This window comes from Electrophorus electricus, chromosome 16 (assembly GCF_041902795.1).
Source record: "Electrophorus electricus isolate QZ-2024a chromosome 16, ASM4190279v1, whole genome shotgun sequence".
Lineage (NCBI taxonomy): Eukaryota > Metazoa > Chordata > Actinopteri > Gymnotiformes > Gymnotidae > Electrophorus > Electrophorus electricus.
The window spans coordinates 12451035-12595213 of record NC_137512.1 but is presented as its reverse complement, the minus strand read 5'-3'; the positions used below and the strand labels follow the sequence as shown (position 1 = coordinate 12595213).

The window sequence follows — 144179 nt, the reverse complement described above, 5'->3', positions numbered from 1 at the left end:
CATCATCCTGGAGGAAGTGTTTAAGTAAAATATCAGCTCCTGTTTTATTTGTAGGATGATAAGACAGCACCAAGGGAATCTCATCAGAAGATTGTTTATAGGTCAGTGCGTCTACTCTTTGAACAGAAGATGAAGGACCTCTGTCTGAAATATATATTTATAATATAAAAAATGTATAGAATAGTTTAGTTGTAAAGTGCTTTTTTTACAAGTCCAAAAATAGCTTTACATAAAAGAAATATAACAGCACTCAGGGCAGTTTGACAGAAGAATTGTGAAAAATATTGTCTAAGGATTGTCTAGGATATTAGGTATAAGAACAAATGCAAGTGAAAATCTTCATATTAATATAACAACACATGCTTAATTGATAAGAAACTTCGGGTTCACAAAAGAAGTTCAAGAGGGAACTAGTATCCACGTAGGCTATCTATTGCAGCAGGAGAGCAACAACAGCAACAAGCATATCAGGAAATGTATCAGGATCAGGCTCCAGCTTTGTACTGGGCAGAGCCAATGAGTAGGAAGAACATCATAATAATGTGGCAGTCAAAATGGTGTAATACATTATATATATATATATATATATAGTCTAACAAACCATAATATATCATTATTCCCAGTCTTTACCAGGTTTCCGTTTAAATGTCACAGTACGGCCCCTCCTCCCAAACGTTCCCCTGCGAGTGTGTGTGTGTGTGTGCATGTGCGTGTGTGTGATCATCCGTATGGCCACGCCCTCACTGCTCCTCGTTATGTATTGTTAGTGTGCAAGTATATAAGACTTTTGTTTAAGTTTGAATATTGTTGGTGTTTAATCTTACATGTGCTTGAGCGCTACATTAGATGTTTTGTGCGAAAAAAATTTTTTGTCCTGTTTCATGCAACTTGTCCCCACATCCTGCTCTGCCTCCTCATGTTACATTAAATGGAGACAGCTGATTAATAGGTACTCCAAATTTTATATCAACACATAACACCTAACAGGGCACTCCAAGTACTCTTTACACATTTTTTAATGAAGTGGCATTGCATAACCAATGATTCACAAAGGAAAGACCATGCTCAAGACATACTAAAATAGGGCATAAATCACTAAACAGATGCTCAGAAAACCATGACAAATTATTTAAGGAAAAATTACAATAATTGAGTAATGGACATTAAAATGAAAAAAAAAAATTGCAACACTTATTTAGCAACTTATTTCCATCAATTCAGTCAATGTGAACCTAAAATTTAAAGGTTTTATATTTCATTTAATTGAAAATGTGACCACCAAAAGACTTACTATTCATGTTAGCCCAACCCCCTTTTTCCCCATCTGCTGCAGAATATTTTATGTTCTGATCTCATGACAACCCCTGTGACCTTCATGTTCCAAGACAAAAACCAATGAAAAGCATTGGTAACAAATATATATGAGTAAAAGTAATTTATTTAAATATTTAATCAAGAAAGTCAACCGTAACAATTCACAGCAAGGACAATAAACTGTGATATGGCATTCTAAGCAATCAGAAAGTCCAAAGTAATATTTGCTCACCTCTCTTGAAGATTTTGTTGTATAAATGTTTGAGTTTGGTTGTTTGTAATGTCAGTGCTGTTAGGCATTTAATTAACCTCAGTCTGCATCACATTTATGTGACTGAAGTCAGTGAGTGGAGTAAACAAATAGGTTTGGAGACTCATTAGAGTGATTTCCGTAGTTACGGAGCCGGATGAATAAGCCCAGTTAATGATGTGTGGTTCATGGGCTAATTAATCAGATAAGGAGCAGCCTCTACAAGCTCCCTGATAACAAGTGGAGAATATGAGCCAATGGCTTAGGTGCTACTTTTTCTTTCTTTCTTTATTTTGGAGAGAAGGGGGAACTACTAGAGCAAATATACTCAATAATTCATATATACCATTGCCAGATGAACATGTGAACACTATTTTCCAGGCTCTGAGTTCAAAGGTTGATGAAATGGTTAATAATAAGTATTTTGAGAAAGATCCTGAAGATTCTGTTGCAGATAGGCAAGAGGATAAATTAATATTCATATCCTGGCTGTGAGGCATTTTATCAGTTTGGTATACAGCAGCCAAAGGGCCATTGTTGTAATATAAGTATGTTAATCCACGTAACAGATAAACTGAATTGGGGGATTATAACCTGAAACCATTGTAAATCTCTCCTTTGGGCAAATGTCTAGAGAACAATGAAAAATAAAAAGCAGCATGAGAGGACACGCGTCAGTGGGCTTGAGTGATGAATATGATGAGGGCAGTCCCATTCCACTGCATGACTCAAATTAATGAAGAGCAAATTTCTTTTATCCTACCATCAGTCTGCTAATGTCCCTCTTGCTTGTCATGCTGATATGACAAGAGGTCCCCCCTCCCTGAATCATAAATCATGAATCACAGCTCATCAACTCATTGTGGTTTTGATTCCTATCTGAATCTGTGTCATCTTCGAAGATTGTTCTGCTTATCCCAGGTTTTGGCCTGAATGTCTTCATCCTGTATTCCCTATTGTGCACCCTCTGTAGTTGCCAGAGCCCAATCAAGAAGAACGTGGCCATGTTTGTCCTAGGAAGCACAATCTGTAACCTGGTAGGCCTTGCCCTCTGGCCAATGACCATACTCTGGAAGAACCAGAGCATAGGATCAACAAGAAGCTAGTGAAGATCTTCAGTCTGGTCTCTCTATTAACTTTCACTGCACATATTCCAGGTCAGTGTGACTCTTTTGCTTCTTGCTTGTGATGTTATGTGCAGAGGGTCATTCACTATGATCTTGAGTTGTATTGTATATACGTATGGAACATTCTTCTGTGTTGCTTAAAAATAATTTTTATGCCCAGCCTTTCTTTATAAAGAGTAATATACCTCATTCATCCAATCAAGAAATAAATTATAAAAAACAAAAACATTAATTAGCTGAACTCGGCCAGAGGAGGATGGGTCCCCCTCTTTGAGTCTTGGTTCCTCTCAAGGTTTCTTCCTCATACTCTAGAGAGTTTTTCCTTACCACTGTCGCCCTTGGCTTGCTCACTGGAGGGCTTGGGCTTGAGCATTTGTAAAGCTGCTTTGTGACAACATCTGTTGTAAAAAGCACCATATAAATAAATGTTGATTTGAATTAAAGATTTAAAAAATTACCAGGTCAGCTCTTGGTGGACTGGAGACTTTGTTATTGTACATGCTTAAAGGTGGCATAAGGGTTATTTTTTCATCATTTTTCATTTGGAGGTTTTCTTTTATGGCAGCGCACACAGTTTCAAAGAGTTTCTGATGGACTTGCCATACCTTATTAGCCCCAGCATACTATTGTGTGCAAAAAAGGAACAGCAACTATGCTTTGTGACCCTTCTAAGACAGAAATTAGACACCCATTGCTGATCCAGCTGTTAAACATGCAGCAGCTGCAACATGAAAAAATGGGTAGGGAAATGTGGTGTGCATGCTGCAGCCTAGTTGCCAGTCCACAACTTTTGCTCTAGTATTCAGGCCTTCACATCTCCCATCTATCAATGTCATGGTCCACAACAATGAGCAAAACCACCCCACTGCTCATGATTGTCTGAGCAAAATATTGTCAGATAGTTATGTGCCTCAGCCATCAGTTACCATGGAGATGAGACATGTTAATGGTTATCTGCCAACATATCTTCATTTATTTCCCACCAAATTGAGCTCAAAACAAAAAAACACCAAACGTATGACTGGATATTCCTATATAATTAAGAAATCATTTCTATTCATACTGTTTAGACTATTTATGTATATTGGTGTATATGTATATATAAAATATGGATCAGAGTACAGGTTTACATAAAAACACAAAGATTAAATTTAGGGATTTTTTTTGCTGGTTTAGAATTCTGTTTTGACAGAATATTGACAGCATTTGTGGATGAAATCTGATCTTACATAATCCATTTACTATTCTAAAATTCAGTTTCTTCTGAACTGTATTTGTTTTTCAACATAAATAAACCTAGGCTATTAATAGTATAAGGCAACAGTGTTCCAAAATGTAAAAAAAACAAAACAATTACTTTATATATCTTTAATGAGTACACATAGTCATCTTTTAAAGTTGTTTTAAAATACTTTAGATATATGGTAGTATGAATATGGCATTATATATTAGTAACACTGATGTGACAACATTGTTGTGAAACAAATGTAAAAACAAGTTTTAAAAATTTAAATAAAATGGTGAATATCGAATCTCAAATAGCCAATTTTAATTATTTGCATGCAATGATGGTTGGGTAGCGCTTGGCAATAGTAGCTCTAGTTTGAGATTTCTAAGTGTCACCTGGGGGAGGAGGGGGATGGTGTTAAGTGATTCATTGTGATCCAGAACAAGTGATGTATACGATTCTGTAACATAAATAATTATTCACCAAACAAATAAAAAATTAAATAAAAAATAAAGATTTCACAGTGAGTTTTTTTGGTCAGCAGATTATACATGGCCTGAAAAGCAGCTCTTGCCTGACCCCTAATGTCTCTTATATGTGTTACAGACTGACCAGTTTTGAATCATGTACTGCTACTGGGAAAGTTAATTCTCTTTACCTGGACGTATGGGTAGATGGTTTTATATAAAGCTCATGAATAATTAAGTGGTATATTTCTTATATCAACTATGAACAATTTAGTTTTGATCATTTTAAGGTTAATTATGCCCTTTGCCTAGACAATCATTTACATATACACAATACAGGACATGTGTAGGAATATTAATTTACTGGCATATTGGATATGTAACTGTTCTGTCCATTGTAGAAACATGACATGAGGAAGAAACCTTGAGCGGAACCAAGACTCAAAGGGGAGCCTCATCCTCCTCTGGTTGACAACAGTCACCACAATAGAAAAATTAATAAATGATAATAAAATGAAAAAATCTGTTCTAGTCTGGTCCTAGTCCTAATCTTGACCCCATGGTGTGCGCGTGTCCGAAACACATCCCACACGAGAACCTCCATCAAGGGCAACAGAGAAGTAGTTGGCTTGGGTGGAGGTGTGGTGGGCTACAACAGGGGGTGGTGGGTGTAGCCATGGCAGCTGAGATGGGTAACATCTTGACATCAGGGGTCAAGACAATAGATTATTAGGCATGTCCAGGTATGAGGGTGTATAAATTAGGGAATTATAATGTGCAAAGATGGACTCTGGCAGATTTATCTATGGCAGCATAGCTAAAAGGATAGAGCCAGAAGGAACCACAGGCATGAGGGCACCCTGGAACATCAGCACTCTGCCACTCTCACTCAACAAACTTGAGTGACAAAAGAGAGGTGAAGTGACAGCATTATAACATCTCAGTTTACCATAATTGTCAATGCCCATAATGCCCAGATCTACACCTTTACCCAAGATGGGACGTAGTTAATAAAATGCCTGACTGTACAGATAGGTTTTCAGTGTAGCCTTAAATATTGAGACTGTGGCTGAGTCGCATATTTACAGGTTATTCTTTAGTGTGGGAGCTTTATAGATAAAGGTCCTGCCCCCTGCAGTAGATTTTCTTATACTTGGTACTAGTAAAGAGCCTGCACCTTTTGATCTAAGCAGACGTGGTGGATCATAATGCACTAGGAGTTCTCTGAAGGTACTGTGTGGCAAGATCATTCAGTGTTTTGTAGGTCATTAGGAGTATGTTATAATCAAGTACAAAATTTTACTGGGGGCCATTGTAAAGTAGCTAAGATAGGAGTGATGTGATCAAATTTTCTAGTTCTGCTAGGAACTTTGGCTGCTGCATTTTGAACTAGCTGGAGCTTGTTTAGGCATTTAATGTTACACTCAGATAGTAAGGCATTACAGTAGTCCAATCTTGAAGTGATAAATGTGTGGACTAGCTTTTCTGCATCATGTGATGAGAGTATGTTCCTAAAGGCAGTCCTAGAAATATTATTTATATGAGCTTTGTACGAGAGACTGGGATCCATAATAACTCAAAGATCTGTTAGAGAAGATGTGATTGGGAGACCATTTAGGTTCATCGAGTAATTAGAGATTGACGAGCTAGCTGTCTCTGGGCCTAATAGAAACACCACTGTTTTGTCAGGATTAAGTAAGAGAAAGTTCCTCAACATCCAGTGTCTGACATCCTTTATGCATTCGTCAATAATAATAAACTGATATATGTCCTCTGGTTTCGCTGAGATATATAGCTGAGTATCATCAGCATAGCAGTGGAAACTAGCACAGTGTTTACACATAATGTCACTGTCAAGGAACACTCCCCTTGCCACTGGTCATATGGTACGGCCCGCTGCATGCAGTGGGATTCACATTGTCTCATTTGTAACCATGCCCTCCTTGATAGCAGACACCTGCACATGGTTTAATGTTATGTGTGTCTGTGTGTATTTAAACTCCTGCTGATGTGTGCATCAGAGTTAGTCATTGTTCGTTTAGCCTTTGTTAATGTTCATGTTGTTCAAGCCGGTTATATGTGTATTCATGTACACCATTTACACTATATGTGAGTGGTACCAGTGTCTGTGTTGTATGTTAATAAACATCTGTCTCTGTCAAGGGAGTCTCTGCATCCTGCTCCATGCCTTGCAGCACTTGGGCTATTACAGTCACCTAGAGGTAGCATATATAACACAAAAAGCAAAGGCCCTAGAACAGATCCTTGTGGGACACCATAGCTAACCATGTCTCCATTTATGTTAACAAACTGGTAGCAACTGGCTAGATAAGACTTGAACCAGGAAAGGGCTATTCCACTAATCCCAACAACATTTTTGAGTCTATCTAGTAAAATGTTGTGATCTACTGTGTAAAATGCTGCACTCAAATCAAGTAATATGAGCTTAACTGCTGAGCTACAGGTTTTTCTAGACTCTTGTGAATAAATGGAATGTTTGAAATTGGCCTGTAGTTTGACATGGGTCTGTAGTTTGACATTGTAGCTGACATGAGGCGAGGTTAGATTTTTTCATAAGTGGTCTGATTACTGCTAATTTGAATGATTTGGGAATGTAACCAATGTTTAAGGAGGAGTTTATTAAATTTAGTAAAGGTTCAAGTACTTCAGGTATGATTTCCTTAAGAATGTGTGTGGGCAGTGAATCTATTAATTAAGTGGATGATTTTGAGCATGAGATCAAAGATGTAGGTTCTGGCTCTTGGATAGGTGTAAAGGATTCTAGAGTCTTTTTTGGCTTGATTGTTATGATCTCTAAATAGCTGCCTGATGTCACATTAATACTCTCAATGTTATCTCTAATGTGCTTAATTTTCTCATTAAAAAAATCCTGAAATCATTACTACTATATGATGTAATATGAGCACTGATGTTAGTTTTATTCCTAGTTATATGTGCAATTGTACTAAATAGAAATCTGGGATTAGTTTCATTATTTTCTTTTAGGGATAAGAGATACGCTGTTAAGAGTGGTAATAAGTGCCTTTCTATTCTTCAGAAGGTTCTCCTTCCATGCAAGCTGGAAGTCTACAAGTTTAGTGTTGTGCCAATTACATTCTACTTTTCAAGTGTTTTATTTTAAATTGCGAATGTGATCATTATACCAAGGTGCAAATTTTTGGTCCTTAATATTTTTATTCTTAAATGGAGCAATATCATTGAGTGTGCAGCAGAATACTGCATCTAAGTATTTAGTTATTTGATCATGTTTTGTGAGGTTTGAGGGTATCCTAGTCGCAAATGATAAACAAATGATAGTGAGGCGAGGTTACTATATTCTGGCTCATACGTAGTTTAAATGAAATGAGGGAGTTGTATGAGATGGCATTAGACTGGGGTAGTATGTTCTCTATGTCTACACTGTATGTCAGTAGTAAGTCAAGCATATGTCCTCCAGAGTGTGTGGGTGCTCTTATACATTGGGTGAAACCAACTGATTCTAATAGAGAACCGATCTCAGAGGGTCAAAGTGAATATTGAAATCGCCAACAAAAATGGCTCTTTCTACTAGAGTATTATTAGAGAGGATTAGAGAGGAAATCTGCAAATTTGTTAATAAATTCTGAATAGAGTCCTGGTGGCCTGTAGATGCCAATTAGTGTAAGAGGCTGGGTGGGCTTCTTATTGCCGACTACATCATTTATAGTGCATCTGGAAAGTATTCACAGTGCTCCACTTTTTCCACATTGTTATGTTAGAGCCTAATTCCAAAATTAATTAAATTCATTTTTTTCCCTCAAGATTCTACACACAATACCCCATAATGACAAAGTGAAAAAAAGTTTGTTTGGAATTGTTGCAAATTTATTAAAAATACAAAACGAAAAAAAAAAAAATCACATGTACATAAGTATTCACAGCCTTTGCCATGACACTTAAAATTGAGCTCAGGTGCATCCTGTTTCCACTGATCATTCTTCAGTTGTTTCTATATTGGAGTCCACCTGTGGTAAATCCAGTTGATTGGACATGATTTGGAAAGGCACACACCTGTCTATATAAAGTCCCATAGTTGACAGTACATATCAGAGCACAAACCAAGCACAGATCGAGGCACAGATTGGGGGGAAGTGTACAGAAAAACTTCTACAGCATTCAATGTCCCAATGAGCACAGTGGCCTCCATCATCTGTAGCCATAAAGGGTATTGTTTATGTTGGTTAACAAACTCTAGCACTTATTGTTAATTGCACTTATCATTGTTTAAGATAGACCTTATGTATTTTGTACTTCTAGGTATCAGCATTGATCCCTGTATTCTACAGTATTGTAGTTCATTTGTATGTTGGACTCTAACCTACTGTACTGCACTAGGATATTCTATGAGTAAATGACAAAAAGCACTTTTGTAAGTCGCTCTGGATAAGAGCATCTGCTAAATGCCGTAAATGTAAATTTTATTACAACTATTATTATTGTATTACAACTATTTTATTACAACTTGACACGTTTGCCTCCAGTGCTCTGAAAGAAAAGAATCCTAATTTTTTTTTAGCTTTCTTAGTCTCTGTTCTTTTCATTTCTGTAATCCTGATTTTGGTTTGTGTGCTCTGGACAATCAAATAATTGTTGCTTTTTAGGCTGGCATGGGGTGGGAGGAAGATGGGGGGCAGGGCTTATAATGGAAACAACAGGCAGATAGGCAGAACTCATCATGAAAGATGTAGTCTCCTTATTTATTTCTCTAATAACAGTAGCAAAATTTGAATTTCACACCAAAGTCAATTTATTTCCAAGGCTTCCAAATTATTTTGTAGGGGCATGAGTGCCCTTGTTTGTCAGGTCTATCATTACCAGCAGTCAACAATGTCAGGATTAGCAACAATGTTTAGGCAGGTAGTATGTGTCAAATTGATGTCCACATAATTACCTGGGCCCAGGACTTCACAGGAGAACATTACCCAGAGCATCATTCTCCCTCCTCCCTTGTCTTTTTTCTAACAGTGCATCCTATATGATCCACTCACAGTAACATGCTAACCATACCTGCTACCCTAATAAAGAGTGGTGAGGTGGTTGTTTTCTTATTATGGCCCTAAGCGTTGAAATTTCCTGCAGTGAACTGAGGGTTCTATATAATCTAACTCTTTTAAAAGGGTTCTGTTTAGATTAGCTTTTAGTTAATATGTAACCTCTGCACATCTGAAGAAGATTCCAGGGAGCATTTGCCTTGTACTATAGTAAAAGATGTATTGAATATGCTGTTGAATATGCATGAACCAAAGCATGTCCTTTGCTGAACATATACCTGGAAGGTTCGACCCCTTAATCAGCCTGAGTGTGAAGTGTGAAGGAGCAGAGGACATGCAGGAAAAGAGGGGTCTGTAAGTGACAGTAATTCACCAAGCCCACTCATTCACCAAGCCTATCACCAAGTGGTTAGAATAGACTCAAATTCCAAGTTACCCTATTTTATTCTTTATATTTTCTGTTTGTTGATTCTGCTTAATTTCTTACATTTTAGTTCGCTCATCATAGCTTATCTTAAGCAAACTCACCTTCCTGTGTTGATTGTGACTCACATCATATGGCTGGTGATAAATCATTCCTGAATCATCATCAAAAGCAAGGATGAGACACATGACCACTGATACCCAAAACTCCTACTTCTGAAGGGTCTAAAAAATAAGGCCTAGGACTCTCTAACTGAGCCAGCTCCAAAATGTTATTGAACTAGAAATTTTCATGAGTTGAGATTGAATTAATAATCATTAATAAATTAGATAAAATGATTAATTGCTGCCCCAACTGATCTGATCAAGTATGACTGACAATGTATTAAGGTGTTCAATTATTATTATTATTATTATTATTATTATTATTATTATTATATAGGCTTCATACAATTTGCCTAGTGAGACTACCGTCCTTTTTGCCATGTCAACTGTCTTTCCTTTGCTAATGCCGATGTGTTACTTTTTGCAGGAATGACTTGACTTGGCCTATAAGAAGCATTTAGTGTGCTGACTGTCCAGTTGGTTAGTTGTGCATGTGCCTGGTCTCATCAATACATTATACTTCTGTGACAAATGCTAACTAACCAAACGTTAATCTAGTCAATTAACGGGGATACCAGAAACATTAGTTGAAGCATGTATCTGGTGTTTGTGTTCAGAAGCCAATCTTTGTAAAAGGTGCAGACATGAGAGTCATCATAGCTAATGCTGTGTAATTTGTGGATGTGCATCTTTGCTTGAAATGTTATTGGAATAATGCAAAGGTGCAGTCCATATTATTGAGAAGAAAGTAGAATTCAACTTCCAAGCCCCTCCCCCTCCATCACCATTGCACTCCATGCATGAAATGTAATCTACAGCAATATCTATTTGGTAGAAGAACTAGCATACACTTCTTTCAGTGCTTAGATATTTGTTTGATGAATTCTGCTAAATAATGAATAATTTTCATGAAATGTGCTAAATAACCTTTCTCAATTAAACAACCATTACTAGGATGTAGCAAACATCCTTAGCAGTGTCCTTAGTAGCAGCAATCAGCAGAGGACCCTTGCTCTGTCGTTACATGACACCAAATAATACAGTCTATCAAGGACTCATCCTACTGTAGCATCAAATGCAATTCCCGTGTCTGTTAGATTGAGGGGCTAAAGTTTGTCATGAAGAGAATGTGCGACAGCTGGGGGAGTTACTGACAGAGTTTTTTTTATTTAAAAATGTAATTAAAAGGTGGATTTAAACCTTTCTGTGCTCCCTACACAAGAGCAATATGAACTATTTCTGACTAATGAGACAGCTACGCTATACTAACACTCATAACATTGATAATGACAGTTCACTCGATCATAATATCCTTTTACAACAAATGCTACAAAGAATACATTTATAAATTAATTGTTTCTGCCCTGCTTGCCTGGCTCTGCTCCATTTTTTGTGATATCAGCTTCGGGTGCAACGCAAAGGCTTGTCAGAAATCATAGGCTGAGAAGTATACGTTGGTACATCCTTAGAAGGACACATTTCTTGGCCGCATTTCAAGGATTCTCCAAATTTTTTAAATGGGATATTTATGATGTATATGGGCAAGAGATTAAACCTTGGAAGATGGCATTTTCATAATTGAGATGCATCCTAAATCTCAAAAACTGTGGGACGAATTTGCGGTCAAAAATCCGGCGAAAGAAAAAGAAGGCGAATATGCCGTCGGATAACAATAGTGATTGCACACTGTATTGTGCAATCACTAATAAAATACTGATGGATAAAAATTGTGCATTGCATACATAACCACTAATTATACAGTTCATGAGTGGCTGAGTGTAATAATTTAAAGGCTAAGCACCACCTAATGGACATCCCTGTAGATTTCACATTATCTTGGCTACTGAAAAAAAAATGTATATGTGAATTAAAATGAAAATAACATGTTTATTTATTTCAAAATAACAAATTTAAATAAATTGATGCAAAAAGCGATGTCTGTGTGGAAATTCCACTGTCACAGTGAAAAATGCCGCGACAAACACCATTATGACTGACTTGGATTGTGAATTTTCCAGTGCTAGTTCTTCAGATTCTGAAGATATTTTTGAATTTGATAAAGATGATGAATCTGCAGTGTCAATGAAGGTGACTGTATATCATTACATTGAAATTCAACCATTTAGATTTGAGCCAGAGACAGAAGAAACTGGACCAGACAGCAACAAACAACCTGACCCAATCTTCCCAGATTTGGGAATTCCAGCTGATAAAATCCTTTTATATTAACCACTGTACTGAAAACTGATCCTAAAAATAAAAAGTATTACTAATTATTACTAAGTATTACTATAGCAGGGGCATTTGCAAGAGAACTATTAGTAGTTGTCACACCGTCCGACACATACCCATCATGCAGTTAGTCTCCAGGAGAGCGACTCATTCAATCATCGACAGTTCACCAGATCCTCATCGTCTGCTTCAGTTCACCTCTTTTTTCATGTATATAAGCCATCTCATAACTGTTTGTCATTGCGAAGTATTGCCTCCAGTTTACCTGAGCATACTGAGCATTCTATTCATGTTTCTGATCTCCTGTGTTTTTGACCTGGTTTCCCGTTTCTCTCAACTACAATTTTTGCCTACCCCTTGTTGGATTTGTTTGCCTGTGTTATTGCTCTACGTTTTTTTGGACTCTGACTGTTTACCTCTATGATTGCAATTACTCTGGACTGTAGCACTCTGGTTCTGATCCTGGATAGTTTAACCACCACAGATACGGATTACAATAAAACGCCTTTTATCCGCAACTGTCTGATTGTGCTTTCAGCACTACAGTAGTAATATTGTTTCATTGCCTGAGTCAAGTCTGAAGCTGTTGCAAAAAAAAAAAAAAAAAGTTAATTAATAAAACAATAATAATGATAACAATAAAATGATATACATGCATATGACCACACACATTAATACACAAATAATTAATAACCATTAGCAAAGAAAACAAAATAATTTATTACTCAAGTATGACCAAACACAAAATCCTTTAGTCAATCAATTAATGATATGTCTAGCCTATATGCCCAAAACAAGGAAACAAGGAAAAAGAACAAGAACAAGGAAATTGGATGCTACAGGATGTAAAAGAAAACATCACTTTTCTAAAGCTTCTGTAAAGTCAGTAGTTGGAGGAGGCTGAAAATGCAAATAAGTACTGTTTTCTAAAGTTCATCATAGTCTAACAAACACAAAGAAGAAAAATAAATAGGAAGAGATTGTAAACAGTTTTAGTGCCTGCAGTGCTTTCAAAATATCTGGCACAGAAGTCAGAAAAAAATGGCATGACTTTTCAAGTCAGACAAAAAGAAGAGTTGAAGAGAGCGGTCTAAAACTGGAGGAGGGCAATTGCTGGCAACACCCCACATTCTAGAGGAGAAGAGAGTCCTGCACTGGGTATACTAGGGACAACAGCAACAGAAGGCATATCTGGAGGATAGATGTATGTCTAAATGAGGTTCTGCTCAAAAAGGCCAAGCAAGACATCCTGACCAAACAATTAGCAATGGCAGCACACTTCAACAGGCCCTCAATTTCAGTGCCAATTTTACTGCCCTCAGAACTGTGCTTTGCGCTCTGATACTCTACAGATTTTGCTCAGATGAATACATCATGTGTACTCACAGGCCACTTTGCTACATGTTTGTACCACATGTCTTGGCCACATCTCTTACATGTCTGTAAAGTGGGCTTGATGGTTGCATATTAACTGCACATTCATTGCCATGATCCTTGTACGACATGTGTATATAGGGGTCAAGAGGATGGAGTGTGTGTATAGGAATAAGTGTTCCATTCACTGCATCTACAACACTAGGTACATTGCAAGAGCATAAAAGCCAAGTTAGATTTTTTGCATGGAATCCTGACCCATAGGAAAGTGTGTGCATGGCAAAGCAGCAGTAGAAAGAGTATGAGAATGCACAGAATTGGAGACAGTAGCTTTGCTTAGTCCATGGGCATCACCAACAGTCTGCATGAATCCACCTGTGGCATAGAAGGGCAGTGAGGAGCTAATCAAAGCAGGACTAATCAAAATATCTGTGGTTTGTGCTTTCCAAGTTGTGCAGCACCAAACCAAGTAAGGTCAATCCATTACTGAGGAGAGCAGACCATGAAATACACCTTTAACAGAGAGAGTCATGGTTTATTTTTATACTGGTATATTTCAATACTGTGCATCCAAATGGGTTGAATGAGGATTTTTCTTTATCTTGTTTTTTTTATAAATGTTTGTGGGAATTATGTACTTATCTATTGATGTGGATACAATCATAAACACCCTTAATTTTAACTTTAATTTCATTTTATTTTTCATCTGTTCTCCTTCATTTGATTCTACACACATGTAACTCATCTTTCACTATATTGTGGATATCAGTTTGTAATATGACTGATGATGTCAAACACTTTCGACACCTTGATGACGTGACCAAGGGAGTGACCTTTTATCACTTTGTATAAGTGGGTTGATGGTTGTAATGATTGCACGCACACACAAGGAAGAGGATCCAATTGCAAGAGGTTTTATTTTTGAAATCAAACAGATCAGTGGGGTTAGGCAGGTATTTGTAGTCAGGTTGTTCCAAGGTCGATAACGCAGGGCAGACTCCGGGGGGTGTCCAGGGGTTAGGCAGGAGACGAGGTCTAAAAACAGGCAGAAGTCGAAAACCATGAAGACAAACACGATTCTGCAAGATAAGGTTAGCAATACTTCACGATGTGAACGTGAGGGAGGGAAGCTTAAGTAGGGGGGCAGTAATAATGAGAATGAGGATCAGGGGCGTGCTAGTACTCTGGTGAATCAGATTGGGGGGGTGTGCGAGTAGGCGTGGTAGTGTGGGGCTGAGTGTGGTTCATGGGGTTCATAACAATGGTTCAAATGTTACAAGCACTCTGGTGAAGGTCTAGGGGCTGAAACGTTCATGTCCTGAGTTAAATAAATCACTGCATAATATATTAGTGCTGTCTGACTCTTCTATACCTATACATTTTTTCATACGGATCCAGCACATCAAAGGTTTTTTTTTTCCAGGAGTGTAGCCTATTTTGTTATTTTTATATTAAACAATTGGACTGCAGATATGCCTACTAATCACAATCAACTGCTATGTATATAGAAGCACTTTTTTGGCACAGATGATGGATTTCTGTCCAGAACACAAAGGTCATTGTAAATATGGTAGACCGAGTATGACACTGAACACTCTCTCTCTCATGGGAACTGGGGCTCTGCTGTTTCTCTGGAAACATTTTGTACTTTTGTAATTTATTATCTCTACATCTTTATTACAGTAAATTAAAGTTACTTCCTAGATATATACAGTATATAGCAGAAGCTGCAGCCCCAACTCCTGCAACTGCAATTAACCCTAAGGTAAGCCCAACACACCTCACAGAAGGTCTCCTTATCAAGATGCTTTGGAATAACTGTCTCTGCCCTACTTCATCTGACCTTCACCCCCAGGACAACTCAACAACCACTCTGAGAGGCCTCCTTTACAAACACTACAACTCTACTAAAATGGGCACTCCATTGCCTTTTCAGGTCTTCAAAGCCACTTTGTAAAGAAGGTATATTACTCTGCAAGGACACATGCCCAAAACCTTACATGCCCGGTTCTGGTCTGAGGAACTAAAAGACCATAAATAACCCACTTGGAATTTAACTATGACTTCCTAACCTGGAATACTTAGTTCAGGAAAAACATTCTTGAAGGACTACTGAAATTTGACCCTTCTCACAAGCATCGCAACGAGACCACACTCATATACAGAATATAACTTTATCAAATTCTGTAAATGCAACTTTGATTGTATTGACTATCAGTCCACAGTGACTAGAACAGACTCCCCCATCTGGACTTATTAACTATGTATGGTCAACAATGCATTGTTATGTATATAACATGCTCAATTCTGAGTGAACTCTATCTAGCTTTCATCACTGAACTGTTGTGAAATCCATTCTCTCTAGATGGATACTAACTTTTCTTATGTCTTGTTGTTTCAAGTTTTTCACGTGGTGAGTCACGTGGTACAGCCTGCCGCGTGCAGAGGGGTTCACCTTATTTGTAACCACGCCCTTTGTAATTGTATGCACCTGCACAGGGTTTAAGGTCTTGTGTTTTTTGTCTATTTAAATCTAGGATAGTGTGTATACTGGGTTGGTCATTTTTAGTCTGCTGTTAAATGTAAAACTCGTATGTGATCATCGTTCAAAGTTATTTTAGTCTGTGTTTTGTTAGGTGCAGTCATGTCTTTCATTAATGTTATGTATGAGTGCCACCGTTGTTGTTCATGTCTTTTGTTAATAAATGTGTCACTTCATTGAGGGAATCTGTGCATCCTACTCCATGCCCATCAGCACTCAGGCCAGCAGAAATGTTAGTCATTCATGAATTTATATCTATGCCTTAAGCTATTATTCTGTTGTTTGCATATTAACCTTCACACATGTATTACTTAGTGATTACCTTGTACAGTAGAAGAGATAGAGTATAAGAGATAGAGGAAGATTATTAGTATTAGAGTCAGAGGAAGAGTATAATTATAAGAGACAGAGGAAGATTATTTGAATTATTAATATTAGGACAGAACAATATTTTTGTAATGATCATGCTCTCTGGCTTCCTCTATCTCTCTTTTCTATGCCCTCGTTTCTATATATCTAAGTCACTCCGTCTCCGTCATAGTAGTGTGTTTTTTTGACGAAAATATAACTGCTTTCTTATATATAATTGTGTGGTTTATATTGCTTGTAAGAATGTCTGTACTCCATCTAGAAATACATCAAAACGCCTTTTTGTTTTTCTTTTGTCACTGCTTTGCAGTTACTTTATGGATAATAAAGAGCACCTTCTTTCAGCCTCGCCTATTGCTGCCTCTGTGCTGCCACTGTCACAGAATATGCAGCGCACAGGGAGCGAGATGAGCAGCCCTGACTGGGCACACCTGCTAGCTGTTCAGATGGTGGCACTTAAACAGCAGAGGCAGGAACTTAGGGATGGTGCATGGTGCAGGGCCTTGGGCAATGTGTGAATAATGTCACCTCAAGTCCCGAGACCTGAGTGACTTCTCCAACCACTCCGCCTGTTCCGGAGGGGGTAAGGTATCTGATCGCCATCCCTGAGGTCTTTGGAGGAGACGCAGAGTGCTGCGATGTCCAGTGTGGACTTTTTTTTTGGGGTATCAGCTCCTTCCGCCCAATCATGCCAAGGTTGCCTTTGTGAACTCCAGACTCACAGGGAGAGCCCGTGCCTGGGGAGCAGCTCTGGTGGTTAAGTCTTCTGGTGGTTAAGTCACTTCTCATGTTCTCCTCGAAACAAACAGGGAGCACATAGAGCACATGTCCTTCTATTTACTCTCTTCTCTTTCTAACTCCCTCACATTAGGTCTCCCTTGGCTATGTAAGCACAACCCTCACCTGCTGTGGTCCGAGAATCACATCTTCGTGTGGGCTCCCTCCTGCAACAGGCAATGCCTCCCTAATTGGGCTGTGCCTCTCCAGTCCACATCGATAGAGAGTCCTGATGCTGACAAAGATGTCACTGTTCCTTGGGAGTATCGAGACCTGGCTGAGGTGTTCAATTCGGTGAAGGTTACACAGGCCCCCCCCCAATTGGGAATGGGACTGTGCCATAACCCTGAAGGAGGCGGCTGTACCTCCTAGGAGCAGGATCTGTCCCCTCTACCAGAAGGAGACCCATACAATGGAATAGTACATCACAGAGGCTCCTGCCCAAGGCTATATATGCCCCTCCACCTCACCAGCTTCAGCCAGTGTGTTCTTTGTCAAGAAGAAGGATGGGGGATTGAGTGTGTGGACTACCAGGGACTTAAACTACTGGTCAAATACCCCTATCCTTTTCCCCTGGTCCCTGCTGCACTTGAGCAGTTGAGTGGAGCCCGGTTTGGGGTGTCTGAGGATGTTGCTTTGGACAGGGGGGCTCAGTTTACTTCGCGGGTATGAAAGGAGTTACTCCAGAAACTAAGCATCACCATTAGCTTGACATCTGATTTTGACCCCCAGGCTAATGGGCAAGTGGAGAGAGTCAATCTGGAGCTGGGCAAGTTTGTGTTTATACTGTCGACAGCCTCCTGAGACATGGAGTACATACCTCGCCTGGGCTGAGTATGCGCAAAATTCTCTTTATCATGCCAGGGCGAAGCTTACTCCTTTTGAATGAGTTTTAGGCTACCAACCTCTGCTTTACCCCTGGAATCCCCGTACATCAACTGGCTTTCAAAACGTAGTGTTGGCGCAGCAAGAAGGTTTGGGAGGAGACTCATCGGAGGATGCGTTCAACTATCGTGGCCCACAAGAGAAAGGTGGACAGAAGGCATGAGGTGACGCCTCAGTTTAACCCTGGACAAAAGGTGTGGGTAGCTATTATGGATGGCCGGATGGGCCCTTCTGACAAGCTACAAGCCAGGTATGAGGGTCCGTACACCTTAACCAGTCAGGTAAACGTCTCTATCGAAGGAGTCTGTGCATCCTGCTACGTGCCCTGCGGTACTCGGGCCATTACAATTATTATTTTAATTCCTTTATTGCTTTATTTCTTTATTTTATTGATTCATGGTGTATCCTGTGTATTCCTGCATTCCTATATCTCTTAAATTCTTTTCCCTCAATCATGAACAAAGGTTTTTGAATTTGCATGAACTAGGCGGGCTTCATTTCTTCCAAAGATAACTGACAAATTCTACCCCCTCAGTGGAGAGAAGCTGAGAGGGGTAGAGTAGAGTCTGTTGAGTTGAGCAGTCTAGTCGGGTCTGAAGTGCGACCTGTGACAGAACGGGGGGGAGTTACCCCGACAAACTTTTTTTCTTTTTTTTTCATTTCTTAAACTAGTCAATAACCTCTCGACAAGCAGCTAGAAATACTAGGTTGTCTTAGTTTGCCATATTTTAATTTTGTCTTTGTGTCTTTTGTTGTTATCTTACCAATCTCTTTTCATTAGTGTGTATTCCTCGGACGTGACCCATCACGGCTCTTATTGAACACATTCGAGACTGGAATTATGCTGCAGGTAAAGAGCCCGCTCTAATTTTGGAAAAGGTATGCCTGTGAAGGCCTAAGTGACTCTCACTAGAGCCAGATCCGTAGGTACAATTCCTCTGTCTAAGAACCCTGGTCTCCTCATTGCCATTAGATGCCAAGAACTGCAAGGTAATACATTTACTTTGTTGATCTTGATTGATAAGTAGATTGCCTGTTTGATTACTCTCATAGATTGCATAAGCCAATCTCTTTTCTTTGTTTCTTTAATTATTTTTTATTAGCTTATCTAGTTACCTGTAGCCACCACAAATAGTTTGTGTTAACTTTAGCGTGTTTACATCACGTTAGGCTTGTGATTATAATGATTCTAGGGACGTAGCCACTCCTGGTCATAAATAGAATCTTAGTCAATGATTGCTGTGCATGGTTTTATTATGTCTGCTCATTCAATAACCATACCTCGGTTATTACATCTGTGAGCCCCAAGTAATATTCTAATTGTGACAGAGGAAGCGAGAGGCGGGGTTGCAGGGAAGTACTCTTTATTACCCATGGAGAATAAACATAAAAGAAGCACTGACGAAACAAAAAATACAAAATGTAATTCTTTGCACAAAGGCAGCACAGCGACATTCAAAGATCGTCCGGTCTGTAGTCTGCTAATGTGCCGCGTTGGCCTAGTGTACCTGTGGTTTTAAATAGGCAGGTGAACAGAGGGAACAGGTGAATACAATCAATACTCCGGTGATTGAGAGCAAAGCTGGTAAGTGGGTTGATACCTAGCGCGAGTAGGTGTTTCTCTCCTGCTGGATGGCTGGTCTACCATGACAATAATGTTTGATAGATGAGAGATAATCACATATTGAATTGGTGAATGAGTTGAGACGGAATTATTAGTCATTAATACATTAAATAAAATTAATCAATTTTCCCTGGTCATCAGGGTGGTGCCCCAATTAAATGTACTAATTGTAACTGACAATTCATTCAAAGTACTAAAATTGCTAAATTTACTATGCCAGCCACTTGGGTATGGCATTCCATGTACGCTCTTCCTGCTGACATCTTCCACATCATTATGTGCTGGATTGCCTCAAGGGCATCTTTGCACAGCCTGAACCTGGGGTTCTGCCTGGTGTGGTAAATCCCAGCCTCTATTGATCTTGTATTCAGAGCTTGGTCCTGTGCTGCCATGATTAGTGCCTCTGTGCTGTCTTTCAATTCAGCCTTTTTCAGCCAATGCTAGGATTTTTTCATATCAACCACTTACACTTTATCTTCTCATTTGGCCATCTTATTTTGCCAGCAGAGTATCTGATGACTGGTAGAGTGTTATTGTTGATAGCCTGGGTCTTTTTCTTACCATTCAGCTGACTTCTCAGGACTTGCTTCACTCATTGTAGGTATTTGTCTGTAGATGCTTTCTTTGTGACTTCATGATTCCTAATTGCCTGTGGGATTCCAAGGTACTTGTAGCTGCCCTCAACACCTGCTATGTTACCTTCTGGTAGTACGATCCCCTTGGTACTAGCTACCTTCCTTCTCCTTGTAACCATCTGATGACCACGCTTATCAGTCTGACTGACAAGGCCATTGTATATCCTGGTCAGATGGATTAGTGAGTTGATTTCTCATTCACTTCTGGCTTATTGCTTGATGTTATCCATGTAGAGGAGATGGCTGATGGTTGGTCATTCTGTATCTGGTGTCCATAGCCAGTCCAGGGGATGATCTCTCTGAGGGGGTTTGGGCATGTGCGGAACAGCAGATAAGACAGGGCATCTCCTTGGTGAAGCCACACTTGATTATGACTCTTGGCTTGTTATGCTATTGGCTTCAATTTGAAGTTGAAGGCCTCTAGAGTTGTCTTTCACACCCCATTAAGTTCTTGATGACAGATCTTAGAGTTCTACTGATGTTTTACAGCCTCATACATTCCAGAAACCATGTGTGGGGCATTGAATCATTGGTTTTCTTGTAGTCAAGCCTGACAGTGCACAGGTTATCAAATCATTCTGTCTGGTCTTACAGTCGCGAGTGACTGTTTTATCCACCAGTAGCTGTTGCTTGGCTCCTCTTGTGTTCTTGCCAATGCCTTTCTTGGCTCTGCTCATGTACCTGACAGGAGCTTCCATTTTGTGCAGAGGAAGATTATTGACTGTTAGTTGGATGGAACTGCCCCTTTCTGGGGGTCCTTCAGGATCAGGGCTGTCTGGCCTTCAGTTAACCATTCAGAGTGGATTCTATTCATTAGCAACTGGTTCATTTGCGCTATGAGGTGTTCATGGAGTGCAGTTAGCTTCATCAGACAGTAGGCATGGACCATGTCAGGGCTTGGAGCTTTCCTGCTCTTCATACTTGAGACCCTTTCTTGGACATCTGCTAGCATGATTGTTCCTGTTCAGCGAGGTTGCTGTGTCTGCGCTCAGGTTCAACAACCACTACGCATAGTTATGTGATGCTTCAGTACTGCTACAGTATTGCTCACTCTCCAGCTTCGGGGGGTCTGTCCTTATGCTGTTGCCCTGTCACTGAGAGTACACTTTGGATGTTTTTGAGGGAGAACATCCTGTTTATTCTCTTGGCTTCTATTTCTCGTGTACCTCTTCAAGCAGGCAGCCAGAGGTGTTATTCTTTGCTTGCAGGCTCCAAGACCTCGTATATGGACAGCTTGTTGTACTTCTCAGGTACCTTCATCACACCCATCTGTTCTTCTGATAGCTTGCAGGCGTCTCTTACTGTTGCTCTTTCTTGCCCTCCAACCTCGGTCTCCACACAATACAATTACTTAATTCGTGGACAGTACAAAGAAAAGGCTCTGGGCAATAGCCTCACTGTTTCTGAGCAGGATGAGCAGCTCACATAGCTCTCTATGGATTAGTAATTGTAATTATACACAGGATAAGATGTTAAATATATGATACCAATCCATTAGATTCTCACATATGGCCCAGACCTCTCTTTTCATTCCAGCAACCACAACATTGTCAGCTCTTCTCAGGGGTCATCATGTAGGCACCTCCCTTCACTGGTGTTTCACTTAAGCCCATGACACCTCCAGAAGGCATATCCCACCCCCTTCCAAGATTACTTTTAATCTAAGCTTTAAGTGTAAACCCAAACTGCTGTCCCTGGTGAATAAGGCCATACCCAGCCCCGGTGACACCACTTACTATCAGTTCCATATGGGCTTTATGCTGTATCACAATCATGCAGACACAACTGTGCTGCCCCCATGCAGCCAGTCACATGCTAACCAACAAAATCCATATTGGGTTCCCCAGCAAATAAGGCCATACACGGTCCCACTGGTACCGTTAATGCATACTCAGTGCTTCCAACTCCATACACCTAACCAGTCGTCCATGTTCCTAAAACACCAAAAAACCCCAACCGTTCAACCTTTATAGTGCAATTACCCAACTAGTCTGTTCACTCCTTATCCACAACCATTGAATAACCCTTTCAGCCACTCCTTCACATCTATGCTTAGTTTACAGCCTCTAATGCCAAATTGCACAAGCAATGATGTGGTAGACCTATCTACAAATCCCATAACACCTGTCTCTACCAGAATTATGAGGCTGCTTCCCACATTCTCTCATCTCAGCCACCAAATCTACATACTTCAGTTATTCCTCTAAGAAGCTTAATTCATTGCATCCTCAAATGGAATTGTTAACTCTATAAAATAAATTATGTGTTTACTTTCAGAGTACAACACCACATCCAGTCTCAGTATAGTTAGCACAATACACTGTGGGATCTTTGCTTTTTTACCTACATCCAATAGGTTTACATTTCCAATCTCGTGGTAGCTCCAGCACCCAAACTATTCCTCATAGCTTTGTTCCTAATTCTTTCCAGGTTCTACCTCTGTAATTGGAAACTCATAAACCATCAAGGGCCATCTAATATGTGACAGCAAGCCCAAATTGGAGACAGCACAAATTAAAATGTTCTGGTAAACATGATTTTGCAATGCTATTAATAGCCTTTACCAATTCCATCTTTAGCCACACATCTTGTGCATTAGCATTTAGTGCTGCACTGTAACATCTACCTAAATTCTTAACAGATTTCTCCAGCATAGAAGGTATCGGTTCTCCTTCAATCAAAATATTTTCTCACACAAATTTTCCTTTCACAATTGACAAACATCTAGACTTCCCAGGTTTAAACTTTCAACCTTGCTCACCTAAGATTATCATTTATCTTTTCTAGCAATTGCCAGGTACACAGCACAGTAGTTGTCAACATTGTCATGTCATCCACGTATGCCCTAATTGGACGGAGCCAGGAATTGCGGAGTCCCACAGCCTCTTGATTAATTTATCTACTTTCATGTATGCAGTCAGTCTCACACACTATCACTCTTACCCGCAACATTAAAAAGATAGTGAGAGAAAGCGGATAGTAAGCAATACAATGAGAGGAAAACAATAATATGGAGAATACCAGAATACCATCAACTTTTTCAGATGCTTAGACTGGATGACTTGAAATTCAAGGAATATTTTAAGATGACAAAAGGTTTGATCCTGGTTTATATTGAATTTACATCAATCAACTGGTTTACATCAATTGTTTAAGAGGAGAGAGCAATGAGAGCAGTTATCAACTCATTACAGCAGTTATGCATTTGCTTCTTTTTTGACATTTTTGTAATGTAATGAAATATAAAGATCATGAAATATAAAGATCAAAGGTCCTAAGTTAAACGTGATACTACTTCTAGAATTTCTTGTAGACTTAACCCATTAAATTTCTTTTCAGGTATCACTGCACAGGTATCACTTTTTATTTGATCAAGACAGGATCACAAGATAAATGTAAATGATATTTGAAAAAATTATGATTCACAAAATTCAAGTTAAAATATTATTTCTTGAAACTTCATCCGGGAAGGGCTTTCTTTATATTATATAGTCTCTTCATTGATGGAACAAATCGCAAAAGGAAGTTCTCACATTCATCAACTGGATTATAAATTGCCCATTGCCCTTAATACATTCTGTCAAAACTGGGCAAGCAATACTTGCTGCACACTGCTTCTGTTTCAGTGTAGAAGACATAGGTGGAGCTAGATTTTTAGTTGGACCACTCATTCAGTCTGTTAGCTATGTTGACAGAAAAATGCCAATATCAATTTTAAAAAAATACCAATTTTATTTAAAATAATCTCAGAGTTTATATCTTGTCTCTGAGGTCACAGTTTATATCCACCTCTTGGTTTTTTTTTTTACAGAAAAAGTATACATTTAAAATAGTAATACATTTATACACAAGTTGAGATGTACAGTACGGTGTCGGAAAAATCTAATTTCTGATTGCTGAGTCCCAGTATAAAATAAGGTAAAATCAAACACTGATCTGGTCAAAAAAAAAATCTAAACACTGCTCTTGAGTGGGGAATATTACATCATTGAATCATATTCATTATAAGTGATGTCACAATATATTTTTCTGACTATACTATGAATTTTTTTGGATGTTGACTGTGACACTCAAGATGGTTACCAGATAAGCAGCATTTTTTATATTTCTCCAAATAAATGTTTGCTTGTCATACCATCTGTGCAACTTTATGGTTCTCATTACTGATATAGGAAGCTTTAAACATTAAAAATTGTTATTTTACAATTGTTATTTTACAATTATTATATTACAATCAAAATATAAACAGCGAGTGAACATTTACTTAGTCCTCATGATGTTTCCAGAGTTAGCAAAAAAGGACAAGGTCACCTCTGCAACAGCATTCTCACATTCAACTGCAATTGATGGCATGTTGCAATGAAGAGAAACACTGTTTCTGTAATGGGAAATTGACTATTGCAGAATAATGCAGATTACATTTGTTGAATGTCATAACCTGGGAGCTGCCTGGAACATTTCTTAGGTGCAAATCATGCTAACTTCATAGCTATTGCAAACTTCCAGGAGAGGTCACTAATCTTCCATTTTATCTAGCACTGGCACTAAATCTAATTTAGTACTCAAAATTACATATACCTAACATAATTTGTCAGACCACATAGTTTTACAGAATAATATATATATATAATTTTTATTTTATATCTTCTCTGTATCAGATGTTATGTTATTGTATGCCATGTGTATAGTAGCTGCTGAAAAAGGAAGCAGAAGCTAAACTGTCATAGAACAGGGAGAATATTTATAGTAATCTTATGATATTTGGGGGGTTTATAAGACAAAAGAGAGGGGTTAGTGGACATCATAATTACAGGAAATAATTATAACTGTGAGTCATTCTTCTGATATACAAACACACACATTGGGCAATGGAATGAAACATTTAAAAATGATGTTTTTTAACTAGATTGCTGATAGACAGTATGAAGTGTACACTAGTACACTAAAATCTGCACAAGTGAAGGTCACTTCTTTATCCCGAATACCTGATTTCCCAGAGAGAGGTTCTGGTACTATTGCAACAACATGAGTGATATCATTCCAGAACCACTTCTTGTCACCTCAGCTTGACACTTCAGTGTTTTGCCAGATATATGGGCAAAACACAGGGAAATCACATAAAAATGACTAAAAATGTTTGGTCATACATTGCTAGTCTTTTGAGAATGGATGGCCATTAATTTCATTGATACCTGTACATTATGTTGATTCTATTGAGTCTGAAAGGTCTTTGTTTAAAATTTGTTGAAATTAAAAAAAATATTAAGCCTCATTTAAAAAATATTCAACTTAATTTTTCATATTAGTTAAATATCCTAAAAAACAAAGAAACTCTTCTGGTATCTTGGTGTGTCAGATTAAGTTCATGACAACTAGATTATCTGATCTCTATCTCAGATGAGTAGATCTACTTTTTTTTTTATTTGTTGCCAGTGAGAGTATAGTGAGAGATCAGACATTTTGTGGTAATTGAGAAGGAGTCAGACTCATTTAATTCAATATGTGCTTTGTCATTTTGACTTTTCCCATTAGCTTCAATTAGACACAAGAGGGCGTAGTTGACTTACTTATGGTTAAACTGTAATTTCAATGTCATTTTGTAAAAATGACTTGAAACATTAAAAGTGAAGGACATTGCAATATTTACCACTATGCATCACAAGAGAATTGATTTAATTTTGGGGTGCAGCCTATCATGATCTTAGCTAAATCTGTGGCTTGGTTGCAACTTTCCAGTAAGAAGTTTGCATATATTGGCCTATCAAATGGGGTTTAATGATAATAGCACTGTTGGGGTAGATCACCTAATACCAGGGCACATGTACATGTTAGGAGCAGTGCTGGCAACCTCAGATATGACTTGCTTCTGTTAAGAAATTTTGTGTGATGAATTTACATACAAGAAGATCCAAGCCATGATCATGGATTGTACAGATGTCCAAAAATGAAACATAAAGAACAGTATTTACAGTATTTAGTTTTCCTTGTAACTACAAAATAAAGTTTTATTCATGTACTTTGTGGTTTGAGCTGTAAGTAACAGCCAAAAATAATGCTGGGAAATGTTTAGTTACAAGTCACATGACATAACTAGACAAGTTACAAATTTAATTGCAATTTATTCTATTTGTAAACAACATAGCTACCAATAATGTGTGTAATTTTGCAGGCTGTGTAATAAATCTATAAAGATTACTACTGCACACATCTTTTGGTCCTGTAAAAAGTCTGGTATCCACATTTGAATTAAAATGTATGCTGTATCTACGCCTGTGTAATTCTGCAATTCATTTACCTGTCCAATATGACAGCGTTAATAAAATATGCCATAAAACATAGAATTTCTTTGTATTTCCAGAAAAACTAACTAATGAAATATTTTGTTCAAGATTTTTAATTTCAGAAATGTTTATTTCTTTCTTTTATTTAAGGAACTGAATAAAATCTTTCCTAGAATCAAATAATAATTTCAGGTCTTCCACAGTGTCTTCAGTTGCCTAGCAACACCAGCCCTAGTAAGGACTAACTTCGCGATGCTGTCTGGGTTTGTGAAGGTAATTCAGGGGACAAGGAGATTTTAAAATAGGTTTCATGTGGGTGGGACCTGAACTTTACATCAGTGTTACTGTGGAGTATCGCTCCCAGTTTGGGTTGCATTACTGTCGAAGCCAATATGACTATTAACACCTAAAATAATTTGTCCAGTCATCATTTTGCTCACTGAGCCCAAGCAGAGGGACAAAGGTGAGTGGATGCATTAGGGGCATCATAATGAATTTAATTGAGAGAATATTAATTCTTAATTACTTCAGAAATAATACTGTATATATTTTGTGGTGAACAGGATCCAGAATTGTCCTCACGGCCAACAGTCATAAAGTTTGGGTTCTTTTTACTGGATCAGATGGTGAACTTGTGTTCAATCAGATGCAATATCAATTTTGTCAGCTCCCATAAAGAGTCTTCATTTGTTGTGGAGATAAGATAAGACGAGTCAAATTAAACATGAGGGTCCTGTTCTGAGCCGACATCCTGCTCAAACAGACTTCAAAATGAAGGCCATTCAAAAAATAAAATAAAAACAGAAAAATGCAGGTAAGTCTCTCTGCCATCATGGAAAGAATGAATAAGCAAATCTGCCTTGTTTCGGCAGGGGTAGCTCAGCAGTTAAGGTAATGTAATATGATAAAAATATAAAGTACAATGAAGTAAAAAGTAAAAGCACACACACACACACATACATATATATATATATATAATACTCTTGTACCATCAATATCAAAAGTCAAAGTGAATCTCATATAAAGAACAGCTTTTTCTCTGGAGAATGATTTACATTATTCTTGGCATCCAAATGGCTTACCTCCATTAATACAGAGACTGCAATCCCATAGCCCTTGGTTGTTGTTTCTGCTGCCTTTCCAGGTCTTTCCTTGCTCTGTCAGGGTTTGCTCTCCTAAAACAATTCCACACTGCCTGCAGCAAATCACCTAGCCTTTCATCCCACTCTCCATCCCTGCATACATTAAACTTTCATGCCTGATTTTTTTTTTCAACTTTGATAGGATATGCATATTGTATGGGAGAACAGTGAAAGCAGGTTGCATCAAGTGGCTGGCTACTTACACGTCTTTATTTGTGCTGTAGCATCATATCCCTTGTCTGTCTTTGGCTAAATGTTTTACTTTTAAGGCATCAAAATATGAAGATTGAAAATGCTTCTTTATATAATTCACTTAAGCACAATCACTTGGTACATCCATAGCAACATTCAGAGCTGTTTATGCATTGCATGTTCAGGTGAACAAGCCATAATCAGCTGCAGTGTTGACTTTTCCAATGCAGGAACATTCTGTTCCATTCTACTTGCACTTTTCTATGTGAGAAGACGTGGTTTCGTTTTAATAATACAGGGGCAAGATGACCAGGGCAGAGAGAATTTCGGGTGGCAAATGCCGCAAGACAGGACCGTTATTAAAAAATCCATCACTGTCTGGGTTATGGACCTACTCTTTAGTCAAGGAACAGTTTAGTGGCCCAGCATTCAGGAAGAATCTCACAATTTTCCATCTCGCAAACTTCCTGGAAGAAGCCAGGCCACCGTGATCCTGCTAGAAGGGGTCAGACATGACAGGTCTGTGAGATGGAAGGTGTAACATACCTATGCATGCCTGTGTCAGGTTGAGTCAGGGAGGCTCAACAAACAGCATCCCCAGTACATTTGCACAGCTCTACTTTCGCCTCAAAATCACTTTGTCACATACTGATGCATCATTTCACATGTTGAGCTTTTAAAACTGGGGCTTGGAAGTCCTTTCTGAGCATACAAGATCCATTAGGGGAGCAAAGAAAAATGATTCATGTGACTCGTACATTATTTATCAGATGATGAAGAAAAATATGCGCTCCTCACTTTATCACCATTGTTGACCCTCACGTGATGTATCTCTTTGGGTCGGCCACCTCATTGCTCAGATAGTTCTCTGTAGACATGGTGGGTGCAAAATAATTTTAGATTAAACAGAGCTATGGCCCTTGAGTGGCTTGCGTTTGTAAAAAGGTCACAATTTTATTAGGATCACATATCCTCTCTGGCCCAATATCCTGCACTGGCTTCTTATTCCAAATGTGTGAGATTACCTCTCCGTGCCAACAGTGATTTTTTATATAACTCGTTTTCATATGCACCAGCTCATGCTGAAAGATGCAGGTGAAGGTAAAGTTGATATCCACACTGGCAGAGGTGTTTGAAGCAGGTGAGAATAGGGATGAACTGCAATGGGGAGACAGCTGAACAGTCCTTGTGCTGCATAACTAGAGTTCAAACACTGAACGCACACTACAAATAGAAGGATTCTCTCTGCTAATGCAGGCATAAACAAGCCAAACCTACAGCAATATGTCAGTGATTGTATGTGTGAATGCAAAGCACTGCAGAATGATTGTGCAGTAACGAATGTTCCCCAGACAACATTAAAGACGGGAGAGCTTGTTATAAGTGTCCTTACCATCTAATGTGGCCTTTGTATGTCAAAGAAATTAAGTATGCTAATTTTTTTTTGTGTTTTAACCATTATATGGCAACTGCAGAACACTGGCATTGTATAGGGATATAAAAGCATTTTGCTCATAAATCAGTAATGGATTTTATCTGTTTAAAGGTACAATAGGGAACTTAGATGCAAGGGGCTATAATCATATATTTTGAACTGAATAAGAAATGCCACAGCCACAATATGGTCATACTTTGTGACGAATCAGCATGCAATTTACCACAATCCAGAATCTGAAGTGCTTTCCTTGCAACCTGTCCGCACAGTATAAAGTGCAGTCAGACCCTACAGGCAACTGCACAGATCCTGACAGCAGGTTTGCCAGTGCTGTATTAGCGCCGCCTGGCTCTCCCTCTCTACTGTGACAAAGGGAGCAGATGGAGGCGTCACGGGTGGGAGAAGCCAGAGCTTCTGTTGCTGTGGAGTCGGAGGGAAATTAAGCTACGAACCCGGCCAATCGTCCCCTACCCTCGGCAGGAGCCAAGGTGTCGACGCTTGACGGCGATAAACGGGAGTGTACGGACGCTAATCAAGCACATGCTTGGATGGAGCTGTGGGCCAGGACAGTTTTCATCTCGTCTCATCATGAAACTCAGACTAACTCAGCTCAGTGTTGATTCACCCAGGTCAAGATGAGGTCAACTGTGTGGGTATTGTGTAGCTACGGAACAATGCCTGCATTAATTACAGTGGGCCTTTGGTATGGCTGAAGCTGAGATAGACTGTGCATAAATGTTCTTCCGTTTTTCAATGCTTGTGCTTTGATATGCTGAAGTGATGCATTTGCAATGCCTTCTCTATTTGATTTCCTGTCTTGGTTTGGGCTCACCTTTTGTTTGTTAGTTTTTTACTCTTGAAATTCTCTTTTAGCACCATGTAGTAAATAATTGATTTAGTCTCCTCTTTTGATATTTTCTTCCAGTTGCTGCTTTCTCTCTTCACGCACTACTTAAAATCCAGTACTCTGCTGCTCACCTTGTACAACCTATTTGCCTTATATAACAATAGATCTCCTCTCAAGGAGATACACTGTTGCTCTCTTGCAATTATATATCAGTTTGGAATGACTAATGGTACTGGTATTAATGGCATTAATACCATTAATTGTTGTCAAGGATGTGTGGTTTAATATGTAAAGAAACTTCTTTCCAATCCAAGCACTTTCTTTTCTTAGGTTTTATAACTCACTGAACCATATCTCATATTTAGCCAGAGTGCTCTTTCTCTCTCTCTGAAGCTTCTAGGGTTATTAAGCCGCCTACAATAGTCCCAGTTCAGCAAAAGGAAGTTTCGCTTTACTTATTTTTATGCTGAATGGAGTGAATCTAACCCTTACTTTTATCTGTGCTTCACAATGAGAACTATTGCACTGGCCTCCCTAGCCAGTCACCTTACAGATCACTCTCACAGGAGATTTACAAATCAAATGTTTATATCAAGCCATAAGCATGAACCACAAGCATCCATAAGAAGACTTCCATTCACAAAATCAGCCTCTTCATCTTCTTCATAATACTTATCTATATTCTGCAGAAACAATGGCAGCCTCCCACAACACTTTCCATATGCTATAGGACTGTACTGCTGTTCTTAGGTAGTAACCTTCAGCAGGACAGATTCTGCAACAAGCCTTGTGGAGGTGAATGCAAATCTTCTTTCTGCTGCTGTGATTATTGTCTTCCACAGGAAAGATGTCTTTCAGTCAGAGGCAGTGACAGCAAAGCTAAAGGACATGCCATTTCTAATTGAAGTACCAAACATTTTCATTGGCCTTATGACCTACATTTGCACCACTGACACAGCCAGATACAAAATAAGTGAACACAGCTTGACACCAAGCTTCATTAAGGAAGCTTCACCAAGCTTCACTCGGACAGTGCACGGTGCATATTCTTATCCAAAAGAGCAGCCTGTGCACAGCCTAATGAGCACAAAGCAATTACCAATGATCACAATAGTACCCTGGCACCTAAGTCCGAGCATAGAACAAGAGCCGTAGCTAGCCTCTGGAGGGGGCAGTGAGGCAGCATGCTTAGAAGTGGCCTCAGGGCAGTAGTGTGCTACTTCTGCCAGCCCCACCTGTGAAGCCCTGCTCACTGACATTGGCAGCATGCATTCTGGGAATCCATCTGGTGGCGCCGCTGATGAGAGGAAACCTACTAATTAGCTCTCTCGGAAAAGGGGCTGGGTCGAGCCCAATCCCCAGCTGTCATTAAGCACACTCAGAGAAAGAGAGATAGTGGAAGAAAAGAGTCCGAAACACTGGGGAAACACATGTTCTAAATCCCCTTTTCATGGGAGGGTAGAGGCCGTGAATCTGTTTATGCATGGAAGAGGAGCTACTCCCCAGGAAAAAGTGCCAAGACGATGGCGTGTGAAATGCCATTACATTCAGATGTGCAGAGTAATGATGCGCTCCGTTCATGCCCGTTTGATCCGGGGGAATGGGGAATCCCTGGGCGTTGCCTTCAGTGAAACCCTCTAATTCAGAGCCCTGTAGTGGGAAATATGACAAACCTCCGAACACAAAGAACCCAAGTAGAACATATGGTAACTATAGGATGCCTTTTAAAATTAACACAAAGACAGTGTGAGTCTGTTCCTTGGGGTGCCTATGTCAGTTAAATTTAGGGTAGTGTATGCAGACAGCTGTCAAAATGCTGCATCTACCTACTAGAACTTAAAACAGTAGGCATGTATGCTTTTGCCTTAGTTTAAAAAGAAATAAATGTTCCATCTCCATCCTTTCAAACAGGCAATACAGTTATTCACAAATAACTGACTATGGGGTAAGCAGTGGGGGCCTATTTTCTAAAACAGGGTGCAATTAGTCTTGAGTCATTCTTTTTGAAAGTATAAAGGTTGTAAATCCCACTTAGTCGGTCAGTGCTCACACACTGAGAAACTGTCAGACTTGCTTTCCCTTGGGTAAGCTGTTTACACGCAGGACCCACCAGGGCATTCTCATTCAACGATTAAATTACATTTTGCATCAACCAAAGAGCATAGCAGCCACTCAGATCAAAATGGCTTTAGTCTCTGCTCTCTGCACAGTATTGCCAGGCCAGTAGAGTCAGCTTCACAGGAGGTGGTCACAGGGCTTACCCCAGCCAATCAGACAGAGCAAGGGTTGGGGAATGGTCGAAATTTACCCTTGCATGTGAGCCAAATCAGTAATTAGTATTCTAGTGAATTCCCACCTGAAACCAAAACAATAAATATGTAAATCAGAACAAAGCAACCCATCTTTTGTTCTGCCTATTTTGCAGTTGTGCTACATTAGTCAAGTATCTCTTTTGCATAGAGCTCAACACTGCATGGAGTATTATTGGAAAGACACACTTATGAAACTACATGTTTATTTCTTGCATATTGGAAATGATTATTCCTCAAGACATTGATATTGGGATTTAAAAGCATGTATCTGCATATGCTTAATCACCTTTGCATTGTGAAGACACTGAGTTAAAAATAATCAGATGTAACATTAGATTAATTTCAATTTCATGGAATAATGAAGAAGCTGCAAAGTGATAATTAAGAATAAAAGCAATTAAGCCAAAGCTGGGATCTTAACTCAGGGAAACAAGGAGGGGATGAGGGACAACATTTTGGTTTCTTCATATTATGAGTATAGTGGTTTAATCCAAAGAAGCTTCAACTCTGTAAATTTTATACTGCTCCCCTCGGAAGGGGGATCAAAATCCTACTCGTATCATCCGTGACCGTCAAATGGATGTACCCTTGGTTACCTAGTAACTCGTGCTTGTGTTGGCGTTCCCGAAAAAAAAAAATCAACTGTGTTCGCGCAGCGCGCACTCGTGAAGATCGTGTGGAGACCTCACGAACAGGCAAGACAAGAGGACTGAAGCGCGGAAGGAACGTGCAGAAATACGAAGAGAGAAACACGAAGGAGAAACATGAAAATATGATCGGAGGGTAAATGAAGGACGTTTTTATTTGGGGAAAAAATCATACGAATTGCAGGAGGAGTTGTATAGGGAAACCCTATTGAATTGCGTAGGATTACAATTAGTAAAGCAATATACCTAGGTTTTTTTGGAAATAAAATATCAGAAATGGAGGATTTGATAGTTCGCCAAAGCAGGTGAGTCATTTTTGTGCGCCTGACGATCTGTGCAACATTAATATAGCGCAGTTATGCACATTATTTGTTTTACATATAGGCGAAAATGGCGTTTAAGTTATTAATAAATGACAACAAAATGTAGTAACAATCGTACCGGTTTTGTTCTGTTTTAACGTAGCATGTACACGTTTAGAACATAGTGGATAACGGCTGCAATTAGTTATGTGTACAGTAAGATAGCTTTTTGTTTGGAAAACGTGATTACATGACGGGTTACTGAATTTGGTTTCTCAAAGTTAAAAGCCGAAGCGGTGTGATTGATGCCTTCTAATGTCTTCATATGTTGCCTGAACTATATCGTTATAGTCAGATGTCGATCTAAGGTAAAGATGCTACCGATAACACCTGGCAACACTTGTTACGTGAAAGGCATGTTGCTTCAGTCTATTGTAGAGACTCAAGATTATATATTTTAATGAGTATCTAAAGCTTGTCCTCTTGTCTATGTAACAGGAGAAAAGAACGAATGAAAGATTCACTGACACTGAAAACGGCTTTGTAATAATTTTACGAAGATTGCTCGCTGAGGGTTGAACTAATTTGTTTTGCTGAATATCTTGAGGCATTTGAGCTTTTATGTAATCTTAACATCCATAGTAATAATCTACATGCCAAAACCGTTTTGTTTTTTTTTGTTGTTGGTTTTTTTTTTTGCGGAGTGAATAGACCCATACCTTGTAATTCACAGATATAAAAGCGAATTGCAAGGGAGACTGCAATGTGCTTTGCTGCTAATTCTTAGTCGGAATTACGAAGAAATAGTTGAGATCATGTTTTCTGATATGTAGGCCAATATGGATGCACACCTTGTAGCTCCACTATATAATTCAAATTGATTCACAGACAATGAGAGTGGCTCAATAGCAGTATACGAGGACTAGCAGACATTATACTTCTGTAATAAATTTTCACAGCCATACTGGTTATACCTGATATGAATGGAATAACGTACTCCTGAAAGTCACAGAGTAACAAATAGTTTTTGTCACATATTTTTTATCGAAGGCCAATTCATTTGCCCTACGATTTCCCCTCATTGCAACAGATATAATTTTCTTATGAGTATGTTGTCATCAGAGAAGACTTGGTAGAAAGGGCAGAACTGAAAAGGGGAAGATATGAGTGAGGGAGAATGTGTGCCTCTGAGTTGTCATGGTGATTTTGTGAATAAGCAATTGTTGGCTATAAAGCCAGAGCATTCGAAGTAGATTCCTACAGCCTATCTGAGCTCTTAGTTCAGCATTTGCTAACAGAATGATGGGCCCTTAGTCAAATGCTGGGTTTCGTGCAGTTTCATGCAACTTAATAGCTCTGCAGAGCTTGAAGAAGTTGCCCTGCAGCTCCATTTAGGTTAATCAAATAGCCCCTTATAGATGCCATTCACACCACCTTTTTTTCTGGATTGTATTTGTTATGTGACATTTAGCATCTTGTGAATGATTATACATGGTCCTGCTTTTGAATTTCCTCTCCTTCCATAGGTCTTTATTCATATTCTGCCCTCACATAACAGCTTTCAAGTCCCCCCACTGATTTAAATCTGTTTTCTCTTTCTGTTGTTTTTTCATGTTACAGGCAGATTGTGTCTCAGTGGCAGCAGTATTTGTGTTAAACAGAATTTCTTGCTTAAGTACTTTGAAATATATGGGCTTTCCTCCCATTTTAGAGATGGCATTGTGAAGTCCAGACAGGCATTTTGTAGGCGAACTATATTGCCATCAGGGATAACTATTTCATTGAGATACTCTAAAGATCTGTTTTGCCTAGGTTTTACTTGATACCGTGAAAAGTTTTCTAAATGAGCCAAATTTTATCTGAATTTGAATGCAGTAAGTGGTAATTAATTATTCAAGATTATAATATTTTCCATAACTCTCACCTCAGAGCTGAGCAGCATGACTGAGTCTGTTATCCAATGCATCCCAGTCTATCATTACCTGGCTCAAATGTGCTGAAAGATGGGGGGGGGGGGGAACATTTGTTGGGTGGGAAAAGTTGACCCATGAGATAATAACATTTTGGTGCATGTGATGAAGGTTTGAAGTTATAATATTCTGGCTTTATCACTGCAAAGGTTTCAGATTCCTGAAACTGATTAGTCAGATTGCTAAGCTCTATTTATCTGAAGTCCCCTTCAGAAGACTAAATGTAGTTGCATGTAAAGCATCCCATCCCTATCAGGAACACTTACAGCACCTGTTTTTTAGTGTGTGCTAATTCCAAACAGCCAATCTCAGTAATCTTTATTGCCATTGACTCTAAATGCAACAGAACATAGTTTAATGATACAACTTGCTCTCATGGTTATTAGCCTTACATCTGTGTGTAACAGAAGATGACAATTTAACATTACCAATCCCTCCTTGTTCTTTTCATTGCATTGCTTATGAAAACCAGTTTTATTTTAGTAATGCATTGACTGGTTTGGAATCCTGGTTGTATTATGAACATAGATGGTGGTCCTTCAGTCTTCCATCAGAACAGCTGACTCTCTCCTTCTGCCACCTTTATTGACCTCTTTGACAGATATGCATTGGACATATGCCATCACACATCTGAAGGCCTTTTGAAAGACGCTTGTTTGTTTGCCTCTCTGGATCAGCCTGAAATATCTGTTGTAGGCAACTCCTTGCTCTGCACAAGCTGTCTGAAAATAACTGTAACACCAATCAGAAGGTACTCAAGTAAGTTTAAACAGTGAGTGGATATCAGTTCAAGACCTACACCAAGGGATATTATTAGTGCATCAGAAAGTCTGGTAAAACAACTTGCTTCCATTTTGCACATTTGTGTCACTGTAGCTTTTCTGTGCCTCATGTTTTTGCTTGACATCTTGTAATATCTGTCTCTTACCAAATTTTATTTTATTTTTTTTTGCTATTCAGTTTCATTTTCTGATTATTTTTTTTTTAAGCTTTGAAATGAATAATCTGAAATGAATACTGTGAATGCAAGCATACACATTGTTGACAGGTAGAACAGGCAGCTGCACCCAAAAATCTGTATAAAAGCTGCTGCTGCTGTATGGTTTTTTTTTCTTCTTCACATTAACATCTACCAGACTCGTGAGATTCACTTTCAGTTAAAAAGGTCAGCAGGGCTAAGGCTGGACTTAACTTGGATATACATGCAGATGTTTATCTGAGAGCTTTAGACAGATAAAAAAAAAAATAGTTCACCTTTCAGCAGCATGTGTGGCAATGGATTTATATGAAGACTGAAGAGGAAAAATAATGTTTGGTGACTGGACTGTGTGCTGTAGGAATATACTTTTCACCTGGAAGCAATAAAACCACTAAAGCAGAAAGATAATATTCAGATGAATGTTATGTCTTCTTAGTGGAATATCGATCTTATGGAACAGAATGTCAGCATTTGGTTAGATTGGGAATGATGACAGGAGTGAGGATATAGGAGTAGGCACATGTGTGTTCTGAAATCATTTTTGTATATTTATTTAAGAATAAAGATTTCAATATTCTGCCAAACAGCATATTCAGTTTACACATGTGATGGAAGAACATCCAATAATGTGCATAGATTAAAAAAATGTCTGTGCCTTGTAAATATAAATATTGTGCCAGTCCTTAAGTTCAGTGATGCAAACAAAATAAAATGATACGGTAAGATACATAATTACAATGTTAAATGGTTCCATAACAGATAAGGTTTAGTAACATTTTCCATTGTACCAATAGTAACAATAATGGTGGCTAATCACTAAACTGCCTTGTTAACAGTAACCTCATGTTGAACAAATGTGCTAAACAATTTACAACTCACTATATAGTTACACAATTACATATTGGTAAAGAACAATAGGAAAGATAACTTGCATGCTCTTATTTAATGCAAACAATCAAAATCCTCGAAGGGGACTTAATAATAAATTTGCTCATAGTGCTAGGAACAAATTGCAAAGCTCTGACCAGCAAGAGGATTGATGCATCATTAACAAGATGACATGTGATTGGCTCTGTCTTCCAAATATGTAATACTTATTTGCTTACTATTTGCTTATGCCAAAAGAGAATAACTAGGTTTTTATATTATTACTGTCCTCATATGGGATTAGATGTGCATAGGGCCGTGTATACAGGTGACCTTTTGACATCAACCTCTACAGATCCTGCATGTCCATCAGTGCCAGGGAACCCATTCACATCACAATCAACCAAAAAGCACAGGCCAATCATAACAATTATCTCAGTGGGAACACTTGTAGATCCTCTGTGCCATTTCAGACGAGTTTGGAGATTGAAGAGGTTTGTTGTTTAGAATTCCCTTTGTCAGTGAGTACAGTATTAAGTATATCATATGACACAGACTGAGAACCTATGGAGAGCATTCTTCACCAACTGAAGCTCTAGCTACCAGGTGCAATACACCTGGTAGATTCAAGCGGAATGTAATTTTCTGTTTGGTGAGGTGTTGCTAAAGTCCAGGGTAGAGGTTTGCAAATGCTTCCCTCAGCTCCATTTTTACTCCATAGAAATTCATGCCCTAATTAGATATTAACTCAAAAGATTTTCCCCTATGAGCACCAGATCTTCTCAAGGCCATTTGGAAAGTTGGAGTCAATACCAGTGAGTAGATCCAGATGTACAGAATTGGTGGTGAGATATTTAAAAATGCCCCACTTCTCACAGCACCTAAATACTTTAACTTGAAAGGAGGAAGAGCTGCCATTTTAGCTTTCTACCTATTATATTCTGGGCAGTCATGCTTGCCTCATGTCCTCGCAAAACCCAGACATTCCTCTTAATCTTTGCAAATATAGTACTGATACAATGCAGCAAAGAGAGCGCCATACCCTCTACATGGTGCAGTCTAATTCCAGCTCAAATAAGATGACTGGAAGCTAAAACTTTGGAGTAAGGGCACAGAGGCAGCTATTGGATGTCACAGGTTTACCTTCAACAATTGGTTCCCTTCTGGAAAACTATCCATTTGGGCATTCTGAAAGACTAAACAACAGCTGATTGTCAGATGAGATTCATAGAAGTTGTAGTGATCCCACAAAATATGCTTTATCTCTGATATTTAACCCCTGCAAGGACTTTAGCATGGGAGTATGACTGGCTATTCTGACTGAATTTCGTGTGACTGATTGTGAACCTTGTCTACACCGGTTTTGCACAGACAGCTTGGCTGATATAGTTACCTCTCGTGAAGTCATCACCAGGATTTCGCATACTTCCACAAATTGGTCAGCTCTTGGAATTCTACAATCCTTAACACTTTAAACAAAGAGAGATTATTTACTGTTGTCCTGTTAATGGAATACAGGTCTTATGGAATGAAATGACACTTACTTGGCAGCACTTAAACTGGGAATGATGACAAAAAGGAGGATATAGGAGTAGTGTGTGTTCTGAAAGAAAGAAATATATACAAAAATTAAGAATACAGATTTCAATATTCTGCCAACCAGTATACAGTTTACTTAGTAAAACAAGAATGTTGACTAGGGGTCACAATGCACATAAAACTTCAATATGACTGCATGTTGTCAGAGCTTAAGTAAATAAAGTTTGCTCCATGACAAACATAATAATCCTTGTGAGCTATGGAAGGCAATGTAATGACAGTGTTAAATGCCATGATAATACAGAGATTGTAACAGTAGTAACTGTGGTTAACTGCCATACTAACATTGGCTGCATGTTGAACAAACATGCTAGACAATTTACAACTTGGTATTTAAATATAATTACAGATTGCATATTGCTAAAGTACATTAAGAAAGATGGCATACATGCTCTTAATTAACAAACAAACAAAACTCTCAATGGGAAGTGAATATTACATTCACTAATGGCGTTAGGAACAAATTACAGTTCTGACAAGCTCTGACCAGCAAGGGGTTTGAGATGTCATTACCAAAATGTCACGTGATTGGCTCCTTCTGTACAGATAATGCAGATTATGGAAGCTCAGCATATCTGCTTCATTCCGTTTCTGTGACAGATGCCACAAGAATGTAACCACAATGAAATATAAATGCTTGGTGACGGTGTTTTCCTGACCTTGTCTCAAAAGATCTCTTATACTCGCATAAAAGCATCCCCATGTCCTCCACCTCCAAGGACGCCTTTATATGCATCACTTGTTTTGTGCTCCATTCACTGTGTGCTGGCGAAGAAAAAAAACATCAGTATCTCTTTTTAGTCATGTAATACAAATGAAACTCTTCCACTTTTCAGCTGTGCAGTGCACATTTTTCTTGAAAAGTGATATCTTAAAGAACTAAAGTTCGGTGGGGGGGCTGTGGGCTGGGTAGGTTTTCATGGATGTGAAAAGGAACATATGTACATAATTTATCTGCTTGCACAGAAATTACTCAGTTAGATGTACAGGTTTATTCAGGACCAGCACTGGACCCTTGGTGATGATTTGTTCCTTAAGTTGTTGCCACTTAAAATGTAAATGATTTTGAATTTTTTCAACAGCCCACACAGTGGTATTTCACAAGTGACCCGGAGAGCTGATGCTACAGAAGATGCCTTTTGAAGTGAGAGCTGGATCTTTTAAACCCAAGCTAAATAAGTGTACCTAAGGAGAGGTAAAGGGGCAAGCCTGTCATCTCCATTGCCTATGAGCCATCATATCTGCTGTTGGATCTACAGTGAAAACCAAGCCAGGCAGGCATCTCTACTCATCTCCTGTAAAAGAAGTCCTTGGGTTTACCAAAATATGCTGCCCTTCAAATGTCGAATCAAAATATTTTTCAAAGTGAAGACCACCAAGATTTGTAGTTTACCACTATAGGGAAGGTTGCCAGGAGCTGAAAGTGATTTCATAAGTATCTATGTTTTCCAAACTGGAACTGTAATCATAGCAAGGTTTGGGAAAGAAATAGTAAAAGATGCCATTTTTTGCATTTCCAGTCTGGATATCTTAAAATAACCATCGAAAACTTTGGCGATGTTTGTCATATTTCAAATGTCAGAATACTGGAGAATATAAATAGCTTATTATATGGCATCATACTGTTTTAGTGCAGCACAGCATGTAGTTTTGCACTGACAGATAATATTGCCCAGATATAGTTACATTATTATTCCACATAAAAAGTCAGACCATGGCAGTTGACTGGAATTTAAATAAAGGAATGTCTGTGATACACACACACAAGCATCAAGAGGTTATTTTTTGATTGTTTTATATGGAAATGACTCCAGAAAATGAATTGTATCTGAGAGAGAGAGAGAGAGAGAATGACAAAGACCTTATTTTCCACAAATTGTAAAATTTGTAAAATCCATCTTTCTTTTACAACAAGCACAGCCAATTTAGTGTGAATTGATTTATTATTTTAGTTGAAAACAAAATCATATTAAAATGTTTAAAATGTTCCTGTATTTTCCAAGAGCAAAGTTTTAAAATGCAATGACTCTTCAGGGTAAATTTAGCCCTTTGTGTCAAGCAATTTGCCATCACTAGACATTTGGAATTTTGGCCACTTCTACAAACCGTCCTACTAGCCATACAGATTCTTAATATATTATTGTTAGTATTTATGTAGTGCCTTTCTCAAACCCAAGGACGCTTTACAAATATCACTTTTTTTTTTCTTTACACACACACACACACACACACACACCCCTGATGAGGTGTGGCAGCCTATTTGCACACAGCACTGCACTGGGTGCAGGGAAAGGGGAGGAAGTCAAGACAGATTACCAACCACCACTGGACATGCACACAAAAAAATATATATGACAATTTAAAGTATCCAGTCAACCTAACCTCCATGTTTTTGGACTGTGGAAAGAAACCAGAGAAAAGCCACACAGACAGAACATGGAAACTCCACCCAAATAGAGACTTGACCTCAAGACCCTAGTGCTGAGCAGTAAGCATGCTAACTGCCAAGCCAGCATGCCACCGATTCATGTTTAGCTGAATGATGCTTAGTAATAAGACCTGCTCCTTATCTATGGCATGGAGTGAAGAGTGGGGATGCCATGGTCATTGTGCTGTACAGTTTTTTGGATAACTTAATGAAGATAAGGCCTGGAGAGACTGCTTCTGGAGGTTATCAGTGATCCCTAAGGGCAGGCTTTTAAGGAGCTTAGTAAAAGCTGGTAGCTAAAAAATGTGCCATAGGCCACTGCAATTAGGCTGCTTTGGAGAGCTCCTCAATCAGCCTATATATGGTCTGCAATCATCAAAGGTCTAATCCCATTCATGGTATTCAGCCTTAATTTGAAGGAGTTCAAATGGGTCTCTATGGGCCATACATTTTGTTAATATGGTATAAGAATTGTTGAAGAGAAAATTGGGTATTTGAAGGATGGTGTGGAATTTCTAAGGCAAAAAAGAAATAGCATTTGGGGATATTTGAATATTTGTCATTGGACGTCTAATAATTGTTATATGTCTATACTGAATATGAATAGTATACTTGTTTAATTGTAGAAAAGGGTTTCTGATACTCCCCCATATGGGAATGCAGTACACACACACACACACACACACACACACACACAAAGCGCAAGGGAGACAATTAGTAGCTGACTGGCTCCAGACTGCATGAGCTTCTTCCCCACCCCTTTTCCTCCCCAGCTGTCGAATCTGTACTCCCGAGTCCAGTTGTAGTTACAGGTCCATGCCATTGTTGAAAAATTAACAGTCAAGAGCCACAAAGGCTCATCAGAGGAGGCAAAGATGTGGGTCATAACATAGCGAGCCATGTAGAGCCTGAAGAACCCTACGTGCAGTAACCAGTGTGGGCTGGTCATGTTGTGGCTATAGCCTAACCTCGTCAGGACTTCAGATTTAAATATTGCAGATCTCTTAACGATCCATGTCAAGCTGTTTGAGTGTGCAAAGTGACAAATATGGGATACACCATCGGGACAAGACTAAGACCTCTAGAAAGTTGGACTAGACAGTTGCTCGTTTTTTATTTATTTTACTCTTAATATTGTTGTTATTGCGGTGACTGTTGTCAGCCAGAGGAGGATGCCCCCCCTTGGCTTGTTCACTGAGGGGTTAAATTTGGACATTTGTAACACTGCTTTTTGCTGTTGCAAAAAGTGCTATATAAATAAATTTTGATTTGATTGAAATATGCAAAAGCAGCTAACAGGATGTATAAGCAAATCATGGGCAGTTAGCATGACCTTGCCCTTTCTGTCACTAATAGCTTTCCTTCTTTTATGTTACCATTCTTGTTTGGTGTTTTTGCAGCACGTTGTGAATTTGGCAAGTCTCTAGATTGGTCAAACAGTACAGGCCCTGGCCTCGGGCTTCTGGGAGTAAAAGTGCAAGTGCTCGCAACTTTTAGACTTCGTCCATGTGCTTACACAAAGTGACAGTATGTTTAATAGCCCCTTATCTCTATGTAATGTAAAAGAGAAGGATATTTGACTGTTTTCAGGCAACAGTTAGCTTTCAGTCATCCTTCTGTAGTTTGACAAAATACCCTGAGGTTTCATGAGGATGTGGTAGTTGAAGACTGCAAAGTGTCAGCTGAGTGGACATGTAAGATTAGAAAAAAACATATTAAGGAAAGGAAGTTCATTTTTAGTTGCTCCAGCCCTCAGTCCAATTATTGAAAAGAAGCTACTTCCACAGTTCCCCTCCCCACTTGGTCTTGGGGGAATCCCATTCTGATTCTGCAGAGAGACGGGGTTGGTAGCAACAGACACGCTAACCCTCGGGTTCCCCTAAAGGAAAGAGTTTACAGAATAGTAGACTTCAGATAGTGTCATATTTGCTAAAAATAGCAAAAAGCATTTCTGATAGTGCTGATTGGTTGGTGAATTGACACTGGAGTAGCAGTATCTCAGCTGTCATGGCTACTACCACCACCCCCTGATGTCCCTTGCTATACCCCACCACACCTCCACCCCAGCCAACTACTTCTCGTTGCTCTTAATGGACGTTCTCTTGTGGGATGGGCTTCAGACACATGCACACCATTGGGACAAGACTAGGACCTTTAGAAAATTGGACTAGACATTAATTACTTATTTTTTAAATTCTATTATTAGTTATTTATTTTTCTCCTAAAATTATTATTGTGGTGACCATTGTCAGCCAGAGGAGGATGCTTTGAGCCTTGGTTCCTCTTATGGCTTCTTCTTCATGCTCTAGAGAGTTTTTCCTTGCCACCATCACCCTTGGCTTGCTCACTGGGGGCTTGGACTCTTGAATTAAATTTTGATTTTTGATTTGATTAGCAGAAATGTTAATGTCCTACTGCTCAAAACAGGTTTGCTGTAGAAAAAATGAGATATACAGGTTTGCTGTAGGGAAAAAAAGGAAATTTACAGGTAAGGTTTCTTTGCTATTTTTATTTATTTTATGTTATACCTACTTATGCTTTCCAAATTAAAGGAAGAGCCTGGCCAAGTGGTGAGAAGGTAGTGAAATTTTTCACTTTTAGCTGTTTAACTCCATCACCACCAATCATTTTGGACTCTCTCGTTGGCGCCTTTAGCATGTGACAAAAGACATTACAGAATGGCAGTTCTCCTTTAGAAAGTAGCCACTCGTATTGTGTATGTATGGTGCACATACAAAGTTCAGGAGGGTGAGGAGCAGAGACAGAGAAAAAAGATCACAATCAAGGCCTGGATGCCTCACCCTCCATCTCTGCATCCATGTTTTCATGCTATGCCATAGACGTTCTGGAAATTACACTGTTGTTGAACACCCTATGAAATTATGTGGATTTGAACTGTCCTACCAAGCTGAAGTGTTGTTTTCCATGCTTTTCATCCAGATAGTTTACAGGTATGTTGGGCTTTGCTGGCAAATCGATCAGATTGTCTTTGCAGATATCCAATTACTTATTGGATTTTGTTTGGTGTGGTGTGGCAGCACATACTCTTAACCAAATATCTATGCATCAGAAGAGACACTTTAGTAAATGCATTCCAAAAGCATGTCTGAAACTACAAATTGGATCAAGTAAGGAAGAAAAAGTAATGTGATCTATTTACTCAGATATCTGAATATGGCCTTACCAGCCAGTTAAAATGTTAGGAAGCACTACGCTTGAAATATAAACTTTTTCTATGGCCAATTATGTATGATTATGTATGTGTTTTTGGTACACAACATAGTATCTGGTCATAGTGACATCATGCAAAGTGATATTAAGATTGTCTGTGATGATGATACTTTATCACAGGAAATCATGTTGAACAAGACCTAATAAATGTAATTCCAGACATTCAATTAACCAGGGCTGTCTGAATCCAGTCCCAGAAGACTACAGCAGTACAAAATTGTGTTTTCAATGCTGCAACATTAGATCATCAGTTAAAGATTAAATACTTCATGAGTCACCAATGTACTTATCAATTCATATCTTGCCTCATCCAAATTATTCCCTCCAAAACTTAAGGAAGAAAAATTTAACACATGATCAAACTTATTACATGCTTGTGTTGATGTGAATTGTAGAGCTTGCCATTGATTGGTTAGTGCATGAATTACCAAAGTTGTTGCAAAGTTGCTTGCCACTGATGCTAGTCCAGTGATGTTTTACAGGTGTCAGTTTATAGCTTCAGCTAGGTAGGCAACACATCAGTTTCCCATTTGAAAACACTCCTATTACTTCATCAAGCCTAAAGCCCATCTGTGCCTGTATTTTCCTACAAAGAAACCAGCCTTTATAATTCAAGTATCCCCTTGTGATGACATTGTCGCTGCCAGTTAAGTAGACATTCTCCAAAAGTGCAGGTTCCAGGAAATTAATGAGATTTTAATCTGTCACATTGGACCGAGCGGAAATGAAGAATTTTTTTCTACCTTTGTTTTGCAATTCTTGATTAGATTTTGAACAGTCCTTCAAAGAATGTCTACAACAAGGTTCTTTTTGGTTTTGAAAGAGCCCTCTATCTGAAAAAAATGCAATATATTCAAAATTTGAGCTCTTAGAATGCATTGGTGTTATACTATCAATATAAATGAATAATTCCTGTTGATATGATGGCATTTTAACTATTAGTGTTCAGATATGAATTTTTAGAATACATTTCTATATTTAAAGACAAAGAAGAAAAATAATTGATAACATTAGAAATTTGATTCTTCCACAAATACATTTGTATTGGGAACTTTCTGGTGTGGCTGCATATGGATGAATAAAACTATGCATGTAGATGTATGTGCAATAGTAACCCATCTGAAAAGTTTTGTTTTTGTAACATTGTAGGAGTGATTTTCTAAAGTTCTTCTATGCAATTACTTACAATATCATTGTTATTTATGTTCACTATTAGGATGATGTTAAAGAAAGCTCGCAAAAAATTACAAATCTGTCAGTCTGTTCAAATCTAACCTTCTGCATTTGCTCTGGGAATGCTTACCCAATATTGGGGTCATTGCAAAAATAGACGACTGAATTGAGTTTCTAAGACATGTTCAGTGATGAATTAGTAGTTCTAGGTCAGTGTCACAGCGGTCTGGGTGAAGGAGACAGCAAAATGAGTCATTAGGAAATTCCCAAGCCACTGTTTGTTTGCCATGAAAACTGGGTGAATGTAGGGAGGGGTGAGGTAATTGTGATGTATGTGTGAGAGAAAGACAGACAGAGAAACTGTATGTGTGCCTTTACAGATTACAATTGAGAAGTCATCCAAACAACACCTTGTATGTGCTACAACCTCTCCTGTAATTCGCTCATGAAAGCCAACACAATCAATAGACTTTAATCTTGACTTTCCTTAGAGAAATGTATTATTTACAGAGCCTGACAAAAAGGATCAGATGTTGTATTGTATAAGAAAGGAAACACTTTCAACCAAGGATATATGATAAGCACACATTTCATTTAGTCTGTGGCTACATCGACAAAGTTCATAACTTTAACAAGAAGATCCATATCCCACAAAACGAGTATGGAATATTCATTTGCCCCCAACCATACTTTGACAGCTACTCAGGCCATTAAGTGGTTTCTTCCTAATATTTTTCTTCCACTTTACACTTCAACCTCCTACATTTCTGCCTCTCTAGCTAACAGAGGGACTTCTTAAAGCCCCATGTGAAAATTTCAGGGTACCTAAGCAGGGTGTTCTCAAAGCCATAATGGTAGTGAGCAGCTCATTTCTGAAGAGTGAAATAGCAAGATAGAATAAGCACTCCTGAGAGATGGGATAGGAGAGGACAAGAGTGAGAAAGGGAAAAGGGAATTTTGAAAAGGAACATCGGTGAAAAGTAGGAGAAGACAGCTGAGCGGACCAGCAGGTGATAAAATGGCATGGACTGGTAATTCCTTGGAATTAATGAAAGTAAATCAAATATGGCTATACTTATGTTGGGCATTAATGTGATCAGTGTCTAATTTCAGTGCTTTGTGACACTTCACAGAATACCATTGACATGCCCTAATTCACACCTTGTCTCTTTTTCTCTTTCTTTCTATACTGCTCTCTCACTTTCTCGCTCACGCGCACACACGCGCGCACACACACACACACACACACACACACACACACACACACACACACACACACACACCTATAAAGAAAAGGTTATGCTCCTAAAACTGCAGTACTCAATGCATCAACTCAATGGTTTATTCATCCAAAGAATATAATCATGGTAAGGCAATTTGGTAAATTTATAATACTTTTATACATTATCATCTTTCTTTAATATTTCAACTTTCATTAGAAAGTATGAGTCATAACAAATAACCTGACTGTGACATGCAGAGGCAAAGCAGGATGCGGGGACGAGCCAAGTCTAACACACAGAACGTTTATTTTACACAAAGATCACAACGCGGTTAGCAAACTAACCTGGTTCAAACATCGACAACACCTATCCTCAGACACAATACTTATATACATGCACACTAACAACACACAATAAGGAGCAGGTTTGAAACACAGGGAAGGTGTGGCCATACAGACACACACACACACACACACACACACACACACACACACACTGGGAGACTTTGGGGGAGGGGACACTGACCTGTTGTTGTGTTTATCATCATCCTTTTGTCATATCCTCTTTGTTCTGCATCAGGGTTTTGATTTTACTGACTTATTTTGACAAGTAAAGTCAATAGGATGTCTTGATCTGATGGAAGGAACACCAATCAGCAGATACATTTCTGTGTCCCCTTGTCAAAAATACTTTTACACTCCCTGCAAACTGAGATTTCAGGCATTATACATCATCTTGTTTGCTAGTTAAATGCATCTTGATTTGTGATGCGAAACAAAAAGCACAACCTTTTAAGTTTGAGTCATGTTTAATTATCTACTTATTTGGTTCAACAACAAAAAATCATAATTACATAGTTTTAAATGACTTTGTGCTTATTAATTTTGCTGTCCTAAATTCCACAAACATGATAGTTCGATGTATATATTTCATCATTTAATTTTGACAGACTTATTAATTGGTAAATTGAAATTGAATTGTATGAAAATTATTGAAATATTTTTCTTTTCAACTGTCAGCCTAGATAATTCTTATGTAGTCAGATTTGTTTTTTTTTTTAATTTTCTCTTTCTTTCAGCAAATTATTAAAAATCTAAGTCACACATTTGTTGTTTAGATATAAAAAATAGAGGTCAAATGCATATCAAAATGAACTGTCAAATTAGTTCCAATTTTTGATCCCAATCCTCTGCATAGCACATTGCTAAGAACAAAATCCAACAATAACAATAATATTATCAGTGTAACAGTGTACAGATGTAATGCATGTTGACAAGAACATATTTCTTTATGAGTTGTACAGGCTAAGTTAACATCAATTTGATGTTGCCAGTGCATCATAAGTCCTGTGTATGCTGTCTCTAACATGACCTCATATCTGGCAATAGTGTATATTTTCTTGCACAGAGCTGTTCCTAGATGATTCTTAATATATAAAAACTGAATTTCTGAGTCTAGACTAAAACATTACATCGTTGCCAAGGGCTACAGTCAATGAACACACCTGCATGGCAGATTAGTTATTTCAAAGTGCAAGAACACTCATCTGACAGTGAGGCCTTTTCAGCCTTTGGATAAGGGCCTTACAGCAGATCTATTCATCTGATTATGATCAAATAATTCCAATAGCTGAACTGTGCACATAAAACCAAACTAATAAGGTCCACACTCCCAGCTTCATTGCTGGCAGAGGGTTTTTTTAATTAAAAGTGCCAAGGCACATGTCTCTAGCATTATGGCGAAGGACTTGGAAAACATGGCGAGTCTCCCAGGTGAGCACACTGCTTTTATTCCGATCGTGTTTACTGGCACATAAAGAGAGAAAAGTTGCAACACGAGACAGGGACCTGTAGATGTGCTCCTGCAAAAAGCTTCCTCCTCTCTGAGTGCCTTTAATCAAATCAGTGACCTGGGATTCGCCCGACATATTTCAAGACCGTAAAGCACTGATAGAGGTGTTTCACCCTCGGCATCTTTAGGAATCCATCTGGCCTCTATAAATTCCACAGCTAAAAGAGGGTCTAAACAGTTGCCTAGGTGATGCTGTCGGAAGCATAGAAAATGCAGATAGTGTAATGCTAAAGCAGGGGAGATCATTTAATTTCAGACTTAACTCAGCATATACAAGACTGTGCCAGCACCATGGGCAGTGCCCCTTTCCCCAGATCTCTGCTGAAAATGAAACAGCAGTCCATGCAGTAAAACAAGGGCCATCCTTTTCATTTGGGAAGCCCACACAACCTCTGCCCTGGTAAATTACTGCTTTGAAGGCCCACCAGCACCAAATCTTTTTACCATATTTGCCAGGTATATTGATAGGAGAGGCTGTGTGAGGGAATACACTAGAGAGTAATTCACAGGTATGACTTACAGAAACACATTACTCATCCAAAATACATTTTATCCCTTAAACAAATTACATACCCTATACAATGAATTATAAATTGCAGGGTTGTGTAAAGCTTTCAATAATTGACAGCATTTTTCATGTTTAGCTTAAGTGTTTGCATTTCAGGATTGCTGTACTAATGCAGTTCTTTGATGCATTAGTCTGAAGAGAGGTGCAAACAGGGAATAAGAGAGTCAGAGAGGATTGAATTTGCTAGCCACAACTTGCCACATTTTTCTTTTTTTCCCCCCAAATGCTCGGCTCTACATGCTAGATTCTGTGTTGTGGAGTAAGCTTCAGTAATTCACTAAGCATTGTTAAACAGAACATATATAAACATACATTCATAGATGTGATCATGTTTATAATTGACAGTTAACTGCTTTTAGCCAGCCACAGTGTAAATAATCCACTAAGTGAGTAATCTACTAAACTCAGAATAAAGGAAAATTATAAAGTGTGGTACCTTGATTGGGCATCTGATACCTGATAAAACTCAATATGTTTTCCAATGTTTAGTCATTGTTGCATGAGGAAGTACACTTGAATGTGTATTAAAGGAATGCTGTTTGCTTTGTGTTTACTCTTTTTTTCTTTTGCATTTCAGTATCTTAAAAGGAAAACCTATGACAGAATTTGTTGTTAGTCTTTGGAATCTGGCCTACTTTCAGGGATTTCCTAGTTTTCCACTGTAACATACTTTAACAACGAGAAAGGACTTCTACCTGCATAAAACCTACTGCCTCCCTGTTGCCTTGTAAACACACTGTAGATTTTGGAGGCCAATTCTTTTCTGTTTCTTACATATTCTTGCATATTCTTAAATATAACCTTGAACCATGCTGTCCTTTGTGATAAAAGAGTAGCATTTGACCTTGGAAGTACCTTGAACAGAATTAGTTTGAATGTATGCTCTCTAAATGTTCACATTTACAAGTAGTAATTGCTGAATAGAAGCAAGAGACTTTATATGGCACAGGTATTTCTTTACCATTAGTAATGTTAAAATGACATAACAATAATAGGCAAAATACATTGTAATTAAGTCATATCCACTCATATGCGGTCATATCCTGTCATACACATACCTTGCCATACCTTGTCATACACATATAATTGTAGTATCATATCCAGTAATAATCCTGAACTTATAACTACACTTTAACCCTAGCCTTTGGGTTTATGGATTAAGTAATATATAAAATTATTCACTGGGCTATCACTAAAAAACCATTAAATCATTATTGTCCCCTAATCATTTTGCTGCAGACATGCAATGTTTTATTTTTAATTAGCATACTGAGTTCATTTTTAGACCAATGGCTTATAAGGCTGATAAAGAAAGAATTCTTGGTCAGTTAAACAGAGGCAGGAAAATCCTCTGGGTCATCAATGAGCATACAGGGCAGCTTCTTTCACTCATTACTAAATGCAAAAAGGATTATTCTTCGACTACCTTTCTGGTTCTCTTCGTGAGCTGCTTTCATGGAAATTAATCACATTTTAGTTACAGTGACTGTCCGTTCTGTCATCTTCTTTCCAGTCCAGTTGTGAAATGTCTTTGGGTGAAATAAATATAGAACAATGTTCCATCTGCAAACCTGTATCTTGACAGAAGAGGAATCAAGTTTGACATTTCACCTGCAGTTCAGTGCTAGTAATGTTATTAAAGGTGCATTCAGCACTTTGGATATATTCAGTATGCAATATGCTTATGTATAAATACAATGGCTATTGTTATGCTAGTGTTCTTATTGTATTGAGTGCATTGTATTAAGTTCCTATCTGATGTAGATGCTATTGAAATATACTAAATATAAAATATCAAAATACTGAATAATGCTTAATAAACTGAAAGCTTAGGAATGTGAGTGAAGCTAATACTTTTTTTCTTCTTTAAGAAGAATAGCAGTGAATGACAGGGAGTTTCACAGACACTACCTTTAAAGGACTGCTCTGTCTGATAGTTAAAAGAGCAGTTTGGGTATGGATACAGAGCTGACTGACATCTGTGGCGCCGGACATCCTGACCTTGTATGACTGCAGTCGACTGTACCATCTGAGTTCCTTATGGGTGTCTTGTGGTGATTGCAGTGTTGTGTGTGTGTGTGTGTGTGTGTGTGTGTGTGTGTGTGGGTGGATGGGTGTGTAGGTGTGTGTGTGGATATCTGTGAATAATGACTTGCAGCAGACAGTCCTGAGAGCTGTAGCCAAGACATCAGAGTCAGCAGTGCTGCCTCCCACACAGTTTGATGGCAGTGATGCATTTTTTTGTAGCAATCTCAAAGGATATCATAACATCCTTTACATACCATAATATATGATCTGTTCTGAACTTCTTTAACATCTTATTTCATTATTGTACTCACTTAGGACAGTTGTGTACTTGGTGATTTCATTAAGGTTTATCTGGATTAACTCAGTACTACCTTACACTGAGATTCTTTGGAGCTCTGTTTTCATAATATATTTAAGCCCCCATTGTTACATCCTTTCAGACAAAAAATACATTGGAGTCATGACAAGAGATGCATTACCTAATAGATTTGGCAGAATGTCTAAGTTCCAGACAGCCTGATAAAGCTGTGTTACACTACTTTAATCAATCACACTGACCTCAAGCCAATTTAGGAAGAAGACCCACATTCGAGACAGGCTTTCAGACAGGATTAGAAAAGACAAACACAGACGCGACACTTCTTCTTGGCTACACTGAGGAGGAGGGGAATGAGGGGCTCCTAGTACTGTCATATTCACTGCTGTCCTTAGGGACATCCAGTAGACACTGTTTCCTGTGTCGCTAATAAACTATATTTCGTATCATTCAGCGGGGGGCCTCACTAAGTTGGAGCCTGTTATTCTTAATGAGAATAATTTACTATGCTCACTGTTCCTATAACAACATACTGGCAATGTTGATTGTTGGAGCTGGAGGCTGGAGCCAAAGACGTACCCACCATTAGAACACAATGGCCAGCCCTTTTCCTCAACAACTCATCATAGTGTGCAGTTGGAGCGAAGGCAGGTGTGGAGGTGCTCTGATATTCCCCATTAGCACACCCACCCACTGCCCACACCCGACTAGGCCAACTGCCCACTGGCCGTTCTTAATCGTCACTATTGCAGTGGGTGTATTAATTTCAGATTAACCTTCTTGAGAACTCTGGAGCAGCTGCAAAATCCAACTTCAGCACTGGCTGTCCAGCTGTGTTTAAACCAGTGCATCTGATATGTGATGCATATACAGATAGATATATCTGATATCTGAACAAAGTTGATTCAGCTGGCATGATTGATATCAGTCCAGTAATCCCTTTCCATCCCCATTAAATCTACTGGCTAACATATCTGAGGGAGGCTTTACCCCCAACAAGGATATTTTAAATGCATGGGACTATTTACCTTTTCTCTCGAGTACATGCTAGATTTTTTTTTTTATTTTTAGCCCACCTTCACAGCCATTTGACATCATTTGCAAGTAAGTTCTGTTTTCTTGCTGAAAAAAACTCATCAAGGTTATTTTGTAAAAATTGATTCTCTCAACATGCATTTCCTCCGTAGAGAAGTGGACAGGAGTGCTGTTGCACACAGCATAGCTCACAAAGATGCATATTAGCCTTGCTGAATGCATATTGGCTTTGATAAATAAAACTGCCATCACCTTGAGGAAGGAAATGTGAAGCTGCGTAGGTTCATTCATATGCAATTCACAAGGTTCTTAGCTTTGTGCAGTTCGGAGGTAGTCATCTGTACTAACAGATCAAATGAAGTACATTGAATCAGAAAGAGAAATATATGTTCTCTAATGAGAGGCAAATAGACAAATTACTTCCAGTTCATTTTGGAAACCCTCATGTTATCAGCTAGTCACAATGGATAATATTTCTTAATACAGCAGTTACATTGTATGCTCATCTGAATCTTTTTAAATAATTATTTCATCTGATGCATCGATTGAAAATGGATACACTATTATTTATTTTACCATAATGAATCTTTCCTGTGCATTTCCATACTGAAGTATGTCTGTTGGCTGTCTATAAAGTTAATTACATCCACATTAGCTCATGATAACATTTCTTACCTTTTTACTTTTTTTTTTGCCTCTTCACTTCTATCCATGTTGTTATAGCATTGCTCCTCAAGTCTCCTTTTTTTCTATGTAGGAGTAAAATATTCCTCTGTATTCTAACTTCTCTGCTGTAGCAGACTCCTGTATTTTCTGCACCGATTTAAAATTCAAGCCTGTTACAAAACACATATTGACACTGCAAATTTCTTTTCAATCTCTTTCAATCTTGCCACCCTGCAACTGTAAGTTATTTGCATGTAAATGGCCATGTTATCCTACTTTTCTTGTGCTGCTTTTTGATTGTTGCTGTGCATCAATGCAAAATAAAATAAAAAAAATTCTAGGTAAAGAGGATTCATTTGGCTTTGAACTCTCTAATTGTCTAATGTATTTTGTAGTATGCACTTGCCAGTCACTTTATTAGAAACACCATTTCATTATAAATCCTTGAAATGGAAAAAACTTTGGCATGTAAGAGGGATTAACACACTAGTAAAAATAGCTACAATTTTAAACCTTCTACAGAAGTGAAAAGCTGATATATGTTTCTTATAAGAGACTCTCAGAAACAGAACACAAGAAATAAAAAAATCAACACTTTACTCATGTAAAATCTCAATCATTCAGAAATGAACCTAGAAGGCCACCCATATTATCCCTCTTGGTTCTGTTAACAGTGAAGGCATAGTCATTGCAAGCCTCTATGGCCAAAATATAGATGATCCAATATTTTATCATAATTTCTTTATTATTCTTTATAAATGACCAATTCTGATATCATTATAGGTGGTGACTTCAGCAATGTTTTTAACTTAACACAGGATAAACATGTCAAAGAAAACCCTGGCACAACCACTTCCATCTTACAACAATACATGACTGATCTCGGGCTCGGAGACATATGGAGATGATGAAATTAATCTGCTAGAAAATATGTTTATTTTTCTCTCATGCATCACACATTGCATTTATCAGTTCTAAACTAACAACTGTTACACCCATATTTCAAAATCAGAAGTTCACCACATGAACATAGTCATTTCTGACCATGCACCAATCAGTTTTGCCCTTTATAATTTTACCCTAACAAGTATACACACATAATGAGGCCTAGATGGCATTTCAATAACTCTCTACATGAAAACAGCAATATTAATAAATATTTTAAGGAAGAGTGGACATCCTTTATGACCTACTGGGAATATCAAAAGCATGGAAAACAACAAAAGCAGTATTAAGAGGGAAAATCATATAATAATTAATCCCTCAAAAGAGACAAGACAGCTTTGAAAAGACTGGAACATATTTAGCAAAATAAATAAATCAAAGAAACAAGGAAAAACATTCCGGCAATATAAGACCCAATTATTAAATTAAATTAATTCAAAATCCAAAAGAAAAAAATACATTAAACTTAAAATGGATTATAGCAATCTTCAAATAACAAAAATATAAATCTAACTGAGATCAACAGCTTTTCCAGTATAACTTCCTAAATTTAATACAATACAAGCAGAGCCTTTGGATGCACCTCTTAATACAGATGTATTTTAAAAAGCAATCAAGCAGTTCACAAATATTAAAGCTCTATAATGATAGCACAGATGTGGGACATGAGAGGATCCAGTTGTGGCAGGTTTAACTCTAAAACAAGCATAGTTTGTAGTAAACTACAGTTATAACAAAACAGTAGGTGTAGTCAGTCAGGTTCAGGGTTTGCGTTAGCAGGCAGAGTCAGGCAGGTATCCAAGGGGTAAGCGGGGAACCTCTGAAAAGGAAGACATAGGTTGGTATGCAGGCAGGTGGGCAGGAAAAATGCTGGGTATACATTATGGAGTCAGCTATACTTTACATTGAGGAAGAAAAACAATGCAGGATAAGAAGGGCTGAAGAAGAAAGGTGATTGGAAGAGAAAAGAAGAAGAGATTTGGAATATTTGGTTAATATTCAGTTGGGCTTGATTGTGTTGATGGGAGTGTGAGCCTGGTGCATATCTGGGTAAGTGCGTGGTGGTCTGTGCATCAGGGAGTTCATGAGTGATTGCACACCTGGCATATTGTGGATTTAAGTCTCTTTGTTGATAATTTTTTTTTTTTTTTTTTGTGGTCTGCTAGCACTAAGAAGGTGTGTTCAGCTCCCTCCAGCCAGTGCCTATGCTATTCCAAGGCCAGCTTAATAGCTAGAATCTTGTGGTTCCCCACATCATAATTATTTTTGGGCTGGCAGTAGTTTCTTGGGGAAGAGTGCCTAACGGAACAGCTTGAGTGGGATCCATTGTCTTTGATAAAGAATGGCCTCCATGTCCACGTATGAAGCATCGAACTCCACAATAAAAGTAAGTGTCGGGTCAAGCTGTCAGAGGATAGAAGCTGAGGTGAAAGCAGTCTTCAGGAACTGGAAGGCTCTGTCCGCAGTGGGTGTCCAAGACAGCTTCCCTTTGCCATGGTTTCTTAAGAGGTCAGTAAGGGAATGTGCCTATGAACCAAAGCCTGGGATGAATCTCTGGTAAATATTTGTGAACCCAGTAAGTGTTGTTAGTCCTTGTTAGGCCTTGACTATGGCTAGAGGCCTTGGCAGGCCAATGGAAATGCAATTGAGAGTAATAATGCACCATAGGAATGTGATGGAGATACAAAGGAATTCACATTTCTCGTCCTTGGTATATACAGCAGGTGGTATTGGTGCAGGTGTGTTAATACTGCAGTGACACATTTGATGTGTTCTGGCAATGACCAGGAGAAGACTGGAGTGCTTTCCCCTACTATTCCTTTAACAAGTGGCAGTATCAGCAATAAATTATTCTACTAAAGACACTACACTAATATCTTTAACAATTGCAAAGAAAATTACTTTCTAAAATAGGAAAAACAGAAACCACCTTTCAATGACACAATGGATAAACTTACTATATGAAGATCATAAGAACAGACCTCAGCTTTTTCTCATGTGTCTAATATTGCATTGTCATCCCTTTTTTATACCGCTTTATCTCCTGAAATATTGTTAGCCATTATTTAGCCTGATCATTTTGAGTGGCTGACTGCTCCCAACCCAACAGTCACATTGACATGTGCAGTATCTGAAGTCTTACTATCTTAACACCCAAGACCTAGCACTGCCATGTGAATTTTAATGTCGTGTTGAGATTGGTCTGCCCCCACACACAATATCTGGCCAACAGTGGCCCTGTGGTCAGAAACCAGTGATGAATGGGATCAAAGGTGTCTGACAAAAGGTGTATGGCAACTAACTGCATTGCCTGTATATGACTGGAAAATGACTTACACGAGAGTTGATCTTACTACAGTAGTTAGTGAGGAGAGATACAATGTATGCTTTTCTAAATAATAGAAAATAATAAAGCTGATAATGAATGTATATTTTAGTACATATTTTGCATGTACAATGATGCCTAGAATATGCACTGTCACTCAAACAATTTTTCTGCAGATCCTCTTGGAACCAATTAGATTCTGTCATAAATTGCATCAGGTAAATTACACTGCATTATCCATGCATCATCGCAGAACTTATGACAGTAGGAATTTGTAAACTAAACATGTTTAGTGAACTTGTGTTGCACTTTCCCAATGAACTACAGACATTCCATAAATAAATACATCTGGCACATGAAACATATTGCTTGGCCATGAGATACATTTGCATTAGGCAGTCTGTGTTCCTTCTGCTGAACGTCAGACAGTAGGCCGAATTAATACTGCACTGGTGTCTGTGTACTTCTGACAGCATCTTTAATGTGGTCATGCTACGTTGCCCGCAAATGCCAAGACACATCTTGCTATTAATAGCACTCTAATTTTACATTTAACATCTGGGTCATTTTTTCCAACATCAATTATTTAAACATGTACCAGTCAAGTCTCTTTTAGAAGAGCCTTTTCTAAAAGGGCAATTAGAGAACTTGAGATTAATTAACTATTTGGGTTCACGTTGATTCCAGGCAGCTGCCCACTGCAGAATAAGGTTTATATTTCAGAATAATAATGTGGCCAGACCAAACAAAGCCATACTGAGTTTGAGATACACCAAACAAACAATTCAGTTTGAAATGGAGCCCAAAGATCAGACATCTGCATTACTATATTGTACTACTAAGATTGCTAGGTTGAAAGCACAGTAAATTCCTTGTAATTTAGCTTGAGTGTGAAACACAAAAGGCATTTTATGCTCAGTGCTATCATGTTTTCAAAGAATCTAGGTTGTGGGACACCATGGCATTGCTTCTTGTACCTATTATCAGAGAACAATTACTGTAAAAACTGACCAGTAAATGATTGTAAAATATATTTAAAAACAAACAAACAAAAACAAAACAAAGCAGAATATAACTTTGTTGGCTGCATACTAATGACTGTGAAGCAGGGCATTATACAGAAGGAAATTATTATTTAGAGTTTCTGCTTGTGTGGGCAGTGGTAGCTAAGTGGTTAAGGTGCTCCCTAGTTACAACTGTTGAGCCCCTTAAACCTCTCTTGATTGAATTGTATTCCATCATAATTGTTTGTCACTTTGGATAAAGGTGTTAGCGTATTTCCATAAATGTAAATTTGTTTGTTTTCACTATTGAATGATCTGATATATGAGTAGGTTTTTAACCAAATTTTGGTTGAGATTATCATAGTTCCCAGGGATATTCTGTAGGACCATAATCGTTAGATTAGAAACCTAGCTACCCTTTAATGGTAAATTAGATGCATACACCATACACTACATGTACATATACATGAAGTGTACATTTTTTATTGTTGTTATAAATCCAGGCAAAAAAATGTCTGTGGTAAAACAGAAAGCACAGAATCAGAATTAAGGGGGAATGGACAGGGAAGCATGAAAAGAAGAACTGATGCTGCCATTAACTGCAATATACAACCTCATACTACAAAACACATGAGCAATCTTACAAGTCCTACCCGTGTCCGCAAAATGGCAACAGACATCTTTAGTCGGTTTCATTGGAAAAATTTCAGATGAGAAGCATGTTCCTGGTTCCCAGAGCTTTCAGGTTGTGAGTATGAGAGGAATTTATTAAGAAATGTAGCTTTTTTGGCATCTCTCCAACATATACATAATTAGCTGTAAGGCAATCTATGGTCTAATATCTTATGAATGTCCTTCTTTCAGTGTATTTACCAAAGAATATTTGGGGCAAGGGTATAGTAGATCCCAGAGAGCTTCTAATAACACATTCAGCAGATAGTAGTTTTTCCATCTATTATTGAGCAAGTGTGGGAGATGGTGGTTTCATTAATTAAAATTAGGAATCTGGGAGAGCTGTTAAACTAGGCAGTGGATTTTTGTTTTCTTATACCCACTGACTATGAAACCTATTTCTGCATCACAAATGACCCTCTGGATAGAACTCAGATGTACTGAAGCATATTTAATTGAACTGATTGATGCATAGTTTTAACCTATTTCTGAGAGCAAATCAAAGAGACCATCCTTTCATGAAGGCCTTAACTGTATGCTGCATGAAGCCACTCTAGGAAATATGAATTGTAGTGTCTGCAGTAAATGGAACAGTATCAAAAACCAGATTGCCGCAAAAAACATTATGCTTTTCATTTTGTACAATATATTCAACATATGATTTACCTGTGCTCTACATAAACAATACTACAATGCAGAATGACCATGTTTTTGTTTGATTTTGTTTGATTGTTTTTCTAAAATGCTATTAATTACATGAGCATGCAATGTATAACACTGAACAGTGTACATAGAAGAGGATCGTGAAGCGTGGGTCCTTTGGGTTTTTGAAAAGGTCCCCTGAGCAGTGGTGTTGTGAGCGATTAGCTACAATACTTTAAATATCCTACCCCGAGATTGTCTAGCAGGAGCCTGTCCACCATGGATCAATACACACATTAATATGATGAAGGACAATGGAATTTTTAATTGAACAGTCTCAAACTCCCCAGTCCATTTTTAAGTCAGATGCAAGATAAATGTCTGGTACACTTTGTGAAATACTTTGTGAACTGTTCTTACTGCAATGGTTTCTACATTTGTTGTGTTCTTGCTAGGTGTATTATTCTAATGTAATTTTTTTTTAAATGGTCAACGCACGTGCCATTTTCTTTTTGATGTTTCACAATGTTTTTATTAATATCTTTGCAATAAGATAGAAATAGGGTTCAAACATCTGTAGATTTTCCCTTAAAATGTTGTTGATACTAACAGTAAAGAGCCTCTGAGAGGTTAGGTATAGAGGTTACATAAACGCCATCTGCGTCTCACCGTGTTTTGTGTGTCACTCAGGTCTTATCCATCTTGCTGTGTGATTTGATGAATTGTGTGAAACTAACCAATAATCATGAAATCAGGAAGAATTTTCACATCAGATACATTTCCTTCCTCGTTCAATCGACATCTAGCTAGCCAGAATGGTGTGCATCAAGTCTACAGATGCTGAACCTGCAGCCATTATGGAAAATAGTGATGAAAGTAATGAAGATTTAGATCCTGAGAAGTTTGATTCCATTGAAGAAGAATACAAAAATAAGAGATTGATGGCTAAATGAATGTTATTTTACAATATTGCTACAATAGAGGATTTAGGTAGCTAGGGTCACATTTGGGCACAATCCTGCTACTAGCTAGTAGCAGACTAGTTGGTGAAATTGATTTCTAATACAGTTATCCATCCAAAGTTTTTTTGTTTTTTTTTTGTGTGTGTGTGTGTGTGTGTGTGTGTGTGTGTGTGTGTGTGTGTAAAAGTAAGCAAGTATAGTATATATGAATGTATATATTTTGGTCATACTGAATACTGTTATGTGCAGCTTAGACTTTTTTTTTTGCCATTTTTTGGTTATATTTGTAATGCTCATTTTTCACTTGCACACATGAAGCTTGATTTATTGATACTCCATGAAACATGATATGTAATATAAAGTCATTGTTCAGTCACATTTTTTTCAGTCCAAAATTCCCTCAGTGCAGCAACCACCACACCATGCCTTCCCCAAAGCACAACTAGTCAGCACCTAACATTTGTTTCTTGATTGACGACCATTTTGGCCATTTTGTAGTACATTAAACCTTCACCTATGCAAATTTATTCCTGACGTGTTAAATTCCGTGAGAAAGAGCAGTGGCTTGTAGGACCATGAAAAATGTATAAATGCATAAATGAACACTTTAAGTAATAATTTTGGCAAACAAAACTACCCTTGGCTTTGACATGAAACCAAAAATGAACTTATATAAGTTCATTATTATTTCACAGTACTTATTAACAGACTATATTAAACTATGGGATACAAGCCTAGCAACCATTTTGTTATGTGGAAAAAATCAATGCTGTCTTTAAAAAGAAATGATCCTGTATGTATAAGTCTGATGCTAAATTTTGCAATGTTATACATTTTACCATTCACAAATTCTGTAAATTTGCTAAGCTATAGAACTAGCTGACATTTTCTTTTAATAAAGGAAGAGGAAGAACATTTGTTCTGTATTTCGCTGATGCTTCACGTTTTGTTGATTCACAAGTTTCAACACATCCCGTATTGATGATGCTAGAGAAAGGTGACGATAGTCAGCGCCCCTATAGCCTCCAGCCTGTGTCTTCCACACTTAAACTGAGCTGGTGCAGTGATCACAGCTCCGTGGGCCTGCAATGATTTGTCCTTGATATTAAGCCAAAGCCTTAGCGATGCAATAATGACTGCATCGGCTGTTTTCAGTGGCCAGAGTCTGAATCTCCCATGCCAAGATTATTTGGAACAGGCAGGTATTTTGACATTTCCCAAATGCGTAGTCTATGTGCAACATGCCAGTCTCTTTGATTAAATATGGTCAATATATGGTAAATATCGTCCGTCATGCCTGGCAGCTCTCACAAAGGCAGGGCCAGACGGCGCACAGTGGCATTTTTGAGTGTTGAAGTCATTGCTGATTACTGATCTCTTAGCCTGTGGTGAAACTTTGAAATTTAAAATAACTGGAAAGTGATGGAATGCATCAATGGTTTCTATGCTTTGAATAATAGACTAGTTTGGGAAGTAGACACTTCTTCAGCCAGCTTTCCATTCACTTGTTTCTTTCTTTCTTTTTTTATTTCCTGTTCTCTAACAAACCTTGTACATTGCACCATTTGCTGCCAGCTGGAAACAGAGTTATGATTAATAGGTGTTACTGAAGTGCTCACAGCAATGTTCAACCCAGTTTTTTTCAAAATCCATAATTACTTTTTAACTTTTTAAAAATGTCCTTAGGCAAATGAATACCCCCACAGAATGCAATGGGTTGCATGTTCTGCAAAAGGTAAATGAATATTGGCATTGAGCATTGATGTATCATTTTATTGTATCATTACTTAAAAAGGTTTCAATTAAATAAAACAAATGCTTTAGAATATGTTTGAGTGTGCTTAACAAATGATTAAATTGGCAGGTGATGGCTTTATAAACTCTCATGGGCCACCCACTAAAATTAAGGGTTTCCAGCAAAGGTTCTTCCTTCAAATATACCACTAGTTCAGTTCCACTTCCTAAAATAATTCTTTTGAGATAAGAAATACAAAATTCTCAGAATGATCTGTGATATAATGGCTATATTATAGCTCATATGATGTATGTAGGTGTTACTGAATTTGCACATTATACTCTAGAGACTTTTGTTATTTTTCTGTGAGTACAGAGATAAAGTGCAGTACAATAACTGTAGAACTAAGGAACACTCAAGGCTGCTGTTATTGTTGGCCTTAACAAACTCTCATTGGAAGCAGCTTTATTGCTAGAGAACTTTGTTACAGCAGCAGTGAACACTAAAGCTCTCCTGTCTCCATGGTCCTGGGTGCTAAGCTTTTAAGCACTGTGCTCAGATCTGAGATGTTGAGTTGCTGCAGCAAGCAGAGTTCTTCTCTACACAGTCACATGTTTGCGTAATTCTATGCATGCTATCTGTCAGTCGTATTCCACAAGCGGAGGTTCTGGGGTCTGGCTGGCGAGATAGAAAGAGAAAGGGGACCTAATGACATGTACATACAGGAAAGTAACCCACCGTTCACCACTAATAACCCTTCCCATCCGGAGCCGTTTTGTCCCTCTGCTCTGTATTTATGACCCAGCTGCAAGGCCAGGCAGATGAGGCGATCGATACTCCCCATGCTCAATGAGAACTCTCTCTCCAGCTGGGCATTCAGTAGGTGCTGAGGAGCTATAGGACTTCAGCCCCACCGCCAAATAACCCTCCAACTCAACCCCCCCCCCCCCCACTACTGGTCATATGACATCACTCCTGGTGTCACCACATATGTGAACCTGCTGCTGATTTTGAGGGATAGCAGCTATGTTTTTTGGCCCCAAAATGTCTGGGACAAGGGTACACTTTTGCAGATTAATACTTAGTGAAACAGGAGATTATACTCCAATTCAGTTGCATAATTCATCTTAGTAAATACAGCACAGCTGTGAAGTCATTAACATGGCCAGTAATATTTTGCAGTGATTAGCTGGGCCAGTAGTAAGTACAGCCTTTAATGTGTTTTTCATTCCATTGACTTCTGATATGTATGAAAATGTTATTATTTAATGAGAATAACGGAATATTTTTATTTATTTTTACATAATATTTTTTACTTTGACAGTGTTGCTCATCCTATCCATAATTTCAAATATTAGCGTCTTACATACTAAATTACGTGGAAACTTATCCAGAGTGACCCCTGGTCATTTAGGTCTCTAAAATAATTCCCAATTTACCATAGGTTTTGCCCAAAGAGGAAAAAATAATCAATTATTTAAGTATCTCACAGTTCACTGAACAAAAAAAGCAATATGTTTAGAGACTATTCTCTATGACAGGAGAGTGATGGACAGAGTGAACGTACCCATGTTTATTATGCAAAAGTGGGCTGTGGCCCTCTCTCTTGGCAATACCTTCACTTACCCTGCTGCAAGGTTGATGTTTCCTGCCTGGCTGTTTTTTCAGGGGATATAAGTGTATTCTCATAAAGAGTGTTTTGCGTGCAAGAAGATGAATATACTGTCTTTGAGCAGCAAGAAGTGTGGCATCGTGATAAGTGTACCTAAAGGAGTGCTAATATTGCTCCTACAAGGTAGTTCCCACGCCTCCAACTGGGTACTGATACATTATGAATCATTTGCGAAGTCTTTCTTGGGTGCAGGAGCCAGTCTAGAAGCTCAGGTTCTCCTTACTCGTCAACACTCTGGAGCCCTGCGAGAGATGGCTAAGGAACTGTGGGTCTTGAGGTTTAAGAACTGAAAATTGATCAGTGCTGCATGGAGAAGAGCTCCACTCTACTGGGGACTCCCTGCGTGCTGCTACTGATTAGCATTTACAGTGCTTGGTGGCCAGCTCCTGTGCAGCTCTTGCAAATGTGATCTTTCCGGAAGGGCCCAGAGAGTCTTGGCAGAAAATGTTATTTTGCACATCTATAAGGTTCAGAAGTGGTTGTGGTTGGGTGGAAGGGGATTGGACTGCCTTGTTTGAAATCTTTTATTCTTTCCCTATAGCTGATAGAAAGGAAAAACCCCTATATCTTTGTTGGATCTAGACCTACATGCAGTACTCATAATACATAGAGTATTTTCTCTGTTGCTGCAGCTGTGTTCAGCTAACATGGAAGTCATGTGCAAGCTGCAGAGAGCCTCTTATTCTCATGAAGGCCAGATCTTGATTGAACAAATTGATGGCTGCATTAGGCCTAGTGTCATATTTATACCAGCTGGTTTATTGTGGTGCAGGAAGCACTCCTTTGGTCAATAAATTGAGTGAGCAAAGAACAAAAAAGTGAAAACCAGAGCAGAGCAGTCGGTTGTTTGGGAATCACCATTAATTTTCCTGTCCTCTTTTTCCCTGTGCAGGAGAACAGATCTGACAAGAGGACTGGACAGTGAATGAGGACCCAATCGAACAGGAGTGGAATAGAGTGTATATGCGATTTTTTTTTTCCCCTTTTTTTTCTTTTTTTCTTTTTACTTTTTTCACAGCTCCCTCTGTCATGGCCAATGACAAGAATAAAGAGTTGAGGGACTGAAGGACGGAGTCGTGTGCTGAAGGGAGACTGTCCCGAGTGTGTCCCAGTGTCTTGCATTCTTACGGATGATGTGGCCAGGAATGCAGAGGAACAGGCTTGTCCCGGTGTGTGGGACTTGCTGCAGCAGTGGACCGGGGGCCCCTCTGTGGATATGGATGTTTTGCTGCGGTTTGGCGCTGATCAGGGGACAGAGCTACTACCCCACAGTGAACACGCATTACGGGAAGCTACGGGGTGTGCGGGTTCCACTGCCCAGTGAGATCCTGGGACCTGTGGATCAATACCTCGGCGTGCCGTATGCCGCTCCGCCTGTGGGTGAGAAGCGGTTCCTGCCGCCTGAGCCACCTTCCTCTTGGTCCGGGATCAAGAACGCCACTCACTTTGCGCCTGTTTGTCCGCAAAACATCCACAATGCTGTGCCAGAAATTATGATGCCTATCTGGTTCACATTTAACTTGGATATAGTTGCCACATACATACAGGATCAAAATGAGGATTGCTTGTATCTAAACATCTATGTTCCAACCGAGGACGGTGAGTGTGTTGGGTATACAGGAAAAGCAAACAAAAAAAAAATCTTTTTACTTCTATTTCACCCTCTATATTGTGTTTGAAGCATGACTGGTTGTCTGGAGCATGCTGTGTCTGTGTCCACCATCTCAATACCTCATCTTGACTTGATCTACCATGAAGTCTGCTCATTAGCTCTTCCCTTCCATGCCACTGTTACGGGTTCCTCTTTTGTGTTGTTTTAAAAAAGCCAAAGCAAGTAGTCAATCATGAAAAAGAAAAATCTCTTAACATGAGAGCTCAGATTTTAATCTGAAATGAAGATTGGATTTAATGATCCCAGTGCACCTCCCTCTACTCATTGTCTTCACTGTTCTGGCACAGTAAAGATTAGAAATTAGCCTGCTTGGTGCGAAAATGATCTTTTTAGGGTTGCTGAAAGATTATGGAACACGAGAGGCCTGTGGCATCAGTCCTAGCCATATAAGACCCGTTACTATTATTTAAAGTCTTTAAAAAAGGTTGACCCCTCAGTGCCATAGAAAAATAATTAAAATACACAGAAATGGGTTTTGTGGCCCTGAAAGAGTGGATTTGCTCAGATACAACAATGCAAACAGCACAATTTAAACAACAGGAACATTTTTGATGCATTTAACCCCAAGGAGCATGCATTTCTTGCTCAATATTCCCTTGATGCAAGGGTGCAGGCAATGCAACAGGGAAAAGGTCAGTCAGCCTTCTTTGTGGTGGTAACGGGTCTTATATAGAAGTGCATGTGAAAAAAGGCTTCCTGTGTCCCAGGGTGCAGAAAATAAATTCCACCATTTTGGGATTTTTACAGCCATATTAATATAGGAGACCACAGTTTACTTTCTCAACAGGTACTATTTTGTTGTTCTTGTTGTTGACTGAGGGAAGGGGAGGGGGAGTGGGCTCAGACAAGTTGTTGCATGTTCTCCTCCCAAGTTTCTTCCAGAGCCTTCTGTTATTTTGTAGTCTTTTATTCATTTTACAGTCAAAAGAATATCCAAGGAATGTGCCAGAAAACCCAACAAGAAAATATGTAGAAAAGGAGGTATGTAAGCAAGCCAACATGGGAGCGAAAAACAGAGGAGAGCGACTGGCACGTCCTCTCTAAAGTCAGCGCCATAACTCCGTCATCTTCAGAGTCAGAGTTCTAATTGGAGCAACACGGAAAGTACAGTGCAGATGAGTTATGCCTGTATGTTTACGATATGATGTACAAACCATCTCGGAAGCAAAAAAAGAGTTTTCTCAGAATGTGTGAGACTTCCAGTGAGCATGAGTTTATTTGTAACATAACTGCCAAGTTGCTCATCTATTTCTTTTGATTCATACATTGATATACATTTATACAATAATTCTTAGTTTTCAAGGTCCTTGATGGAAATTTTATGCTTCTGAAGGTACTAACATATCATGAGGATAATCATTGTACTTTCCAGTTATTCTGATGATGCTCTTTTTTAATGAAAAATTGACTAACAAAAAGTGTACGTACAAACCGTAATACTCATCATAGTCTGTGTACATTACTCAATATTATATTTTCAAATTTATGTGATGAATGACAAAGCAATCTAGACAAGAATCTGCTTTGCCAGAGATTGATATTTAACAGATGTTTATAACCTTTGATTCTTAACCATATAGGACTGAAGAAAATGTTTTGTAGAAACTGTTTTGTCAGCAGGTAGCTAGGCTGTCAAAAGACATACTGCAGTCAGGCCACTGTATAATAATATGGTAGAGTCAAGTGAATAGTTCTCTCTTGAGTGTGTTATGTTCCACTGTATGATACAGTTGCACTGTTATCTCAAGTTTCTGCAATGGATCTATAATCAAGGGAGCTCTTTGCCAAAAACATAGATACTCTGTCACCTGAAAAGTCAACAAAATTGTGGGTAGTTGTCCCTATTCCTGTTCACTTGAAAAGCAATAATGCTATTAATAGTGACTGAATTAGTTTAACCATGGTAACTGCAGTAACTTAAATAATAAATAAATAAATTAGGAAACCACAGAGATTTCAGCTCAGTCATAAGGTCAATGTCTTCTTAAGCATAGGAAGCCGTATTTAAGCATTTTAGACACTCTGGTCATATCCAACTTCTCATCTCATCCAGCAAATGGTGATGCTAAGTCTGAATTACCAGTCAAATGTTTGGTCACATTCACTCTTTGTTTATTTTTACTATTAGCTCAGTGGTTAAGGTGCTTGACTTGTAATCGGAAGGTTCCTGGTTCAAGCCCCACCACTGCCAAGTTGCCACTATTGGGCACCTGAGCAAGGCCCTTAACCCTCAATTGCTCAAGTTGTACTCAGACGTAATTGTAAGTTCCTTTGGATAAAATCATCAGCTAATGTAATAAAATAACATGAATATGTTATGATGATTAATATTGACTATTTTAGATTCTTAAAAGTATATGTCCTATACTTTGACAGCTCTGCACACTCTTGGTGTTTCCTTAACCAGCTTCATGAGGCAGCCACCTATGATGCTTTTGTCTTGATGACATTCTCACATATGCAGAGCGCTTGAAGGGTGAGGAACTAAAGTTCTAAAAGAACTATTTGCTGAGGGTGCATCTAAAATTTTGTGTGCATGTATACACACAGGCATGTTTTTTGAAAGTTAATTCATATATAGGCTAGCACCTGTCCCAAATTATATTTGTCTTAGAAACAAGCTTAACCCGATGTGGTCAATGTTGATAGTAAGAGTGAAGAGTTCATGAGGGGTTAGAGATATAGGTTAAGATGCACGTCATCTGCCTCTCACCATGTGATTCACATAATCCATTATCTTAAAATGCTTTTGTTACTATTAAAAACATATTTTAAGTCAGGTATGTCCAGTAATATACTGTAATAATATGTCCGTTATTAAATATGTGTGTGTGGAGAAGGATATCAGTTTTAACTTCATCAGATGAATGTGCAACTTATTTCCTAACTACATTGCTTAATCGAGAATTTGCTGTTATAGTTGTATCAGAGACATTCATTTGTCAAAATATCCTCCCTTGTGAAAGATTTAAAATGTCCTTGTACCAGTAACAATAACACAAAATTCCACCTTTACTACTACACACGGAGTCATGCTGTGGGGGGCCTATAAACACCCCACCAAACACTGTTGAATATAAAGACTGAAACACAGCCTTGTAGCATTGTGAATTCAGCATAATTATTTATGGGATCTGTCTACAAGAGGTACTGCATGTAAAGCAACACAGTTGATTAATTCTCACATTAAACGGATTGCTGCAGCCTTTTTCAATCAGTGATTTGAAAGGAAATAATCAGAAGTGATGTATTCTATGCAGATTTTTCTTATATTGTTAATATTTAAACAGTGTTGTTCCACTAAGCCAATTATAGCCTAGACAGACAAGACCTGGGGGCTTCAAAGTCTGAGTAACTATCCATTGAGCAAGAGCAGAAGTTTGCCCATTTACATCCATTTGCCCTAATATCTGTATTCTGAATCATTGCTTACTTTTGATATATTTGAGTAATATAATCTTTACATGACTACCCCAGGGTGCCAGGCAGCAGGTTTTAAGTTATTGTAAATAGGTTTCCTCGAAGTGAAGAAACCAATAGAAGGCCTAGTCACTTGGGTGAAAAAGAACATGATTGCATTTCTATTTCTATTGGCTTAAAGTTGAGTGAAGAGCTAGTTGGAAAAATTAACTGCATTGTCTTAATTTTAAAAAGCAAAGCAAATATTTTGAAAGCCACTTCCACAAATAAAATCTGCAGCACATGGTCAAACTGAATGGAACCCTTTTCCAAATGAATTCTTCATTCACTATCCCTGTGGATATGGTCAAAGAAGAGACAGAATTTATGAACGGTGGAAAATTATAGGTTTGTGAGAAGTATAGCACAGGATGAATCTGTAGTGGGTTAGTAATGTCAGCCAAATTATTGAAGGCAATGAGTGTAAGGTTTTTTGAAAAATAAAGGCAGTTACTGAAGGCGATATCACTGGATTCCCTCCCATTTTTATCACAATGTGCTGCATGGATTAGTGTTAGGAAGCAATGCATGAAACAAAGAGAGGAAAAGCTCTTATTTGACTTAATACAAATAAAGAGCATTATCAGAGCTCTGGGAATAATTCAGTAATTTTGTCAGTAATCTATAAATTATACTACTCAGTAATAAGTGAATTATATCTTTTATTTCATTTTCATGTCTATGGAAGAGATTTAGCCTTGCAGTCACAGGCATGACCGATTGCTAGCAAGGCTACGATCATTGATATTAACATTATTGTTTGTATCTTGTACACTCTGATCTTTTTTTGAGCCACAGAAAAAAAGGCTTTATTAGATTCAGTGCAGTAATATGTAATTTCATGTAAATTTTGACAAATTAGCATGATATCGAACCAGCAGTATCTGTTGCCAAGCAACAATAACTCATCAGCTCTCTGAGCCTGTTGATCATCCTTTCGAGTCTACCTTGGTTCTTATTTCCTATTTATCTAATCAACCTAAGGGAATACAAAAAGATGAAATAAGACATTAGGGAGAAAAAGATCTTCCATTTGAGCTGAAAAGCAGCAGGACAGGACAACACAGGACAAAAAAAGTAAAATCAGGTACACTTAGCATGAGTTTCAATTGTGCCAGTAATGGTAGGGCTTGCCGTAAGTAACTGTATTGTAGTTCATCTTGTTCTCATGTTTGGCTAAGCACACAACAGCATGCTTGCTTGATGGAAGTGTTTTGAGGACAAATGTTGCAAATAGGTGGTTGTCCTCTTTATAATTGAAAGCAAACCTCGGTATGATAAGTTTGTCAGAATTTTGTCTTGGTTAGAGTAGCATTACTGGTCATGGGACTGGGTTTGTAATGTCTTTGTACTATACTGCATATAAATATTGTCTAGGTAAGGGCTCCATTAAAAAAAAGGTTTTAAATCAATTAATGCAACCATTAGCATTCTCAGTGAACTCACTTTTACCTACAAGGCTGAGCTAAGATTAGTTGTATACTTAAGATCGTATAATCACTGCTCAGTTTAATCACTGTTGAAGTTTGTAATGCCCATATATTTTTACAGATAACATTAATAGACTTTCTTAGAATACAAGTTGAAATGATTGCAGTTGCATTAATAGCATTTGTTTGCTATTTGCTGTGTAAATGTTCATATTTCAGTATTTACTTTTGGGAGCTATTCATATATTTCAAATGGGTGATGACACAAAAAGGCCTTACCATCTTAGAAACCTCAATAAAATTTATGCTTCAGAAAATTTTTCACATTAATTGTTTGAGAGAGGGGAATTTGGTAGAATCAGAGCAGAGATCTCATTTACATAGTTCTCAGTGTGCCTGGTGTGAAAAAAAGCTCTTTCTGTGGGAAATGTGCTCAACATTCAGGGCTTAAAATCGCAGGTTGTAGCCAGAGCATTCGTCATCTTGCCATAGATCACTCCAGTCTGGTAGGCGCAATAAGGACACCAAAGTGCCCTGGTCACTGCAAGGCCAAGGAATGACTAAGCACAGAATCGGTTCTGATAGCAGCCTTGTCCTGATCCAGAGAAAGAGTGACAGTGAGCAAGAGTGCATAAGCGTGCGTGCCTGTGTGCGTGTGTGTGTGTGCGTGCGTGTGAGCGGAGCTGCAGACTAGAGAAGCAGCAAGCAAAGCAGCAGAGCGGGTGGGGTGGTTGGGGACGGATGTCCCCTCCGTATGATATGGAACAGCTCTGTTAAACGTGTCACAGGCACAGCTCTGCTGGGAGTTTTGCCTTCACCACTAGTGCCTCATTCATTTTGACTTGAAATGCAAGACACAGCCAGGCCAGGAAGTTCCCATTCAGTTCCCCTGCTGCTCACTGGCCAAGTGTATCTCCCCCAATATCTTCCAAATGGCTTTTGTTGCCAGTACCCATAGAAATGCTGTGTGATGCTTCTGATATAATCGAGAAAGATGGTAGTGCCCAACTCATTTTCTGCTATAGGCTACTTCTGATCTGAGTGTTTACTAATTCACCTAAAATTGTCTGTTTGAAAAATTAATAGTTTACCTATGTATGAATTTTAGTATGTTAATGTAGTGTTATTTCAAAAGAGATGTTTTTTACATGGGCATACAAGTCTTGGATGCTGCTACAGTGATTAAAAGCACAATGTTAGTCTCTTAACACGACACGTAGTGGCAGTCTGTTCAATTCTGACCCTCTTTACAACAGTGGCCAATTGTTTTATTTGTGAACAGCTGATTAGTGTTCACCTTTGGCCTCCATGTCTGCCATGTCTTTGCACACCTTTTTTAGCCTTTGTTTCAAATACATTGCCTGTAAGTTGAGCCTTAAACGTCAGCATCTCAAATTCATAGGAATTTATCAGAGAGGCAGAAGGCACAGCTCTCCAAAGAGAGAGAACAGGAGAAAAGCCACCTGAGGATTGGAGACAGAGCCTGTAAAGTGAATAACAGGTGAATTGTTAAGCTCCAACGTTTCGCCAGGAAAATCCCAGTGCACGGTTTGACCTTTACGATATTTAGCCGTGTGCTCGATCTATTGTCACCCTCCATGTTCCCTCTGCATTCCACCCAAGACTCTGCAAGTGCCTTCCTCCACTGCTCAGATGGGTGGTATCGAGCGCATCAGCAATGTGGTCTGGAGGTCGTGGAGGGAGGTGAGAGAGCATATATCTTCTGCACTCCCCACAGGCCCTGATGGGCTCCCTGTTCGCTGAGGTTAATATCAGAGTATATTTGGAAGGCAGCTTGCAGGCACTGTGTCCTAGGGCAATCCGTCTCTCTGATCAGCAAAACGGATCTCACCCAGTTCTCACCCAGTCCCTCTCACTCATTCCCTTCTTCAGCGGCTCTGCCGCAGCATGGTGACAGTTAAACACACACACACACATACATTTATCACTCAAACACTGCAGCATGCACACGCTCAGAGGAATCCACACAAACGGATTTGCAGGCAACATCCTGTTTTTCATAGTGACAGAAAAGCACAATGGACTGAAAGTAGAAATGGCAGCTGAGAATAACAGGGATGAAGTTTGAAATCCCCAAAATCCAAAAGCGAAAGGCCTTATTAGGGTTTTGAGCACAGCCGTCCTTTCGATGCTTTTTTTCTGTATGTCACATTGTTTAACTGAATCTAGAATTTTAAATCATATTTATTTACTGAAATTGTTCATGAAAATCTGCTTAACTGGAATGGGCAACTCATCCAGAGAATGAAAGCATAAAGAATGAGAACTGTTTGCAATTTATGTAGCAACATATTTGAAAACTATAAAGTAAAGAATATGAAATTAATTATTGTTCCATGCACATTACTGGTTTTAAAAACCAGCCACCCTTGTCATACTTATGGTCATATTTAATGCTTGGTCTGAATAAAGGATAGAACTGAAGACCTGAATAAAGGTTTGAGTGGAATGGGACAAAAAATATCCCAAGCTTTAATTGTCACTTTTTTTGACACACTGCCTGAAGATTCAGCCCAAATGGTTTAGATAGCCTCATTATTCAAGTGCTGGATGGTTGCCTTCCAATGAAGATTGGTTTCTCTGATCTGACAGATCCAAATGATTTCTGACTTGAACTGTATGACCATATTAGAAAGCAATACCAACAGTTTGTTTGAAAACAAATATCTTTCTGCTTTTGGCAATTCTCTGAATTATATTAATGTCACTTTACAAACATGCTGATTATGTAGGTAAATCAGCAGAGTAAGTCACATAATATAATTAGTTGACATCTCTGTTCATCATGGCAAGCAGTTATAATGAGTCTAATTATAAACAGACTATGATGAGTATTTACAAATGAGACTACGATAGAACATTCAGTACTTAAAGGCACTATGTAAATTTTAGAGTTAGTTTTTGTCACATATATAGTGTATATATTAAACATAGACTATCTATATAAAACTCATTGTCATTGTTATTCTATCTATTTACATAGTTCCAACCCCTTCCTCTAATCCTTATTGTGGATAATCAAACAAAAGGCCAACCCATTGTGCAGTGTATTTTTAAATTATTTTTAAATAAATGATATGATATTGGATATAATATTACAATGGTGATTAAAGAAATTTGAATCAAATGTTTTTAATTTGAGATATATATATATATATATATTTATTTGTTTGTTTGTTTGTTTGTTTATTTTTATTATTTTTAATTAATATTTCATATTGCAATACTCATACTTTACTGAATTTACTTTGGTAATTTATGGGCAGACAGAAGAAGGCTAGGTGGTCCAAATCAATTACAATGCCACTTAATTTCTCATATTAAATATATTAGAAAATCTTGAGTAAAATATAATTTTATTGTTTAAACTCCAATTACATTTCCATCTATTAGGTTTTGTCCAATTAAATGTGACTTGCATGTCTATTTATCTGAAATGTATATTTACTATCTGAAATGTATGTAAGAAAATTTCATGTTCTATAAATCATCCCTAATCCTTTTATTGTAAGCCAGTTGATACAATCTTTTTTTTTTCTTTTTTTTTGCTTAGAAGGTTTAGAACTCCATCCCTGTTTCGATGGTTGTACTTCTTTGAATTCTCTTGTGCCTTTTGTGTGTTTTCCCTGCTTTGTTTTTAGGGGCCCATGCCAAAAAACAGGGAGAGGATTTAGCCGATAACGACGGCGATGAAGATGAAGGTATTCTCTTTGGTGATGAAGGCGGTTGCATGTTTATAAGTTTGTTTGGATTCTTTTCTAGTACATTTTGAATGCAACCCCTTAGTGTATCTCTTTTACAGAGTACCCAGTATCACACCCAAAGAGTCATTAAAGCCCCTGGAGCGACTGAGGATGAATGTGAATGAATGTGTATTCGACACTGGTTGTACTTGAGTTATGTGTGTTCTGTTCTTTAAAGTCTTGTTGTCATTTAACCTTTTATTTATTTTATTTTATGTTGGTTGGTTTGTGAGTTGGTTTTTTACTCATTAGGCCTGGTTATACTTTTGATATCTATCTTTTGAGCAGTATACAACCAAGATCAAAAACAGGTTATTAATGCTGTTGAAACTACTCACATGTACCTACCTGGATGGGAGCTCAAGTGAATGCAGTAATATTAGATTCGTCTAGAAGTGTAAATGAAAATTAGAATTCAGCTTGAACTCTCATCTATTGCAAGGCACAGAAGATGAAAGTATGGTTTTGAAATCTTACTTAATGGTTTTAAAATTTTACTTAATGTTCTCTATAGTTGCAAATGTTACAGCTCTGATGTGATGCCTTTTTAGCCAAATCCAGGCATAGTTGTTCTATATGATATACATGTGGAATATTTTTTTAACTGAGACCTCTTTTTAAGAGGTTATAGAAACATTGTTCTGCTTGCTTACTGCTTTGAGGTTTTTTTTTAATACAGGTGGATTTTTTTAATACAGGTGGAATGAAATTCAAACTATACTAATATGTTTAACTTGTATCTCAGTAATTAACTTTGGAAGAACTTAATGCATTGGAACTAGGTCAGAAAGGGCTACCAGCTGCATGACTGATAAGCAGCCATAATTATAAATGGGTCATACTAGCTACATTATCTCAGGTGTAATTATTCTTCAGATAGGAAAGGGTCACAGGGATCGCAGCGGATAAGCAGAAATAGCTGGCCAACCATAATTACAGCCTGATGAATAATTTGTCAATTGTTGAGTGGGCTTGCCTCTGAAAGCATTATTTACAAATCCATGGTTTAGCAAAGGCCTTTCTAAATCCTTCTAATAGTTAGACTGTTATCAGTGTCTATCAACAGTGAACTCATTCAACTGGAGAAAAATATAGAACAGCAAGGAAAATGTATGAATGTGAATTCAACCATTGCTTGTTATAATAAGTAAAATACTTTTGAGAATGCTCTGAAATAACATTTCAGATTTTTCTATCAGTTCTAAGGTCTCTTAGATGAATGATGGCTTAAGTTACATATGTACATATATTCATGGAAAATAGAAGTCTTCCATGCATGGAATAGCTAAAACCAAAGAATCTTTAAAATTGAAATCTTTAATGCAGAAGAAAATGGATTTAGCAGTCATTTCTTGAGGCTTTCTTGAAACAATGCAACTTGTCTCATATTATTAATTTTCACAAAGTTAAACTGTGATTGTGGTGCAATTATACATGCTGCACTGCATGTTTGCCAGTGTGAATGCTACTACTGGATATCATGGTAGGCTTTTGACACAGTGAAAGCGAATGGATTTAGATGAAGAGAGGAAGGCTCATGAGTTGTGGTGAGAGGATTAGCAGTCGAGAGAGGAGGAAAAAATGAAAACATTGCCACTCAGCTATAATAGCATTGTTCAAGTTCAGTATTTATCTTAAGACATTCCGGGCTCAGGGTGGATATCTGGTGAGATTAGAATATTCTTTCCATGCTACTGAAAAAGGCTTAAACCTAGGATCTATATAATAACCCAGCCAGTGCTGCTCCCCAAGTTGTGGATTGTTGTGGATTGTTCAGGTAGGGAGGATATGCTCGGCTCTAGACCAATACCCCGATCTGCATGTGCCCTGTGTGGGCTCACCAGGCTGGGGCTTGGTTTATTCTGGAAGCATGTCCACAGGTCAGCTGTATTCTGGTTAACCAGGCTCATGGCCAGGACTTTACTCATACTTTTGAAGGCCTTGCGTTGTGTAGCTGGAAAAAGAAAAGCAGTTATTTCGAACAGCTCTTTTGGGAGGGAGTTATCCGTGGCATTAAGTAGCATGGAAAGGGCTTGTTTCTCCAGCTGCAACAATGGCAGAGGCCATCGCATCTCTCCATGTTGTGGGAGGCCACACATCCTCCAGGATGGTTCTGGCATACCCAAATCAAAGTGGCCATGTTACCTTTGCATTTGGCTGAAAAAGATGATCCAGTTGCTGCCCTGTGCAAACATGCAGTGCCTGGTGTGCCTCTTCCAGAAAAATCCACTTGGCCAAGTGCATGTAGTGCCATGCCCAAATGGCTGGGTGTGCTGCCAGATGCGTTGCCACCCAGCCTAGAGCTCTGCTTCCAGCTGCCTTTGGAAGCAAGGCATGGACACTGGGGTTGGGATCTCAGACAGAGTGGGTGCATGCCCAGGGTGTTCTTGCAGTTATTTTGCATGACGAGCCAATTGCCCTAGATCCATGGGCCAGATTATCATATTGTCTGTTGAAAGTTGCCTGCAGAGGGAGCATTTGTGAACATGGTTTATAAAGCTTTAAGAGCACCAAAATAGTTGTTGATAAACAAGATGGAAGCAAAACGCCAAAGGCATATGCGTGGAACTGAGTGTGTTTTAGAGCTACCTTGTTAAATCTGCAGGTGGATTTTTATTATATTTATATAAATAATTAAATATAAAAGCAATACCTTCATTGTTAGCCCCTCTAAAAGAAGTATTGCAAGAGGCAACAAATCCAATTTGATGTTTCAACAGTTTTGACACAACTGTTCACAAGCTGTCTCCACTGTGTTCTTTTTCTTGGAACCAGATGCTTATTGTCTTTAGCTTTGGATGAGGCAACTCTATATAGGGGCCCTGGTATGGTGTAACTCTGCTATGGTTTAGCCCTGCTATAGTGTATGTCTGTTGTAGTGGTTTATGCCACAATATTCCCTATGCTCTCCAAAGTCTCTCCATTGGACAAGCAAATCCACACCAGCAAAGCAGAGCTTGTGGACAAACATATTCTCTCTGCCTTTCCTCTATCAGCTTGCTCAGCTCAAGCACTCCTATTTATCACCCATCATGCAGTCTGCTTAGAGAGACATTGTCATCCAGGATCAGGATTCTGGATCCAGGATCAGAATTCTGTTTATTTGGCAAGCCTCAAACCTGTTTCAGGTTGCCCCTCATCCAGTTAGGACAGCTCCGGTACCTGTCCAGGGCTGCTTGTGGGTGCGAATTTCGGCGCACCATCAGTTACAGCCAAGCCATAAAACATCATTCTTGTGACTGCATCATCCCTGTTTAGGGGACATATTTAGGAGCAGCAGAGATTCTAAAACTTTGAGGGGGGCAAGTATGGTCACCTTAAGAGGCAAAGGCACTCACCCAGGTTGTTACCCTGGCCATTTTATGGCAAACGAAGCTTACTGAGCTTCATGTCCTAATGAGGACAGAGAATCCTTGGCCGGCTCTGGTTCTCTCACTATGATGCCCATGACCAGCCCTGCTCTACCTGTTAGCATTAATTATATCCAATTCTACCGGTCATTCACCATGGTTTAAAAAGACAAAAAGAAAGTCAGCTCAAATACATGCTTGCTCTCATGAGAGAAATGATCAGCTATGGCACTGGTGGTTCAAAAATCTGAAACTTGGAAGATTTATGGGCTATAATATAAAACCTACAGAAAGGTCTTTTCACCTGGCAGTAAATGCTTATTACCCAGCAGCGGTGTAAGCAGAAGATGACATTTTAGCAGTGCAGATGTGAGCTGTGTGCAGGCTACGGCCTGCCTGGCGGCAAATCTGCATACAGGTGCGGTGAGGTCTCTGAACTGGACCTGAGGGATGCTGCTGCCTGCTGCCAGCCCCCACCCACCCACCGAATCTCCTTCCCTGCCTCCCTCTTCCCCTTCCGTCTCTGTCCCGACCTCTCCAGCTCCCTTCGTGCTGCCAGAGGCCAGGCTTCAAAGAGCACATCAAACCACCTGTCTGTGCGCTTAGCAACAACATATTTCATGCACAAACACCATGGCCCCAGCCTGAAGAAGTCGTCTTCTTCAAAGGTCACTTTCCCCATCTGGTTTTGGGGCAGAGGTGTCGGAATCAAAAATAAATACACAAATTGCCACACACAGGCTCCCCCCATACGCACATTGTGTTGTGCACATACAAAGTGGTTGCTGACCTGAACTAAACCTCAAATAATTTTTGAATATCTGCACTATTTTAATGCTTTACAGGAATATACCACTTGTATGCACTACAGTTCCAATATTGCCTTCAGATCTCTTAATACAAACAATAGTTACAGGCTCATGGTGAATACCACATCCATAAATTATGTAAAACACTCCTGTAAAAAGACCCAAATCATCCTCAATTCTTCTACAGTGACAAAACAGTTTAAACTTCCCAAGGATGCCCTAATCACCAGCTGTCACTCAATCACGATCTGCATTAGGCGTGACGAAATTCACAGTGGCGACAGCTGCACACGTTAAGTCAAGACCCACTCTTGTCAACCTGGGCGTCCTGTCACTACAACAGGCCTCATCAGTGGCACTCACTCATCTTTCACTCAGTGTTGTCCGGCTCCTCCAAAGTGACGGGACTGACACCGTGCAAAGAGGTCCAGTGAGATTTATAAGTGTGCAGGAGAACAGCCGAACTGACATGGCCACAGCCTCAGTCCTGAGTTACTACACTCACTGATGTGCTAGTCACCAGATAGAGGGGTGTGATGGAGAGATGTATGTTGTAGGTTGTTCAGTACTGGCATGCATGGATGTTATTTCCACCTGTTTGTTAATGAGAGTGAAAAGCATTCTTGATCCTCTGTGCTCACAAATGATTGATAGACATCAATAACAGAGAAATATGTGTGTGTGTGTGTGTGTGTGTGTGTGTGTGTGTGTGTGTGTGTGTGAGAGAGACCTAGCATGCCTGTGTCACCGACTCCTGTCAGTGAGAAGCCCACATCCTCATATCAGATCTCGTTGTATATTTGTGATATCGATATTATAACTAGTTTCCCCATTGAAACGTGAATGTTTTATTTATTTATTTATTGAATGTCCATAAAAATTTAAATGTGTCTGCTGTGTAATTTATTAATGCCAAAATGCCTTCTATACATGTATTCTTTTCATTATTAGCATATTCTTTTTTGAAATGCTGTGAAGTGCCACAGATGTTTATTGTTTACTGTTTGCCTTGTATAAAGAAACCTAGGTAGAGCTCGCAAATGGTGATTACTGTCTTAGTACTTAGAATAAACCTGTTGAAAAGACAAGGTACTAGAACTATTGATGTAACCTCCAGTCCTGCGGGGTTTTTATATTTGTTTGCTTGTTTGTTTTTTTAAATCAGGTGCAGATTTTGTCAAAGTAACTATGTTTAATCAACAAAAGAGGGTACTGATAACACTGACATGAATAATCTTTCTTCTTATTCCTCCTGGTTTTATTTCTCTCTGTCTCTCTTTTGAACTCTCTCTCTCTCTCTCTCTCATTGTTTTCATTTTATTTCCATTTACTCAACTACAGGAACTCTTTCATTCTCTCTCTTTCATCTACTTTTACCACTCCATGAATCATTTTTTTTCATGTAAAAGTGTCAACCAAGAATTGTGGGTCTTAACATCATGCTATATCACAGCTCTCTCAGATACCAGATAAATTAGTCTTAAATGAGCGTGAGAATTTAGAACGGAAACACTGCAGACTCCACAAGACCTTCATACTGAAAGAATGAACACACTGACAACTGGTTGGGAGGGGGGAAAAAAGATAACACAAAGAACATTCATTCTTGTCAGCGCTCAACAATAATTCGCTGTGACTACACACATGTAAACAGGCGTAATATGAAGGGCAGTGGAGTCTGCAGATGGAAGGAGCCACACCAGCTAGAATGCGGTTTGTGATTAGTTAGCTGTTTCTTGAGGACTTGAAATTTGCTCTCCAGTAGCCATGGCAACCCTGAATGCAATATAAGGGCTTGAACACAAGCCCAGCAGTTCTCTCCCAGAACTCAGAGCCAAACAACCACCATGCCTGAAAGAAGGGGAGAGTCATATCTGTCAGAAAGGACTTTCTTTCTCTTATGTCTTTCTTTGCTGGAGCACTTCATTAAAAATTTGACAGCTCCCTTTAGTGCATCACGTGTTAGGCTTGTTTCTGTAGAAAAAAAAAAAATAGGTCTACCTGATCCAAATAAATTGCAGAAAAGGTAAAGGCAGCACTCATCTTAACATGAATGTGGGATTCTGGTGTCTAAAATGCCTTTTTGTTTTTTGTTTATTATTTAACAGCTAGTACAATGTCAAAAAATATTTTATTCCCTGACTGGGAAAATCTCTGCTCACCTATTGCCTGGGCCAGTGAGTAATCTAACAGTTCCACCATGTTCTTATGCTGCAGTAAATTGCTGCCAAATTGCCACTATGAGATTCAGAGCATTTATTAAATGTAAACATCATCTCATCACTGATGCAACAAAAATGAGCCTGGCCAGAGCAAGCTTACAATATGTAAATATATTCTGATCTTGAGAAGGGCATTATCTGTTCATATCTATTTGCTTTGCTCCGTCAGTTCGTTAAGGAGAGATGAGTACACAGGCATTTTCATGTCACGGTCAGGCTGTTGCTTGGTGGCTGGTATCTGAGAGGGCCACGTGCCAAGGTTGCACAGCAGTTGTGTTGAGCCTTGCTTTGCTGGGTCCATGAGGGGAAAAGAGAAGGTTTAACGATGACCACTCTTGCAGACATACGAGACACTGGTGCCAAGCCCGTGATGGTGTACATTCATGGAGGCTCATACATGGAGGGAACAGGCAACATGATTGACGGCAGTGTGTTGGCAAGCTATGGGAACGTCATTGTGATCACACTCAACTTCCGGGTTGGAGTTTTAGGTAAGCGACTTATTCTTTATATATTAGACATAGCTTATAGAAGCAATTAGTCATTTTCCAATGATTCTTCTTCACATTATGAAATAGCCATTATACTCACACCTAGTGGCCCAGAGATTTGATGAATTCTCTACAAAATGTATTTTAAACATAGCTGCCTCTTATCTGGGGAACCTGCTTTATGGAGCATAAACTGGTTCATTTGAGGATAACAAAGCAATTAGATTTTTCATCTTATGTGAGCTGAACTTTATCAAAAAAAAGTAAAAATATGTGCTTTCATAAATATTGTTTGCTTCTATAAGATGGTAACGATGATTGATCCTTTAATTAGTTTGTCATTAATCACTAATATGACAACTAATTTAATACTATATATACTATAGTATAAATAGTCTAAATCTACAAATAGTAGATTCCTTGTAGTTTTCAAGATAATTTTGACAAAGTGATACATGGCTTATTGTTTGAAATTTGATCACCAGGAGGTTTTTCTAACATTTTCTCTAACAATATTATCATTTTCCCAAATGCTTTGGAGCACAAAAGCGGCTCTATGATGATGACAGTCACTTTAAAAATGTATTATCGCCTCTGCAGTTCCATAATTAAAGAAGCTGAGACCATTTTTATGTCAGACTCTACAACATTTAATCAAGTGTTCAACCACATTTTGTTTAAGGCATATTTGTAACATTTGTAATGTCATTTAATGGTGAATGTAAGAAGAGTAACGTTCTTTATGGATTCAGTGGAATCAAGACTTTGAATGCCAATGGAGCTATATTCAGTAGAACGTTTTATAAAAACTTCACCTGTAAAGTTTGCTTGCAGCTTGGCATACCAATGCCGTATATATTTATTTATTTTTAACTTTCCGGTGTTTTGATAAGAGCTTGTTGAAATGTCTTTGCGAACATGTCTGAGCAACCTTTTTCTTACAACTTGAAGAACAAGCACAACACCAAAAATATTTCACTGTGAACATGCAATGTAGAAAGAAAAAAAAGAAAAAAAAAATTTCAAACTTGAATCTAAAATTTCCTAAACTGTTCCAAGCTGTTATATTTTTCACCAAGATTGCAATACCCAGAGACTATCAACTGGATTTGTGGGCTAATTCTAAGTATTTTAGTGCTGAAATTGTAAAAGTATTCTTATGAGCTACTTAACCAGAGCCGGTGTACACATTTTATGTACTAGTGATGTATTTTTCAGAGAATATTCATTATTAAATTTAGAACATTAGAACACTATCTAATTTAAAGACAAGTAATCAGATATACTTTTATCATTAAAGCAGAATCCATGACCCTTGTCTTCAATTGCAAAGACCTCCAAGCACAGACCGCTTCACTATGGACACCATTCTTATAAGTGCATTTTAGGCAGAGAATTATAGGCCGTTTATGATTTCAGGGCCAATGGTGACTGATATTATTTGGTTGACAGACCATTATCAATAAGTATTAACACTGACATGGAAGTGGCATAGTAGCAGGTGTTGCACTGGTATATCAGGCTCAGCAGAAACAGGTGAGAAATTGACTCTTGACAAAGAGTTGGCGAATGGCTAACACAAACTGTGCATGAGCCAAAGACTAACTGCACATCCACAAGATTTTCTAATAAATAAATAAAGCTTGTACATGCTTAGAGCTACAGGAATGTAATTGACATCCAAGGCAACATAAATAATTAATTAAATAAAGCAATATTAATGCAAAACAAGCAGTCTTTTTAATTAGGCAGGTTAAAGTGATGAGCAGGAAATAACTGAGGCTCAGAGAGTTAGACAATAATGAAGTGAAAAAAGACAAGGCAACTTTAATGACTGTGACACCAACCCAGGTCTCTCTTTTCCCCAGGCAACATTAACAACGCATTGACAAAACAGTAAAAACTCCTTCAATGTAGTGTGCCACTCTATAAATATTCATGTGATAATGGTGTGTGTTAATTTTGTATTTAGCACACAAGACCATAAAACCTGTCTGAATAAAACAAGATCTGATTTCTCAACAAAAGGCTGCAGATAAGGGTTCCTTGACAAATGTAGAATTTAAGATTCACAATTCTACTGCTATGCTTCTGAGAGCATGCTGTGTAAATCCAATTGGAATGGCATCTCTGATTTATCTGCTGTATACAGTTTCAGTTTGATGGTTCATAATAATGTGACTGGTGGTTTGAGCACCTAGTTAAATCCAACCTCACATTTCTAGTATATGTGGAAACTAAAAGTACATGACTGTAGCTGAAACACATTGTCCCTTTACCAAATTGGGCCAGGGTCATCATGACCGCAGATGCTGTTGTCTATTAATAAAGGCTATGTGACTACAAAAATTCCTCTGAGTACTTTTACATACTCACAGCAACTGCTTTTAACCCCTGCTTCTCCTTTTGAAAATTTGACATCTTGCTCCTACATTGTCTCAAGTCCAATAGAAGTTGTACTTATTTGCTTCAAAGGATGGACCCCCCTCTCCTGGGGCTCTATCTGAAAAGCTTTACATCTGGATCCTTCTCTATTTAAATGAAGGATAATTTATTACTAATTTAAAATTTAATTACAAACGGCAGGCCACTGTGATACCCCCCTACTAGGATGACACATATGCAGACTTGGATGCTCATAAATGATAGGTTTGAGACCTAAGAAATCTAGTTTGTTTACAGAATTGTTTCCTTGTTTGCAGCCAGGCCATTGATTTTGTGTGTGTGTGTGTGTGTGTGTGTGTGTGTGTGTGTGTGTGTGTGTGTGTGTGTGTGTATATCTTGTGGAATAGGCCTGGGTTGCAGAGTCTCTATAATGATGTGTAATGAGCCTCAGTCGGAAGGGAGTATCATGTATCACTGCTCTTCACAAATATAATTACTCACTGGTTCTTCGGAGCATCACAATTTCCAGCTCCTATGGGGAAGACTTAATTACTGTTTCCGAACGCATTAAAAATGAACAACGACTGCCTCTCTTCTCCAAATCTAAGGTGATGCAGTTTGTCAAACTGGCTATTCAAATGAGCAGTGCTTTATCAAATGTGAAAATGTGATTGTAAAAAATCTTGTTCTTAAATCTATTGCTATGACTTTGTGAACATGGATTGGTGGTCAATTAAAATAATAAAATGTCACTTTGTAATATTCCTTCTTTACTGTAAGTCCTCAGTGTTCTCTTGGGAGTGTGGGAATGGTGGCCAAGGCTGCTAATTCAAGCCACTGCTCACTATTTCGCCAATCATGTTGATACAGTCTATGACAGTCTATGCAAAGTCATTTGTAGGGAGATGGTGGAGAAATAAACTTTATTGAAATTATTTATTTATAATGGTCATAGTCATTCTATCTGTATTTGAACCAATTTTTAAAAACTAAACTGTCATTTTCCACAAATCCCAAAAAGTTCATTGACATTTCAATGAGTTCATTCATATTTCATGGGGATAAAAAACAAATTCATCCTATTAATGTCAAAGAGTGAAAAATTGGAGCAGTGGTGTTCATGCATCTCCCTACTGCAAGTAACTGGCACAGGGCTACTGTAAATCAAATTGAGAATTTTAACATCCCGCTTGCTATTTTCTGCTGAACTGATGCAATTTGCCAAATAAGATCAGCTGTTTGTGTATGGATTTTCTGTGTGTGTCACAAAGCACTATTATTAGTAGTGGTTGTCAACGAGAAATAGTGAAAAATTCAGTATGCCAGTTGTTTAGCAGAGTTGCATTTGAAAGGGAGGAGCTTTTCAAATAGTTCTGGTTCTATATCAGCAAGGCCAGTTATATTGCCTTATGCATCATACTTACTTGGAGTGATAACATTTATTATTTCCTGTTTTTATAACCTGTTTCTAATCGTATGTAGTGTAACCTTGTTTTTAGAACGCATAAAATGTTGATTAACCATTAATTTGTCATTCAGTTTTGTGCATTTTCCCTTTAACTGGACATTGAACATCTCTGATCTTTGTTCAGCATTAGAAGACAACATTAGCATTTACAACATTAGCATTTATATGTATTGTTTCTGTCTTATGAAAACATAATGGTTGTCTTTGTCCATGTGAAACTACATGGTCATGAACATGGTTTAAAACAAACAAAAGCTCTTACATGACAAATGTCTTTCATCTGGGTCAAGGACTTCAGATGTATTGTGTGTGAAGTGGAATACTCTAGCAGATTAGATGTGTTGTCATATGATCATTATAATACAGTGTCTTTTCTTCCTCATGTAAACAGACGTTGATGATGACTTACTTTTACCCAAAGCAAGAAAATAGCTTGTTCTTTGTTCATTTGATGCATTTGATGTGGCTTTTATGCTTTCTTCAAGTAGCTGTAGATGGTGTCTGTGGGTTAAACCATTTTTTAAATTTCAAAAATAGTTGAAAATAAGGGATGCTTGACAGTTGGCCTGTTTTCCATTTAGTCATGCTGAATAGTAGGAAAAAGTAATGAGAAACAAAAAAGAAAATAATAAGAAAAAGCTTATTAATGAAATGAGCACAAATTAAGTGTGTGCATCTACAAATAAAATGAAACGTCAGTCCGCAGATGTCAAACAGAAAAAAATAACCTCTGTCAGAAAGGAGAACTATGTTCAAATTTTTTTCCTGTTTTTCTTAGCTCTAAATTCTGCTGTAAATACAGACATAATAACAAGGAAAACCAAAGATAGGGACAGTAAGTAAAACTGTGAAAGGCATTTAGACCAGATTTTGTCTTTCATTGTCCTGCAAGAAAATCTTACTGACTACTCAGTAGTATCATGTGTTAGCCTTTGATGGCTACTGCCTGTGCTGGCATAAACTGGGTTATTACACTGAGTACTTTTAAATATAGGCTTACACTGTAATTTCAAATGCACTGGGAATTCAATGAACTGAACTACATAAGAATTAGAATATCTCTACAAAATGACAGATACCCAAAACAATGTGGTACATCCCTAAATTGGTATACAAACTCATGTCACTGCCATGGTCTGAATTGGTAATGATGACACTAAACTCTTTCTAGTTAGATGGCTTTATAAATGTATCTGGGCAGAAATACCAAGACACACCATTTCAGTAGTACATCAGTGCAGGTCAAGGCAATGTATAGTGTTCACTTAGTCTGTCAGAGCAAGAGACACAACAGGCTGTCTGAAGTGACATATATCCACAAACCATTTTGTGAAGTGTGGGTTTTTTACTCCATCCCCTTGGTTTTTGCAGAGTGACCTATCAGGGTTCACCAGTCTGTTTATTATAACCATAGAACATCTACAATTAACAAAAAGGGAAAACTGAATCAAATTTAAAAGAACCAGAATTATTAAAATGGCTGCTTATGAATAAATTCTTTTCTAGTTCAAGATTGTCTATCCTAAGGTAAATATTTGTATTTTTAAGGTCTTCTATATGTTGGTTACAGTACAGAGTGTATTCCATCTTATTTTTATTTATATTTACATCCTGTCTGTGACCTGGTGCTTGTCTTGAGGAACACGAAGAAGCTGTTGAATAAAAAGTGTTAATTAACAAAAACGAAGAGATTACATGAAGTGTGATAGATGATACACTGGACAATAAAGGAAAAATGGGGGTATACTATCCCATTATTTTCTCTCAAACCTTATTCAGTGGTGTCCCTGTAGGAAAAGGATAGCATTTGTTTGTCTTCAGGTGCATTTTGGGTCACGAAGGATCCTCCTGGGAAGAGTTGTGTGAGCTTGCCGGCCAACGCATGCTACTTGTCTTGTTGAGAAATTAATCATACTTTAGCCTCACTGAGGAATCAAGGTCACTAGTCTTCATGTGTGTGGGAGTCAGGATTGGCCACATTGTGCTGCCTCAAATGAAGTGAGTGGGAGCTTGGCAAAGAGGTTTGAAGGTGGGAGCTGTGAGTGCAGAGGTGGGTGAGAGATGCACTCAGCCTCTCTGAATGACTCCACAAGAGAGGAATTCATAAGCAATGCAAAAAGAAAAGACTCAGAGTAGGTGTTGCAATTATTCAAATGGGGGAGAGTGGTACACACTATGGTGACTGCTGTTCGCGGAAGCTCTGAAATTTACCAGTAATGCTATGATGATTTAGAAGGGTTCTTATTGATGCACAGGGAACGTCTGTGTCATGTAAAACTCTTATGAAAAATTGAACTTTGTGAGCATTTGGAATTTCATCCAGTGTTATTCCCTATGTTGTAAACAACCTTTCTCTATTGGCTATGCATGCTATACTAATGGTTTCTAAATTTCTATCTGGAATTTGCATATCGATGTAATTCTATTTTGTTTAAACTGCTGTAAACAATTCTATATCAAATGGTCACCCATTTATGACACTACACTCAATCCAGTGTATAGTATAATGAATAATTTATGTGGGGGAAAAAATGTTTGTCCAATGCATAATCATATTGTTTCCAGTGACACGGCTGGAGCTTTAAACACTATTTTTTAACCTGACTTTTTACTTTTTTGTTTTTTCAAAATAAAAGGAAATCAGTTGCATTTTTTCATATAAAATAATTGCATGTCACATGCAACACCTGTGATATTAGTAGTTTTGATCATTCACAGGTTACTACAGCAGACACTGTGAATCTATACATGCCTCAAGTAAAGCAGAAAAAGCTCTTTAAAAATGTAAGCTGAAGCCCCAACTTAGTGGAATGGTTGTGGGCAGGTCCTTCTCAAACACAATAATGAGGGCAGCTGAGCATGATGGGATGCTGCTCCTGTATTGGCTTTATTCCATGTGAGCTATGACCACATGCCACTTGTCCTTTACTCAGTGCAGCCACATGCTGTTGTCATGACCTTCTGGAATAACCTGCAGCGCGCTTGTCATTTGAAGTATAAATATTATTTCACATAGCCATTGGAATGTGTGTGTGTGTGTGTGTGTGTGTGTGTGTGTGTGTGTATATATATATATATATATATATATATATATATATATATATATATATATATATATATATATATATATATATATATATATATATATATATATATATATAAATATACACACACACACACACATTTACAGCATTTAGCTGACTGAGTACAACTTGAGCAATTGAGGGTTAAGGGCCTTGCTCAGGGGCCCAACTGTATGCGTGTGTGCGCTCTCTCTCTCTCTCGCGCTCTCTCGCGCTCTCTCTCTCTCTCTCTCTCTCTCTCTCTCTCTCTCTCTCTCTATATATATATATATATATATATATATATATATATATATATATATATATATATATTTATACAGTGGGAGGCGATCCACTTACCTAGCTATATGTGTGTCTCTTGACATTTGACTGGCCAAATGAGTGTGCATGCAGGCAATTCAATTAAACCAACATTAGGCTGTGAATGCTGTGAAACATAATGGAAGGTAGTGGATGGGCAGCTGTTTGCCGAGGAAATGATGTTGCCTAAGCTCTGCATGCGTGTGATAAGAGGCTTGTGGGCAGAGGACTGACACATGGGATGTTTGTTTAAGAGTATGGTCCTGAGAATATGTAGAATAAAGTGCATACTGTGCTCTAGGACAATCTTAGGATCAGCATATGCTCTCTCTCTCTCCCTCTTTCATTCTCTCATATCTACTGCATATCTAACTATGGAATCTTTTTCTCTATTTCTTTCCCTCCTTTCTGTTAAGTTAATGCATATGCCCATGGTATCTTTTGCACCCTTAGCTGTCTCTCCCATCTCCCTGTTTCTTTGTCTCTATATTTTTTCTTCTCACTTCTATTTTTTTAGTTACATCTCTCTCCCTCTGCCTGTGTCTACATGGCGGTTATGTCTTTATCAACGCTTTCCTCATTATCAGCCTGTTTTTACACTGGGTTGACCTCAGGCTTATTTTGCTGCAGGCCAACTCAGCCGAACCCAATAGAAGCCCTAATATGCTGGTTTCACTAATGTTCAGTTCTTCACACAGTGGGTTCAGCTGGTGCAAACCTGGTTCAGAGGATGGCAACTGATCTTGGAGACCCAAGGCACAAAGCTAGACAGTTCAGTCTGTTTATTCGGTTTAGCTTAAAAATGTACACCTTACACCCTTATACATTTATTCCTTTTTGCAATTAGAGTAGTATTGAAATATAATAGCAAAAGTTGTCAGGATGGAAAATAACTAGTGTCTGATCAAGATTCAATAATTATATCATAACAGATGTATCCAGCTGAGAAAAAAAATCATAAAGGTGGTTACCAGAAGGCATTAACAAGCCCGCCACTCTTTGAAGTATCTCCTAAAGAGCAGAATGTCAGAACACTGTGGGTGATATGATGCCAAATTGCAGTTGCTTTTTCATTCTTGGGTTTTGTCTTAATCAGTTGATCTGACTGGCATGGTATTTCCTGTCCTCTGAGCCAACATTATTATGGCATAAAGAATACTGGTGCATTTCAGAGAACTGGTAATTCTGTTGGGAGGCTATTTCAGGGTACTGTGGATGACATTTTTGGTGGAGGGGATTCAAGCCCCACATGCCTATACCCTCTGGTACCCTAGTTTTTTTTTGTCTTCATCCCACACAGAAGACTGAATGCAGATATTTTAGAGTAGTAGCATTGCACTCCAATTGTGTTATTTACCCCTATATGTCTGTGCTGCAGGGCTGCAATTGTTCCATTGCTGTTATTCTTACAAATTGATTCCGATAAGAGGCATGTTAGCATGCCTGGTCAATTATAGCTTGAGCATGGTTTTTGCCTGCAGCATGACTGTTGAAAGGCTCTCTTGCTCATTAAATGAGATTTGTATATTGGGTACATGTATGACTTTGCTTACATCTGGTTTATGATTAGCCTTCATGTTGATATCAAGTGATGTATTCTGAGACAGGGTTGAAATATTTGCCATCCTCCCAGCAGCACTTTGGTGTGGGACTTGGTTGCAAATGGCACAAACCCTGCATGCCCAAACATGACCTTGAGCCAGGACTCACCTTGCTGCATCTGAGGAGCTGAATGTTATTAGATTGTTGTTGGTGGGGTGGGGGTGAAGGTGGGGGCCTGAAAAAAAACAAACTGTTGGGTTTCTTTTACATTCAACTGAGCACATTAGGTCAGAAAACAAATGGGCCTGTCTGGTTGTGTTTGGCTTTGTGTGGGTGGTCAAATGTGTAAAGGGCTACAGTACTACACAAAAAATATTCCAGAATGATTTTCTAGACCTGGGGAGCAGAGGCTGTAGATGCTTGGATTTCATTTTCTTACGTGATAGAACAAGGTTCTGAGGTGCTGAGGTTAGCAGGGAAAATTCACAATTTCTACTCCCGGGATGAGTGGTGTATCTCTCTCATCCACTCTGATATCCACACCAAACTAAGTTGTTTTATAGGTGTATTCATTCTACTTGAAGGATTTTCCCCTACTTAAGAGGTTGCTTTCCAACACAAACACATACTGGCTAAGATGATTTGCATTTTGCAAGTATGATGCCTTGAGTTTTATGATAAATATATACTCTTAGAAATGCCTAAGTATTTATATGTGTCTATGTATGTGTGTGTGTGTATATATGTGTGTGTGTGTGTGTGTGTGTGTGTGTGTGTGTGTGTGTGTGTGTAGATGTCTCATATATATATATATATCACACATACACTGCCTGTCCAAACCCTAACTGATGCAGTGTAGCTTCTCAATTGTTAAACAACCATGTTAATAGATGCATCCTGTGGTCGTGGAAAAGATGTTAATCTGTTTCAGAAGGGTCAAATTATTGGTATGCATCAAGCAGAGAAAACATCTAAGGAGAAACTACTAAAATCAGGTTAAGAACTATCCAACACATTATTAAAAAGTGGAAGGACAGTGGGGAAACATCATCTTCGAGGCAGAAATGTGGTTGAAAAAATTTTTGAATGATCATCATCAGCGATCACTTAAATGTGTGGTGAAATCAAATCGTAGAAAAACAACAGTAGAACTCAGGGATATGTTTAATAGTGAAAGTAAGAGCATTTCCACACGCACAATGTGAAAGGAACTCAAGGGATTGGGAGTAAACAGCTGTGTAGCCTTAAGAAAACCACTTGTCAGTGAGGCTAACCGGCAAAAACAGCTTCAATTTGCTAGGGAGCATAAAGATTGGACTCTGAAGCAATGGAAGAAGGTCATGTGGTCTGATGAGTCCAGATTTACCCTGTTCCAGAGTGATGGGCGCATCAGGATAAGAAGAGAGGCGGCTGAAGTGATGCACCCATCATGCCTAGTGCCTACCGTACAATCCTGTGGGAGGCAGTGCTATGATCTGGGGTTGCTGCAGTTGGTCAGGTCTGGGTTCAGCAACGTTATGTGCTCAAAGAATGAGGTCAGCTGACTACCTGAATATACTGAACGGCCAGGTTATTCCATCAATGGATTTTTTCTTCCATGATGGCGCAAGCATATTCCAAGATGACAATGCCAGGATTCATCGGGCTCTAATTGTGAAAGAGTGGTTCAGGGACCATGAGACATCATTTTCACACATGGATTGGCCACCACAGAGTCCAGACCTGAACCTTGGGAATCTTTGGGATGTGCTGGAGAAGAATTTGCATAGTGGTCCAAATCTCCCATCATCAATACAAGATATTGTGGAAAAATGAATGCAACTCTGGACAGAAATAAATGTTGTGACATTACAGAAGCTTGTGGAATCGATGCCACAGCGAATGCATGCCATTATCAAACCTAAAGGCGGTCCAAAGAAATATTAGAGTGTGAGACCTTTTTTTTTTTTTTTTGGCCAGGCAGTGTGTGTTTGTATATATATATATATATATATGTGTGTGTGTGTGTGTGTGTGTGTGTGTGTGTGTGTGTGTGTGTATACACACACACACACACTATTGCATCTGGGTTGGTGGCAGTGCTGTCAGATGACATCCAGTATGCTTTAGAATCTTTTATGAATCTTGGGCCTCATGGCAGTGTTGACACGTGGAAAGATGAAACGGCTGCCACCATTTTTCACACCGAATTCTGAATTCAGTTTGAACTGCCATAACTAAACGAATTTGCATTTTCATGCTAAATCTTATATGCATTTTGTAATGTGACAGTTTTATCAAAATGATAATGGTAATTTCAGTACATGGTTTGAATAAACAGCGAATAATGCCTCATGCTCTTGAGGGAAGATGGAAATTTAAGTTTTAATTAGTTTTGTGATTGGACAGATCTGGATGGATCCTTTGACATTTAATAAGAAATTTTTTGTTTGAACTCACCATGGGGAGTGAGTCAGGTGTCCAGTAGTGTGCTGATCTAAAGTGGTAAGACATGCGGTTGAGCAATGTTAAGGACTAGCATGCCTGTAATTCTTTTAAAGATGTGCTCTGAAATGACTACTGTGCTCACTGCTGTCTCATCATGTACTAAGATGACATATTTGTAGACATATAGTGGCAGAACTTATCTCAGGATGTTCCCTTCAGCCTAAGAATCTGGGTTCTGCCAGCAGCACTGCTATAATATGGTTGTCATAGTTTCTCCACTCCTTTCTGGAACTTTCCTTCTCTGCTCTGGTTCCACTTCCCTTATCCCACTTTGGTCACACCACTTCTTTTTATGTTGTTTCTGTGTCTAATTGGTAAAATGCCACTGTTAGCTAGTGTTTGCATAGTTCCTGTTACATAATATAGTTTGCACCCTAACCACCTCCACCTATTCTGTCCAAAAGTTTTGTATTTGAATATCTGATTATCTGAATCAGGCACCAGTAATTATGAGTGGTTAGTTTGAACTGCTTGGCCAAGCCATATATTCAATAATCATTTAACCAGCATCCAAACATCTCTTGAAACCATTTTGACCAACGAACATTTCATGTCACTCTTCTACTATTCAGTAACATTACTGAATGTTACTGCCATGTTAATGATTTTAATAAATGCGCCCATGAGAGCTTATGGAAACTCCTGTGTGAATTATAGCCTACACCTATACTTCATATGGAATCTGACCAAAGAGATGTCTCTAACACATTCATTGTGGTGTGATATTCAGGCAGATCCAGAAATTCAGAATCACCACAAAAAACCTAAATCTTTGCACTAACATCTTTCTGGAGATAGAGCACATTAGTCAATTAAATAATGAATGAATTGCCAATTAAATTAAATAATGAATTAATAGAATTTTGAAATGTACCTACAACCAAGCCTAACCCTACTAATGGTTTAATTAGTGCAGAGGCCTGCCACTCAAAAGTCCAATTCCACTTTTGTGATATTCTAGCCCTAGATACTCAGAAAAACCAGATAACACTTCAACCAGGATTCCGCCAAGTCTTACACCAAGAATTCTGTCCCAGCCGAGGCAGTTTGTTGAGTCGTAATATTAATCTTAATTAGCATGGCTGTAGTCCAAATGGCCAGCCAGAAGCAGCCAGTGATACACCAGCTGACTGGAATTGTTTGTTATTGGTTGAAAATTGTGATATTTGAATATCCCCAACCATATAAGCAGAGCCGTTAGCTGCTGGCTTGTCCTATGAGCCATAGCAGTGTGGGAGTCAAACACAAAGAAGTGTAATGCATGCACAAACTAAACAGCCACAAGGTCACACCACAATATCATCAAAGGGCATAGTTGGTCTGACGCAGAGCACTCTGAATAATGAGCCCACTTCCTTTTATGGAGCTTTCACCTCATCTTTGCTTTGACACACCGAGGCCAGAATTCTGTCAGACTAATCCTACCTTCAGCACATAGGAGAGGAGGAATAAATGAGATGACATCTACATGAGAGAGGAAGAGAGAATTCAGTGAACGCAGAACAGCCTCTTTTCTCTGAGCCTCCCAATATCTACGTTCAAACCCATAGTACACAAAGACTTGACAGCCATACTTCAGAAGCTGGGAAAGGTCCACTGTCAATGCAAAAAGACAAGTAAATTGGTAGGCACAGTACTTACTCAGTGACTGAAAAGTCTCATTTTCATGCAAGAGGTTGAAGCCCTCTTTTTTAAATCTAATGTTGCTTCGTCTCATATTGCACTGATTGGATCTGGAGGCAGCTGTATTATATACACTTGCAGAGAGACATTTAAGACAGGGGATCATGTTCAAAAGTGACTCTTGACTGATAAATACCTCTCTACACAAAAAAATGAATTAAAGATAAGATTTAATGGCAGTGGGGGTTGTACCAAGTGGGATAACTGACAGATCGACTGATCCTGAATGTAGAGCCTATCATTTAAAAAAAAAAGCTGGAATGCCCTTGGAAGCTTTTTTAAATATCACTCATGCAAAAATGTGCAGAATGTGTCTTGCTAGACTGGGTCATGTACGATTGCTGTGGCAATCTCTCCCTGAAATTGGCCCATTGTCTCATCAGCCCACTTTTAAACCACAGTTATTTTATTTTACTCTATTACCTACCAAACTGTACTCCTTTTATTTGTTTGTTGGACAGGGGGATGTGGATGCTGGGATGAACTCTTATGGGCAGAGTACATTTATGAAAACATGGATGCACTGCATGGAAGCTGCATTAACTTGGAATGACAGGCTAAATATCAATTTTTAAAGAATTTAAAAATAATATTGATGATCTCAGTAAAACTCAGGGCCAGTGGAAAGGAAAGTGGTTTGGAGCAGACCATGTTGGACACTTTGTCCTGGCTGTAACAAAGTGGCCCCTGTCCAGCACGGACAATGAGCATTTGAGGTGCACAGCTTATCAGCTTACCGATGGGCAGGACTGAACAAAAGCCACAGTGACATTCCATCTGACAATGGCTCCTTGGGAAGGAAGAGGTGCTGCCGAACTGACAGGGCAATTTCTGGGAGATGGAGAGGGGAGGAGAGGCAAACAAACAAAGGGCCTGGCACTGTCTCTTATTGGCAGGCAGAAGAAGCTGAGCTCCATTGGTGCCTGTGGGATCGCAGGAAACTAAAGATGAAATGGAATGAGAGCTCTAACCTTTTTTTTCCATGAGAATGGAACAGATAGATTAAAAGACAACAGTAAAGTAAAAATGGAAACTAAAAAAAAGGGGAATCACCTTGGTTGCTATTCACGATTCCCAATAGAAATAGGACTACAATACCAATCACGCCCCAGAGCAATGAAACATTCACAAGGTGTTCCTTTCTAGTACGTTCATAGCTGCAGGAGATTTTTCGGGTGAAGTGTGATGCCATAGTCTGCAACCTTTATACTGAGCAGAAGAAGGCAGGCAGTTGTACTTCTGATCTAAAGATACCAGCTGACAAATGGGCTTTTCCATTGGAGTTCAGTAAAGCTCATATTTCATGCCTTTATGTACAGTTATTGGAAACCACTAAAAGAATTATGCTGTCTTTGATTTTGAGATATTACAGAGCAATTATCTATATTGTACATTGATGAGACAGTAAGTAAGATTGTGATTAATATTTGGCTTTTGTCTACCTCTACTGCCATTTTTCCTACAGATGACCCAGATTGGACAGTGCACTTCAGGTCACACTTTCAATAAAGCACACATAATAAAAATGAGAATTGTGCACTAATTCCATTACCTAACAACCAGCGCTAACTACTATATGATACTGTGATTGATGCATTTGACATTTTGGGGCTGTCTGCCCAATGCATGCATGAATGTAGAGCTGTGATACCATACCTCTCCTTCCAGAACGCTTCAAACTCATCCGGCTTATTCGGACAGATTAAGAGCTCAGGGGAATAGCCTGAAGCTATATGTTAAACTCAAGTTCAGGCCCTGGGAGGCAGTGATGAAATCCCCAGCTCAGCAGCACAAGCTGAGACCCTCGAAGAGCTTCGTCGGGTTCACACAAGGAATGCAGTGCATCCCTTGCAGATCCCCTCCAATGCCACCAGGGTCAGTATGCCAGGATGTGCGTATCGACTCACAGTGTATCAAGTGCATCAGTGGTTTATGGTGATGTGACTCATTATAATGACTGCCTGTCATCAATCCATGCCCTCGTGCCTCCCGTTTAGAGAGAAGGCTTGGCTCATGGTATTTCCCTGAGGGGCTGACTGTTTACAGTACTGCTGAGTATACCCACATGCATGTGAGACAAATGATGAGGAGATGCACTCTAATGATAAGTCACTTCAAACCTTAGTTAATTGCATAGGTGTTAAGCAGTGAGTGACAGTTCTTGTGTGAGAAGAGATATGCTTTGTGTAATGAGACGAGATGGTTAAGGGAAGGCTGAAAACTGGTATGCCATTAATAGTGAATGATTGATTAATTTGAGAAGCAGTGCTTATGGATCGCTGCTCCTTGTTAGAAAGCACTACTGTCAGTTTGACTTGATAGAGGTATGTTTGGCAACCTGAGGATTTGGAGGGAGGAACTGTGTGTGTGTGTGTGTGTGTGTGTGTGTGTGTGTGTGTGTGTGTGTGTGGTGGGGGGTGTAAATGTGTGAGAGAGAGAGAGAGAGAGAGAGAGAGAGAGAGAATTTGTTTCTAAACTGTGCCAGAGGTGAGAGTCGGTAGTACTGCTAGGAAACTAATTGAAATGAGAGGCGATGTGCAAGTCTTTGCCAACGTTGCCAAGCCATTCGTCAGGGTGACATCACTGCACTCACAGCCCATCCATCTCCTGGCAGTGGCCTGAGCGTGCACTCTTCCCCATGATTAATATCCATGCTACCACACGGCATGCCACCAATCCTGGAGCCTTTGGACACACACCCCCACACTGGGAGGCAGCCGCCACCTTCCCCTATAATCTGCTCTTAAGGTGCATGGCCCAGGCACCATCTTTCCTCTGCACTGCACTACCGGCACTCTGTAGGAAAGTATGGTGTTGGAGGCCACGTGAGCCTTTAGTCTATGTTGTGGGCATGCCTCAGGCCAGCGTTCCAGCAAGGGGTGCACTACAAGTTTCAGAGCTTCGAAATAGAGCCACTGCTCTGAGAAAGCAGTTAGTCATGGTTAAAGGTGATGTGGCCCTGTCAGCCTTTTTAAGTAACCGCATGCAAATCATTAAAGAAAGATGGAGGATAAAAAAAGGCTTTATAAAATAAGGCAGGCTGGCCAACAGGAGTAGCAAGCTAACCTGTCTTAGCATCTCCAGCAAATTCCGGAGGTCAGGGTACGTCTGAAGCACTTCATTACTAAGGAGTAAGAATGTGGATGCTGCATGAGATCCAGGACGAGGCAGACTTTGAAGTCTGTCTCGATTACGATCCTGTGTGTCTGTTCCCTTCACATTATTTGCTTTGATAAGCCCTCATCTCTGACGTGCACAAACATTTGCATTTGTACTGTGCCACCTGAGCAGCATGAGACCCAGGTATTCAGTGCTGTGCGAAGCTTCTACTCAGATTGAAAGCCTTTCACTGTCTTTGAGTGCCTGTCTAAAGCCCCAGTATGCAGTAAACTCCCACCCACCCCTGCCCAGCACCACAACACTACACATTGTGTGTGATTGATTGGATTGTATTCCATTAGAAAGGGGCACATTCCATGCAAGCTGCTCTTTTGTGGTTCCAGCCGGAGCCAGGCGAGTCTCAGGATGCCCAAAGAAACAAAGAGGACAGGTCATGTAATCAGATTAAGAGCTAATGTAGCAGGCGGCAAGGGCCAGCAGCTTTCCCCCATATACACATGCACATGCATACACCGCATGTACACACACACACCCATACAAACGCTCTTCCAAACCCTTTCATCCTGATGTTACTATTGATAATAAGCCTGCTATGTGATAGCTAACTTGTCTGCTAACTGGTATGGTTCCATGTTGCATAGTATTCTGAATTAGATGTGTTCTGTTATGTATATGTGATAGATTGCAGTTAGACATTTAACGTTCATTGTGCAAATTGATAAAGTTAAATTTCATGGTACAATAGGATATTACATTTTGAGCATAGACCAACTAGAGCTGAACATTTTGGCTTCAGTGAGTTTAAAAATTGCGGGTTTCAAAAAGCAGTTCAAAACTAAGTAAGAAGTATCTGCTAGCCTGAGATTACACATTATATGGTTTGACATATAATATATTATCTCATGGCCGTATAAATTGCTCCATCTATTCATAACTTAGACTGTGCCATCCATTATTATGAATGCAGATCTTCAAACCTAAACTGTACAGGCAGATGGATCTAAGGCTGTATTCATTCAGTGCCATTTGGAGTTTTCTACAAGTTGAAACAAACAAGACTAAACTACCACATATGTAGACCATTCCAAGCATCTGATGAAGCAAGAAATACAGACTTGCTGCATATTTGATCATTCACAAATCCTGACTGTTCTTGTCATTCCTAATTTGTCAACAAATGTCTCTCAATTTCCAAATTTATGGTCATGGCCTCTTCGTTTTTCTCCTACCACCGGAAATAGAGAAGCAGGAGGTGAATGGAATTCAGTGTTCAAAGAGTCACAAAAAGGCAGTTCTCTCCTTTCTCAACTCCTCATTCGCATTATTGAGCGGCCAGAAGGGGAGTCACTGAGGAACTGTATCATGATATAAATGGCATTTCCCTTCTCTCACTTGCATGCTCTCCTCCCCTACCTGCCTCTTTTCTTTTCAGTCCTCATATTTTTCAGAATATGGCCCTTTTCTGACAGGGACTGAGAGTTAGTGGAGTTGGGGGTAGGGGAAGATAGTGTGTGGGAATAATGAATAGCTCCCTCGAGGTGGAGGGTTGGGCCATGGGGGTGGGAGTGTCCAAGAGGCGAGTTGAGACACTGGTTCTTTATGTGGATGTTTGGAGGGTGGCCGTCTACCTCCTCCCTCAGCATCCACACCCCAGAATCTTCCATTCAGGCACCAGGGAGCGAAGGCTTTGGGGGATGGAGGAGCTGGCACTTCTTTGTCACGCTGGGAGGGAGGGAGGATTTTGTGAGCCTGTCAAGGCCAGGATTGTATGGCCCTTTTTTCCTCTATCTGGGATGTTGGGAGGGGTGGAGAGCTGGAGTGGTGGACAGTTGGGACACACAGACAGCCTTGTTAGCGAGCCCCCACAGTGAGGGCACTAGGGAGAGCGAAAGAGAGAGGAGGGGTGGGACTGGCAGTGACCCAGTCCTGAGCCTTTATTGCATCATCATCTGCAGCTTCCTCCTTTTCCTCTTCTTCTCCCTATTTGCTTAAGCCATTATTCAAATTTCTGAGGGATCGCAATGATAGCCCCTCTCTTCAGCTTTATTACACAACCATGTGGTCCGAGGGAGAGGCAGAAAGAGAAAGAGGGAGATATGTTTAAGTACTGTCCATTATTTAAGGCTCAGGAATGTACATTCAGATTTGGCTCCCTGTTTGAAACCCCAATGTTTCATTAATGATCAATAGCATACTGTGGAGAAAGAAACCCTTTTTTTTGTAAATGCAAAGACAGTTCTACCCTGACTGTCAATACAATTTCACTCAGTTCAATTGCATTTTCTACAAAATGCATTTGGCATTTTATTGGTGTTAGGCCTCTAATGTGTCTATTTGCAACTCTAATGCCATTGATTAGGTAGCAATTGTAAAATTACATATCAACTATACATACATATCAAATATACATAGCAACTTTGTTGCACTACCCATTTTATGATGTCTATTAGAGGAGTTTCAGACAGACTGCACGTATCGATTGATGGAGCAGACATATTCCTACTGGCTAGTGATAGTCAGTTCACTTCATCTATATATTGTCACTTACTGTAAGCTAAAGATATGCATACCTTATTAGCTTTTATAGCCTTATAACTTTAAAACCAAGACAATAGATCCACTGCACATTTTGAAGGCCTGCATAAAGCTCATGTATTATGTATTGTCATTTCGTACAAATATGAAGGAATTGCTAGAATACACCATTTAATGAATATAGTCTTTGATTTTCACATGACATTCAACATGACATTGTGCTCTCATGTTTAAATTAAGGTCTGTTGCATTTCAGGCTATTTTCTCATTGCAGATGTGAAATTTTCAATATGCTGTTCTACAGACACAAAGTTAATCATCCGAAGTGCACAATCGGTACAAGCATAATCATAATCATAACATTGGAAGTACATGACATGCAAATGCATATGTCCATATTTATGTATTCAAACCAGTCAGAGGGAGAGGCTTTCAGGTAAGATGTCCAGGTGACAGGTCAAAAGAAGTCAGAATTGGCCCACTTTTGACCTGCTCAACATCAGGCAATTTCTTGGCAGAAAATATTTTTTAGATGGAGATGGGACAGCAATACATGCAAAAGCCTTTACGTAGGTCTTCTCTCAGGAGGCACAAGATGATTTTTTCCACTCCCACTGGAATCCATAGCATAAGCAGTGCTGGAAGATGGAATTCAGACTGTTTCTGGTAGTACTGCATTGAAACTAGCACAATTCAGTAGTTTACTTAACTAGTTTGCATGAACTCCATTAGTTTTTGAATGGTGATTAAATGTCATATTATTTTGCACAGTACCTATGCATGCATGGATTAATGCATGATGGATGGATGGATGGATGGAGGGAGGGACTTTCACAAAAAAATCTCAAATGAAATGCAAAATGTGGACTACGTGCAATATATATGCAAGAATATATAAGAGTATAGGAGATTGCTACAATAATATTGGCTGTATTAAAATTCCATTTAAGCATCATCTTGTTTCAGTGTCTCAGTAGCTGTAAGATTTGTTTCTAAAATTCCTCTTGCCAGGGTCTTTATTTTTACTGATACACTGTTGCTACAGAAGTAGCACACATGTAAATAGCACATAATGCATTATCATTAGAATGCATGAATTCAATAGAACCTTATCAAAACTATGAATAGCAGTGTCTGAAAATAAAACTTTGACTGTAATGACTAACTGGATAATATTACCCAGAGTGTAATCGCAATACTGTTATTTCCTTACTTATGATGAAATAATATTATTCTATAATACATCATTGTGTAATGTGCTACAACCAGTACTGTACACACAGGCAAACAGACAGACTGATCACCATATACCTTGCCTACTGTAGCTTGGGGAAGTAAATGAAAGGAGGAGTGTGAGACCCTAGTGATATGTTAGCTTTACATACTGTTATGCCACTAGTTGCTTTCTCACCTTTGCAATTAAAACACATCCATAAGCTGCAGTTTATTTTTAAATATAACCTCTACATTGTTCAATCTTGTCTTTTATAATGTATTTAAATCTCACTTTTGAGATTTTGTGAACATCCTGCATTGACAGAAGAGCATTTCAAAGTGTTAATGGTGAACATATCTGGCATCTTTGCACTGTATCAGGGCAGGTTCTTTTGGTATGTGTGTCTTCATAAATGTTCATGTCCTGAGTTATGGGAAAACCAGAGAAAAACAGGGATAGCCTTTCTTGTCAGGATCACATTGCTGTTTTTCAATACAAAAAACAAAACAGAGACACACACAAAAACGTTCCATTTTTTAACCTGAAAAAAGTAAAACATGTATTTTTTGGTACTGAAGGTATATGTTGGCTTCAGAGTTATGCTTAGAAAATGTTTATTACATATATGATACATGTGACATACTGTATATGATATATCTGTTTTTTGTAGGGTTATTATAGGACAATATGAAGTCTGATGCTCTTGTTGTGTATGTGGGAAAAAGTGTTTTTCTTACATAATCTTCACTTGAAGATATATATGCACTCTTTAATAGTAAAAGATTAAAAGAGGTATTACATATCTACATGTAATCATACCAACATTTACAGCAATACAGTGGACCCCACCCCCTTGAAAACAGTAATACTATCTATAGTATCACTGTACTACTGTATGTTTGTACATATCTTAATTCACTTGTTGAGATTCAACTTTTTTTATATGTTTACAGCAATGGATAATGTATCTGTATTCTCAAGCAAAAATAAGGTGGTTAAATAGAAAAAGTATATGTGGAAATACTTTGCATGTTATGAAGATGTATGAGGTTTTTTAAGCCTGCACATTTCTGTACAGATAATATCCTTCATATTTCTGTGTGCTGCTTGAAGATAAATGAGACTTTGGCTGCAAGCCAAGCTTTACACTCAGCATAAGTATGATGGAATCACAAAGGAAGTACATTAGCTGCTTCTGTCATCCCATAGCCAATCGAACCGCGATGTGGAGAACTGCTGTATTCTTGCACATTGCTCTTATGCACATGTACGTATGAGTGTCTATGTACTGCAGTGCCATGCAAGCTTCAGATATAGATTCTAGCTATGGCTTGCTCTCAGGTGCAAATATGGTTAACATTGCTTTCTCTGAAGCAAACTCTAGCTGCTCTGGCAATCTCAGGGAGCTCTGAATGAGGTCAGCGGTTGTTCTGTTTGCCCTGTCCACTCTTCCCTCACCAGTGGGCCCTCTGATTACAAAACTACATTCAGCAACTACAATTATTGATCAACATGAAATTTATTTTATCTCAATTCACGTACGCTTCCATATGACCTCATTTGGCTCCTTTTTGACTCCTAGTGTGTCTAACAAGTTCCCTAGAGATGGCCGGATAAGAATTTGGTAGGAGATTAAACATTGTGCTCTGCTGTGCATAAAAACAAATATCAGAGGAGAGAAAATGGCATTTTTACGCAAATTTTGAGGGTAATTCATTTCAAGTGAGGCAGAAAAGTAGCATGAAAAATCCACAACAGTAAGAGGTGGCATTATGAAATGCAAAATGTCTGACAATGCCCTTGAGAAGGGCGGAAAAGGATTTTTTAACCATTTTTTGAAATGTTAGCAAGCTCTTTTTTCATGCTAGAAGAATGGTTTCAAAAAATGAGCTCTATTTGAAATGATAATAAATTGCATGCTCTTTAATTGATTTGCTCCTGATAAAAGTTTTGTAAAAATGGATCTAGAGAGAAGAGAATGGTGAGCTGCCACACCCCTCCTCTCCTGAGTGGAAGAGTTTAACCTCTCTGTTTTGTACCCATGTCTCCTTAGGCTGAAAGGGGAACGTTCTGGGCTTGTCCTAGCTGTCCGTTCTGCACATTGTGTTAGTGTTCTTGACAGACATTGAGCCTGCAGTGAAGAACAGAGTTTGTGAAACTCACTCATATTACTCATCATTCATGCATCCCTGGCCTTTGGAGACACACACACATTCCATCTCTGGTAGACATGTTAACAGCAGCCCTACAATTTGAAACCTTCCCCCAAGAGATGCTTTCTTGTCAAAGCTAACCATCCTCTGTCAATGTGATGAAAGTAGCAATTCAGATAAAACAGTTGATCTCCATGTATTATGAAATAAATTTCTTCACCTGTATTAATAAGGACTCTTAAGGAAGTGAAATGCAGATCAGTGCTGCTATACATGTCACTTGATATTCATCACCCTTCAGAGATTGCCTTCCCCTCATACACCCTATGTACATTTGATTCAGACCACGCAAATTTGTATTGGTTTTCTATTAGCAAGGCAGGTGTTGTGTTTACCACCCTGGTCTGTTTCCACCTTGGATCTCTGTCAGAAACTGGCATGAGCTGTTATCTTCCTTAAGACCAAAATGACCATTTAGATGGGCAGTCACGTTTTCCTGTTCAGAACTCTATTTAAAGTTATAACAGCTCTAAATAAAAAAGTAGAAGCACATTATTTTCTAACTCTAATAAGTTTACTTATTTGATTTTTCATCATTAAACACTACATAAATTCTTCAGTATCAATCATTCCTTCACTATGGTATTTAAATCAGTTTGGAGCTATTGGCAGTGTTCTTTCTTTGACCATGGCCAAATCACTGGAAAGACTTATTTAAGTCTTATTTAACTATATCTCAGGGTTGCTTCCATTTTACCATGTCCAAAGGAGGAAAATTCGAGGACATCCAAGATTGCACTTACTTTGAAATTCCCTATAAAACTTATCCAGTCCTTGAGAGCTCCTTGTAGTTTATCCCAAGGCCTCTGAGTGAGTGTCTTGTGTTCTTATGTTCCAGGGTTCCTGAGCACGGGTGACCAGGCCGCCAAAGGAAATTATGGATTGCTGGACCAGATCCAGGCATTGCGCTGGATCAGTGAGAACATTGGCTACTTCGGTGGTGATTCCAACCGCATCACTGTTTTTGGATCAGGAATCGGTGCCTCCTGTGTGAGCCTTCTCACATTGTCCCATCACTCAGAAGGTAAAAGAACATTTTGACAGTCTGAGAAAACCATACATGCCTGACTTAAAACCAGATTTTAATTTCTGTGAACATTCCATTTGTGAATTATTGAGCAGAAGGAAATAGATGGAATAGAAGGAAAACATATCAGTGCCAAAATCAGTTTTTAGCATTGCCACTTATCAGTGTGACCCTGCTTGTTGTATTATAGGAAGATGCATTAGCTTGCTTAACATGCTGTTTACTAAAGTTATTTACCAGGTGAGCAATAAATTCATAATGGGCTAGATTAATGACATGCATGTTCAGAAGTGCTGTTTTTCCGCATGCTGACAGTTGCCTGTTTGCAATTCAGTATATTGCGGCTGCCAAAGTGCTTTTAACCAGTGCCAACAATGATGAACCTTCCGCTGGCTGCAATTTTCAAGCAGACTGTGAAAATTAACACGTGTTGTTATGTATTTATGCAGCCATAAAGCAGTGGCAGTTATTCACCACCCTCACCCATTTTGTAGACTTCATCACAGCAATCTGAATGCTTCTTTGTGCCTAATGTAAGTCTGGGGAATATGCCTTTGGAGGTGTTTTAGCTGCAAGCTCAAATGGTCACAAAAGTTGTTTTGTGTCAACAATTTGCCTAGTTGCCACTTAACTGTGAAACTTTGATCTGTTTGGAATTTTGCCTGACTGGCTTCTAGAACATAATCTGATCTTCATGTAAATCATAATAAATAGTCATTTAACAAGAACATATTCAGCATTTTACATTACAATTTTCTTATTGAACATTTAAGGTCACTGGTGCAAAAATATGTAACACTAGAAAAATTGCTTACCACTAACTACTTTTCTTTTTGGAGCAAATACAAATATATTGCCTTGATAAATATATTTAAACACAATTTTCTTTATAAATGCATATTAGTCTCTTAAGATCTCTTAAGTGGTAATCCATGGCTTCCTATTTCACTAAACTATAAAAAGAAGGTGTCACACAGACCAAACACTCTTACTCATTCAGCAACATAGGGAAATTCAAAAATACATCAATAAAATGAGACAAGGTTGTGAACTTTCATAAATCAGGCAATGACTATTGAAATAGTATCATACCTACCATGTTCACTTTTAGACCAAAAAGTTGCTTAATTCAGAGTTCACAAAGTCTCCAAAACTACAAGCAGACCCTACCTCCATCAACAAACTATTTAGAAGACATGCAAAAGATATTTTTACTAAGTATCACTAGTGATTAGACAAAAATATATCTTTCTGACATTGAACGCTAGCAGGGGCTTTCGCCCAAAAAGAGTAATGGTTATACAGAAAACAGCCTGATCTCCAGGGTGAAGTATGGTGGTAGATATGTTTGACGTGTCAAACACAACTAAGCGTTTATTGAGACACAAAACAAAGACGAATGCGTGGCTAGCAAGCTAACCAGGTTCAATCATCAACAACACTCATATTCAAACACCAGACTTATATACATGCACACTAACGATACACAATGAAGAGCAGGTGTGAAACACAGGGAGGACGTGGCCATACAGACAAACGTGCGCGCACACACACACACACACACACACACACACACACACACACACACACAGAGGGAGAGGTTTGGGGGAGGAGCCGTACCGTGACAATATGTGATGCTGTGGGGCCATTTTCCTTCCCAGTGCCTTGGAAGTCTTGTTAGGACACATAAATTCATGCAAAATTATGGTTTTTACAGAATCAAAGTTTGTTGTGGTCATGCTAGTTCCATGACCTAAATCCTAATGAAATCCTATAGAGTAACCTGAAGAGGACAGTCTAAAGGATCCTGAAAGATCTAGATGGATGTTTGGTGAAAAGGACTCAGGTTCCTTTATATCCCACCTCATCCAGTAATATCAGCAAAGACTCAATCTTCTTATGATGGCAAAGGGATAGTTCACAAAGTATTTAATGTAATGGTTCCAAAGATAAAATAATGATTTTGTGTTTTAAAGAAAAACTCTATTTATATGTTAACTTTTTTAAAAATTTATTTTAATGTACCAAAGGTTACATTTCTCCTGTACCTACATTGTAAGATCAAGCTGACTAGCATATTTAATTCATAGATTTTTTTGAAGATTTTACCAAGGGCGCCAATAATTCTAGCAGGCGCTGTGAAAGCTGGGAAATGTACATTTTACAACAAGTGTACAATTTAGGTTGAACAAATTGTTGTACAGTTTAGATTGTTATAACAAAGAAAGCTCCAGTATGTTCCTGCAATTTGCTTGTTCAGATAAATAGCACTTGACCTTATATCAAGTGATTTGCTAGCGGCTATTGCAAAACAGCCCAAATAATTTTCTCTCTCTTTATATGAACTGAAATTTGACTGGACCTTCTCTATTAAGATAATGCAGAGGCTTGAGTTGAGATGAGGTCAGTTTCAGTTTCATGTCACTTACTGTAAGGGGGATTTGTGCAGTCCCCTTCTCCAATTTTGCATCAAATTGTCACTGATTGCCTAGATTTCCTTAGAAGAATGATGTCTAGGTTTGGATTTTTTTTTTTTAGCCCTAAATGAATTTTTTATCCATACTCCATAATGCCATGCTTCACATAGCATGTTATTATACTGCCACATCAACCAGCTCACTCCCTTTTCAGTAAATTGGATATTTCTGATGCTGATATTTTGCCTGAATAGAAATGTATGCACTACTTGGCTTGATTAGATTAACAAAAGATTAACAAACTTGCGAGATCCTTGGAAATTGAAACAGGAAGCCATCTATCGTGAAAAGAAGCTCTTGTGGCGAGTGCTTCCAATATCAATCAGCCATCTCAACAATGGTTCTCAGAGCTGTGATTTTAGTCATCAAATGAAGGACGGGCAATGAAGTGGTCTACCGATCCGTGCTGATACAGCTGAGGGGAATACCGAGCAGGCGAGTGCAGTAGCATGCGATTACGGCTCCCTCACTTTTAGGTGGATACTACTAGAAGATTATATGTGATGTTGTGAAGGATTTATGAGTATGTTAAATTTTAATATGAACATGCTTTTGGTATTGGGTAGGGAAGACTATAATATAAAATGAGAATAGGTATGATTTGCAATTCTGTGCAGTTTTGTATTGGTGTCTGTGTTGGGTATCAGCCATTTTCAGTGTACCTTTTAAAACATAATGCAAGAAACTATTATACTGATATTATAACCATATTATATAAAGATACTATACTGTAGTTGTTTTGTGGTTTATTTAAGTGTACATTATCGCTCTTGTTTTTAGTTAATAATTGCCATGCTGCATCTGAAATGTTAAAAAAAAAAGTTAGATGTTCTCACTCAGCAACAATGAAATATATATATATATATATATATATATATATATATATATATATATATATATATATATATATATATAATTTATTTATTTATTTGTTATTTGTTTATTTATTTATTTTTAGGAAGACAGAGATTAATTGAGAGATTTCATAGTCCAAATAACAAAGTCAGTGTCTACATTAGATATCTGAGTGGTTTATACAGACCCAATAACCTAATTACTGCAATTCATCAAAATTACATGTACCCATTCTAATTTCACTCAATATAGATTTGAGTTTATTCCTTACAGTAGTGTATTGCAAATATACAAGACAGTGAGCCTTGAACTGGTTAAATGTTCTACATGATGATGTGTAAGGGTTTGCAATTCCATAATAATTGTATGTATATGCACTCAGATATGCTGTAGATTTTCCAACAAACTTTCTAAACTACAGTACACACAAAACAGGTGGAAATCCTGGTAAAAGGCTTAGAGCACCTACAGAGAAAAAGCTGGCCAGATTTACTTTTGCCCCAAACCACAGGAAGATACTGTTGCCTGAATCCCATCAGTGCAAATACCACAGGTCACATCACAAAACACTGCCCCAGGTCCAATGTGGAGTGTGTAAGATTGAGTTCACTGCATGTTTGGCAAGTGCATGTGTGCGTGTGCATACATGAACGCGTGCCCGCGCGCCTGCGTGTGTGTGTGTGTGTGTGTGTGTGTGTGTGTGTGCATGCATGCATATGTGATGATGTTAATGAGGCCATTGTGACCTGCCTCCCTGTAGCCTGGCTTCTCTGCACAGATATCCTGCTGCTTGCCTTGCCCAGCTCCCACCATCTGGTTGTTGGGCAGACCAGGAACCCCATCCATCATCCCACTCCCCTGCTGACACAGGGGGGAGCCACCCGCCCACGAGGCCCCCACTATTCAGAGAGCTCATGTGGTTATAGCCCCTGTCATTGGGCTTCTGGCTCATGCCTTTGATGTTAATAGTGACCCTTCATGCAGACAGTGAGAAAGCCGTGAGGAAGAGAGAGAACAACGGTCCAGGTTCGATCTCAGCCTTCCACATGCATGCAGGGTACCTGCACATGTTAGCAGGATTTGGCAACCTGAGCAGGAAGAGCCACAGAAAAGTGGTCATTAGAGCCAGGGGACTAGGTTACAGGGAGGCTGGAGTGCCTCTGACCCACTGATTTAATAGGATTCAACAGTTGCATCCCTGCTGAGGAGATTTTGTCTCTTTACTCTTTTCTCCCTTATGTTTCAAATATCAATAATAAGAGAGTGAGAGAGTCACAGAGAGGGAAAGAGAGAGAAATGAAGGAGAGAGTTAGAGAGAAAGAGAAAGAGCAGATTCTAAAGGGCATTATCCAATCTCATGTGTTACTATCTATTTGGCATTGGGGCTTGCTCTAATTGAACATGGAGATTCAGCTTTTTCTTCCTCTCCCCTAATAATAATTATGATGTCAAATGAGAGATGGCTCCTCCACACGCCTTTGGAATATTAAATGCCAGCGCTTTAAATGCATGTGCAGTGCAGGGCGAGGAGGTGGGGGGGAGGCTACTACCAGTAGTGCCGGTGAAGGTCGTTGCTATTTTTTTCTTTTCCTGTAACTAATCAGGCTAAAAGCTCTGCTTGTGAGGAAGTGTTCCACTTTTAATGGAATGCCTTTTACATTAAAGACACAGTGGAGGAATACACATGACCATGTCAGCTTCAATTTTTATTAAGACTTTTGGGTTATTGACGCCCATAAACATGGCTGCTTAAATTGCGCTGGTTTTATTAGTAGGATGCTAGTACACAGAGAGCCTATTAGCACATTATCTGCAAATACAGCAACTAAGATTAGCCCCATGCTAAGTATTAGCTCAGTATTACAGTTGGAAACACAAATATAATGAAACAATAGCATTCTAAAAGACTTTATGATCAAGTGTATCTACAAGTAGTGCTGCATGGTTGCCAGTCAGAACACTGAGGAACATCAGAAAGATAATTCAGGGTTACCTGAAGATTATTTTATGAGGATTTAATTAGAGCAATTATTCAGGTAGCAGCACCATAGCACATCATCAGAAAAAATAAAATAGCTGGGCAAAATGGGTGCTCTGGAAATTCACTCTGGAAACAAACTCATCCCCTTCTTTATGTCCTTAATGTTACAGACATGAGGCCTAAGTGAGTCCATTTGCTTTTAGTAGTTTGAAACCACTTAGCACTCCTCTACAAACAACTGAGCATCATTCCACCAGTAGTCTCATATCATATAAACATGATATTTTTATACTTCTAAAAGTAACAGTCTTGTGCTCATTCACTTCTTTAAAATGGGCGCAGACACATTGCCTTTCTTTCGAAATCATTATAGCATCATTGTCTTTCAGGCTGTCATGTTGATTTTCTAAATTGCTTCTTGTGTTATTAGGGGAGAGTAAAGCATCATGGTGTACTTAATTCATGACTCTAAATCATTGTATTATTCATCACATCATAGTTTCATTGGAAATTACATATAGTCGTGTTACAGGGTTGCAGGTTGTAGTCTATAACATTATGGCATTGGGTTGGTTTTATATGTGATATGTGCAGTTAATAATCCTGTTTGCCCACCATGACTCTCTTAAGATGATGACATTTTGATGCATCTGTAGTCAACCTTCATCCAGCTAATGTCAGGAGACGATTAAAAAAATTCCTAACAAAACAGCATGCCCTTGCACCAGTGGTATTTATAGGAAGATAGTATTGCTTTCGTACCTGAAGCCCCCCACAAGCCACGTCCCTACCCACATGCAGAGTTTGCAGTGCCAATTCTGAATCCAATGCCCCTGCAGGGCCTCAATTGATCTCATACCATTGTGCTTTTCAGTGGAGCCATTTTCATAGTCCAGGATATGTTGATCTCACCACTATATGATAAACATTGCAAACACATTTGTGGTTGAATGTGGTGTATGTTATGGTCGGCTTGTGAATAAAACACACAGTTGCATGCCTTTTGAAATATGTATCTGAAAATGATGTGCATGTTATATAACATTCAGATTAATCTCAATTACAAACAGAGTTCTGTAAAGATACAGTGCCGTTTTATCAGAACTGGCAAAGTGTACCATGAAAAACCATACTTTGTCACCCAGTCTTTGTGTTAATCCTCACTACCTTAAGGGTTGTAGCTGTGATGCAGCATGTCCACGCTAAAGTATATGGAAATTGGGATGATAACCATCTGCATCTGGAATGTGTGGACAAGAACAAGTACACATATCTGGTACACATACACACACACACACACACACACACACACACACTTGACAATCCTTGAGCTTTAAGGCTATATATTTCTGTTTGTTTGTTTTCTTATCTCTGGCACCATTAACGTTTTTGCATCTTTAATAGCAGGTACCCAATTTTTCAATACCACAGAGGAAAGCATATGAGTATGAGTATATGAGGCCACTGTCTGTATTTGACCTGTAGAGGCTTTAAAAGGCAGTATCCTTGACAATATCCCTGCTGTTGTCTTGTAAAAGAAATCCAAAGGACTGGAGCCAGAGCAAGTATTTGGAGCTTTAATGTGTAAGCATCATAACCACCTCCTGTCCCTACACAACATTGCCACAGGTACATGTCAACTAATATAACAGCTTAAGGGAAATGTAAACTGAGCATTTCCCATATAACCACTGGTTTAATTATTGAGTACTGAATATTATATTGTACTGAATGAAACCAGAGTCTTTTTTGGGCAGCCAAACTATAATCTCTGGCAATGACAACATCTGAATGGTCCAATCTCAGAGGTGTCAGTTTCTCTTTGAGCTGTGTTTCCATTAAATTATGTTGTTGTTTTTTTTCTTTTTACCTCTGTTTGCAGAGTATGCCTTCTGGCCTTGTCTCTCCCCATTCCCCTACTTCTCTTTTTCATCCAATGTTAATTTCCAAGCACGTCGATGTTTTCAATCGATCATGGCATTGCGGAAGAGGAGCCAGCGAGTAGCACTCCTAGCTGCTGTCCAGTGTGGTGCAGCAAGCCCAACAATCAAAGTGGGTGCATCCTGTCCATGTCTGATGTGAGGAGGCTCCCCCTCCTGCAGACCATTTCACATGCACCTTTCCACACTCGCTCATTTGAGCAGCCGTTTGGTCTGCAGGCCTGCAGCAACATAGTGGCGGGTTGAGGTAGACCAACAGGTCTACCTCAACCCGCCACTATGTTGCTGCAGGCCTGCAGACTAAGTCACATGTTACACATTCCCGTGAGCCCAAGGACCCTACTTGGAAGCAAGAACTGCGATCGATTTTGCACTGGGAACCCGTGGACACCAGGCACTGCGGCCAAAGGCCTGAAAAGGTGCACTGCTCCATGGTGCGGCGCTGCGGTTAAGTGGCTATAGTGGACAGAAAAGCTTGAGAGCAGCACCACAGCTGCTGTATGGAGTGCAGTTCGGGTATCCGCCTCCACAGGAATGAAGAGGTGACAGATTGCTGGCTGGTGGGAGTGTAGTTCATTCCGAGACCGCAACCGTTACTCTGAAGCCCACTTGCTGCAGCCATTCAAGCCTGGAAAACATAATACCTAGTGATTTGGCGGAGTGGAAGATGGACAGAGAGCAAAAGGGGGAGCACAAAGTGCTGAGAGAGGGACAGAGAGAGGGAGTAAGTCATGCAAGGTAGATACTGTACATTTTTACAAGGGTTCCCTAAACCGTGTCCTGGAATACCACTGCAATGTCCACTTTAGTGTTCTCCCATTTCTCACATGCCTGACTTCTCTCTAGTTAACAATTTGTCAGTGCACTGGAGCTGAATCATGTCTAGTATGAAATAGGTCTAAACTCTACATACCCCCTTGTAAACATGTAAAGATACTAAATCTGAATGTGAGAAGTGTGCTAGATTAGGTTCCAGGTTGAGGAATGAACACTCCAAATTAATTATTTGTTAAAAAAAAAGGTTCAGGCTTCTTTTCCATGCCTTGTAAGACAAGCAATGGAAGGCACATCAGTGGGGTGCACCTACAGATAGTCTAATCTTACAAAGATAAGTACACAGTGATGGATGGATCCCTGGGCTGGCTTCAGCTGCCATGGTCTGTGATTGGATTATGCTGCATTTTTTGGTTTGCAGGTCAAGTAGTCGCATATGCAAAAGGGGAGATGAGGGGAAATGTGTGCCATGTCCTTACAATTATGCCCCAGCTGTATTTATAGTGTGGTACTATTCTCTATCCTTGGTTATGTGCAATCAGTACATTTCTGGACTGTTCTGCGGTTATGAAATGGTGTGAATGTTATGTGCTAGAGTATTTCTCCCAGCATAACTTCCTTCTTTACAGCATGTTGCTCAAAGCCCACATTTAGTGCCCAGGGAGCTCAGATTCTGCAGCACACATTTCTGTCTTGTCTTTTATAGGGCAGTACAGTCGTCTATCGTTCTGCAGCCTCCTCTACATTTTCTTTCCCTTTCTCTTTCTTGCTCACTCCCTCTCCCTCTTTTGCCTGTCCCCTGTGAGAGCAAACCAGTGAAAAGCAGCCATTATGGCTGAATGCATGGTCGTCTGTGTTGCAAGCGAGGGTGCTGGCACTCCTCATTCCCCACCTGCACAGGAAGCCCAACAGAAAGAGTGTGACAGCTGAGTGCTCCATCCCTCCCCCTGCCCCCATCCCCCAATCTCAGTGCCCATGTCAACTAGCTCTTTGTCTCCACATCTGATAACATCAAACATGACCAAAATAAAACTGACCATTCCGGCATGCAGCCATGCCAATCAGCCTGATGAAAAGGCAGCTCCACTATCTCTATCCATGTGTTTCTGTTGCTGTACTGGGGAGCACACATGTTAATTTGAGAGTTGACAGGACTAGGTCAATTTGTGGTCTGTTTCATTAAGAGTTCATTAGGAGTAGAGGTACCTGCAGTTGGCATTATGAGCTCTCTGTGGATTCAGCTTGTCGCACACGTTAATGTTTTTTTCAACAGCCTTAAGGTTTCTTCAAACCTCTGCTTTTTCTATTTTGAACACTATTACAATTATATTGCTGCTTATTGCAATTGCAATATGGTTTGTACATGATGAAAGTACAATGGTGCAGCATTGATATGACATAGTTAAAGACTACATTTTCTTTACTAAAATGATTTATGTTTTTGGATCATATCAATGTCATGATTCATCAGAACACCCACAGTGCACTCGTCTGGAATGTCTGAGACTGGTTAAGATATGAACAGCACACCAGAAAGGAAAATAAATCATATTGCTCTTTTCTATCTTGCAGCGTTCTCTGATATCATCACTGCACGGGCTGATATTATGATAATGATTAACAAACGATTCTTGAACGGTCCTAGTCTCCAGCTGCCTAGGCCTGCTTCAGCCTCTCTCTGGCACTGCTTTCTTCTCTACTGATTGCACCGTCCACTGCAGCTTGAATCATGTTGTCTTCTTCCCGCAGAGCTACAGCTGGAGACATGGGCTTCAGTGCTCTGTCTCTGCTTTCAAATTCTCACAGAAGATTCTGTTTATCTCTCTCTCTCTGCCTCATACTCACTCACATTCTTTCTTTCTTTCATTCGCTGTCTGTCTCTCTCTCTCTCTCTCTCTCTCTCTCTCTCTCTCTCTCTCTCTCTCTCTCTCTCTCTCTCTTTCTCCTCTCTCTTGTTTCCCTCCTCAGCACTGCTATACAAATTACCCAAGCCTTTCTCTGGTCATCCTATTTTCACTCAAGGGCTCTTTAGGGCACCTCACCTAGCTAAGGAATGATATCTCTTTCCCATTATTGGCTAGTGCTTATGATTTCAGAATATTCACAGACAATGATCCTCCTATTCCCTCTGACAATCTCTCAACCAGATGAAAATAATTAGAGTGGGGATGGAAAAAGATGTGTTTTTCATCGCTAACCATTACAAATCAAAAACACGCCAGTGTCTTGAGCTATGGCTTTCTGTGGTGCACATGGTAGACAAAACTGAGTCATGGCAGGCAGCTCTGATGTGTTGTGACCTGCAGAGTGTATACCATCTGGACCATTAGAAGTCATTATAAAACCTAACACAGGGGCAGTTTGTTTTCGTTGCATACACACATCACTCAGCCCAAGATTAATGGTCTGTTAAGGGGTGGTGGTGGGTGCTCTGTCTGAGCATAATTTGATCTCAAATGGAATAACTTTAAAACATGCTGAATTGCAAAAACTATATAAAAAGCCAGTACCATACCTGGCTGAAAAATCTTAAATCTTTAACCCTCAAACATGCAATACTGCTGAGGATTTCTGGCTTGAGGGAGGAGATAAAGCTTTAATAATTAAATATGTGGATTGTTTTGGTGCAGTACACCAAGGAAAATCTATTGCATTGCATAATGCCTCAGAAACCAAAATGAACTTACATTAAAGAAAGATTCATATCACTTCTTTGGTCCCAGTTGGAATTTTTTCTGGAACTCATGCAGTTTGTGTAATCTGCCCAGATAAGACCATCAACTGCTATTTTAGAAAAATGATTTAACACCAGTTAAATGCAATTTGGCTTTGTATCTATATATGCAAGCACAGGTTTTGTCTGAGTACATTAGCAGGGACTTTTATACAACATGTTTGCACACTGTGCCATTAGATATGGACTTTTTGTCCTCATACATTTGTTTATCAGACACAAGCTGCATGGGAAAGCCTCAGATCTGCAGCTGTACTCTCCCTGAGCATCCTGGGACTCCTCCGAATTGGTAAAGGCTTCATTAGCTGTGACCGGCACCATTGCGGAAGGAACATCTGTTTGCTAACTGCTAGTGTCGTTACCCAGCCTCCTCCGTCTGCGTTATTGCCGGCATGGTCCCTTGTCTGTTAATAGAATCCTCGTTAGGCGGCTGCTTCTTGATGAGGAACAGTGCAAGTGCATGGCGTCACACTCCCTCCGGTGTCTATTAAGGTGGGCAGGCAGAATTATGCTTTTCCTCCCTGGACTGGCTAAGTTCACCTTGGAACTCTGTGCGTGTGTGTGTGTGTGTGTGTGTGTGTGTGCGCGCGCATGCACCCACTTGCGTCTTTCTGACCCTTCTGTGGAGTTTTGCTAGCTTAGTGAGCTTAGTGGTGCATGTGCTAGCATTGATTCTCTACTATTAGGTATCAAGTCGCATGGCAGCTCTAATTTAAAGGTAATAGGCTCTGACCAGAAACAACACTTGTGCCTTTTACTCCTTTTACTCCTTGGCGATGAGAAGGTTAGAGCTTTTTTGTTTTTTGTTTATTTATGTTTTTGTGGGTTTTTTTGGTGGGGGGGGGAGTGTAGTAACAACAGGCAAGCAGAGGACGGGGCCACTGAAACACTCTGTCAAGCAGCGCCAGGAACCTAGGCAAAGTCAATTTCTCAGTGTCAGAACTAATAAAGCTCTGATGCAAATTGAGCAAAAAAAGGGTACTCGGAATGTGCAATCTCAACACGGCCAGATCACTGGCATATTGTGGCTGTTCAGCTTGTCACTGGAGGGGGGGAAATGTTTTGGGCAGAAATAACAAGAGGTTGAACAGTGAACAGCACTATGAAAAGCAATTAGACTTATTACATACATACCAGGCCCAGTTGTCAGTGGTGCAGTCATGCAGTTTCAGGTGGATAATCATTACAGTTAGATAGAGGCAAGTGGTTGTTTTTTAAAGAGCAGTTCTCTTAAAGTGTACATTAGATGTGAATCATGAGAGTATGCTCACCTGCCCATACCTTTATGTAGTACAAGATGTGTTCGGCATAGTGAATTTCCACATCAGTGCCTCTCCCTCTCTCTCTCTGTCTTTCTCTTTTCACAAGGATGTTCAACACCAATGTGAGTGCTTATTCCCCAGAGATGGGCACATTCTCCACCCCTGCCTGTATGCAGACACCTGGGAAATCTACACTGCTACAGCTGTGTGCCCACTAGCTGGCATAAACATAGATGGAGGAAGGGAATGATGAGGAAAAAAAACACACCAAAGCTCATATCAGGTGTGTGTTTGTCGAACGGGGGCAGGGGACAAAGAAAGTTCCAGCCCTTTTTTTCACCACCCTCCTCCATCATCTAGAATGAATAGGCAACTATTGAATGTCCACCATATTCCCCTTAGTGTGGATTAGACTCACAAAAAAGCACACAGATGCTTCCAGCTCTGAACTCAAACTCAGCTGCGTGTAATTTGTGGTGAAACACCAGACTACTGTTACTGAGTTCATAATATGTCATTGAAGCCATCAAGCTAACACAGCTTTACAATCTGTCTCTTAAGATTTGACAAACAAAAGAGTCTGCCACAATTTGCTTCTTTAGAATATTGGTTGTGCCCTGCTGCCTCAAGGTATAGCTGTGACATGCTGGGGCTGAACAAGCCGCAAAATACGACATGGTATCTAGAGGTATCAGAACTGTCAACATAGATTTGCTCTCTGACTTAAAATACTAACAACAAAAACAAGCAATACATGAGTAAAGCAATAAATGTGTATTGAATGTCCATCACCTTGTCACACTGGGTCTGATTAACTCTGTGACTGAAATTAAAATTAGAGACCATTAGCTCGTCAACATGTTTTCCCAGTGTGTATATGGTTGGAATTGACTGTTCTTTAAAACATTGAAGATAATTACTACATTTGCTTTAGCACAGTAGGTATCCCTATCACAAAGAAAGTTCTGGCAACTGCTAAGACCCATGAGCAGTGTTGATGTACAAAGCATATCTCATATTTCTTTATAGGGAACTTAGTCAAAGATCCTCATTGCACTGTGTGGGATTTCATGGAAATCAGAGGAGTACTTAGTCAAAGGGATTTGTGCATGGGATTATTGTTTTATTATTATTGGTTTTATAACCATTCAGTGTATGAAAGGTAGGCTGTCTATGGCATTGTTTAGTTACTGTCATAAACCCTAGATATGCAAGCTGATGCTAAAAAGTCATGATTGATCATCATCGCTTGCCTACTTGTTTTTTCTGCCTATACGTTGACAGCACAGGGGTGGAGTGTTACACCCCTTGGTGGATTAACCAATCAGAACAAACTAATACTTTTTTAGTCCTGCTCTCTATGGTTCCTCCTAGCCTCCTGTGCTCAACTGTAGTTCTTAGAGTGGGAGGAGAAAATTACCTGTTTAAATGAGCTTACCAGGCCCAGAGAAAGATGAGCTCATTTTGTGGACTGCATTGTTATTTGAGTTATCATCTATGCATGACTTCTTAGGTTTCTATGGAAATATGTGCAAATAAAGCCTTTTAAGTGTCTGGACCCATGCACTTCACACCTCTGTTGCTAACACCCCTATCATCACTCAGTTTGGCCAGCATGTTCTTCCAGGTCAGATTCGGCATCCTGCTCAAGGTGAGCATATCCTTTTGTTAGATCCTTTTTCTGTCTGTATATTACAGAATAATTATCACTATGTAATTTCCCCATTGTGACCCATTACTGAACACCACTTGTTCCCAATTTCACAAGCAAAAAAAAAAAAAAGCTGTGTGTATAATTAATATACATCTTAATATCAATTTTATCATTCAAATACTCCTGGAAATGAACAAATATGGGGTATCATTTTATTTATATAAGGCAAATTGCCTATATAAGGCAATTTGGTCTTTTATATTTTCCTTTTTTTAATGTTCCAAGTCAGTGCTTTTAAGCATATGGTTGCATGTGGTTTAGAAGTTAACTGGGGACTGGTTGGAGAGAACGTGTCCAGAAGTAGGTTGATTGGAGGTTTTGGAGTTTTTTTGTCCCTTCACCTGCCCTGGCTGATGTAATTGTGGGAGAGGCAGTGTGTGGGCCCCAGCATGACTGCTTTGGATATAAGAAAATGTCAAAGCTTGACACATCATCACTTTAAGGAGATTTTGGATTTGTGCTGTCTCCCCATTAGTCTCTTTCCTCTCTGACTAGAGATGTTTGATCATATCTGCAGAATATTCTAATAAAATAATGCTACTGCATATGGTCAAAATGCTGTATTCATTGTTATTGTTGCAAACAAAATGATGATTGTGATATTGTTTACAATAGAGTTCCCTTGGTATGATGTAATAAATATTAGTCTGCATATTTTTGAACAGAACAACAAAACACCCACACAACACTCATCTGGTATGAGATTGGTTAGGATGTCCACAGCACACAATACAAAACTGTGAGTTATCAGAGGATGTTTGCATGTCACATGCCTTCTGCAGTAAAAGTATTTGCAATGGCATCTTTGCCATTTTTAGCAAATGATGTTATGCATTTTTTATATCACTTTGAGAATGTGAAGCAATATATGCAAGGATGTGTCCTGATACAGCAAAATATCCAATAAAAGGTATCTGATTTTTTTTTTTTTAAAGTCATCAGTATATGCAAAACAGTCTAAATCGATTAAAATTTCATTGCTTTCTTTAAAGAGATCAACCCATTTTCTGACCTGGACCAGATTGCTGGAGCTTTTTTTTTTTTTTTTTTTTTTTTGCATGGCAACATGGGCCAAGTTTCCACTGGCAGCTTGATCACGTGCTTCAAGTCAGGGGGTCAGTGTTTCTGCATGGCCCAAGATTTTGTCTGTGGCGCTGTGTGCATGTGCCATATGTCATGTGAACATACTGCATATGGCTTTGTTTGTGAGGGGTCTGAACAGGCCAGTGAAATTGGACATAAGAAACGTGTTGTACTGCATGGTGTATTTTTGCTCTGAGAGTGCAGATGGCTAGTAACCTACCATTCGATTGCATCACGGAAATGTCACACAACACTGCATTGCTGTCCCTGTTTAGCCTTGGACAGCTTTGCCTTCAAGTAAAGTAGCACTTATATATTTGAATAAATAGAAAAATTCTCAGTAGCTTGTACTGAGCAAGGAATGAGTGAAAAACAAATGGGTGTAGCCACACAAATTTGACAAAATGAAAAATCATGACTCATTTCAAAACATGAAAATGCTTGTGTGTATGTGTGTGTGTGTGTGTGTGTGTGTGTGAGAGAGAGAGAGAGAGAAGAGAGAGAGAGAGAGAGAGAGACAGATGGAGATTTTTGCTTTTTTGCTTATTTTATTCATGCACAGCTGCATAAAATACAATGCCTGTTCTAGATCAGAGAACTATGATTTTCTATGGGAACATTAATACAGAACTTCCCTCACATCTGAACTATAGAGGTACCCATTCACTAGATTCACTCTTTTGTTGTGTAACTCCATCAGTGGCATTTTATTCATCTTCACACATGGAGTGTTCTGTTCCTGCTTTTCCTTTACAATCATGGGTAGCCTGTCAAAGTATTTATTGGTTGTTGGCAGCAATTATGGATTTCAGCGCAATAAACCTATAAATCTGCATCAGTTGTTTTGCAATTATTAAGGGTTGAGCTGAGGGCAGCAAACTGTATTTGCATCTGTGATTAGGACACTACCATGACATAGCTGACATGCTGAATCAGAGCTTGAGCAGCTCCTGTTCTGAGCTCTGCATTACATATATCTGAGTGACAGACTAGGCAAGAAGGAGCGTGACGCACGACCATAGAAGCACACGGCCCTGAAGTTTACCGTTCAGGAGCCTGACTCACTCACACACGCAATTTTGCCGCAGTGCCACAAGCACAGAGGCCAGCAGTGGCCTCGCCTCTGCCTTTGCGGTTCACGTCTGGTCTTTAATGCACCCGCATGAATAAAAGCAGTGGGCTTCTATTTCAGGCCCGCTTTTTGAATTAGTGTGCACGTGCTCACTGTCCTCCTGCAGGGTTTGCTCTAGTGGTGGATGCAGCCTGAAAAGTGGCCTTGGATGCAGCCATCGATGCCCTTGGGCCAGCGCCATTGATGTGGGCCTCAAAGGGAGTCAAACATTTACCTGTTAATGCTTGTGCAAACATTGGTGTAAGGTCAGTATTGGTACTCTGTTCCCATAATGTGCATACAAGGAGGATGGCTTTTTTCTATTTTTAGGTAGGGGCAAAAAGAATCCTGTCGGGAGAAGGGGTTGGCAGATTTCAGTGATGTCCTGGGAGATATTCTGAGCATGTCTTTCTGCTTGCTCCTTTCCTTTTCTTTCCTGGAATAATGTGTTGTGGGACAGCTATTCAGAACTGTGGGGGAGCAGGAGTGCTGTGCACAGTGCCTGCAGTGGGTTTGGTGCCTAATGAGGAGAGCTTGGTTGGGGGGGATGTTGGTGAAGAAGAATGAGAGAAAGAGAGGGGGTGAGAGAAAGGGAAAGATAGAGAGATTGGTAAAGGAGAGTGAAAGACAGAGTTAGGGTGAGAAAAAGAGAGAGAGAGAGAAAGAGAGAGAGAGAGAGAGAGTATGCATATCACAGCAATGGCCCAAAGGTATTTCTTTGCATGTCATAGCGTAAGAGTAGGATTCAGTCTGCCTGAAGATTGTTTGCCATTTAATCAATGGATCTGCATGTGTACAACTATGTGTGGTGTGTGTACATGTGTATATTTATGTGTGCATGTGTATGTGTGTAGGGCTGTGGGTGGGTGTATTGTTTATTGCCGCCCCCTCCCCACATCCATTTCTCTCTCTCTCTCTCTCTTAGCATTCGGAACACCATGTACACTCTTGGACTGTTGGTTTCTGAGATCCCCCTCAGGGTGTCGGTCTGCTTCTGATAATTTGTCTGTCACAAATTTAACTGCCTCATCCACACGAGCTCCCAGCAGCTAAAACTGTGCCTCAGCCATCCCATCTGGTTGTTAGTGTCAAAGTTTGGCCAAGAATAGAAAATGTTCCATCTCTACACATTTCATGGTTGAAATGCCTGTATTAGTCTGAGACTGTATATTTCCCCTACACGCAAGTCAGATTACAAATTTGATTAATGCTTTTCAGAGTATGCCACATTTCAATTAAGTTTTCAAGGCCCATCCCCCATGATTGGGTTGTTTTGAAGTTTTGACTGATTTGTACAAAAATAGAAAAGAGACTGGGTTGTCTAGAACATTCTCCTGGTTGCAAGTTCACTCTGTGTTTGGTTGATTTCTATTTGCCCTCAAAATAACTGTCCTGAATATAATGCAAACTAATCAATTCTAATCTGTACACTGGAGTGAACCCATTTGGCTGCGATGTGTGGGGACGAGGAATCAGAAAAAAACACTTTAATGGGTGTTGCATCTAATGAGATTAGCGGAGAGGCTTACTCAGACATGGCATTGAGAAAAACAGCGATAACCCAATAATAACTCATTATTCCTCCCATATCTGAATCGAGTTACAGCTCTCTGGCATCTTGTGTTGGTGTAAAGAGTTGCTGTGTGCGACGGTGTCTATGTTGTTATTATCACGATGTGGAGAGGAAGGGAGAGCATGGTGTCGCGCCTAAAAACGTAATGCTAGCAATGTTTGGATGGGCTCTGTAAGAGGCCCGGAGTGTTGTCTCGTGCAGACATGCCAGCATGCACAAGGCAGTGGGACGTCCCCTAGACAGAGCAGGAGGAGGGGAGTGGAAGGAGAGGAGAAGGAGGGAAGGAAATAAGATCAGTCTCAAACAGGGAGACAGACAGGGCATCGGAAACAGCAGTAAAAGAGACACTGTGACTGAGGGAGGGAGGGAGAGGCAAAGCTAAGCAGAGTGTCCAAGAGTAATGGAGTAAAGAGTAAAGAGTGTGCGGCTTTTGTGGCAAGACCAAAGGGAAGGGAATGAAGCAAGAAAAGAAAGGAGATGTAAAGGATGGAGAAGAGGAAGACAAGGAGGCCAAGCAGGATCCCAAGTGGGAACTGCATAGAGGGAGAGATGTGAAGATGGAGTAGGCAAGAGTGAGGCAGAGTGGGAGGCATTCAAATGGGGGGAGCACTGGTGGCTGATGCACTACAGCTGTGTGGGCAGAGCAGAGGCCCAGTGCGCCTGATGGGCACTTCTAGAGTGCACACTATCAACTTGCACGACATCATAAGGTGATTAGCAGAAGGTATTGCTTTTGTCCCATCCAGGAGACACATCAATTCAACGGCCTAGAGCTGTCGATCAGGGTCAGTCTTAACCACCCCTGTTCTCCTTGATGACTAAGGACTTATCTATGACCGAGCTCTCTTGCTCTCCCTTTCTTTCCCTCTTTTTCTCCCCCCCACCCTCCATCTCTTTTTGAGTCTCTCTCTGTTCTCTTGTTCCATTACCCAAGGCTGCTCCTCTCATAGGACCACTTTATGGAAACTACTCTTGCTTTCTCTCACAGATGCTTCGGGGAGGCCTAAGAAGCATGTAGGTTCTCTAAATGACCATTAGTACAGAAGCCAACTAGTCAACTCATTGTCTATAGGCGTAAGTGTGTCTGAAATAAGAAATAACCTAACCTTTGGTGCTTAACTGGAGCAACTAATTAATATGCTGCTGTACGTTTGGTTAGATACCTGCACTGTTGGCCTCATTGGTGACCTCAGTCCTGATATGAACCATGGACCTGTGGCTAGACACCTCCAGGGAACCACCATTATAATCATGAATCTATGCTAGGATCTTTAAACAGACTATATATATATATATATATATATATATATACACACTCACACAATCACACACACAATATTTGCAGTAACTACAATATTTGACCATAGTGCAGTGACATAATTTGTAGGTTGTTGCCTGAAATTAATTCACTTGTTATTCAAAGAAATTCTCTAATAGAAATTAGTGAAATGAGAGTGGTACCACTCCAGAATGGTACCTCCACCACTGTCATTTGCAAGCAGCAGGAGCAGGGAGAGGGTGGTAACCGACATGCACTCAGACGTGTAAGAAGCGTAGCAACGAAGCCTTCTGATGCCACGTTTCATTGTTTATGATCCATCACATTAACGGAGTGAAACAGCATCAGGCTCAACATAATCCCCGAGCTCCTTTAACAGGCCGACTGCATCTGGAAGGTTTGAGTGGAGTGTGATATTCTATAACTCGAGTAACAGGGGGGTTTGGGGATGTGGGGGTGGAGAAAGAGAATGCTATTTGCTTTATGTGATTGCAAAGAAATCGATTTACAGCCATTCTACTGTCTAATCTGTAGTGTCTTTATATTGCAGGGGAAGCAAGGACATTGCAGTGTGTCTGAAATCGTGCCCAGCCCTAGAGACAATTTGCTGCATAATAGGAGCTCCTCTGCTGCTGTCTTAGAAAAAGTGAACACAACACCACCTGAGTTTGCTGATAGCCTGCCCCTAGCATGAGTTGTTGCCATGTATGTCTTGGCTATAGAGATGACAGTGTCTGAGTCATATAAACAAGCAAAGATGAAGAAGGATTTGCTCTGGTGGGAAATCTCCCCTGCACAAATGGCCCTGTTGCATCAAGGGTACCCTTTCTTAATGCAACACCATCATAGCTACATGTCTACAGTGTTTTAAATCTAGACAGTTTTTAAAACTATATCATTTTAAAACAGAACCAGAGAATAGGGGCAGCATGAGAAAGAGAGAAAAGCACTGGTAATGACATGGCAGGCAAGATGAAAGACAGCCCCTCCACGGGATCCCCGCACTTCACGCCTGCCAGCGAGACCTGAGGGATTTAGCAGCCATACCGGGCAGACAGCTCAGGAGAGCAAGCCCTGAGCACAGCCAGGCTAAAAAGCCCTAATCAGCAGGGAGGCTGCTCGAGTGTGCACGAGAATGCGCGTGAGTGTGCATGTGTGCTCAGAGCAGCCAGCAGAGGCTGGGGTGAAGCTTATGAAGCTGAGAGCTCCTGCAGCTTTCTGAGGAGGAGTGACAGGTCTGCTCCAGTTCTACCAGTTTGCTGGTGTGCCACTGCTTTTTTTAGCTGCCTACCCAAACTCAGCCTCATAGAGCTGTATGTGTGTAGTCACATGCATGGATTAGTGTTGCCACAAGCATATCATAAAGGAACTCGCATTATTCTGTTGTAAATAGATTACATTTTTTAACCACATGACAACAATACGTGTTAGTGTTAACACAGAAGTGTTAAAATGTAAAAGCTTTCCCTCATGCCGATTGCTCCAATGAAGAACAAATCAGGTTGTGAATCTCCTCTGTCACAAATCTCTTGTGTCTTGTCCCTTTAAATGGTGGGATGTAAGTGTTGGGGTGTATGTTTTTGTCAGCTGTGCATGCTCTGCTCAAGAAGCCATGATGTGGTGCTACTCATGATGCAAGGTCACTGTTTAATACCTGTAATGAATTATCCCCACTTTCATCCAATCGGAGCATCTGTTAACTAGTGTCTTGAGAGGGGGCAAGTGGTTGAGGTTGACAGAGCCTAGTGAAGCAGGTGCATTTTAGCTGGGTTAAATGAGTGATTACCTCCCAGCTCCTATCATAATTCATCCTGACCTCAATCTCCCATCAGAGATGCTGTCTGATGGATAGGCTTGTGGTTCAGGCGCCATGGCGCATTTCTCACACATAGTTTTATAGAGTCCCTGCTATCTGTCATTTGTTCAATGCAAACAGATTCGATAACATGGACAACAACAGTCCATGTCTCTGAAACACCGCAGTGATGCCGTTGTACATGGTGAAGACTCATTTGCTCAGTTTTTTTAGCCAGTGCACTCTCTTGAGTTAAGTGGCTGGTCAGAAAGAAAAAAGAAAAAGAAAGGTTTTATGATAAGGAGAATTATGTAGGTAGGTGCAATGAAAAGCACAATTTGCATTATTTCAAGAACAATTCCTCAATCAGTAGGTAATTTGCCTCTGCTGTGCCCTAGCAAGGTGACCCTGCACCTGAAATAATTACTTCGATCAATCAGTGAGTCAGTGAGGCAGTGTGACGCCCACCGTCCTCCACAGCTCTGCCGAAACAGCCCAGGATGGCGGTTGATGGGGCACAGAAAGGTTTTTTTTTTTCTTTTATAATTCAGTGCAACATGCCACAGTCAAATCAAAGATCTTTCATTGCACGATGCTCATTTGAGCAGGGCTGTAGGCAGCAGACAAAGCTGTGGTAAAAAGGGTAAGGTCAGAGACAGGGTGGTCATCTTTCATCTCACTGCCACCCCACTAATGCTTGGGAGAGTAGATGATACCTTCGACATCTGCTCGCCTCATGGCAGGAGTCTGGCCACTGTCCTACCGACGGCTTCAGTTTCAGTCATGTAACTACTCCATGTAGTAGAGTTGACCCCAGTCTCTCTCTCTCTCTGTCTCTCTCTCTGTCTCTCTCTCTCTCTCTCTCTCTCTCTGTCTCTATCTTTCTACACATCTGCATACACACAGGCACAAACGCCATCACTGAGCCAACCCCCACAGATTGTACATTGTGTTTCAGGAGTATCAGCAGCATATTACAGCTGTGACCTGTTGTGACTGAAAAGTATATATTGTATAAAAGACTCCATGTACCAGAGTATTGGAGTATGCAAGCTCTATGATTGCACCTGTTCTTTCATTCTCTTCCACTGGGCCTGTAAAAAGTTATCTTTGAGAAAATGAGGATGCCTAAGTGGTCAGTAAACTTTTTCAGTGTTCACTGGGGACCCATGGAGCATGCAGGGCTGCTGATCAATTGTGCAATCAGGTAGGAGATTGCCCTGAGGAGGTTGAGCCACTAAGTCTTTAAGAAACTCAGTCTAAAAAGAAGAAAGGAGTCTTGTACCTTTGCAGCAGCAAAGGAGCTCTTCATATCAGAGCCTGACCTAATCTCCTATCAGAACCCAAGCATTCCAGTGCATGTGGGACTATATCTGTATATAATTTCCCAGGTATGCAGAGCTGTCGTATAGCAGTGCTGCAAGCACACATACATGCCAGTTCACTTTTGTATTTATAGTCTCCCAGTAGCGTTGTGTGTGAGGAAGAATGTGGGGAGTTGACTCTAGCTCCATTTGCTGTGGTGCGATTACTGTGCAAGGAATGCTGGGTAGTGGCTCAGAGCAGCCATTAAAGTAGGATGGAGGCTTGACCCTTTATTGGAGCATGCAAGCAGGTACTCGCAGCAGGCACATCTGGCACACTACACTGTCGTGTGCCTACGCTGGGAGCCGAGGCCTCTTTGTTGAAGGGATGGAGTGGGCGTGGGCATTGTGATGGAAAGAGTTAGATGCAGATCTCAGCCACTTAGTGGCTGAGTAATCAGAGGTTTCAAGCAAGATCTGCAAACTTCAAAGTGACATGTCCACCTGTGGTGTACATGTAGGATATATTTGAGGCATGTAGCTTGGTTTGCATAACTGCACACACACTTGCATGCACACACTAAATCTTTTTTTGACAAATATGTTGAAGAGAATCATAGTAGTAAATATGAGCATAGTGGGAGATGGAAAAAATGCATCTTATATAAATAAAGGTACTTTTGTAGGTGGCCATATGTTTTTAGTTGGGGGTTAAAATGGGGGTTATCTGAGCTTGAGGCTGAGGTTTAAAAAGGTTGGTGAATTCTTAACTTAGTGCACAAAATGAAATAATATGAGTTATTATATCATCTTTGCAATCACTTGTGCAGACATTCAGTCTTTCATTTTTACTTTCAAGTGATTAGTCATCGAAATGTCTTCACTCCAGAAATACCAGTTTAACACATAGTCAAAAGAGATATTTGCAGTGTGATTTGAGGTTTTCTTTTTCTCTCCTTCTCACAGGCCTGTTCCATCGTGCCATTATTCAAAGTGGTTCGGCACTTTCCAGCTGGGCTGTTAACTACCAACCAGTGAAGTACACACGATTGCTGGCTGAGAAGGTGGGCTGCAATGTGCTGGACACAATGGACATGGTGCACTGCCTGCGCAAGAAAAACGCTCGCGAGCTGGTGGAGCAGGACATCCAGCCAGCACGTTACCATGTGGCGTTCGGGCCCGTCATCGATGGCGATGTGATCCCAGACGACCCTGAGATCCTCATGGAGCAGGGCGAGTTTCTCAACTATGACATCATGTTGGGTGTGAACCAGGGCGAAGGCCTGCGCTTTGTTGAGAATGTTGTGGACTCAGAGGATGGAGTGTCAGGCAATGACTTTGACTTCTCCGTCTCTGACTTTGTGGACAGCCTGTATGGGTACCCGGAAGGTAAGGACACACTGCGGGAGACCATAAAGTTCATGTACACGGACTGGGCGGACCGTGACAACCCTGAGACACGGCGCAAGACCCTGGTTGCACTCTTCACTGACCACCAGTGGGTGGAGCCTTCAGTGGTGACGGCGGACTTGCATGCCCGCTACGGCTCGCCCACCTACTTCTATGCCTTCTATCACCATTGCCAGAGCCTGATGAAGCCTGCATGGTCAGATGCAGCACATGGAGATGAGGTGCCCTATGTCTTTGGTATTCCCATGATTGGACCCACTGACCTGTTCCCCTGCAACTTCTCCAAGAATGACGTCATGCTCAGCGCTGTGGTCATGACCTACTGGACAAATTTTGCAAAGACAGGGTAAGTGCCAGTGCTCAGAAGGAACACACTGAACCAAACAGCCAATTTGGCTAGTGTTAAAGTGGGTTGGTATGTTGTAGAGGTCACTGGTAGAGAACACAAATAGGAACCAAAAACCAGATGACATCGATTATTGAATCTGTTTGTGTGTGTGTGTGTGTGTGTGTGTGTGTGTGTGTGCGTGCGTGCAAGTTTATGCTGTGCATGTTAGGAAGTGTGTGGAAAAGTGCAGAGCATGAATGGAACAAGGGGCACAAACAGAAACTTACTAGGGAAAACGTATCACATTCTGGCCCAGTGAGGAATTGATCACCGTTCCTCTCCACAGTCGATCATTGGCTGCATGGCTGACTTGATTTTTTTTCTTTTTTTTTTTTTTTCTTCCTTGGCTCGATTTTTTTTCCCAGAGCACAAAACTTTATGGATTTGTATGAGGAAGGCTTGTAATCAGGTCTAACAACACAAATCTAATTTGACGACCACTGTAGCTAGTGAAAAATTGATTGCTCATGCCTCTCCTTCTGTAAATTTTGCTGTTTGCCATTCACAATAAACTGACATTGCCTGACATTTATTAATCATACCCTATCTTCTGAGAGAACCCAAAAAGCTTAGTGAGAAATATGACAGAATAGAAATGCTATTAGAACTTTAGTTTCTGCCGGGTTACCAAAAACTCCAGACAAACATCTATCTGGGAAAAATCAGACAGTTACTCTATATTTTTTATAAGAATTTAAGATGCTGAATATGAGGACAACATCTTGAGCAATATATTTTCATAGGAATAGACCGTCTGTGTCCGCCATAGATGGCACTGGACTTGACTTGAACTTCACAAAGATGATTTACCCTTGAACTTGACCCATTCATCCTATTAACCATTTGGTACAATCCATCCCTGGAAATCTACAGAGAGGATGCCTATGTGACATAAGCAGGGCTTTCCTATAAAACCAACCTCACCCAATGGCCTCCTTATAAATCAGCTAGCCTTTCCAGCATGAGTATCTGTCTGGCACAAGTGGAATGCACCAGCTTTTGGAAGTTAAGGGCATTAGCTGGAGTTATCCCTTTTGCTGTGGCATTGTGGTTTGGGAAGATTATATGTGGTATAAGAGTGGGCAACTGAGCTTATAGCACACTGAGGATTAGATGCCAGGATAATGGAGAAGTTTGAGAGCTGTTCAAAGTATAATTTAGCACAGCTGTGGTGAAGGACTGTACAACTGAACAGGTAGTGAGAAGACAGAATAAATTCCTGTCTTTAGTGCAGAAACAAACCAACTCACAATGAGATCAGCCTCTGTTTCATCTATTTATGGATGCCCCGTCTTGCACCATGACGCCATTTGGGCAGCACCTCCCACTCTCAAGTGGATAGCCATGTTTTAATGCCACCACTGTAAACAGAGGCATGCCCTCCACAGTTGGTTCATAATAAGATGATCAGATCACAGTCAGTGCTCTCACTCTAAGGGAGAAATATGTACTATATTATGTCAAGGCCAAGCCAGATTATGTCAACATGTGTCATGTCCCAATGCTAAATTCCACTTTATGCTTCATGCACACCTGCTTTTTGAGTCATTGCAATAGTAAAAGAGCATGAAATTTTCCATTTGCAGTAGACGGTGCCATGTTTAACAGATGACCAGAGAATGGAAAGTAACATATAGACCCAGCAGAGGTGATTTTTTTTTTTGTATCCTTGATAAAATAAAAATCTATAAAATTATATACACAATAAATTTCACTAATTTAATCAGATAGGCAATATTTTTTCTCTGTTTATAATTCAGCCATGCAGTGCTCGTAGATGTTTCCTCTCACATCATCTTGGTCTTTTTTTGTTTCTTGATTAGCTTGTTTGGCTGAGAATTACGTGAATTCCACTATTCTTGTGCAGGTTAACATGCTTTTTTACCACTTCAGTTTAACCAAAATGACCAAATGATTTATATTAGATTTAAGTGCTTACATCATGTATGTCTTGGCCTTAATATTTCAGCAGTTTGACTCCAACATAGGTTAGTTATTTATTAATTTAAATATTCTTGGAAAATGGAATTATCATGGGTTTGCCTTACTGAAAATTCAATTACCAATTCCTTCTCTTAAGCATTAAATCTCACATCCTTTTCCTGTCTTGTCTAAAATCAAATCAAATCAAATAAAAATTTATTTATTTAGCTCTTTTTACAAGATGTCACAATGCAGCTTTATAAATGTCCAAGTCCAAACCCACAGTAAGCAAGCCAAGGGCAACAGTGGCAAGGAAAATCTCTCTAGCGCATGAGGAAGAAACCTTGAGAGGAACCAAGACTCAAAGGGGGTGCCCATTCTCCTTTGGCTGACAATGGTCAACACAATAATAACAATTTAAGGAGAAAAATAAATTTAAAAATTTAAAAAATAAGCAATTAATGTTTAGTCCAGCTTTTTTGAGGTCCTAGTCTTGTCTCAAGGTGTGCATGTGTACAAGACCCATCCTGCCAGAAAACGTCCATTAAGGGCTATGGAGAAGTAGTTGGCTAGGATGATGGTGTGGTGGTGTGGTAGGAGTAGCCATGGCAGCTGAGACGGGATGAGGCTCAGTAACATTATGACATCAACCTCATAATGTAAGATTTATTAGTGTTGGGGCAGAAAAGAAATGAGGTTGGTAAAACCTAAAAGCCTGAACCTACAACCTAAAAGTCATTGCTGAATCTTAATCAGCATATTTTTTCAGCTATTACAGCCCAACAAAGAGGAAAACGCACTAAAATATCAGTTGACCCCATTACACAAGCTGGCACATTCTTTCCCAGGCCCGGTGCTAATTACACACCTCGTCATCTGGCTTTCACACGGTGCCACTCCCATTGGTTTGAAGGGGTTCAATTTGTATAACAGGCCCCTCTCTCCATATTCTTTACCTACTCAGTTAAGCCCAGCAATTGATAGGTGAGTTGCTGCCAATATGCTAGTTCATTTTTAGTGAAACTAAAGAAATGGTTTTAATGGCCCTCAGACATCTTTTATCAGAAGGTCATGCTATAACCAGAATGCAATGAGGCAGGAGGGGTTCGCCGCAGCATGGGCGAGTGTTAAGATACATGGTAGCTGTCACTCACCTAATCTGATCAATCAGTAGAAGCCATTATGAAGAGTGGACAAGATCCAAAAGCTGTCCTGTAACAGTCACCCATATCCCTGGAGACACTACCTCACCTTGGCTCTGTATTCCATTTCCAGACGGTTGCATACAGCAGCTAAAGAATAGATCCGGAAAATATGTCCGGACACAGGAATTTTCCACTTACTTTGAAGGCTTTATGAGTAGTGTGAGAAGCTAAAACTGCTCAAGGAGTCTGTATCAGAGCAAAGGTCCTACAACAGTATACTGTGGTGTTGTCACTCCCACTCTGACACACTATTTTCACTGACATGAAATCATTCAGACATCTAGAAGTCATGCTGATGTTCCTAGCAAACATGATTCTGTGTATGCAGTAATGGCCTCTCTTTTGTGACAGCAGAGTTTCAACATTTGATCCACCAGCGGTTCAAGAAGTTCCTTCTCGAAGTCACACACTGTGTTTAATGCTACATTTGTTGTGACTGTGTGAGCACAGAGACACAGTTCAGTGCTGCTTCTTTACAAAATGTAGCTGTGTGGACCTGCTGAAACACTATTTTACTGAATCTTTGATTTAGTTGGTGTATAGGAAGCTGTACCAAACTTATTCATAAAAAGACACCAAAAGGAATTTCAAAAGTGTAGAGAACAGCATTTTGATCACATTGATCTTGAGCACATTGATAACATTGATGCCAACAAGCTGATGCAAAGGCAGGGTTTGAATTAAATGAGTAAACCGGATAGAGCCATTGAAATACCTTGTAGTTGAAAGAGATACGTGCATGATTCCTTGGGGTCTTTGAACGTGTCTTTTCAGATTTGGTGATACTTACATCCGCAGTCATTCATGCACTGTGAAGTAGAGGACATATTCATAATGGGGACACATCAAATTGCTTTTGACTCTTTGGCACTATCTCCCATTTATTTGATCTGTATGACTGGTACTGGCACTCATGAAGGCCTAAAGAACTTCTTATAAACAGCCATTAACACAACTGAGATATGCCTCATGCGTATTAGAATCCTGCAGTCCATTATTCGGTAAAATATACATACACATTTCTCTTCTAAATCGAAGTATCATGTCCGACATGCTGGACCTGAACGTTACTTGTTGCATGAGCACTGATTTGTTGCTCCACCATAGTGACCTGTGTGATCTGTCATGATGTGACTCGGGTTTGACCGAGGTCTCTAGCAGCTTGAGAGACCCTTGCCATAGCAAATGGTATCAAAATACTTCCTCGTTTTCATGAAGAAGTCTTCAACATCACAAGGCTGCTGCATCCATGGCCAACTCTGGATAGGCTAAAGTAGGGGGTCAGACAAGATGCCATGAGCAACTTGTCTTAAACGCATGCAAATACACACACACATACACACACACACACACACACACACACACGCACCCACGCACACATACATATAGACACACACATATACACACACTTTCCTCTTGCTGCCACACACAGTCCAGTCAGCAGGCTTACTTCCCACTTCTGCCTGTAGCAAAAGAGAAAAAATGCAAGCGCTTTATTATTGACGGCGCGGCAATTACCTGGCACGTGCATGCGCGTAATTAGATATAAGGCACATGAGCCGTTTCCTAATGTCACAAATCAAATTAGCCCAAGATGCTGCATTGATTCCATGGAGTGACTGAATTATTCATGTTCACCCACAATGTTGCACCTAAAAGTGCCATCCACACAGCATGGCCCACACATGTGAATAAAACTCCTACATTTAACAGCTCTCTGGCTCTGCATTCCACCACACATGGCCAGGCAGCTATGCGCCATTGACTGACATGGCAAGTACGTCGCCACCAAAATTGGCGGTTTGTCGCAGGTTTGTCGCAGATGTGCCATGTGTGGTCACAGCATGCTGATGCTCCTCGACATGCGAGCTCCCAGACCTGAATGTCATGGTCGAGAACATGCGCTATATATTCACACAGCAGATTTTCCTATTAAGGGAAGCTGCCCTGGGTTCAGCAGCTGTGGCTCGGGTGTACGGGCTCTACTGCAAGAATTCATAAAGTTGCCAGCACTGCAGCCTCATTGACAGCCAACTCTTTGGCATGTTGAATGGCAGAGAATCAATATGACCTTACTTCTGCTGCGCACTCATTTGAAACTTCATTACTGATATTCAGCTACAAAGTCTTCATAGCCTGGCTGCCAATATTCGTTGGGGATCATTACTAGCCTAATAAAACAGGTTATTTACAGGCTCCACTGCTGACATCCTGCCTCACTCTGGGATTTTAGTCCAGCAGTCTCTATTTGCTTCTTTGCTTTTACAAGCTCTGAACCTGAAACACAATAAATTGACAGAAAGGAAAGAGCTAGAAAGGGAAGCATCTGAGTTTTAGGGTCCCAGCACCTTTTTGGGAGTGGACTGCTGCTTGCAGCAAAACATTCCACCACACCACATTTCATCACCGATGAGCCGTCTTTCAAAGCTGATTGGATGGTTACATGGGCTCACTCATAGATTATGTTGATTAAACTGCTAGTGTGAGCATGAGGGAGGTGTGAATAAGTCTCAGTATGCTCATCTGAGGCACTTTATAATTGACCCCTGTCATACTTCATGTAAAAGTTCCGCTGACACTCCACTGACACAACATCTACTGACACAACAAAGACACCTGAGATTGTGATGGAATACCATAATTTAATGCAATTGCTAAATCAATAGTGCCATATAATGAAAATTGGAGGCCACCTTGTACCGCAGTATAGGATTCATTAATGTAGCTGGGGAAACACTGACCCCTGGAGGCAACAAATTGTTACTGTGTCCACTAAGCTCTTCTGCCTGAAGCCCCCTACTGGTTCCACTGCCCACCCCCAACTCCATGCTTTAGTGCCCACTTTCTATCAGCATACTTGCTGTTAATGCATACTGTACTGCTTCTCCAAAGCAATTAGCAGAAGACCCACGCCACTGTTGTTTTAGCAAAAACAAGTTGCTTCCTGAACTGCATCTAAGCAGGTTAATTTATTCATATGTGTTTACTCTAAAAGGTTCTGCCCTTGTTTCCTTCTTGCCTTTTTTCATAAAAGGGGGTGGAACTCAATAGTTCCACTGGCACATCACACTAGGCAAGATCACAGTGACACAGAAGAGACAGGAAATGACAGTCTACGTTAACATTGTTTATGCACAAGGCATGCACTGATCTCCATTGCTTGTATGAAGATAGCAATTTTAAGGTGTCTGGTTTGTATGATCAGTATCATTATGCTCTAGAGGGGGGTATTAATTTCAGGTCTTTTCCTTGTGCCATTTGATGAAGGTCATGCTAAACACATCAATAGGAAAGCAATGCGGAGCCCAAAAGGGGTCAAACAAAAATGTTTTAGAAGAAAAGACAAGCTTCTTGGTTGAGTGGAAAAGCAATAATGTTCAGCAGTCCACTATGTATAGGGTGATTCATGTGCAGCGTAAAAATAAAGTGTATGTTGCGGTCCGATTTAAATGTTTGTGTAGTACATGTTCTGTGACTGAAAAACTAAAGTTTTTTTTTTCTTTTCTTGTGCATGTCTGTGTGCATGTTTTTGCAGAGATCCCAACAAGCCAGTGCCCCAGGACACCAAGTTCATCCACACGAAAGCCAATCGCTTTGAGGAGGTGGCCTGGTCCAAGTACAACCCCCAGGACCAGCTGTACCTGCACATTGGTTTAAAGCCTCGCGTGCGCGACCACTACCGTGCCACCAAGGTGGCCTTCTGGAAGCACTTGGTGCCACACCTTTATAACTTACATGACATGTTCCACTACACATCCACCACCACCAAAGTGCCGCCACCCGAGACCACGCAGAACTCACTGTCCACCAAGCGGCCCGGTGGCAAGGCATGGCCCTTCAACACCAAACGGCCACCTATGTCGCCTGCCTACAACAGTGAGGGTGGAAAGGAGCCCTGGAATGGTGAGGAGGAGCCTGGCCCACTCGTCGTGGAGAACCCACGCGACTACTCCACCGAGCTGAGCGTCACCATCGCTGTAGGTGCTTCGCTTCTCTTCCTCAACGTGCTTGCTTTCGCCGCCCTCTACTACCGGAAGGACAAACGGCGACAGGAGCAGCGTCCACAGGCAAGCCCCCCACCACATGCTGCTGGGGCCACAGGGGCTGGAACTGCCAACGACGTGAGCCGCCATGCACCTGCCGAGGAGGAGATTGTTTCTCTGCAGGTGAATCAGGCTCGACGAGAGTGTGAGGGTGGGGAGGCCCTGCGCCTGGCCTCACTGCCCGACTATGCGCTGACACTGCGCCGTTCGCCTGACGACATCCCCCTCATGACACCCAACACAATCACGATGATCCCCAACTCACTGGTGGGCATGCCCAACCTGCACCCCTACAACACCTTCACTGCCGGCTTCAACTCCACCGGCCTGCCCCACTCGCACTCTACAACTCGTGTATAGCTTTAAGGAAACCCATCTGAGTGGGACGTGCAGATGCAGGAGAGCTTTTGGTTTTCTAAGAATATCGCAGTGGATTGCATAGGAAACAATAATGAAATGTTTTAAAGTGATTTTTTTCACAGCAAATCCTGCACATGCTCTCTGGACGTCTGGTGGTTACAGACCTGTCAAAAGGTCAACTACTCCATCTTCACTGAGATGTGTTTCAAGCAGTATTTTTTTCTAATAATAATTTTAAAATGGGGGGATGCCTTTTTAAGAAGACTGGGGAAATATCAACTTTTTTTCTTGAATAATTAACAAAAATGCAGAAAAGTGCTTTTTATTTCCCATTTCAGTCTCTTGTGGGAAACATGTTTCAAAACAATGGCCTCAGAGATGACACGTGCATAATATCTGTTGCTTTTTTCTTTTTATTGCCTTAATAAGAGCTTGATTTTTGTTGTTCTACTTTTTATCTTTCACTGAAATGAGCGTGTATGGAGTATATTTGACATAAGCAGCTGGATTCTGGAGAAGCATTTATAGAAATCACAGCAGTTTGAATCCATGCCAAGTTGTTTTCAGTTGCTTTTCCTCATACTCGGTTTTACCATTTTCCCCTTATTTCCAGTGAAGATTATTGTCTGATACAAACTTTGCCAGACAAGACTGGACAAATAAACTTTACTGTGATTGTTTTGCTAAAAGAAAAGTGCATCTTTTTCAACAAAATGAACTCTCAACTACTGGATGAGATCTTTAGAAACTGCACACTCACATCACACAGTTCTCAGAACATCTTTTTGTGTGAGTGCGTATTTGGGCACATGTGTTGAGAGGGGATGTGCTGGTGTTTAGAACACCTGAGAATGTCTTGTATGGTGTGTAATTGGGTGGGTGTTCATATTAGTAAGAATGTGTGTGCTTGTGCTGAAAACACCTGAGAATGAGTCTCTGTGAGTGTGCGTGCACGTGTGTGTGAGAGAGAGAGAGAGAGAGAGAGAGAGAGAGAGAGAGAGAGAGAGAGAGGGAGGAAGGAAGGAAGGAAGAAGAAGCGAGAGAAAAAAAGAAATGAATGTGTGAACACTTTTTCCCTGTTTTTGTTTAATTTGAATTTGAATGGTAGGAGTGGGGGAAGGGAAAGCTTCTTTGCAATGTCATTCAATTTGTTTACCACAAGTAGTGTTATGGCTGCATCTCTGGTCATTTGCAAAATAGCACTTTTGGTTGTTTTAAAAAATTATATATGTCTAATTTTGCTTAAGAATTACAAAATAAATCTATTATTATTTTACATGTAGAAGAAAAAAATAGCTAAAGATTCAACTGAACTAACTGACATGATTCCATTGACTTTGTTCCTCCAAGAAGGAGATGGTGGCCTGTTTACACTGAATAACTTGACTTCAGTGTAGACCTGTGTTTCTTTAAATATATATATAAATATGAGCATACATACATATATGTATAGGGCTTTTATGAAGATTATGCTCCCATTGAACTGAAAGTGTAAATGACCATTTCTTTAGGTTGAAAACACCAATATCCAGAAGGCAAAATGATTAGTGTTTGTGCTAGTCTAATTCTCAACACCATAATCTAAGGCCACACCAAGTGTCTTTTTAATAGCTCTATATGTATATTTATGTATAAATATATTTAATATTTATTTATGTACACCAGATGTATACATGCTGATTGTGCCATGTGCCAAATTAAACCATAAAACTGGAGAAGACATGTTGCAAAAACACATTATTTATCATGAAATCTGATTGATTTTTATCTGATTGATTTTGCTTGATCAGGAGGTTTTAAGAGAGTTAAATCACCAAAGCATGCTGTTTGACATCATATGCTGTTCTCCGTCCCACACTGCACTTAAGAAAAAAAATGTCTCACTCTGCTTGCTAATATTAGATGAGAACAAGCAAGGAATGTAATTGTTCAGAGGTAGGATTTTTGAATGGAAGATAGACTTGTTTGCGTGAGCAGTTCTGCTCATTTTGAACACATTGCTAGTCAGCCATGGGAGATGTGGACAAAAGCCAGCTTATGAAATGTTCTATCTTGACAAGGACAAGCTTGGCTCTAGCCAAAGTGTTCTCAATCAGTAAGCACTTGTCTTCATTGAACGTAATGATCCCCTTCCCTTTCTAAATCACAGTAGTTCTTGAATGCACTCCCAGGAGGTTCAGCAGGAGGATGAGGATATCCATGCTAAAGGTTAGTTGATAAATCAGTTAGCATCCAATCTCCTGAGAAATGTCCCATCATATTTGCATTTACACTTGTACTTGCTCATCTGCTCAGATTGCTCAGAAGGTGCTAAAGTGCACCATTGTTTCTGATCTAGCTAAAACTAGCCACAACTAGGCTTAAGTAGCTGTTAATCCTGTTGTTTAGGCCTAATAGTGAATGAATGTTGCATTTGCTCATTTGTCCTGATTAAACTGTAGGGAAAAAAGTGGTGAGTCATCAAATTTTAGAGTTTGGCACTGAAGAAGCAATTTGGGCTTAAAGTATACCTAAACAAAACTACTGAAGAAGAGCCATTTTGCAAACGATTTGAATGGAGAGCTGAATTTTCTGGTATTGCTGCCATCAGTTTAACAGTGATCAGCTGGATTTCTGCTGACCAGGAATTTTGTATAAAGACCACAAAATGTAGCATCAAACAAGCATGTTATCTAGAATCCAGTTCCCTTAGGTCTCCACCTCCATCACAGCAACCAATACAGAGGATTAGATGCTTTATCGAATTTCTCGATCAGGTCTTTGAGATGGCAGCAGATGGTCAGAGCACAGAGGTCAAACTCAAATCAATATTGCACTCTGCATGGCCACTGCTATTTCATAATTAAATATTGAAAACAGTGGAACATTTGAAATTTTCCATGCTAAACAGAAATGCCCAGTCTAAAAGGAAATGTGATGGTGTTTCTTTGTATCTTTCTATGTTTCCTGTTTAATAATGGTTTGGTAAAATTGATAACTTGTTTTCAACTTTCTGAATCACAAATTATCTGGTGAAATTAAACCATTTAAATTTTTCCATTGATGGTATAAATATTTTAAGCTCTCCTTTATCAGATTATACATTTGGTTTCTTCTTCTCAAAACATGCAGGTGTGGTGGATTCGTATGCTTTATAATTTTTCAAGGTTCATCAAAAATATTAAAATTACACATGCATCTCCACTGTAGCCATTTTAAGGCTAGCTTTTAGGAGTCATACCCTGAGGTCATTTTGGTGTCAGTAAGTTTGCCTTATCTCATCTTATCACAAACCCTTGTTCTTTTTGGATGTTCCTCTTTGCAGTAACCCAGCTAACAGGGAACATTCCCAGAACTTTGCTTAACATTATTTAAATGTTCTTAAAAAGTTTAGAAAAAAACATTCTTAACAATTGTTATTGTTATACTCTGCCTGCAGTATTATTTTTCACTTATCATTTTAATGTTTTTATTTGTTTGTTTGTTTAATAAAGCTGGTCATTATGAATGTTCCCAGAACATTTGAACTGTAATGATCATTTTGAATATTCTGATAACAAGAAAAATGTTGGCCTGTAAAATGCTGAAAATGTTTGTGGAACATTTTCATAACCATGAAAAATATTGCATGGCCATTAAAAAACTGATTAGAAATCCTCTCAGAACATTTTATATTTTAACATAATTTTATATAATGTTCTGAAATCAGCAACAGAAATATACAAACACAAGTAATGCCTCCATATCCTAAGAGCAATGTTAGGGGAATATTCTTTTTTAACATAAATTAATTAGCTGGGAAGCAATAGCAAACTTCCTCTGGAATGCTCCCTGATGGTATAGTTGTCCGGTTTTCTAGAAGTCCTAGTCTGGTCTCAATGGTGTGCGCAAGTCCGAAACCCATCCCGTACGAGAACATCCATCAAGGGCAACAGAGAAGTAGTTGGCTGGGGTGGATGTGTTGTGGGCTACAGCAGGGGACATCAGAGGGTGGTGGGAGTAGCCATGGCAGCTGAGAAGGGTTGAGGCTCAGTAACACTATGACATCAGGGGTAGGTGTACCTCAGCAGAAAGAGAGAATACATTATTAGGCATGTCCAGATACAAGGGTATATAAATTAGGGGACTATAATGTGCATTGATGGACTCCAGATTACAACATCACATCACTAGGCCCAAAGACAGACCTAGCTGTTTCTGGGCCTAATAGAACCCTTGTTTTGTCAGAATTAAGTGAGAGAAAGTTTCTGAACATCCAGTGTCTGGCGTCCTTTATGCTTTCCTCAATAATATGATGCTGATATGTCCTCTGGTTTGGCTGAGCCATATAGCTGAGTATCATCAGCATAGCAGTGGAAACTAGCACCTAGCACAGTGTTTATGTTTAATGTCATACCTCTAGGTGACTAGAGTGTGCTAACATATATAAAGATAAAAAGATAAAATAGAGGCCGTAGAACAGATTCTTGTGGGACACTATAGCTAACCTTGTTGTATGCTGAGAAGTCTCCATTTATGTTAACAAATTTAGGAAAGGGAAATTCCTCTAATCCCAATAACATTTTTGAGTCTATCTAGTAAAATGTGATCTATAGTGTCAAATGCTGCACTCAGATCAAGCAATATAAGCAAAGAAATATAACCCTGGTAAGAAATAATCAACAGGTCATTTAATCAGTGCAGTCTCTGTACTATACTAAGGCATCTGGTTCTGATTGAGGTATGAGCTTGGCTGCTGATCTTTTTCTAGGATCTTGGTAATAAATGGAAGGTTTGAGATTGGCCTGTAGTTTGATATGAGTCAAGGTTAGATTTTTTGATAAGTGGTCTGATTACTGCTAATTTGAACCCAATGTGCAAAAAGGAGTTTATTAAATTTAGTAAAGTTTCAGTTACTTCAGGTAGGACTTCCTAAGGAAGTGTGCAGTGGTTTGGTAAAATTGTGAATCTAGTAAGCAAGTGGAGGATTTTGAGCGTGAGATCAGAGCTGTAAGTTCAGGATCTTGGATAGGTGTAAAGAATTCAAGAGTCTTTTTTGGCTTGGTTGTTCTGGTCTCTAAGTAGCTGCTCGATGTCACATTAATACTCTGAATCTTATCACTAATGTGCTTAATTTTCTCAGTGAAGAAATCCATGAACTCATTACTACTGTGTGATGTTGTAATCTGAGCAATGGTGTCAGTTTTATTCCTAGTAAGATGTGTAATTGTACTAAATAGAAATCTAGGATTCTTTTTGTTATTTTCTATTAAGCTTGAGAGATAAGCTGTTTGAGCGGTAAAAAGTGCCTTTCTTTACTTGAGAAGGCTCTCCTTCCATGCAGGTTGGAAGGCTACAAGTTTAGTGTGGTGCCATTTACATTCTATTTTTTGAGTGTTTTGTTTTAAATTGCGAATGTGATCATTATACTGAGGTACAATTTGTGTGTGGGCTCTATTATACATTGGATGAAACCAATTGATTCTAATATAGAACTAAAGGCCGATCTCAAAGGGTCTTGGGCACTATCAAACTGAATATTGAAATCACCAGCAATAAAGGCTCTTTCTACTAGAGTGACTAGTATACTAGTATATACAGAGGAAATCTGCAAACTTGGCTTGTAGATGCCAATCAGTGGAAGAGGCTGGGTGGGCTTTGAATCGCCAGCTACATCATTTATGCTAGTAAAAATAATTTCAAAGGACTCAACATTATAACCAGCTTTCTGGTTTATGCCTAATGTGGCAGTATACGCAACTACAATGCCGGCTCCACAGGATGTTAGACAAGGGCGGAGTGCATTGCTGTAGCCAGAAGGATACGCTTCGATTAAAACTGTGTAGTCATTTGGCTTTATCCAGGTTTCTGTTAGACAAAGTACATTAAATCTTTGATCTGTTAGGATTTCGTTTATCATGAGTGCTTTAGATTAATTTTTTATATTTTCTATATTTAAAAAAAAAAAACAATGGAGGCATCAAAAACATGAAAAAACACAGATGTGATTGTTGTTTCAAATAAATAGCCTCAAGTCTGAGACTCTTAGATATTCTTCAAAGTCACCATCCACTATGATGAGAGCTCTTGGTGTTCTCTTAATCAGCATATCAGCATCATGAGGCTTCACCTTTGATGTTTTCAAGATATTCTCACACACGGTGAGTATTTGTAGGGTGATGTGCTAATGAAAACTCTTTGCTGAGGGGGGCATTTTAAATGTAACTTTTATTTTAATGTTTATGTTATAATGTATTTTTTATTTTGTAAATCAATTTGTATGTAGGCTGTCATGTTTCGCTATTTATTATTGTCTTAGAAACAAATTTAAGACTAAATCATTAAATTACAATGCCTTTAAGACTCTAAAAAACATTCATTCATGTTTTTCAAACCTTTGACTAGTATTGTGTGAGTATATGTGTGTGTGTGTGTGTGTGTGTGTGTGTGTGTGTGTATATATATATATATATATATATATATATATATATATATATATATATATATATAATAGAATTCTGTAATTTATACATATATATTATAGAATTCTGTAATATATATATAGTATTATATATGATAATGAGTTCACTGTAGTCAAATGACCTCCACAGTCACCAGACCTCAATCCAACAGATCACCTTTGGGGTATGGTGGAACTGGATATTTACATCCCTAGAATGTTCAGTGTGAGCTTGAAGAAAATGTATTCATGCATCAGTGTTCAGTTTTTAAATGTTGTTTGCTTCCTATAATGATTTTTAATTCTAGCCCTTATGAAATCTAGAGTTTCAGCATTAATTGTGTGTGTGGCTATTTTATACATGATAAAGCAATAACAAAACTGTTCAGTCTGGGCTGTGCAGCAGTGCTGTATAGTGCTCCTTAAGGGACAACGAGCCCAGCTGCTGCACTGACTGGAACAATAATGATTCTGTCTACGTGATGGATGGCCCAAAGAAACCTAAAGAGTGAGACAAACATCTAACAACCACTCCAAAGCACACTCTCTAACTCTGTCTCTCTTTCTCAGTCCCATAGAGTCAACCATCAGCTTCCACACCTCTTAAAGATAATTAACTGTAGTTTTACATTCACAAGGCCCTGTTCCCCTTTAAATGCACTATCACACAGCAATAGGAGATATACTGTAATTGAATGCACTACGTCTTGCACATTAAGGAGAGCTAACTGCACGTGCTCTAAAGTGCAGTGTAGGAGGGCTGTGGCAAACTAACTATGCAAATAAAATGCATTAACCTTGCGTACTACAGGTAATTACCCAGATGCAGCTACTGCATCATAAAAGGAAAATAAATGCATTCTTTAATATTATTGGATGTTATGCTGCTTTAGACAATAAAATCAGGCACTAACTATAAAGAAGGCAGCTGAAAAACTGTATGGAATTGATTTTAAGTGAAATGTGAAATGGAACTGGGAATAGCTTGATTTGGGCATGGTACATTGTCATCAGGTTAAACATTCCAACTGTGTGTGATGTTAGGATAGTTTCAGACTTTTCCTATGAGACCTATGTGTTTTATATCTGAGGAGTGGATGGTTAGTGAGGGACTAACTGACTGATCTTAACTGCAGAAATAGGGCTTTTAAAAAAAGGAAATCATCAGTTGACTTTTGTTTGCATTTATATCACTGAAATGCCCAACCCTAAAACAAAACCTAGGGGATCCCTGGGACTGACATGGGTAATTTTATAGACAATGGATTATTGAAGTGTGTAGTGTCTCAGAGTAACAATATATGTTTCACTTTTTGATAATAAACATACATAAGAGGAAACAAAGTAAAAACCAAATAATCACATTCCTGTTTTGCATAGTTTACAGCACTGACCCCAGAAATGTTAACAAAACAACTTTGATTTCTCCACTGAACCAAAAAGAATTTGTTACAACCTCATCTCGGCTGGGAGGCCATAATATAGGGTTTGAGTGATAGTGACAGGAATTTGCAAAGAGAATGACACCAAACATCAAGTATATTTACAAGTTTGGTGTTCAGGTAGAGAAATATACAAGAAACTGGTGCAATTGCTTCAGGAGTGGCCCAGGCCAACACAACAAACAAAACTAAGCTACAAACAAAAAGACAACAAACTAAGCTAACAGAAAGAAAGACACAATGACTACACTGACTATACTGACATAAAGAGACAAACCCACATCCAAACAAAATGGCAGTCACTCCCTAACATGTGTAAACCAACCAATATATATTTAGTTTTTCCTTCACACTTGGGTCCACTACCAGAGGCCTGGGAGCCTGAGACTACATAGTATCTTAGCTGTTACCAGGACTTCACTCTTCTGGGCCAAGATTTCAGATAACATTCCTGGTATCTGTTGGAGCCATTCTGCCAGTTTGGGGATTACAGCCCCTAGTCCAATTACTATGTAAACTACAGTTGCTTTCACCCCCCCCCCCCCCACATCTTTTCTATCTTGTCCTTCAGCCCTTTCTTGAGCTTCTCATGTTCCTTTTTCCTGATGTTGCTATCACTCGAGTTTGCAAGTCAAGTCAAATTTATTTAAAGAGCACTTTTTACAACAGATGATGTCACAAAGCAGCTTTACAAATGTTTGAGTCCAAGCCCTCAGGGAGCAAGCCAAGGGCAACAGTAGTAGGGAAAACTCCAGAGAGCTTGAGGATAAAACCTTGAGAGGAACCAAGACTCAAAGGGTTGGGCCCATCCTCCTCTGGCCGACAATGGACACCACAATAGTAGCAATACAGTCAATGAGGAACAGAATAAGTAGTGAAAATATATAATAATAAAATGAAAAAATAAGCAATTAGTGTGTAGTCCCATTTTTCTAGAAGCCCTAGTCTGGTCCTGATGGGTAGCATATGTCCAAAACCCATCACGCACAAGAACATCCATCAAGGGCTACAGAGAACTAGTTGGCTGGGGTGAGGGGTGGTGGGCTACAGCAGGGGACATCAGGGAATGGTGGAAGTAGACATGGCAGCTGAGATGGTTTGAGGCTCAGTAACATTGTGACATCAGGCATAGGTGAACCTCAGCAGAAAGAGAAATAAATAATTTGGTATGTCCAGGTATGAGGGTGTGTAAATCAGGGAACTATAATGTGCAAAGATTGACTCCAGCAGATCTAGCTATGGCACCACAGCTAAAAGGATAGAGCCAGAAGGAAACACTTCAATGTCCCAGATCTACACCTTTACCTAAGATGAGAAGTAGTTAATAAAATGACTGTACAGATTTCAGCCTAGCCATAAATATTAAGAGTGTCTGAGTCTCGAACATTTACAGGAAGGTCATTCAATAGTATGGGACCCC

At 39.4% G+C, this 144179-nt stretch overlaps 1 protein-coding gene across 2 annotated transcripts; it reads left to right on the top strand.

Annotated features, from left to right (window-relative positions):
- The first annotated feature begins 33254 nt into the window (after positions 1-33254).
- Positions 33255-141218, top strand: nlgn3a (neuroligin 3a). 2 transcript variants are annotated; one of them, XM_027008642.3, is made up of 8 exons: positions 33255-33543; positions 64325-65031; positions 66026-66085; positions 73656-73715; positions 80480-80629; positions 103500-103685; positions 126537-127326; positions 134032-141218. In XM_027008642.3, exons 2-8 carry the CDS (start codon positions 64563-64565, stop codon positions 134897-134899), a joined length of 2583 nt encoding a protein of 860 aa, XP_026864443.1. In that variant the 5' UTR covers positions 33255-33543; positions 64325-64562; the 3' UTR covers positions 134900-141218. The 2 variants fall into 2 exon arrangements, with proteins under 2 accessions (XP_026864443.1, XP_026864444.1); XM_027008643.3 differs by lacking the exons at positions 66026-66085; positions 73656-73715.
- The last annotated feature ends 2961 nt before the right edge of the window (positions 141219-144179 follow it).

Bases quoted from the DNA above. Each gene is read 5' to 3' on its own strand.
- nlgn3a (XM_027008642.3), top strand. From the start codon at position 64,563: ATGATGTGGCCAGGAATGCAGAGGAACAGGCTTGTCCCGGTGTGTGGG. The intron at 80,630-103,499 runs GTAAGCGACTTA...CTTATGTTCCAG, and splicing joins CTTCCGGGTTGGAGTTTTAG to GGTTCCTGAGCACGGGTGAC. The intron at 127,327-134,031 runs GTAAGTGCCAGT...ATGTTTTTGCAG, and splicing joins ACAAATTTTGCAAAGACAGG to AGATCCCAACAAGCCAGTGC.